At 44.3% G+C, this 144,179-nt stretch overlaps 1 protein-coding gene across 1 annotated transcript; it reads right to left on the bottom strand.

Moving 5' to 3' along the window:
- Window positions 1-9,088: 9,088 nt before the first annotated feature.
- On the bottom strand, window positions 9,089-84,390 carry LOC141106400 (membrane-spanning 4-domains subfamily A member 4A-like). Its single transcript, XM_073597162.1, has 7 exons — window positions 84,229-84,390; window positions 49,671-49,951; window positions 47,603-47,713; window positions 38,508-38,564; window positions 21,599-21,775; window positions 17,700-17,819; window positions 9,089-9,690 (listed from the first exon to the last, which is right to left on the bottom strand). Exons 2-7 carry the CDS (start codon window positions 49,944-49,946, stop codon window positions 9,556-9,558), a joined length of 876 nt encoding a protein of 291 aa, XP_073453263.1. The 5' UTR covers window positions 49,947-49,951; window positions 84,229-84,390; the 3' UTR covers window positions 9,089-9,555.
- Between the last annotated feature and the right edge of the window lie 59,789 nt (window positions 84,391-144,179).

The following is a 144,179-nucleotide window of genomic DNA, read 5'->3' on the forward strand; positions in this document are numbered from 1 at the left end:
TCAATTGGAGGCTGTACTGAGATTATACATTCATTTTCTAAGATTATTTGCTTTACATCTTTGGTGAAAATGTTGGAATTTATATGAGCATATATTACCAGGGTAATTTACACTTTTATTGTATGTATTTATCTGTGAGTCTTAAAGAGGAACTGCAGTCTGCTCACATAATTTGTATTAAAAACATATTTGCCATTCTGAAGCTTCCCTCCAACCAATTTGCATATTATTTTATATATACTGTGATTATGTACTTGCCAAATATGCTGCAGAAATATGCTGCAGAAATCTCCCCCCACTAAGTCTGGCTGCAGCCATTTTAACTGTGGGCAGCTAAAGCTGCTGCCTGTTCACTTCCTGGATTTACACAGACACACAGAGGCACACCTCCAGCTTTGCAGCCCTGCAGCTCTCATTGGTCCTCTAATGACTCATCCCCCCTCCCTTCCTGGCAAACTCTCACAAGAATGAGAGAGAGCTTTACATGATGTCATAATCCTAGGCTAATGACCATGCAAGAAACAGGAAGTGGGCTGTATAAGGTATTTACTGGCAGCAGTCATGTACCAGTACACTAGACTTGCTTGGCTTATAGGATTGGGGACTGCTAGACGTGTTGCTACACTAAGCTTTATTCCCTGACCACTCATACAGAGGCGATCATTACATGACTATAGTATTAAATATGTCTTGTCACTGCTATACCAAGAAACCCCACCTTTTTCCCTTAGTGACCACGCCACACAAAATTGGAGTTAAATTGGCCATAGCAGCCTTTTTATTAAACAAATATAAATAACCAATAATTAAAATTAATAAACAGTCTGGTCTGTTTTTATGTTATTAAAGAGAAAGGGCTACAAGGTCCTAATAGGCATAAAACCCAGAACAGTACCTGCTTGTCACTTCACAGGCCTCCAGCTGCAAAAAAACACCAACTCGGAGACAACTAGCAGGTACACATCCACCACCTGGGAGCCGTACCTCAGACGGGTCCCTACACCATACTTTTGGTGCCCATATGAACCTAAAAAAGGACCTTGCACCCCATCCTCACCACATCTGGCTTAGAACGACCCCCTTAATCACCAAACCGGTCCTACACCACCATATTCAGGGCGGGAGGGTGGGAAGTTGTTCCACTCTCTTCTCTGACTGAAGCCCTCCCCTTCCTGTCCACTGCTTAATTCCCCTTTTTCTCCACCCAGCTCAAACCCTGCCCCCTGCAGCCTGCTGACCTATTCTGTAGCCCTAAACTCAGTACCTTAAACAAGCCCCTTTAACCCCTGTCATGCCGGCCCTGCGTCTATTGCTTTCTTCCTTTTACTCCGGGCCTCTCTATACACTGTTTTTGATACAATGTTGGTTGATTTTTAGGGATTGGTATTGCTGGTGGGAATCTCAGGATACTCTTTAACACTACACAGTTCGCAAATGTGTATGTTCCCGCATGTATCCCTGCACTTTTGTACCCCTCTGCTTTTTCCTCGGTTTACAGGCTGGCGTGTTTTTATCTATACGTGGTTGATATGTATTTAACTCTCCTTGGCTATAGATGAATGTCCATATGCCCCTGAGGGCTTTGCTTCTCGATCCTCTAAGGACATCATTATATTACTATATGTTGTCTACAACTTTGGATATTCTAATGAGAGGAGTGAGATTCTGTATTAGATCAACGAGGAAGCTTTCTTCTACCCATGGTTTTATGACTGTAACAATAATTTTGGAATATTCCTATGTACACCTTTTCTGGTTTCTGTGCGCTTAAAGTCCCAGAAGCCCACCTTGACCATGTGTCCTTTACATTCTTAGAATACTCATGCTGTGTGGTAGAAATATCTTATTAATTTTCCACTTTGTTTAAAAAAAAAAATTATTTTACTTCCCCATTTTCCAAAAGTTTATGGCAGAAAAACAAATCCTCAAAAGATTCACCATGCCTCTTAAAAAAGACCATGGGGTGTTTACGTTCCAAAATGTCATCATTTGTGTGAGTTTCTACTGTCCTTGCAGTTCAGGGCCTTCAAATATAATATATACATGATAGGTAGTCCGGAAATTAGATGTGTAATTTATGCCCCTCGAAAGCTTGAAGGTGCTCCTCTCCATTATGTGGCTAAGCTGCAAAAAAGGCTCACATACAGTGGAGACGGAAAGTATTCAGACCTCACTCTTTGTTATATTGCAGCCATTTGCTAAAATCATTTTAAGCTCATTTTTTTTCCTCTTTAATGTACACACAGCACCCCATATTGACAGAAAAATACAGAACTGTTGACATTTTGTGCAGATTTATTAAAAAAGAAAAACTGAAATATCATATGGTCCTAAGTATTCAGACCCTTTGCTCAGTATTTAGTAGAAGCACCCTTTTGATCTAATACAGCCATGAGTCTTTTTGGGAAAGATGCAACAAGCTTTTCACACCTGGATTTGGGGATCCTCTGCCATTCCTCCTTGCAGATCCTCTCCAGTTCTGTCAGGTTGCATGGTAAACGTTGGTGGACAGCCAATTTTAGGTCTCTCCAGAGATGCTCAATTGGGTTTAAGTCAGGGCTCTGGCTGGGCCATTCAAGAACAGTCACGGAGTCACTCCTTCATTATTTTAGCTGTGTGCTTAGGGTCATTGTCTTGTTGGAAGGTAAACCTTCGGTCCAGTCTGAGGTCCTGAGCACTCTGGAGAAGGTTTTCGTCCAGGATATCCCTATACTTGGCCGCATTCATCTTTCCCTCGATTGCAACCAGTCGTCCTGTCCCTGCAGCTGAAAAACACCCCCACAGCATGATGCTGCCACCACCATGCTTCACTGTTGGGACTGTATTGGACAGGTGATGAGCAGTGCCTGGTTTTCTCCACACATACCGCTTAGAAGTAAGGCCAAAAAGTTTTATCTTGGTCTCATCAGACCAGAGAATCTTATTTCTCACCATCTTGGAGTCCTTCAGGTGTTTTTTTAGCAAACTCCATGCGGGCTTTCATGTGTCTTGCACTGAGGAGAGGCTTCCGTTGGGCCACTCTCTCATAAAGCCTAGACTGGTGGAGGGCTGAAGTGATGGTTGACTTTCTACAACTTTCTCCCATCTCCCAACTGCATCTCTGGAGCTCAGCCAAGGTGATCTTTGGGTTCTTCTTTACCTCTCTCACCAAGGCTCTTCTCCCCCGATAGCTCAGTTTGGCCGGACGGCCAGCTCTAGGAAGGGTTCTGGTCGTCCCAAACGGCTTCCATTTAAGGATTATGGAGGCCACTATGCTCTTAGGAACCTTAAGTGCAGCAGAAATTCTGTCTCTGATCTCTTCAGGCAGTTCCTTTGACCTCATGATTCTCATTTGCTCTGACATGCACCGTGAACTGTAAGGTCTTATATAGACAGGTGTGTGGCTTTCCTAATCAAGTCCAATCAGTATAATCAAACACAGCTGGGCTCAAATGAAGGTGTAGAACCATCTCAAGGATGATCAGAAGAAATAGACAGCACCTGAGTTAAAGATCACATGGTCCTAAGTATTCAGACCATTTGCTGTGACACTCATATATTTCAGTTTTTCTTTTTTAATAAATCTGCAAAAATGTGAACAATTCTGTGTTTTTCTGTCAATATGGGGTGCTGTGTGTACATTAATGAGGAAAAAAATGAACTTAAATGATTTTAGCAAATGGCTGCAATATAACAAAGAGTGAAAAATTTAAGGGGGTCTGAATACTTTCCGTCCCCACTGTATGTGTTTTTGCCCACCCAGCATCACATATATCGGATCCACCATTCTGTGAATTCAGCAGAAGTTTATTATATTCACTATTATTTTTAGAGGACTATTTGGTCTCAATATACATTTTTGTGATTTTTCTTTTTATTTCACGGGATTGAGGAATATTTTGGACACTTATTGCACTTTATAACATTTGATTCCACGTGGAGATATACATTTTTTTCAGATATTTTTTATATATATTATTATTTTTTCAGATATTTTTTACATATGTTTGGTAAATTAACCATAGTGTTTTTATAGTGATATTTATTTTTGCGCAAGATCACTTTATATAGATTTTACATGTTTTTGTGTTTTGTGATACACGTTTGGGTTTTGCTGCATAATTATACATTTATCACTGGATTTCTGTCACTAGCCACATTCACTAGTTACTCTTAGTAGCACGAAGGACACTTTGACTCAGAGGTGTAACTAGAACCTTAGAATAAAAGTACCACAAAAAAAAGGCCTGGACAGGAAAGGGGTTTAACATGGCAGTCATCAATTGGTTAATGATAAAGCAAGGGCAATGCGATATTAAACATGTACAGTAAGTAAGTCAAGTGATCTGTCCAGAAGGAAGGGGTCTAGAGGCCTGAGTTGGACAGAGATGTGACTTGAATTCAGGATAAAGTTGCAGGACACAGGTTAGCCGTTATTACATAGTAATGTAGAACCCTCTACCTAAAGGTAAGTGCTAGAGTAGTATTTCTTTAGCTCAGGACCCAAGTGCAGGTAAATTTAGCCAGGCCTGTGCTTTAAGCTGGGCCTGGTTGTTGTGATTTGGAGACTGGGAGTGTTCAGTGCAGTGGTGGGTGTGGCCACCTGTGCTCTGACTCAGTTGTACCTCCCCTGCTTTCAGAAGGATTGTTCTGGGAGAGAGGTTGGAGCTGATGCTTGAGTGGCAGGCAGCTTATGTGAGGAGCCCTGGCCAATTATCTCTGGGTATTGGCAGGGGGCAGGCCTCCCATATAAGCTGGGGTCACATGCTGCCAGGGAGGAGTTCTGGAAAGTAGGAACAGATAATGGAGTACTGAGTTTCTGTTCCGGGCATCCCCACGTGGGGATGCACCGAGCATGGAGGAGGAATGGAGGAACCGCTAGGAGGGAGTCCTAGATAAGATCTTTATCCTTAAAGAAGTATCAAGCTGCTGTGACCGGGGAACACAGGACTTGCATGCTGGAGGCGATCTGGAAGGAAGCAGTAGCAGTCAAGCGGAGGAGAGTAGAGCAGCGTTCTGTGACCGGGGACACAGAACTATTATTCTTCTAGAGAAAGGTCAGTGCAGAATGCTGTGGCCGGGGAACGCAGCGTTGATAGTCCTGGATTGGCTGAAAGCAGTGGTGTGCCCATTGCCATGTGTCAGGCCGTCGTGTGGAGATACCAAGTCATCTCTGGCCTGGTTAGCACAATGGTAGTACCTTCCAAAGACTGTGTGGCTGTCTGATTCTCTGGGCCATCGGGGAGAAGCAGTGTGCGCTTCTGGCTCTTTGATCTGCATGGAGAATTCCATCATGGACTACGAGGAGGAATTATTCAGAGTGATTCTTCTTTGTTTAAATAGAAGTGAAGAAGTAGAATATCAGTATGTTTTGTAGTAAGAATTTGTACAAGGAAAGTTGTCAGGTCCCTCACTTACCAGACAGGTGAGTCCGCTTGGGCAGAGGGTAGGCTCACTTACGTATCCGATTCGGGGCCCCTGATAGAGCAGACAGGAAGCCCGCGAATACAGAGTGGTATGAGGGCCTGGTGTTTGGATCCTGGAGAAAGGTGGTCTTTCAAGCAGCAGGTAGAACTCAGGAGTACTGGAACTGATGCTGAGCAGGAGCTTATCAGGCTGGTCACACACAGGCAGAGGTCGGCAACGGGCTGGCAGCAACGGTACAAAGGGAGCAGGCAGAAACAAGGTCAAACAAGCCGGGGTCGGGTTCTGGCAGCAGTCAAGGAAGTCCAAAAGGCAAGCCGGGTCACAACGGGTCAAACTTCAGAGATACGGAACACAGAGAGGATCACGGAACTAGACACAGAGCTGTTGATCAGGCAGCACCGAACAGGGATAGAGGCAGACTTAAATAGGCCGATTGGCGCCAAAAAGCCGCGCTCGTGCACACGCCGATTCGCCAAGGCGCCCCCGCACGCGCCCGAGCGCGCCCCCGACACCGGCGTGCACGACATCTCTACCGGGCACGCCCGTGGTAACGCCCATAGGCGAACTCACGCTAGCGCGAACGCACGCACGCCCGGACGCCACCCTGCACGCCACGGCTGGCCAGACCAGACACGCCAGTGCCCCCAGGAACACGCGCCCCAGCACGCACAGGAACACGAGCACCAACGCGCCCCGGCGCGCACCGGCGCCCAACCAGGTAACCTCTCTGACAAAAGTAGAAGTAATAGTCTGCAGAAGAGTTATTCAAATGAAAGAGACTGGGGTGCAAGGAGTGTATCCGGTTTTTGCAAGGCCACGGCCACTGAATAACTACATACAATCTGCAATGTGTTAAATGCTATGGGCAATCTCATATCATCCTTTTCCCAGTTCAAGTTGTATCCCACAATAAATATGACAAAACCGTGAAACTGACTGTTCATTTTCTTAATTGATCGTGAGGAGGATGGCAACAGGCGATTGGCGGATTGTTAAGTAACCATATCAGTAGCCCTTATGGGGGTACCGCTACAGTAACATAGTTAGTAGTGTTGAATAAAGACAACAGTGCATCCAGTTCCAGTTATTGTCTTAGTTATCTCCTTCTTTCACATTCTATATCTTTTCTTACTTTTCCTGAATCATTTCTTTCCCTCTCCCCTCTCACTCTTTTCTGCTTTTTCTTAAAACCCAGGTCATTGGTCGGAGATTACACAGCACCAATAATACTAATACAGAGAACACATGAAATTGAGTTTAGTGCTATTCTCTCTCAATCCTGAAATGGAGAAAAATACCAAACATAGCAATTAGTACATTTAACCTGTTCTGTTGTGCCTTGAATAATTTTGAAGAATGTGATCCTGTGTAGTCAGGTGTAGGGAAACAAGTGAATAGGGGGTTAGGGTTACAGGGAAGGTTCATGTTAATGTAGCTAGGAGCTGGCTAATATTACCTGCATTTTCAGGAAACACTCGTAGAATTGCTATGGTGAGGCTGTTCCCTCCTAGTGCTCAGCTCAGACTCTACCTTCAGGATGTGATGACGCAGAGTGACTGAGATCCAGGAGAGGAGCGAAGCATCTTGAGACATGTAGTCTATGGAGCCAAGTTGTACATTCAGTCAAACTGCTATGGAATACAAATTCCACCCGGCTGGAGAGTAGAATGAGATGCTGGGAAAGGTGATATAAAGCCTGTGTGGGGGAGGGATTACTCTCTTGGGACCACTGCCTGGATTTGCAAAGAGTAACTCTGCGTTAGATTGTGCTGTGGCCGAATTGCGGCCTCTGCAACCAGGAGAAAGAGAGTCATCATGAGAGGGTGCTGGAGCATCCACTTCCAGCCTCTTTTGGTCATTTAGCGGCAGCCTGGAGGCTGCTCTCATCACATCCATGCCAGATCCAGCTGGGCTGCAACATGGTGCAACACGAGGCCAAGTGCCATCCCTTGAGCCAGACCCTGCAGGAGATTGCTGCGGAGCCTTCTTGCCACTCTTCAATACCAAAGGTCCCTGGGATTGGTGAGCGGGCACTTGCCCATCTTCCTAAAACAAAGGACACTGCATGCAGACACCATAGTCTTGTTTCACTGACCTAACTTGTAGGAGAACTTGTGCTATACCTACTCTTTACTGAGCAGCAACAGTGTTCATCCTGCTTGCCAGGACACCACAAGTATACTTTATATCACCCTGCTTGTCAGGACACTTCAAGCACTTCGCTAAAGAGCTTGATGAAGATGCAAGACCTTCTTTTCTTCTAAAAGACTACAACATACCCCCCCCCCAAATGCCATTGGTGCTATAAGGGCCCATACTTCCACACAGAACTTTATGCACTAAAGGAGCAGGTCAAATGATTTAAGGGTCATATTATTTGAATTGAACTAAATACAGGGTTTATAAAGTTCTCTGGGACTGTAGTGTCTGGGAGCAGAAGGGAATGGTCTGACATGAATCTGGTCATTCCTCTGCTTTTCTTCTGCTTGTATCCATAGAGCTCAATCTAGGCAGTTTGTTGATTCTGTGTAAGTGTTCATGTTCCACTATAACCAGTTATCGCAGTTTGACAAATAACCCTGAAAGCAGAAACAGTCAAAGTAAATTCCCTGCAGGTAACGAGTTTATATTATTGAATGTCATTGCCATTAATCTTTTAGCCAATCCAAGCAGTTGAATCCTATTTACTATGTGTGTTCCTAAGCACTTTTTGTTACCACAAGAATGTCAGAACCCAGAGTGCCAGAGGTGTTGGAGGATTTGCAATGTCAGGGCAACCAGTGGGGTACAGATTCTTTGAGCGGCCCTCACAGCTTCACTTTAAAATATGACTTCAAGTGGTTGTAAAGCCTCAAGGTTTTTCACCTTAATGCATACCATGCATTAAGGTGAAAAACCTTTGGTGCTGCAGCTGCACCCCAGACCCTCCTTTTTTTTTTTTTTTTTTTTTTTTTTTTTTACCTGAGCCTGATCTGATCCAGTGATGTGCATGAGCGCAGCGGCTCCAGCCGCTATCTCTCTCCTCATTGGACAGACTGATAGCAGCAGGAGCCATTGGCTCCTGCTGCTGTCAATCAAATCTAGAGACATAGGAGCAGGGTTGTGGGGCTGAGTCCTGCTGTCTGTGTCAATGGATGCAGCAGCGGGACTCAGGAGTGAGCCTGCACGGGTTCCCACAGGGAAAGCGGCTTTCCGTGGGGGCACCCGATGAAGAGGAGGGGCCTGGAGTGCCAGCGGGGCACCCCAGAAGAAGAGGATCAGGGCTGATCTGTGCAAAACGATTGCACAGAGCAGGTAAGTATAGGCATGTTTGTTATTAAAAAAAAAATTAAGTAGAATTTTAAAAACCGCTTTTGTAAAAAAAAAAAAAAAATGTTCTTGTTTCTTCCATGGGACAAGGTATGTAAACCAGGCCTAAGAGTATTTTGCTGGTAGGGTTTTGGACACTTAACAAGTTTAGGCCTGGCAAAACCAACCTAAAACCCACTAATTAGTTTGATTGTCATTTTTTAGAAAAGCAACATTTTACTTTTTATTATACTTTGTTCAAAATGCACTAAAGAAATTTCAAAAAAGGTTTACTGGTCTGCCCAAAGTATAAGTCAAATAAGGTCTATGCTAAAAGGTGACATAGAACTATAAATAAAACGATAGCACCGGTAAATAGGTCATCACACTAAAATTCTAAGTTAGATGAATATATTATAGTATACAGATAGCAACAATGTAGTACATACAAATACATACAGCATATGTATATTTTTGGATGTGCCCCCAAATTAGCCTAGCCATGCTTTACAAAAAGTGCAGCCTATAGCTATGAGCAAACAATAGTCATATATAAGAAAGGGGGGAAAGATTCAATACAAAAAAGATAATATAATGAAATGAAGGACTAACCATAGAGAGCAGACAAATGGTACTAGTAGAGGTGAAACAGACAATCCCCTTTCTCAAGTCAAGTCCCACCTCCTGGTCAGTCCAACACATTAAGGAACCTTTTTTGGCACAAGTAATCACTTTTAGAAAAACAAGAATTTAGTAATATTGCTAAATTACTGATTTGCAATAATTAGGAAACAATCCATTAGAAAGCTGATCATAGCCATAAAATATGTATATGACAGTTGCTCTTTATTAATGGTCTGGTCAAGCTTTAACTACATTGACTGTATATGGCGGTGGCTGCGGTGGTGGTTGAGCATATGTGGTGGTTACAGGATAGGGAACGGGAACTGCACCAGGATTCATGGCAAGGACGACATCATTCTTTAACACGAACACCTTCAAAAGATAAAAGTACAATAAGATAAAGGATAATATTTTTGAGGAGAAAGACAAAATATTATGACCAAGGTTTAAGGATAGAGGGTACGAGGACAAATTTCTGAGAAATGCAAATCATAGAAGGAAAGCTCTTAGAAGCTTCATCGTGTTTGTAAATCTTTATTGTGGATTATGTTCATGTCTGTTTGTTATATTACTAGGTTTTTAGAACAATCCTCTAGGTAAAAAGAGATCTCTGGCATTGGTTCCAGGAAGATCTGCAGCGGCGTAACTAGAACCTTCAGGGCTCCGGTGCAAAAAAACATGAAGGGCCCCCCTAAACCCACTAGTCCTGAGACACTTCCCTCAGAGCCCGGACCCCTTTACTCCCATCGTCGGGCCCTTTATCATGACCCCACAGTCTTACCCTTTCACATTTTCTTCAGCCGCCCCCTTACTGCCACCTTGGAGCCCCCCACGGTGGCGAAGCGCCAGGGCCCAGTCGACCTTTGAGACCCTGGTAGTTCTGCCATGGGGTGAAATACTCTGCAGTGTCATGGAATGGGTGCAATGCTCTGCAGTATATTATGTGATAGTTGTAATGCTGTGCGGTGTATCATGGGATGGGTGGCATGCACTGCAGTGTCAGGGGAGGGGTGAAATGCTCTGCAGTGTATCATGGGATAGTTGTAATGCTCTGCAGTGTATTATGGGATGGGTGGAATGCTCTGCAGTATATCAGGATATGGGTGGAATGCTCTGCAGTGTCAAGGGTTGGGTGGAATGCTCTGCAGTGTGCAATGTGATTGGTAGAATGCTTTGCAGTGTGTCATGGGATAGGTGAAATGCTCTGCAGTGTGTTATGTGATAGGTGGAATGCTCTGTACACATATACACACACATACAAACAGATATAAAAACACACACTCACACAATCACACAATAGTTACATAGTAGGCGAGGTTGAAAAAAGACACGTTCATCAAGTCCAACCTATGTGTGTGATTATATGTCAGTATTACATTGTATATCCCTGCATGTTATGGTCGTTCAGGTGCTTATCTAATAGTTTTTTTAAATTATCGATGCTCCCCGCTGAAACCACTGCCTGTGGAAGGGAATTCCACATCCTTACCACTCTAATAGGGCGTACACACGGTCAGACTTTGTTCGGACATTCCGACAACAAAATCCTAGGATTTTTTCCGACGGATGTTGGCTCAAACTTGTTTTGTCTACACACGGTCGCACAAAGTTGTCGGAAAATCCGATCGTTCTAAACGCGGTGACGTAAAACACGTACGTCGGGACTATAAACGGGGCAGTGGCCAATAGCTTTCATCTCTTTATTTATTCTGTGCATGCGTGGCACTTTGTCCGTCGGATTTGTGTACACACGATCGGAATTTCCGACAACGGATTTTGTTGTCCGAAAATTTTATCTCCTGCTCTCCAACTTTGTGTGTCAGAAAATCCGATGGAAAATGTCCGATGGAGCCCACACACGGTCGGAATTTCCGACAACACGCTCCGATCGGACATTTTCCATCGGAAAATCCGACCGTGTGTACGGGGCATTACAGTAAAGAACCCTCTACGTAGTTTAAGGTTAAACTGCTTTTCTTCTAATTTTAGTGAATGGCCACGTGTCCTATTAAATTCCCTTTCGTAGAAAAGTTTTATCCCTATTGTGGGGTCCCCAGTACGGTATTTGTACATTGAAATCATATCCCCTCTCAAGCGTCTCTTCTCCAGAGAGAACAAGTTCAGTGCTCGTAACCTTTCCTCATAACTGAGGTCCTCCAGTCCCTTTATTAGCTTTGTTGCCCTTCTCTGGACTCTCTCCAGTTCCAGCACATCCTTCCTGAGGACTGGTGCCCAGAACTGGGCGGCATACTCCAGGTGGGGCCGGACCAGAGTCTTGTAGAGTGGGAGAATTATCATTTTATCTCTGGAGTTAATCCCCTTTTTAATGCATGCCAATATTCTGTTTGCTTTTCTTGCAGCAGCTTGGCATTGCATGCCATTGCTGAGCCTGTCATCTACTAGGACCCCCAGGTCCTTTTCCATCCTAGATTCCCCCAGAGGTTCTCCCCCTAGTGAGTAGATTGCATTTATATTTTTGCCACCCAAATTCATTATTTTACATTTTTTTTTTACATTAAACCTCATTTGCCATGTAGTTGCCCACCCCATTAATTTGTTGAAATCTTCTTGCAAGGTTTCCACATCCTGTGGAGAAGTTATTGCCCTACTTAGCTTAGTATCATCCGCAAATATAGAGATTGAGTTGTTTATCCCTTCCGCCAGGTCGTTTATGAATAAATTAAATAGGATTGGTTCCAGGACAGAACCCTGGGGAACCCCACTACCCACCCCTCACCATTCTGAGTACTCTTTTATCACTACCCTCTGAACTCGCCCCTGTAACCACTTTTCAATCAATGTACTCACTCTATGGTCCATGCCATTGGACCTTTACTTTGTACAGTAAAGGTTTATGGGGAACTGTATCAAATGCTTTTGCAAAATCCTGATACACCACATCTACGGGCCTTCCTTTATCTAGATGGCATTGGCAACTCACCTCCTCATAGAAGGTTAATGGATTGGTTTGGCAAGAACGATTCTTCATGAATCCATGCTGATTACTGCTAATGATACCGTTGTCATTACTAAAATCTTGTATATAGTCCCTTATCATCCCCTCCAAGAGCTTGCATACAATTGATGTTAGACTAACTGGTCTGTAATTCCCACGGATGTATCTTGGTCCTTTTTTAAATATTGGCGCTACATTGGCTTTTCTCCAATCACCTGGTACCATTCCAGTCAGTAGACTGTCAGTAAAAATTAAGAACAATCGTCTGGCAATTACCTGACTGAGTTCCTTAAGGACCCTCGGGGGTGCAAGCCATCTGGTCCCGGTGACATATTAATGTTAAGTTTTTCAAATCTATTTCTAATTCTGTCCTCTGTTAGCCATGAGGGTGCTTCCTGTGATATGTCAGGAGGATAAACATTGCAGTTTTGGTTACTGAAGCCCCCGTTTCCCTCGTGAAGACTGAGGAGAAGAATAAATTCAATACCTTCGCCATCTCTCCATCCTTAGTAACCAGATTCCCTTCATTATTCTTTATGGGACCAATATGATCTGACCTCCCTTTTTTTACTATTTATGTACTTAAAGAATTTCTTGGGATTTTTTATACCCTCCTCCACTATGTGCCTTTCGTGTTCTATCTTAGCCGCCCTGAATGCACCCTTACATTTCTTGTTGCATTCTTTGAAATGCTGGAATGTTGATGATGATCTCTCAGTCTTGTATTTTTTTAAAGCCTTCTCCTTTGCTTTTTTTTACGTTGTAGTTAAGCCATCCAGGACTTTTATTAGCTCTTTTAAATTTATTTCCCATTGGGATGCACTGGCTAATGTCCTTTATTTAATATGCTCTTAAAGCATACCCATTTTTCCTCCGTGTTCTTTGTTCCTAAAAATCACAATCACAAAAAAAAAACAATCACTCACACACTTACACAATCACACTCAAACACAATCACACAAACACATGCCGATTCCTCTGCTCATCCAGCCAGCCACTGCTGCCACCGGTCACACAGGCAGCGGAACTGACACACACAGAACTACAGCAGCTGCCGGGGATTTCCCCCCTCCCTCTCTTCTCTGTGCTGCCATGCCGGTGTGGGTGGCGCAGCAAGGACAGCCGACTGTTCTGCTCCTTTCCCCTGTTTCCTCATTGGCAGGGAGAATGAACCATTTACAGAGGAGCTGGAGAGGATCACCATGGGATATGTAGTCGTAAAGAAGCACGGCCCTACAACACTGAATGGACAGTGGACTGCAGCCCCAAGCATGCAGGGGGGGGCTGGACCATGGGGTGACCAGAGGAGACCATAAGGCGGCCGATGAGAAGAAGCTGATGCCCTTGGTCAGTGACTTGGTGAGGAGATCTCAGAGCCTCTCTCTATGAGCCACACGGGCCTCCCAAAGCAAGGGCAGGGTCGCCATTGCAACCCCTGCAACCCCCCTAGCTACGCCACTGAAGATCCAGTTACTGTTTATCTAAACAATTTTTTGGTGCTGGAACCTTAGGTGGATGTTAGTTGCTACAAATGATTGATTTTTTCAAAATTATACTGTTACTGTCATAACGGGGCATCTAGGAGATATGTGGGCTGCTTTTGTACACTGAAGACCCTTCCACTTTGGGATGTAATGTAATAGTTGGATCATGAGCTGCAACATGTACCAGCTGCTGAAGAGGACTGAGTCTCTTTAATAAACAACATTTTTAGATTTTATCTGCAGTCATTCTTTTATGTCCTGATGAAGGGAGCACAACGAGGCCCCTAAAATGTGTTGGCTATTAAGTTTACTACATGCTTGGAATAAACCTCTTTTATGGATTTCAACATTTTGTGCCAATCTTCTGATCCATTTAGTACATATCTGACCTTGTGACACCTTTATCTTACCATCTATTACATATATATCCACACTTAATAGGGGATCAATTAGTCTAAAGTCACTTTTGTAGCAATCACCAATTATGCTGCCGAACTAAGGGCACCTATAAGAATGGGGCTTGTTCAACTTGCAAATAGGTATACTCTGACAAATGGATTGATGTATTTAATGGAAAAACTTTGACTGCTAGACATTTTGCTAATTGCAACACACAGGGAGTTATTTATCTCCTCCTTCATGGTTTGCGAAGGCCATTTTGGCAGAAAACAAAATGTCCATTTTAAGTGAGAATTTCAGACCATGTCCCAGACATATGTTAAGAAAATATCCAATCACCTTTAGCCCGCCATGCTTTATACAATCATAATGATAACATGGAATCCCCCTTTTCTGGGTTATGGATGGAACCATAGGAGCGAAAGGTGTGAATTTGTTAAATATCTTTTGAGATTGGAGAGCAGGTGGATCTATAAATTAAGGGCCCATAATTTTCTGGGCCCAAATAATTCAAATAATTTTGCCTGTATTTTGGATTCTTAGATTTGCCCCTGAAATTTTGGAATAAGGAGGGAGAGGGGTTATTTGTGGTTTTCCTTTTTGGTGGAAACATTGCCAACTTGTTTTAGTCATTTCTATATTGTTTTTTGTCTATTAGTACAATTCCAATAACTGTACCATGACAACTTAGTTGGCTTTCGTTTGGCCTTCTATTTGTTTTTCTTCCTTTTGTCTTGTATATATTATGGGGCCACATGTAGTGCATATGTCTTGACGTCAATGTGCGTTGCAGTGTTATGTGTATTGTGCCTTCACATGTGGCGCAACGCTATGTTCATGACAACACCCCTTGTATGGCTCCATTTTAATCCACATGTACACATGCTTTCGAATCCATTTGAGAAATTCGCCATACAAGTGTTGAAGCCATACCAGCCATGCCAGCAACTAGCAGTATTGTTCTCCGCCACATCTACTTGCATATGCAAGGCTTATATTTCACCATTGTCCTCTATGGGACAAGAAATATGGAAGACCTTTTTTTGCAGAGAGTGGATAAACTCAAAGGAGACTTTTTGTTGGGGTGAAATATGAATGTCATCATGGCATACATTTTCTGAATGTTTTTGATCTTTCACATATTTGTAGTGGATTACTTGGTGACGTTTATACACAAGATTAATGCACATAAACAAGTTTATTCACATAATCCATGTTGTATGGGCTATGGAAGGATTGTATTAATGAGATTTTTGGTTGAATTGATGAATTCACAATATACACAGTCCACAGCGGCTTCCTCAGTTCCTCAACCTCTTCATCATTATGCGGTGTAGCAAAGCCTGGACATTGGTGCACATACAACAGCTGGGGCTGTATTTGCCCATTACAGCTTTTGGAGCTCAACTTTGACTGGTTTTCAGCATGCGTTCCAAACACTAACGGAAGGCTATAGTCGCCAACAGTAATTGCATGTAGATGTAGCGTTACCCCCTTAGGAGCCACTACGTATTGGGTCCCCCTATAGCCCACACAGCCAGGCAACATGCATTTTCTTACTTTCTGGTAGAGACCAGAAACAGTCCATGGACTTGGTTTTTAGTATTCATTAGGGATAGTAAACTTGGATAGGGATAAGGGATTATGGGATGCCCGACTTGACTCGAAGAACAAGAAAATGAGCAGGGTATTGCTGTTCCCTCTGTCCTTCTCAGCTCCCAGCCTGAAGGCAGAACCCCTCCACCCCGGGGTCTCCTCCCAGGCTAAACGGCACAGCTTCCTCACTCCATCTTCCACCTGACTTCCCTTACTGGGCAGGCTCCTCAATATTTATGGCAAACAAGATCAAAAGAATTCCCAGCTCAACTTACCAACCAGCCTGAAAACAACCAAATTATCCTGTCTAACGGTTTGCATTTAAAACAGGGATTTAGTTTGCACACATTTGCCACTTCATGGCACCTCAGTATTATCTGCAGTCCCAATTTGTGAGAGCCTACATAGTAGAAGCACATGTATAAAAATTGATAGATAAAGGGCAGGTAAGCCTGGAGGGAGCCCACCCCTACTTGAAGGCACAGGGGCACATTGGACAGTCCGCATATAGCACAGGCTGGTTGTACTGTTAAAATACAGGTGAGGTGATGCACTGGACACCATTGCTGCCGTTGTGCTATATGCTGGGTGTCCAGTTCGCTCCTGTGCCTTTAACACCTTCCCATCTGGCCTATAGCAGATTGATGGCTTAATGGGCCTTTCGTCCTTCTGAGTGGACATCATATGATGTCCTCTCAGAAGGCGCTGGTAACAGTATGTAAAAAAAAAATTTGCCATGCCTCTTACTAAAGACCTTGGACTGTCTATTTTCCAAAAAAGAGGGCATTTGAGGGGACAATTGTACTTTTCTGGCATTTTCAGGCCTCAAGGAATGAGATAGGCCATCAATACATCAGGTTTGAATGATTTTCACCTATATACCATAGTTTCTGGACTTTCCTACAGAATAAATATTAAACACTGATTTGGGTTATTTTCACCAAGGAAATGTAGTAGAATACATTTTGACGTACATTTATGAAGAAAGGTTATTTATTTGCAAAATGTTATAACTGAAAAAAATGTGTTTTTCTTTGTTTCTAAGTTTCTGGTCTTTTTTGTTTATTTAGCAAAAAAATAAAAACCCAGTGATGATTAAATATCACCAAAAGAAAGCTCTGTGTGATAAAAATGATAACAATTCCTTATGGGTACAGTGTTGCATGACCGCGCAATTGTCATTCAAAGTGTAGCAGCACTGAAAGCTGAAAATTGGCCTGGACAGGAGGGGAGTAAAAGTGCTCGGGATTGAAATTGTTAAGGAGGGCCGGGCCCCTCCAGGCTTACCTGCCCTGGTAAACTGCGCAGTTCTCTGTGCCCCGAGCCCACTCTTTTTTGAAGCCTATTAGAGCCTCTGGCTCTAATCACGAGCTTAAAAAAAAACCCCATTGGAATACATGCATTCGGCGCCCCGCATGTAGATTAGGGGGCCGGACGCATGGATGGGGGGAGGGCGGTGCCCCTGCATTATGGGCCGCCGCTGATAGGAAGTAGGAGGAAATCTTTCCAAAATGAGAAGAAATCCATTCTTAGGGCTCGTTTACACCTGTGTCAGTCTTTAAAGAGAGATCAGTGGTGGGTCCCTTTCAGAGCGATGCAGGTGCAACTGACAGGCATTCAGTAGGGAACACTGTAACCTCCTGAATTCCATTTTCTTTTCCTGACACCTGAATGCCTAGTGTTTGGCTTGTGGTTATGGTATGGCCCCAGTCAGGTAAATATGTCATTTTTGTTTGCATTGTGGCAAAAAGGATCCCCCATCACAGTACTGCTAACAGACCTCTGCCTCAAGTAGGGTGATGCCTAAACACAATCCTAGTTAAGGCCACAGGGGAGAGCTGGGACAATGATCTCAAAGCAAAGGGTTTCCCAAAGCTGGTGGGTGATAGACTTTGCTGGTCCCTTGACTTGACGTTCTTTTTACAGTAATCCCATACGTCTCTTACCTGGGTGACACTTTGTACTTTTGAGAGAGACCGGCATTCAAAAACAGAGGTGGAAACGGTGACACAGAAGAGCAGCAAATTTATCACAAGTAGTAGAGAAATAGCAGCATAAGCACCATTCTGTAAAAAAAAATTAAAAATAGTAAGTCAGCGAATGATTCTTATAGGGAATCTTTTAGTTTAATATATGCAGTATATGTCTATTATACAGGATGCCGGGATGTGTCCTGGATGTTAGGTTCACTTTCCCTGTTATTTAGGTTTTGGTCCCTTTAGCCCTTTTACAGCCACAGCTGTTTTTATGTTTTTTTGTTTACATGTATAAAAAATGTTAGGCCTGAAGATTAGGTTTGTTCTCTTTAATGAGAAATCAGGAGTCTAGAAGACCCCTCATATCTCACCTGTCCTCAAACAGACTATATAGTCTGTTTCTGTAACATGTAGGCACCGTCAAGGATCAGGAAGATCTGCAGAGTGAAGGAATGAAGAGAGAGTGGTAGTCCCTTTTCTGCAAATGTGGTATTAATAACTTAATTGTAATGCCTGTATAAGATTAGGCATTCTCTGGGGTAAGGTTGAAGTTTATCCATAAGGAACTTATGCAATCTTTTATGGTGTGTTTTGGGTGTATAGACATTGAATATGACTACAGTTTTCTTTCCCCAACAAAGCCATGTAGGCTAGTGGCGTAACGCGTAGGGTGAGGCAAAGAGATGTCCGGACCCTGATGCCGGAATTCTTCAGCTAAAAATGCTGGAAATGAGTCTGTGACTCAGATAATACAAGTGAGTGTGTTTCCTTTTGTGGTTGACATGTTTAATATTGGAGGCTTCCTTTCTTTCCTTTAAATTCTGTATGGAGATGATGCCTAACATTTAATCCCTTACCATCTGGCCTACTGTAATGCCCTGTACACACGGTCGGATTTTCCGACGGAAAAAGTGCGATCGGATTGTGTTGTCGGAAGTTCCGATCGTGTGTGGGCTCCATCGGACTTTTTCTGTCGGAATTTCCGACACACAAAGTTTGAGAGCAGGCTATAAAATTTTCCGACAACAAAATCCGATCGGTTAAATTCCGATCGTGTGTACACAAATCCGATGCACAAAGTTCCACACATGACGAAAGCTATTGGCTACTGTCCCGTTTATAGTCCCGACGTACGTGTTTTACATCACCGCATTCAGAACGATCGGATTTTCCGACAACTTTGTGCGACCGCGTGTATGCAAGACAAGTTTGAGCCAAAATCCGTTGGAAAAAATCCATGGATGGATCCGTGTTTACAGGGCATTATATGATGGCCAGGCCGGATCCCTATTGTGGGGGGGGGGGGGGTATAAAAATAAGGGGGCGCTAATAGTTTCTGAGTGTGACAGTAAAATACCAGTGATCAATATTTCATGGTCATTCTAAACAATACTGTACAAAATAAATCATATTAAATAGCTACATATAGTGAATATAATAAACTGTTCATCAGTTAACAGCCAGTATTGTGCTCATAGCAGATATATTAAACACCTTCCTGTAAATAAGTCAAACCACACGTTAGATAATAGTGTGAGTGTAGCAGATCAGATAGTCTCACACTATTATCTAACGTGTGGTTTGACTTATTTGCAGACAGATGTTTAATATATCTGCTATGAGCACAATACTGGCTGTTTATGATGCACAGTTTATTATATTCACTATATGTAGCTATTTAATATGATTTATTTTGTACAGTATTGTTTATAATGACCATGAAATATTGATCACAGGTATTTTACTGTCACGCTCAACTATTAGCGCCCCCTTATTTTTATACACCCCCACAAGCTCAAAGTCTGCTCACCAAGCACTTTGAGGGGAGCAGTTTTTTGTTATATTTTTTAAGTTTCACTCATAACGCAGAGTTCTTTCTTTTTACTTTTTTATATTTTTTAGGGATCCCTATTATCCTGGGAGGACATCATATGATGTCTTCCCATGATCGCACCTCGTGTGTGCCCCACAGGCCACGCTCTGGCACGATCTGTCACCCGCTGTGTCCACCGGACACAGCGGATGACAGATCAGTTTATCGGCCTGCTGCCAGTACCATGGGATCGCTGTGGCCAATCACAGCAGATCACATTGTACACAATGAAAGGCTTTGATTCATGTATACTATTGTGATGAGCTCCGTGATTGGTCACAGTGATCAACTGGACAAGCAGGGCTAGTCACAGCCCATCTGTACCATGGGATTAGCTGTGGCCAATCACGGCTAATCACAATAGTAAACACTGAATGAATAGTTTTAATTCAGAAAAAATGCTTGATTTATAACTGTAAAATTCACAGTTATAAGCAATCATAGTTGTAAAAAAATCCTAATCACCTCCCCAGAGTAGTACAGTGTTACTATGGTAACACTAAATTGCTCTGGTCACTGTATTTATAAAAAGAAAAGAAAAGGAATGTAATAAAAAAAGAAGAAAATATTTTAAAAAATTAAAAAAAAAATAATATTTTTTTTTTTTTTACTTATACTGTCCCCAGTCAGTGTCCCTGATCACGGCCACACCAGTTTTATGATGATGCTGTACTGCACTGCTGACAGAAATAATAATGTAAAAAATTAATAAATTTCTTCATTATCCAAAAAATTGTGACAAAAAAAATACAACTTCAAAAAAACTCCCCATGCATCTTATTAAATACCTTGGGTTGTCTACATTCCAAAAAGGGGTCGTTTGGGGGATATTTGTACTTTCCTGGCATTTTCGGGCCTCAAGAAATGAGTCGGTACATCAGGATTGATCGATTTTCAGATATAGAGTCTATATGCTATTGTATATACTGGATAACTTTCCTACAGGCTAAATAATATACACTGATTTGGGTTATTTTCACCAAAGATATGTAGCAGAATACAGCTTGGAAAAATGTCATAACAGAAACGAAGAAAAACTGCATTAAGATTTTATATTATTCGTATGATATCCAACCTTGCCCTTTTTTATAGTACCATATATACTCGAGTATAAGTCGTTCCGAGTATAAGTCGTTCCGAGTATAAGTCGAGGCCCTAATTTACCACAAAAAAATGGGAAAAACTTATTGACCCGAGTATAAGACGAGGGTAAGAAATGCACAGCTACTGTAAGTGGAAAAGAGGGTCAACAATGCCCATTTGCATGCCTCACTGTGCCCATTTGCAGCCATAGGTCCCCTGAACTTCAAACTCGGTAGTTAAGGGTTCCTAGATGCCCCCTAGCTGCAGCCAAAATTTGGGGTCTCTGAACCCAAAGGGTCCTGAAATGACATTGCTGCAGATAGACACAGTTGACCAAATTTGGGGCCCCGTATCTCTGGGCCACTTAGTGCTAAGAATCCCAAATTTGGTGTGCAAACCCAGTGAAACTAGCACCATAATATTTCCAAAGCTGGCATTTCTAGCATAAAGTAGCCCCGAGATACAGGGCCCCAAAAATCAGTTCAGAAAATGTCAAGCACTTTTCTGCAGCAGAGAATGACATTTTCCGAACCAGTTTTGGGGCCCCGTATCTCAGTGCCACTTGGTGCTAGGAACCCCAGCTTTGGATATGCTATGGTACCAGTTCCACTGGGTTTGCACACCAAATCTGAGGTTCCTAGCACTAAGTGTCCCTGAGATATGGGGCCCCAAAGTCGGTTCGGAAAATGACATTTTTTGCTGCAGAAAAGTGCTTGACTCCAGTATAAGTTGAGGGGGGCACTTTCAGCACAAAAAAATGTGCTGAAAAATTCGACTTATACTCGAGTATATACGGTATATATGATATTATTTGAATCAGTATACATATGTTTAGTGATTTATATATGTTTAATTTCTTTAATACATTAATCACTTGATATTCTAGTTATATAATGAACAGAATAAGACTTACATATTGCTGTTGGCATTGCCTCTGAGCTTCATAGGGATTATAATTGTACCTACTATTGCCATAGAAACCGTAACCGAAACTGTAGCACAGCACTGTTGCCAAATCGGCAATATTTAAGATCACAGCTACCATGCTGAAAATGGAGCTAATGATGTTCAGAGACAGAGAGCCTTTGATCTGTAAAGTGAAATCGGGAAGAATAAATCAATGATACAACAATACCATAAACAGTCTTATTTATAACATTTGCTAAGTGTTAAAGCGGTATTAAACCCGAAACCAAACATGTAATATATCGCAGTTTACCAATCATTAGATGTGGTGGCTGCATTTGTTTTCTTTTTTTTTTGTCATTTTCCCCCCTGTGTTTTCACCTGTAGATCTAGCCAGGAACACACTTTTTATTTTAGAGTGCCTACATTCTGGATGAAGGAACAGAGACACCTTTTGGACACTAGCATTGTCAGTGTGGGAGGTCCCTGAGGATGAGCAGGTGCGGGAAAGGCATTGGGCGGAGCATAGAGCGTGACATCGAGCCGCCACGCTGGCCGGGTCAGTGGCAGCGTTTGATGGGTCTTGTGAGTGCTTAGTGCATATACTGCCCTCAGTGACAGAAGAGGATTTAAAAGTTGCCAGACCCACTGAGTGGATTGATCCGGGGATCTCAGATAGAGCTCGTATTGCTGCTTCATTCTTTGGCAGTACGTTCATGTGATGAGTGCCTAGTCTCACTTTTGGTGGAAGAAAGTGCTCGAATTGTTGGTGTAAATCTTTGGATGTTTGGTGAAGAAAGTTCACATACTAATGGATGGAACAATTGTTTATTTCCATCACTATTCATAATAGTGGACTTATTTATTATACTTATTTATAAATTAGGGCTGGTAAAATTAAAGATGAATTCCTCGATTAATCATTAATTTTTTTGAGCGATCAAAATTCTTTTGATAGGTACTCACCTCTCCGCCGGCTTCCGGGTCTTCAGGAAATTCCGTCGGAGATCCGGTGACGTCACCGGACTCCTCCCCCTTCCCCAAGTGCCTCCGTCTGCTAACGAAGGGAAGGGGGAGGAGTCCTGTGACGTCGATGTCTGTGAAATCATAAATTGAGGAAGACAGATCCTAACGATTTGATTGATCTCACTGGTCAAAGTATTCAGATAAACATCTATGTAAATCCTGGTCTTGGCTATGAAAATCAACATATCTGAGGGCTTTCCTGGCTGTAAGTCAGTTTGACGATGAACTGACATTGATTGGTTATCCAGCAATCAAGAAACATTTATGATGAGGGCACTTTTTTTCCAAAGAGCTGACACTTTGCTGTCTCAGCAGGTGATGGATGTCTCTGGCTCTCCACTGATGCACAACGGTGCTATTTAAATAGACTATAGGGTGACACCGTAGCCCTGCCTCGCCTCGCCTCGCTGAGGAAGTTCTGATTGAACGTAACGCGTACGGGGGAGGAGCTACGCATGACGTCAGCTAAAAGTAATTGGATCTGTATGTGCGTTATAATTAATCAAAATTAGTCGATTAATCGATTAAAAAAAATCAATTAATCGAACACGAAAATTTTAATCAGTAACAGCCCTATTATAAATGATATTTGGTTATATTTACATATACACTCCCGGACCACTTTATTATGTACACCTGTTCAATTGCTTGGTAACACAAATTGCTGATCAGCCAATCACATTGAAGCAACTCAATGCATTTTGGCATCTAGACATGGTGAAGTTCAAACTGAGGATCAGAATGGGGAATAAAAGGGATTTAAGTACTGTAACTTTGAAGGTGGTATGGTTGTTGGTGCCAGACGGGCTGGTCTTAGTATTTCAAAAACTGCTGATCTACTGGGATTTTCACACACATCCATCTCTGGGGTTTACAGAGAATGGTCCGAAAAAGAGAAAATGTCCAGTGAGCGGCAGTTGTGTGGACGAGAATGCCTTTTTGATGTCAGAGCTCAGAGGAGAATGGGCAGACTGGTCCTAGATGATAGAAAGGCAACAGAAACTTAAATAACCACTTGTTACAACCAAGGTATGCAGAATACCATCTCTGAATGCGCAACACATCGAACCTTGAAGCAGATGGGCTACAGCAGCAGAAGACCACACCGGGTGCCACGCCTATCGGCTAATAACAGGAAACTGAGGCTACAATTCGCACAGGCTCAAATTCAGCTGCGACATTCAAATGGTAGGGTCAGAATTTGGCATAAACAACATAAAAGCATGGATCCATGCTGCCTTGCTCAATTGGTACTAAGGGGCCCAAAGTGTGCCAGGAAAATATCCCCCACACCATTACACCGGCAGCCTGAACCATTTGTACATCATTTAACCACTTACGGACCGCCGCACGCCGATATACGTTCTAACTTTGAAGTGGAATATCATTGTTATGGCAGCAGCTAGCTGCCATAACCCCAGTATCCTCTTCTTCGTCCGGCGATCCACTTTCCGATAAGAGTGGTCTCTGCAGCGGATTCACCGCAAGATCACTTTTATCGGTGGTGGGAGAGGGCCCCCCTCCTGCCGTGATCCAGTGCCCTCCTTTTGACCCCAGATCTCATATTTAAGAGGTCCTGTCATGCTTTTTTTCTATTACAAGGGATGTTTACATCCCTTGTAATAGTAATAAAAATGACACATTTTTTAAAAAAAACAGTGTAAAAAAATAAAATAAAAGTAAAAATTTTTTTTTTCTTATTATTTTTTTTACAACGCGCCCCATCCTGCCGAGCTTAAATGCAAAAGTGATCGCATACGTGAGTAGCGCCCGCATATGAAAACGGTGTTCAAACCACACATGTGAGGTATCACCGTGATCGGAAGAGTGAGAGCAATAATTCTAGACCTCCTCTGTAACTTAAAAAATACAACCTGTAGAATTTTTTAAACGTCATCTATGGAGATTTTCAAGGGTAAAAGTTTGTCGCCATTCCACGAGCGGGCGCAATTTTGAAGCGTGACATGTTGGGTATCAATTTAACATTATCTTTCACAATATAAAAACAATTGGGCTAACTTTACTGTTGTCTTATATTTTAATTCAAAAAAAGTGTATTTTTTCCAAAAATACGGTGTGACAGAAAGTATTGCAACGACTGCCATTTTCTAGCAAAAAAAAAAAATCTTTTTAACTTGTTAATAACAAATCTCAAAAAGAGGCTTGGTCCTTACACCTCAACTAGGGATGAGCTTCGTGTTCGAGTCGAACCCATGTTCGACTCGAACATCGGCTGTTCGCCCGTTCGCCGAATTGCGAACGATATGGGCCGTTCGCGCCAAATTCGCGTGGCGCGTCACGGCCCATAATTCACTGCGGCATCGCAGTGCATTGCTTGCTGATGATTGGCCAAGCATGCACTATGACCCGCATGCTTGGCCAATCACAGCGCCGCCTGAACAGAGAGCCATAATTGGCCAAAGCCAAGGAGGCTTTGGCCAATTATGGCTCAGGGGATTTAGTACACGCCCCACACTATATAAGGCCGCCTGCACGGCGGCCCTGTGTAGTGTGTGTTCCGGCGTTCATTGAGAGAGAGAGAGAGAGACAGACAGTGTCATTTGATTTGAGTTAGATAGATTAGGCAGAACAGTCAGTCAGTTAGCTGCACTTACAGTGTATTGTGTATATATATGCATCCCAGGTGTTGCATATATATATATATACACTGTATTCAGTTTAGCTAGATCCGTTCCTGTTATCTTTTAGACTATTTACATTTAGTGCAGTGCCTCCTGCTCACAGTGTTCAGCTAGATCCGTTCCTGTTATCTTCCTACTGACAGGCAGGCTTGTCTGGTTACAGTATATAAAGCTACATGAAGAAAATTACTGGTGTTCTATTTGATCCTATTAGTACCACGGTCAGGCAGCTAGACTATTTACATTTAGTACAGTGCGTCCTGCTCACAGTGTTCAGCTAGATCCGTTCCTGTTATCTTCCTACTGACAGGCAGGCTTGTCTGGTTACAGTATATAAAGCTACCTGAAGAAAATTACTGGTGTTCTATCCCAGCTTAGTGCAGCTACAGGCCATTAGTATGTCTGGAAGGCCAAGAAGGAGAGGCAGACAGTCACAAGCCAATAAGAGAGGGCAAGCAGGCTCTGTGTCTAGTGCTGGTCGTGGAGACGGTGCATCCTCATCAGCACGTGGCCATGGGACACGCTTGGCCTTTTTTTCGGCAGCTGGCCGTGTTGAGCCGCAACATGCGGAAGACTTGGTCGAGTGGATGACCAAGCCGTCCTCATCCTCCTCATCCTCTCTCACCCATGCCCAGGGTGCTTTGTCTGGCAAAGCAGCGGCCTCTTCCCTCAGCTCAATGTCATCAGTGACTCGTTCCCTAGCTCCACCATGTCCTCATGAGGATTCCCTCGAACTGTTTGACCACAGTGTTGGGTACATGCTCCAGGAGGATGCCCAGCGTTTGGAAGGCTCTGATGATGATACTGAGCTCGATGAAGGCAGTAACATGAGCATGGACAGAGGGGGTGCCCAAGAAGGACAGCAATCTGGCAGTCATGCTCCCCCTGCTGCAGCATACTGCCAGGTTTGCTCCAGTGATGAGGAGGGAGGGGATGATGAGGTCACTGACTCAACGTGGGTGCCTGATAGGAGAGAGGAGGAGGAGGAGGAGGCGGCACATCACCAACTAGGCAGGATGCCCTCCAGGGGCCAGCCTAAGGGCAGCACATTGACTGCATCACACCCCAAAGCTCCACATGTACAGGGCGCTGCAGTCTCTGCGCGTTATTCAAAAAGTTCTTTGGTGTGGGCCTTTTTTGAGACGAGTGCATCAGATCGCACCGCTGCTATTTGCAACATATGTCTCAAGCGTATCTCACGTTTCTGGACAACGTGTTGCTGAGGCTTCGGTCAGTCAAAGAAGGAGCGGTGGAGAAGGTGGCCGTCTGACCGATGCGTTCAGACAATTTTTTGGTCCGCAGCCCCAAGGTATGATCGGTTCCAGCAACCATCGCCAGCGTCTGTTTTACATGGTGCAGGAATACCTAGGGGCAAGATCAGACTTGGACACCTTTCCCACCGAAAATCCTCTGGGTTACTGGGTCTTGAGGATGGATCACTGGCCAGAGCTTGCACAGTATGCAATTGAGCTACTGGCCTGTCCTGCATCCAGCGTTCTTTCGGAACGCACATTCAGTGCTGCTGGAGGCGTGGTAACCGATCACAGGGTGCGTCTGTCCACCGACTCGGTCGATCGGCTGACCTTCATAAAAATGAATCAGTCTTGGATCACCACCAGCTACCAAGCACCTGATGCTGATGTAACCGAATAATTTTTTTTGAAATCTCAGATCCCTTCAAAGACTGCCTATGCTGATGCTGAGTGACTATCCCTGAGTAATTATCCTCTTCCTCCTCAATCATCACGCTGATAGCTTGTAAGAACATTTTTGGTTCTGGGCGCCACCACCAGTGCCTAAGGCACAATTTTTCAGCCCCTGTTTAACAGGGGCGTGTAATTACAATTTTTGATGTAATACTTTGCAGCAGGGCTCGTTCCTGCATTCCAACTAGAGTGTCTGTGAGGGGTTGCAGTGTTGTGGCACCAGCACCAGTGCCTAAGGCCCAATTTTTCTGCCCCTGTCTAACAGGGGCGTGTAATTACAATTTTTGATGCAATACTTTGCAGCAGGGCTCATTCCTGCGTTCCAACTAGAGTGTCTGTAAGGGGTTGCAGTGTTGTGGCACCAGCACCAGTGCCTAAGGCCTAATTTTTCAGCTCCTGTTCAACAGGGGCATGGAATTACAATTCTTGATCTAATATTTCACAGCAGGGCCCTGTGAGGGCTTACAGTGTTGTGGCCACAGCAACACCTAAGGCCCAAATTTCTGCTGAGTATATAGGGCAGGACCCTACTTTCAAACATCTAACTTACAAACGACTCCTACTTGCAAACGGAAGGAGACAACAGGAAGTGAGATGAAATCTACCCCTAGGAAGGGAAATTCTCTCCTGTAAGAGTTAATATGGGAAAACAATTTCTCCTTTCCACTGATGCTTTCCAATCCTTGTTCCACAAAAAACCCAAATTTTCAAAAAACATTTTTCATTGGGACAAAAAGTGAGGTGAAATCTTCTGAAGAGGAGGAAAGACAGCAAAACAAATGTCACAGGGGTGATAACCCTTCCCTATGTTTTCCAAAAAGCTTAAAAAAGATTTTTTGGCTGGAGCTAAACGCTTTAAAAATGTACCCGTTCAAAATTACAAAGAGATTCTACTTAACAACAAACCTACAGTCCCTGTCTTGTTTGCACCGCCTGTATACTGCTGTTCAGAGTATATAGGGCCTTTCCTTATTTTAATTTGGGTGCGGGGTTCCCCTTAATATCCATACAAGACCCAAAGGGCCTGGTAATGGACTGGGGGGTACCCATGCCGTTTTGATTTCGAACGTTCGAGTCCCATAGACGTCAATGGGGTTCTAACGTTCGTGCGAACTTTCGGTCCGTTCGCAGGTTCTGGTGCGAACCGAACCGGGGGTGTTCGGCTCATCCCTAACCTCAACCTACCTGAGTATTGTTGCTGACCATGTCCATCCCTTTATGACTACAGTGTACCCATCTTCTGATAGCTTCCAGCAGGATAATGCTGGTTTCTTGAACATGACAATGAGGTCACTGTACTCCTATGGTCTCCAAAAATGTCAAATATGCGCTGGCCCAGGCTTACGTCAAAATGGCACCGGCTCAATGCCCAACCCGGAATGCCCAAGGTGGATAGTTGAATGGGGGCTTGTAACTGCATCCCAAACAATGTCCGACGCGTTTCGTGTGTATCACACTCATCAGGGGCAGGTGCTAATAGTATATAGGGACTCACTATAATGAGGTATAATAAGTATGGAGCTGGGGCCAACCAATCTTTGCCAGGAGCTGAGGTGATGGAACAGCGTGCTGGCAGGGCATACATCCAAAACTTCCCCAAAACACAGAACACAAGTTGGGGGTATCTGTAGTAAGACTGGATATTGCAACAATGGTGGCTGCCAGAGGGAGTTAGTGTCTCTGCGCTGGAAAGGAATAGTAAGGTGGACTGCAGCATCAAACGTTAAATGACAACAACAGGGATCTGCGCCTGGGGAAGCCAGATATAGCAGCCCTGCACACGTGCATGCTGACTCCCACCAGCGTCACGCAAGCATTTATTACAATGTTTTCTCACCTATGTGGTTTCTGTCATTGACATGTTTTATGATTTTTATGACAATAAATGTGTACTTTTTTTCAATCTATCGCCACCATGTCTATGACCTCATTTAAAGTCCCAAACTTCCCGTTTCCATCAAATTAGGGATGGAGGCACATTCTATATGTGCCTCATATAAAGTCCCACCACTTTCCCCATTGTTTCCTCGTATTAGGGATGGAGGCTTATAGACTGGATTGACAGCTCCTCTTTTTCCCTGTCACCCAGGTGTGAGATAATCAAACCCTTGACATTTATCTACTATGTCCGGGTTTGTGTTCTAGAGAAATAGATGTTCTTTCTATGTCTGTGAGATGATTCAGCACAGACATTTTAGTTTAGAGTCTCCATATTGAGGTTTGTATGACCTGGGCTTTTTCTGTCTATTGCCGGGAGCTGCGATGCACTCTGCCTGCCGCCGTCCCCTCACCCTCCTTCCCGCCCCCTTCAGGTGGCAGGGGATGGGTGTGTGTGGGGGGGAGGGCTGTTTCACAGCGCATCGGCGCCACGCAACCTGTTTCTCGTGTGCCATCATCACTTGGCGCCATCACGTCGAGCATGCGACTTTGCCATCCGGGCCAGCACAGCTGGGGAAACGAGCGTCTGTCGTGGGTGGTGTTCACCGCCGGCATCGGAGCCCCCCCGTTCTTGCCGTGCTTGCGTGACGCTGGTGGGAGTCAGCTTGCACGTGTGCAGGGCTGCTATATCTGGCTTCCCCAGGCGCAGCTCCCTGTTGTCATTCAACGTTTGATGCTGCAGTCCACCTTACTATTCCTTTCCAGCGCAGAGACACTAACTCCCTCTGGCAGCCACCATTGGTGCAATATCCAGTCTTACTACAGATACCCCCAACTTGTGTTCTGTGTTTTGGGGAAGTTTCGGATGTACGCTGCTCCATCACCTCAGCTCCCAGCAAAGATTGGTTGGCCCCGGCTCCATACTTATTATACCTCATTATAGTGAGTCCCTATATACTATTAGCACCTGCCCCTGATGAGTGTCATACACATGAAACGCGTCGGGCATTGTTTGGGATGCAGATACAAGCCCCCATTCAATCATCCACCTTGGGCATTCCGGGTTGTTTCCCCACACCCCGATTACTCTACTTCTTATCTTCAAATCTGATTTTGCAATTTACTATGGTCTGTCTCATTTGCAAGTGCTGTTTACATGTTACATGATGTATTTACTGATCAATCCAGACCACTGCGGGGCACGTAGCTACCATACCTGGATGTACCCTAGTTGCCTGTATTGCACGCACACTTTCAATAGTGTGTGTGAACAAACATGAAATTACATTTATTACAATGTTTTCTCACCTATGTGGTTTCTGTCATTGACATGTTTTATGATTTTTATGACAATAAATGTGTACTTTTTTTCAATCTATCTCCACCATGTCTATGACCTCATTTAAAGTCCTAAACTTTTCGTTTCCTGATGGACCGCCGCGCGATATAAATCGCCAAATTTAACTATTTTCGCACCAAAGAACCACTCCTGGCTGCAGCTAGAGTGAACGATACGCTGACCTTCCAGGTACATACTTATCAGCTATTTGCTGACCTCTCCCTGCTCACTATTTCTAAAAGACAGGCTTTAAAGCCTCTTCCCCAAATTCTACAGAGACATCAAATCGCATATCAATGGGGTTTCCTGTTTTCAATTTGTTTCACGCACCAAGGGTCTAAATATGTCTGCCGTTCTGCTGAAGAATTCTAGTCTTTCTTACAAGACATGCAGCTTTTAGAACGCCCTCTCAACCAAAATGGCACGCAAAGTCGATTAGCCCCCCACTCTCTGCAAACACCAGCAGCTAATGGAAGTGATAGAAGTCGCCAGGGGCAATCAAAGCATGGTCGTTTTGGGCTCTAGATGGCCTTGTCCCGGCACAGCAACCAGCTTTACTTTATTACGTAGCCTTGTGCTATTTTTTTTATTGTTATATTTGATGCTTTGTTACGTGGTTGCTCCTTACACTTATATTTATGCTACCCCTCTTGGGCTTTTATAGCACATTTTTAGGGACGTAGTTATCAACTTTCTATATGTATTATATTTTTATTGTTGGCAGTGCTCCCTTTAGAGGAGTCTTTGCGCCCCCAGTTAGCTACCCTCAGATCACCATTAATATTATGTGGATATTGGACGGTAGCACTTTGGCCTCTGGTGTACGCCCTTGTGTTTTTTCCTTTGCTCTCTATACCATATTGCAAATTTTAAATACATTTGCTCTACGAGAGATAGTCCTCCTTCCTTCTTTCCTACTTCTTTTCCTGCGGTAGTCGCAGTCCCATTATATATTGTTAAATCATCTGTAATTCAGTTCATAACATCATTATTATGGCCCCCCTAAATGTTTTGACCTTTAAATGTCCAAGGTCCTAATATACCACATAAACGTACCAAGGCATTTCGCTGTTTTGCTGCATCCAAAAGCCATATTGTTTGTCTACAAGAGACTCATTTTACTGCTCGAGCCACCCCCCTTTTTTTTAGTACCTTTTATCCACAAGTATTTACAGCCTCAGCAGCTATTAAACAACGAGGGGTTCTTATAGCTTCCCACCGTACAACCCCATTTGTACCCACGTCTGAAATTAAAGACCCAGAGGATCGTTACATCAGAAATGTGTCCAGTAAGTATGAGATAACGGTAACCATAGTATCATATTATGCTCCTAATAAACAACCAAACTTTTTTTTCTTTCCCATCTTTTCCATGTAGTTGATACCCATAAATTAGGTATTGTGATAATATGTGGAGATTCAAACCAAGTCCTCTCCCTTTTTAGATAAATCCCCACCCTGTCCCTCTTCCAGTCCTTCTAAACTTTCATTTCAACAACTTCTTTCTAAATATAACTTGTTTGACTAATGGCGTGAGCTTAACTCAGCTCGCAGACGCTTTACCTACTACTCTCATCCACATAAATCATTCTCTAGGATTGATCATATTTTCCTAAATATAGATGTGGCACCAGAAGTCCTTTCCTCGATCATTATACCCTTTACCTGGTCTGATCATAGTGCAGTTTGTACTACCATCTCCTCCCCTGTCTCAAAAGCATGAGATACATCCTGGTGTATAAACAATTCGATTTTAACTCACCCATCCCACTCTTTAGATATCAAGCTCGCTCTCACTGACTATCTCACTAATAACTCTTCTCCAGATATTTCTCTACTCACTCTTTGGGAAGCCCATAAACCTGTAATCCGGGGTGCCCTTATCTGACAGGCATCATTTCTCAAACGTGAGCACAAACTCTTACAATAAAAATTTGAAACTTATTTTAATTCTTGTCATAACGCATTTTAAAACTCTCCCTCCCCCTCCGCTAAAGCTAAACTTGATAGGGCCCATTTAGAGTTTGACTTGTTTCCTACCGACTCTGCAGATAATCTTTTACGCAAATCACAACACCTCTATTATCTCAAGACAAACAAACCTGATACCCTTTTAGCTCGAACCTTGCGTTCACTGTATAAACCCACAACATCTGTGCGACTTAAGCTAAATCAAGATAATTATACAAGTAGTCCTGTCAAAATTTTACACACCTTTCGCTCAAATCTTGCTAAATTATACTCTTCAAACTATATATTTGATCACACAGTTGCTGGTGCCCTTTTTCCCCTATCACACTTCCAACACTTTCCCAAAATCATCGTGAAAGACTTGAGTGCCCAATTTCTGTAGCGGAAGTTAGTATGGCTATCAAAGCTTTAAAACCTAAAAAGTGTTCTGGCCCAGATGGGTTTTCAGCTTCTTATTACAAGAAGTTTTCTGATATTTTAACTCATATTCTGATTGAAGCCTTTATTTAGCTGCTGAATGGACACTCTTTTCATTCAGAATTTTTAATGGCTATAATCTCTATGTTATCTAAACCTAAATCTAGTACAACCTCCTGGACAAATTATCATCCTATTTTGCTCCTTAATCTTGACATAAAACATTTAGCCAAAATACTAGCAACTCATTTAAATCAGGTGATAGATGAACTTATTCACAGTGGTCAAGTTGGATTTATCCGCCTATGCCAAGCAGGTGACAATGTTCGCAGAGCTTCGCTACTTGCTCATGCAACAAAATCTAGATGTTTATCAGAATGTTTTCTTACCCTCAATATTAGAAAAGCTTTTGACACAGTTTCATGGTCCTATCTTCAGTACACGCTTCAAAAATGGGGATTTGGACCACATTTCTTAAAGTGGATTTCTTCCCTATATGATAAACTGAAAGCATATATAAAATATGCCGGTTTTAAATCTGACCTATTCCCTATTGGAAGTGGACCCTGTCAAGGATGCCCTTTCCACACTTTTTTTTTGCTCTCATCATCGAGCCTCTTGCCCAATTGATTAGATCAGACCAAAACATTAAAAGGTATTGAATTAGGCGGATATCATCATAAAGTCTGCCTTTTTGCTGATGATATCTTACTCTTTATGACTTCTCCCTATATCACAGCACCTAATCTCCTGTTTTCCTTAGACTGTTTTTCACACATTTCAGGTCTGACAGTTAATTACCAAAAATCCACTGCGCTCAACATCTCCCTATCTCTTGCTGAACTTCAACTTGCTAAAAACTCGCTCCCCTTTGCATGGACACCACATCGACTCCCATACCTAGGAATCCAACTTACTGCTAAAATAACCAATTTATATTCAGCTAACTTCCCTCCGTTACTGAAATAGGTTACCGAATTGTTAACACAATGGTCCTCTATCTTCTTATCCTTAATAGGAAAAATTAATGTAATCAAGAAGGCTATTTTACCCAAATTCTTAAACCTTTTTAGAGTCCTGCCCATTTCAGTGCCATCCCATTTCTTATGACTTATTCAGCATAGAATTATGTAATTTATCTGGGGCACAGCTAAACCCTGTACCTCTAAATCCACTTTTTGTCTTCCACAACAACGTGAAGGCTTAGGTCTCCCTGATATTTCTGCCTATTATCATGCAGTTCATCTTGCACATTTACCTATATACTATGCAGTAAATGAAGTTCTAGTATGGGTAGCAATTGAGTCTGTTGACTGTGACCCTTTCTCAGTAGCTAATATGTTATGGTTACGTCCAGTTGATCGAACCTCTATCTACAATCCTATCATGAAACACTCTTTATCCATCTGGGATAGATTCAAAACCACTCTTGGCCTTCAATCACCCCATATACCACTTTTTATTAAAAACCCAGCCCTTTACCCTTCCTTGATTTCCCCTTATTCCTTTAATGCATGGAGTGCAGCTAATCTATTTAGATTAAAGAAGATGCGGATACAAATCTATATACACTCCTTTCCTACTCTATGTGAAACTTATGGACTTCCCCAATCAGAATTATTCCGTTATTTACAGATTAAAAATTGTTTCCAACCATACCTACAATCAGGTGTCACATTTTGAGCATATACAGTATCTCACTAAAGTGAGTACACCCCTCACATTTTTGTAAATATTTTATTATATCTTTTCATGTGACAACACTGAAGAAATGACACTTTGCTACAATGTAAAGTAGTAAGTGTACAGCTTGTATAACAATGTGAATTTGCTGTCCCCTCAAAATAAATCAACACACAGCCATTAATGTCTAAACTACTGGCAACAAAAGTGAGTACAGCCCTAAGTGAAAATGTCCAAATTGGGTCCAAAGTGTCAATATTTTGTGTGGCCACCATTATTTTCCAGCACTGCCTTAACCTTCTTGACCCTCTTGACATGGAGTTCACAGGTTGCCACTGGAGTCCTCTTCCACTCCTCCACAATGACATCACAGAGCTGGTGAATGTTAGAGACCTTGCGCTCCTCCACCTTTGGGTTAATGGTGCCCCACAGATGCTCAATAGGGTTTAGGTCTGGAGACATGCTTGGCCAGTTCATCACCTTTACCCTTAGCTTCTTTAGCAAGGCAGTGGCCGTCTTGGAGGTGTGTTTGGGGTCGTTATCATGTTGGAATACTGCTCTGCGGCCCAGTCAACAAAGGGAGGGGATCATGCTCTGCTTCAGTATGTCACATTACATGTTGGCATTCATGGTTCCCTCAATGAACTGTAGCTCCCCAGTGCCGGCAGCACTCATGCAGCCCCAGACCATGACACTCCCACCATTATGCTTGACTGTAGGTAAGACACATTTGTCTTTGTACTCCTCACCTGGTTGCAGCCACACACGCTTGACACCATCTGAACCAAATAAATTTATCTTGGTCTCATCAGACCACAGGACATGGTTCCAGTAATCCATGTCCTTAGTCTGCTTGTCTTTAGCAAACTGTTTGCGGGCTTTCTTGTGCAGCATCTTTAGAAGAGGCTTCCTTCTGGGACGACAGCCATGCAGACCAATTTGATGCAGCATGTGACGTATGGTCTGAGCACTGACAGGCTGACCCACCCCACCCCTTCAACCTCTGCAGCAATGCTGGCAGCACTCATACATCTATATCCCAAAGACAACCTCTGGATATGACGCTGAGTATGTGCACTCAACTTCTTTGGTCGACCATGGCGAGACCTGTTCTGAGATGAACCTGTCCTGTTAAACCGCTGTACGGTCTTGGCCACCGTGCTGCAACTCAGTTTCAGGGTCTTGGCAATCTTCTTATAGCCTAGGCCATCTTCATGTAAAGCAACAATTCTTTTTTCAGATCCTCAGAGAGTTCTTTGCCATGAGGTGCCATGTTGAACTTCCAGTGACCAGTATGAGAGAGTGAGAGCGATAACACCAAATTTAACACACCTACTCCCCATTCACACCTGAAACCTTGTAACACTAACAAGTCACATGACACTAGGGAAGGAAAATAGCTAATTGGGCCCAATTTGGAAATTTTCACTTAGGGGTGTACTCACTTTTGTTGCCAGCAGTTTAGACATTAATGGCTGTGTGTTGAGTTATTTTGAGGGGACAGCAAATTTACACTGTTATACAAGCTGTACACTCACTACTTTAGATTGTAGCAAAGTGTCATTTATTCAGTGTTGTCACATGAAAAGGTATAATAAAATATTTACAAAAATATGAGGGGTGTACTCACTTTTGTGAGATACTGTATGTAATTATGTTCTACATATCAGAGGGCTCTGTTTCAATTCTTTATAAACAAATTCTAGCTAGTTTTGATACTAGTCCCCTCCCTATGTTTCTAAATGGGAACAAGATCTAAACCACTCATTCGATGATATTGAATTGTCCAGTATATGGTTAGCCACTAATTGTTTCCTCTAATGTTGTTGCTGTGGAAACAAATGATAAGGTGCTTTCTCAGGGGTATTTAGTTCCTGCTAGGATAGCAAAATATGTTCCTGATTACCCTGTGGCTTGTTTTGTTCAGATCCTGGCACCCAACTCTATATATGGTGGGATTGTCCAATAGCCCAAAAATTTTGGAAGGCAGTTTTTGATTTAGCTTCTAAAGTGTTCGAAACTTCCATACAACCTAATCCTGCTTTAGCTCTTTTGAATCTAAAACCAGACAGAATTACACGGAATCAATTTTGCCTTTTTTTACAGCTCTTAACAGCCGCAAAACAAACCATAGCTAAGGCATGGAAAACTCAAAATCTGATTGTAGCCAACACCATTCATAGAACCAATAATCGGATCTGCAAATTTGAAAAACTTTGCTTACCTTGGGTTAAACATTGTTTACCTCCAAACTTTGATGACACTTTACTATTGCCATGGTAATAATACTTCATTTACCCTTTCATCACCCTTCATTCTGTTGAATCTGCACTACCTCTATCAAATTTACAACTTACTACCGCTGTATTTCTTCCCTTTTCTTTACTTCTTCTATTCTCTTACTTCTTTTTCATGACCCTTTCCCTTTTATCAGTTCGTATGTGGTACTCACAGTGTTGTTACCCAGACCCATTGAAATGTACTTTTTCTTTACTGATTTGTTAATTACCTTGTTTTTAGTCAGACAGGCAGTCAACAATCTACCTTCCTTTTTCTTTTCAATTATATGACATTTTTGACATTTGACCTTGATGGTCTATTTGATGCTTATCCATTTCATGCCTAAGTCTATTTCTGACATTTGTTGCTTAAAAGTTAAAATCCATATTTTTTGCTAGAAAATTACTTAGAACCTCCAAACATTATATATATATTTTTTTAGCAGAGACCCTAGAGAATAAAATGCCTATTATTGCAATATTTTATGTAATTTCAAATGCAATTTTGGGGAAAAAAGACACTTTCATGTATTAAAAAAAAATGAAAACAGTAAAGTTAGCCCAATTTTTTGGTATAATGTGAAAGATGATGTTACAGCGAGTAAAAAAATACCTAACACGTCATGCTTTGACATTGAGCACACTTGAGGAATGAAGACAAACTACAGTACCTAAATATCTCCATATGCGACATTTTAAAACATTTTTATGGTTACCAGGTTAGAGTTACAGAGAAGATCTAGTGCTAGCATTATTGCTCTCACTCTGACGATCGCAGCAATACCTCACATGTGTGATTTGAACACTGTTTACATATGTGGGCATTACTTACGTGTGCTTTTTCTTTGCTGCACGAACTCAAAAAATGTTGATCACTTTTATTGCTGTCACAAGGAATGTAAACATCCCTTGTGATAGTAATAGGTGGTGGCAGGTACTCTTTAAAGTGCTAAGGAGGGATCGGGGTCTAAAAGACCCCCGATCCCTTCATAAAGTATTTAGATCGCCAAAAACGGCGATTCTGAATACTGTCATTTTTTATTTTTTAATTGCCGCCATTGGCAGCCAACTAAACCGGAAGTGACATCCTGACGCTGCTTCTGTGTTTACACAAAGGAGACTTGATCGAACAGGGCACCCACCACAAAGCAACCCCTTCTATATTGAGCACACGTGGCCTGCTATGGTTCAGGAGGGTGGGGGGGTGCTGCATGCTCAGATAAGGGTCTGGTATGGATTATAGGGGGGGCCAACGTCATTTAAAAAAAAATGGTGTGGGGGTTCAAATCAATCTCCATACAAGACCTAAGCATCTGGTATAAATTTTGGGGGGGCGCCCACGCCATTTTTTTTTTTTGGTGTAGGATTTGCCTTAAAACCATATCAGAACCAGAGGGCCGTTTTTTTCACTTTGTGTATTATCTGCAATGTTTTTTTTTTTCAAGAAAGCTTGCAGCCGGGAAAATCTATTTAAACATAATTTTTTCCTTTATATATGTCAGTTTTGCTACAGTAGGTTCTATACATATGTGTCACTTTACCAGCATACTAAGGGGATCCCCCCAGCACTATATTTAAAGGAATTTTTCATTTTTATTGTTTCACTTTAAGCATCAATAAAATTACTGCTCATTTAAAAATTATATTTTTTAAAAAACATTTTTGCATTAATCCGCAGGGCAGTACCCCAGCTCTCACACTCTTTTTATGGGTATCAATAACTTGCATATAAGCCTTCAAAATGGAAACTTTAGATTTTTCAAGTTCGGGTCCCATAGACTTTAATATGGTTTGCTGTTCGGGTCCGAACTTTTTCCATTTTTGGGAGTTCTGGTGCGAACTGAACCAGGGGGTATTCGGCCCAACACTATCAGCTATAAATAGATTTTTTTCAACCTTTGGAGAAAGTTTATACTCACCTTATAGCAATGTTACTTTCCGACTGCTTAGAAAATGAAAAGAAAAAAAAACTCACCAAGCAGACATTGGGTTTTTTCTGAGCGGCAAGTGTCAGAGATGCGGCAATGATGTACTGTAAAATAAAAAAAATTATTAAAAAAAAAACACATCTGCACATTCTAAAACATTCTACACACAAATGTCAGAAGCATTTGTGCAAACTGAACAAAATTTAATTGTACTGTATTTAAATAGAGAAATTTCTGTACTGTCAGCTCCATCTAGTGGCCAAAATGCAGTATAGTTTTCTGAAATACCTCAAACAGTAAACGATGCTGCATTTGGCCACTAGATGGAGCTGATGATACAGGAATTTATCTCTTAGAAAAAATACGGTGACATTTTGTTCAGCTTGCACAAATGCTTCTGACATTAATGCACCTAACGGAAGATAGAACACCAGTAAATTTAAATGTAGATATCAAAACTGATATTACTTGGCACTTACACATAACAGGGGGTCCCAGAATGAAGGCTACAAGATCCGTGCACAGGGCATCCGTTTGCCACGGCCTGCAGCAGAGCCAGATAAGCCAGGGGGGGAGCTGTCAAAAAGCTGGTTGATGAAAGTGAGAGTGCTGGAAGGGGTATTACTGAAGCTGCTGGTTCTCAGTGTACATGCTGTGCTGGAGTCAAGAGAGAGGTCCTCCCAGGTTGCAGAGTGGTGTGGGAGGTTGCTAGGCATTTTAAAGTACAGCTCCTTTGTCAAGACAGATGTTCTGTACATAAATTTTGTAGACCACATTCTGGGACCCCCTGATAAATGTAAGTGCCAAGTACCCAGGAAGGTGCAGTGAGTTGTCTCCAGATATGTATAACTAGTACTGGCATGCATAATAAGATATACATCACCCCTAGGTATATGCATACATTCTGTGATTCACAGAATAATACTGGGTGCCAAAAAATAAGCTTTATACCATTGTGTTGGCGATCAGCAAATCTTCCAAAAATTACAGATTGTAACTCTGCACACTCAGAGCCAGAGTTGGAGTAACTTATCCATGAAGCCCGAGAGACACCTTCGAAATATATGACCACGTAGGCCTGCTGGAACCATTTGATGGAGTCTATGGAATACAAATTTCTGATGACGCACCCACCATGATCACGCAGTAAGAAGGTGGTGGAGGAATAGTTTCCTCCCTTTACCCCCTCCCACCTCCCCTTCTTACCTTGACCTCCCCTCCTCTTCTTCTTGTTTGCCCCCCTTCCCCTTACTCCTTGTATTCTACCCTCCCTACTATTCTACTTCCCTGACCCTATATTCCCCTAACTGGAACGCCTAGGACCTATTAGTGAATAGGCATAAGCCAACCTGTTTGGATTACTATTTCAACAATTTTTGCTAGTACCTATGGTTTTACATGTACTGTCCTATGTATATAAGTTTCTATAACATATGTTTTTTTCTTCATCTCTGGCCATGTTTAAATGGTTATAGAAATGTCAGTTGCACCCACTTATTAGGTAATGTCTCTTTTTTTTTTTTAACTGGTTATTGACTTTGTTTTTTTGTTTACAAACAATTTTTTTTTAGTGCAAAAAAGAATAGTACAAAAAGTGGTGGCATATGAGAAGAAAAATGCATTACACATGGTTTACAGGTAAGGAAAATGTTGTTAGTCTATACAATATGTGATAGATGTACATTGCTATGGTTAACTAATATGCTAACAGTAGTATCCTTGAATTCAATAAACAACTTAAGTTTTTCATTGATCTGTGATAAAAAGTATTATTATTCTGGGTTTAAGAAGTGTTTAGAGTGAGTGAACCAAGGATCTCATTTCTTATCATATAAGTGATTTGTGTAGGGTGTGAAATATTTTTTCCATGAGGTTAATATTGTTTATTCGTACTTTCAATTGGGCTAGAGGTACTGATGGGGATTTCCAATGGTATGCGATCAGCCAGTGTATTGACGCACATATTGTATGGATCAGTCTCATGTGATGAATGGATAGTCCCGTGATTGGGGAGAATAAAAGATTATTGACTTAGTAGCCTAATTCTTATCTTTAGTTTTTACCATTCTAAGATGATTGGTGATTATTCATTAGGAGAAAAATGTGTGAGCTTGGACTTTTTAGGCACGATGACAGGTATTATTCAGTTAAAAACTAAAATCTATTGAACATAGATAACATATATTTAAAAGTGAAAATAGATCCAAAAATCTGTACAACATCAGTCCATGAGAATGGTTACATCATTACAGACCATACACAGCTCAATGAAATATCATAAACATTTCAAGGATAGGATAACCATCATTCCATCATAGAAGTATTGAATTCAGAGGAAAGCTATGTCGTTGGTAGATGTTAAGAATTACAGCTCAACATGTTGCGCGCCTAGCGCTTCTTCAGGAGCATGGAACTGAAATATAGGACATTGAATAAATATAACAGATAATACGTCAATGTAAAACATAAAACATAAACCAAAGATAATAGTGACAAAAATTAATAAATAAACACTGCAAATTGGATAGGCTAAGATGGAAACCTATACAGGCCAGTCCTAGTCAGGAAAGACCCAGGAAGTATTCGTAAACTATGGGAACGTATGCAACATAATAACAAAGGTATATTAATATATATGCTAGTAGTTAGCAAAATCAGTATGTAAAGATAACCAAAAAACAGATAAATCCGGAAATAGCAATATGGCAGCTGGCAACAAGGGAAGGGAAGGGGGGGGGGGAGAAGAAAGGGTGGGGGAGGGAGGGAGGGACTGCTGTGTTTTACACACATTTAAGTAACCCTATATAGTTACCTATACAACTGCTCTGCGGCTACTATATGTTGCTGGATGCTTCTAGCACTATTTATCACAGTGATAGTTTCTAGGTCATTTTCCTGGCGTGGCACTCCGCCGCCCTCCCCCTCTTTTTCTCCCCCCTCCCCCCTTCAAATCTAAGTACCACATTACTACTATTTGGTAAATACCTTAATTTTTGATATTGTTAAAATTATTATAATTATGAGGTTCCCGTAACTAGAGGTTATTCCTATCTACGAGTTTTCAGGTCCACTATTTAATACCTATTTTTTCTATCAAAATCAATCGCTGTACACCTTTTTATTACAACACAATTCAATTATTATTCTGGGTAGCCCTTCCCCTCTTTCCCCTTCCCCCCTTCCTTTCTCCCCTCCCCTCCCTCCCCCCCCCCTTTTTTTTTCCCCCTCCCCTTACTTTTTCCTCCCTTTTCCTTCCTCCCCCTACCTTCCCTCCCCTTCCCTCCTTTCTTATCTTCTCCCTTCCCCTCCCTCTCCCTCCTCCCCCCCTTTCCTCCCTCCCCCCCTTTTTCCTCTTCCCTCTTCCCCCTCCCCTTTCCCTCCTGCCCCTCCCTTCTTTCTTCCCTCCCTCCCCCACCCTTTCTTCTCCCCCCCCCTTCCCTTCCCTTCCCTTGTTGCCAGCTGCCATATATCTATTTCCGGATTTATCCGTTTTTTGGTTATCTTTACATACTGATTTTGCTAACCATGCTACTAGCATATATAAATATACCTTTGTTATTATGTTGCATACGTTCCCATAGTGTATGAATACTTCCTGGGTCTTTCCTGACTAGGACTGGCCTGTATAGGTTTCCATCTTAGCCTATCCAATTTGCAGTGTTTATTATTTTTTGTCACTAATATATTTGGTTTATGTTTTATGTTTTACATTGACGTATTATCTGTTATATTTATTCAATGTCCTATATTTCAGTTCCATGCTCCTGAAGAAGCGCTAGGCGCGCAACATGTTGAGCTGTAAATCTTAAGATTTACAGCTCCGTTGGTAGATGTTAACATCTACCAACGACATAGCTCTCCTCTGAATTCAATACTTCTATGATGGAATGATGGTTATCCTATCCTTGAAATGTGTATGGTCTGTTTTGATGTAACCATTCTCATGGACTGATGTTGTACAGATTTTTGGATCTGTTTTCCTCTTTTAAATATATGTTATCTATGTTCAATAGATTTTAGTTTTTAACTGAATAATACCTGTCATCGTGCCTAAAAAGTCCAAGCCCACACATTTTTCTCCTAATCTACTTAATCATAGGACGTGGCACAGATTACTTTATACGTATCAGCAGCCCCACTCTGCGTTGATACTAACAGATTCTGCATGGTGATTATTTATGTTTACTACCTAAAGGCTCTTTCACATGGGCCGGATCCATGATGATCCGCCCCGTGAACATCCGCTTGCTCAGCGGGGATCGCTCCGCCGATCCCCGCTGAGCAGGAAGATGACAGGTCCGTCGCTGCACACTGTGACGACGGACTCCGTAGAGTCCGTCGTCACCCGAACGGATCCGAAAACGGATGGAAAAGTAGGTTTTTCCTCCGTTACACTTTTTCGGATTGGAGCGGGTCGGATGTCAGCGGACATGTCACCGCTGACATCCGACGCTCCATAGACCTCCATGGAGTGTCTGTTCAGGTCTGCCTAAAAAACTGACAGGTGGACCAGAAGGGATCGGCCGTATGAAAGAGGCCTTAGATAAAGTGCTTTTATGTTTATATACAATGTATGTTTTCCTCATCTTCCTTTACCTAGGGACTTGTCTCCCCAGAAAATTCTATTATATCTTTGTCATGGTGATTTCTTTGCTGTTACTTTATTATTAATTTCCAATAAAGTTCTTGAAAAAAAAAAAAAAAAAAAAACCTCACAGTCCACAGTCCATCATGGTACACAGCCGTCATGTCTAGTGCCTAATTTTAGTCACCATCTCCTGCTTACCAGCCTAATATCTAAGTCAGATGTGCACATTTGCAATATCGTGGACTATGGAGGTCATTTGTATACTATTTAGCATTATCCCACTGTGATATAGTTCCTGGCACCTCACCTGCCAAATGCCAGTCTCCTTTGTTACATGGTAATGGGAGAATGTCCTGATGCCAACTCCAACACAGGCTGACAATGAGCTTACATAGTACTACCTACAGTTGTGCTCAAAAGTTTGCATACCCTGGCAGAAATCATGACATTTTGGCTTTGATATCGACATGACTGATCATGCCAAAAAATTATTTTATTTAAGGATGGTGATCATATGAAGCCATTAATCACATAGTTTTTTTAAATCATAATGATAACAAAAATCCCCTAAATGGCCCTGATCAAATTGTTTCCATACCCTGGAATGTTCGGCCTTGGTACAGACACACAAGGTGACACACACAGGTTAAAATGGCAATTAAAGGTGAACTTCTCACATCTTGTGGCTTTTTAAATTGCAAATAGTGTATAAATAGTCATTCAGTTTGTTAGCACTCACATTGATGCACAGAGCCATGGGGAGCAGAAAAGAACTGTGAAAAGATCTGCCTAACAAGGTAATATAACTTTATAAAGATGGAAAAATATATAAAAAGATATCCAAAGCTTTGAATATACCAGTCAGTACTGTTCAATCACTTATTAAGTGGAAATCTTGGGGATCTCTTGATACTAAGCCAAGATCAGGCAGACCAAGAAAGATTGCAGCCACAATTACCAGAAAAATTGTTCGGGATACAAAGAAAATCCGACAGATAACCTCAGGAGAAATACAGGCTGCTCTGGAAAACGATAGTGTGGTTGTTTCAAGGTGCACAATATGACATTACTTGAACAAAAATGAGCTGCATGGTCGAGTTGACAGGAAAAAGCCTTTACTGTACCAATGCCCCAAAAAAGCCTGGGTACAATATGCCCAACAACACCTTGACATGCCTCACAGCTTCTGGCACATTGTAATCTGGAGTGCCGAGACCAAAATAGAGCTTTATTGTCTAAACCATAAGCACTATGTGTGGAAAGGGGTCAACAAGGCCTATAGCGACAAGAATACAATCCGAACTGTGAAGCATGGTGGTGGCTCACTGATGTTTTGGGGGTGTGTGAGCTCTAAAGGCATGGGGATTGTTGTGAAAATTGATGGCAAGATGAATGCAGCATGTTATCAGAAATTACTGGCAGACAATTCTCCTGCATGAAAGCTGAGCATGGGACACTTGGAATATCTAACACGACAATGACCCTAAGCGCAAGACCAAGTTGACCCTCCAGAGTTTACAGCAGAAAAAGGTGAAGGTTCTGGAGTGGCCATCACAGTCTCATAACCCTAATGTCACCGAGATCTGTGGAGATCTCAAACGTGCAGCCTGACCTGGAGGTATTTTGCCAAGATGAATGGGAACTGCCTTCAAGAATTTGGGGCCTCATAGATGCACACTTTAAAAAAGGGGTAATTTAATTTGTTTACTTGTTGCCATAATTTGTTTTTGTCATTGTACCGTTCTGTTATAGCCTACAACTGAATATGAATCCCATGGCTTTTGGCCCTACTTTGGCTTCCTTACAAGCTTCGCCCCCTCCTCCCCTCGCTCAGCCCGCTTATGGGTTATAGCCTTAAACTCTGGGACTCTGTTCGCTACTCGGGTAACCTCATGTTCCCCTTTCTACCACTCCTCCCTCTCTTTAGTAACCCCCTGTTCCTGCTGGGCCTTGATCAACTAAGATTTTTCTCTTGGGGGTCCTTCCATGACTTCACGGAGGTCCGACATTTTATCTCAACGCATTTCCTTCCCTCCTGGTCTTGCTTCCAGGACACCCATGAGGCACCCTCTTTGCAATTCTATCACCATACTAAACCAAGCCACTGGGTCTCTTCGTTGAGACGCAATTCTGTTTATCCTTTCCAAAAAATGTTTTTTTAAACTCCTTTGCTTTCATTTCCATGGGGCCCCAGGAGCTATCGCCAAAATCTACTCTTCTTTAAACGCTATGGACTTGCCTGGGGCCGTGTCTTATAAGTTGCGTTGGGAACAGGGCTTGGAGACCTCTATCGAACCGGATGACTGGAACAAGGCTTGGTTCTCTGTGGCCAAATGCTCCTTCAACATGGCTACTTTAGAAGCTGCATACAAAGTCCTCTTACGGTGGTACTAGGTCCCAGCCAAGATAGTGAGCGCGAACCCATCCTATAAAGACTGGTGCTTTAGAGGATGTGGTCAGCAGGGTGATGCAATACACACTTGGTGGTCCTGTTCTCGCCTCATAGGGTTTTGGCCCAGGGTGTTTGGCCACCTGCATTCCTTATTTCATATACCCATTCACAGAGATGCTAAATTTTCTTTGTTGCACTGCCCGATCCAGGGATTGTATTCTTACCAACAGAAACTGGCAACGTATTTGTTTATTGCGGCCAAACGGGTTATAGCCAGAGCTCGGAAGAGGCCCTCTGTTCCATTTGCTATGGTGAAGAGCACACTAACTGATCTCATGATCAATGAGAAAATGTTGAGTATTTTAAATGACTTTCACTATAAATTTCTTAAAGTATGGTCTCCTTGGTGGACCTATGCTCGTCCCACTTTACACCTGAGCAGTCTGGGCCTCTCCTGAGAATGGTCTTGTCACTCTCACCTCCTGCAGGACTCCCCCCTCCTCTCCTTATCCCCTTCTTTTCTCTATATTCTGGTCTGCCTTTCCTGGTTTTTGCACTCCTCTCCCTCCTTTTTCTTTTTGAAATCAAGACTATTCCTAGGGCCGCTCTTGGTCTTTTGTGCTCTTGGATGACCCTGGATCCTCGAAGCTGGGGCCCACCTCATGATGGTTAGTGGCCACCATCACTATATTTTCAATCTTTTTTAGTTTTGTATCTTTCTGCCAAATGTTCATCCCGGTCTGTGACAGGGATTTTCATTGGACTAATATACGCATGTCCCTCCGCTGTGATCTAGTGCACTTGGACCCTAATTGGTTGGCCCTTATGCCCTGGTGATGTATAGGAACCTATGGGGTGCCCCATATGTCCCCCAGTTGATAGTTAGTAAATTCCTATTCATGTTATAATAGTTATTTCCTATTCATGTTATAAGATCGTTCTGTTCATTGAACTATGCCCCTGCGTGGGTGAACGTTTGTCAAGATGTTATATTTTTTCAATAAAAATGACTGTACCAGAATAATAATCCCATGGGAAATAAAAGAAATGTGTTTGCCTGCTCCCTCGTGTTTACTTTAAAAATGTTACATTGTGTATATTATCAATTCTCCAAGGGTATGCAAACTTTTGAGCACAACTGTACCTAGGGATTTAGCAGGAAAGGTAAGTATTGGTAGTAGAAGAGATGGTTATTTAAAAGGATTTATCACTTTTCCCTCAATTAGTGAAATTGTAGACTTACTGTAACCCTGTAACTGAATTTAAACCCTTTTAAATGGAAACTAACCTAAACTAACCCTTGACATAAACTCACTAGACCAGCCATTCTCAATCAGAGTTCCTTGGAACCCTAGGGTTCCTCCAGAGATTGCTTGAGGTCCCTTAAGCTGATTGACCTCCCATCCGATGATGTGTGCTTAGTTCCGAGCAGAATCAGTGGTATGAAACAATATTTTTTTTTAGCTATCTGTATCTGTAAGGGAGGCATTCTTCTCATTGGCCACCAATGTAAGGGGTATTTGCATTGAGCCCCAATGGTTTTAGCAAGGGCTCCACAAGACCTGAAAATTATTTAAAGGATACCTCGGGGGTTAAAATGTTGAGAAATGCTGCACTATACCCTCCTCTATACTGCAGTAATTGTGTACCAACAGATGATTCACCAACTGCTCAACATTTTGTCAACAGCTCTGTCCTGAAACACACTGATATCCAGCTGTAAGTGACAAAAAGCTACCAATCCATGTTAGATGGCTTAGCCTCTCTATCGGCCTTAATCACACAACAGGGGCTTAATCTGTTGAAACACTTGTGCATATTTAAATGGCAATTTTTCACTTATGCTATCCAAAGAGAAATATGATTGGATGGTCATAAGAAAGAGAACTTTTTCCGGTTACTCTTTTTGTCTTTGTTCTTATTGGGGAAGATTAAACCCCATTTCCTGTCCCAGTGATCAAATGAGAGTGGTCACCAGGACAGGAAGTGTGGGGAAACTCTCCAATGCTGACACAGGCAATAACATCTCACATTGATTCAAACCCTCCCCTTTTACATTGGTGAACTTTAATCTATGATTAGCCTATAGGTGGTACTGCAGGCCGATGCTTTTCTGCACCCAGTTATTACAATCACAAACAGCAAATTGTAAAGGTACTTACGAACACTGGGCCCCAAAAAGGAATGCCACTTATAGACGTGAAAGTAAACCTGGTGAAGACCAATGCAATGCCGAGGCCAATCTCCAATATGGCTGCCACAATGACCAGAATCTGAACAGAGAAAGAACAAGGTTTAATTAGTTTGATGCAGCTTTGAACAATACTCTGCTAAGTAAAATTGATACCCAAGTGCAATTGATACCTAATGGTCCGCTGGAGATAAATTAATATATTTGCCCAACTAATGATTGAACCCAGATGGGGATTCTTTCAAGGCAAATTCAAGTTCCCCAAAGAACATTTTCTCATTCTTTTGCAGCACAGAATTCTAATTGCAATACAGAAGATAGAAGAACATAGAAGAAGTGGGGAGGCTCTAGGTAGAACTAAACCAACCAGTACTTAACAGAAGGGGAGGACAGAGGAAGATACCAAAATCCACCCCAATCTCAACAGAACTCTGTGTCCAATCAGACACAAGGTCCCCCAGGAATGCACCCCCCAATCCACTGGTGCCAGGCCTGACTTTCCCTTTTAGAAGACAGAACAAAAGGGAAGTACTTGAATGCATGAAGGTAAAAAAGCCTTATGCCATTAAGTTGGCTCTAGTGATGATGAGGATAGAGGGAATGATGATGATGAGGTCAATGACACGACTTGAGTGCCAGATAGAGCAAAGGAGTAAAGTGAGGGGGAGAAACAACACCCAATGAAGCAGGATGTCCTCCAGAGTCAGCCATCATGGAAGAGTAAACAGCAGCCACCCCATTCTATCAGATTGTGGAACTGTTATCTCCCGGCCCACTTCCCGCAGCTCAGCTGTGTGGGCTTTTTTTAACACATGTGCAGCCGATCGCACTGTTGCAATTTGCAATCTCTGCTGCAAGCAGATCAAGCTCAGCAAAAACACCAGCCATTTGGGTACCACATGCTTCAAAAGCTAATTAACCCCACCACTCAACACCTTGGCAAGAGCACCCGAAAGCCGCACAAAAGGGACACAATTCTTCTCCTCACCTTTCATGCCTACCCCCGCTACATTACACTCGCTATATCTCATGACTTCTCAGCAGCCTCCACTGACAGGGATGATGGTGTAGCAAAGGGTGTCACAGGTCCTTGCAACATGTCTGCCAGCAGCATACCGCCATCTGTAGAGTATAGCAGGCAAATTTCTCTGCCCCAGCTGCTGCATCGAAAGAAAAAAAAATACACTCTCTGACACCCACATGCCCAGCATCTAAATTCCAGCTTGTCCAAATTGCTGGCTTTACAACTCCTGCCTTTCTATCTGGTGGATTCTGCCCCCTTCTGTGAATTAGCTACTGGGAACCTGCCATTGTGGTACAGCACTTTCTGCAATTTATTTGCACGTAAGTACGTTCTATCTCTGTACCATCACGTAGAAGGCAATGTTTTGGCATTGTTGGGCAAGACAGTCAGCCACGTTGGCCACATTACTGCTGACATATGGTCCAGCAAGTATGGTCAGGGACAATATATTTGGTTCACAGCACACTGGGTAACTCTGCTTGCAAATAGAAAAGGATGCAGAAAAGGGCTCAGTGCTGGAGCTTGTTTTTCCACCACATCTCCATACAGCTGGTGGTGATGATGTGAGATCTGTCAGCACCACCTTCTCCTCCTCCTCTATGCCCTCCTCTGCTGGATTGTTGTATGAACCACCAGTACCCCCTACGCACTCAAGGGGCCATTCAACGAGTCAGGCTAAAAGATGCCATGTAGTGCTTTAGCCGGTCTGTCTGGTTGAACCAAGTTCAACCAGCTTAAAAACCTAAAAAGATACACACTGCCTGGTCATTGCATTGTGAGACTGTGGGAGCTGCTGTGTGCCTGGCTGCGTAGCACCTGATTGAGCATGGATCCTGAGAAAAATCTGCGGGACCTATTAGGGGTCTACGCTACATACCTGTATCTCCATCTCTACTCCCCCTCATGCATCATATTGTCTATTGCAAAAAGACAGGTACACTTTTAGATGTGGTTCCCATAATTTCCTTGGCTCCCTGTATAAACTGTGTGCTGTATGGTAACCTTTAATACTTACTCCCAAAACCTTTGGTTTACCCTTAAGAAATGTTTGGAAAAATGGTAAAGATGGGTCCATATTTTGGGGTATGATGGCGGACAGCTGCCATTGTGGTGCCACAGTGGGGACACTCAAGGCCTGGGTTGAAGGAGGGCTGTAGAATGTGGGGGGCGGAGGACTGATGTTCTGAAAGAAAGATGCCACAGGCACATTTGACGCTGGGACTGCAGATGGGACTGCAGATGGAGTGCTGTTCAATAGAGTCTCACATTCACTCGCAAGATCTGACATCATGAAATCTAAAATAGAAAGAAAGAAAAATGTTTAAAAAGTTAAAACCAGGATTTTGTGTGCTTTTCCAAAAAAAAAACAAACAAAAAAAAAAACAGTGAGACAATATTTTACTTAACCACTGTATTAGGAGAGGAATCCTAAAATAAAGATACATGTTTAAGAATGTTTAGAACCTCTGTAACTTAAATCTCAAACAGTGTTATCAGATTTCCAAGCTATGGGATCACCAGCTAAACAAAAAGTTAAAAAAGCCTTTAAAAAGGGAACCTAATGCACCACGACATCTAAGGATTTAAAAATAAAAAATGATATGTTGCAGTTTACGAGTTTAGATATGTTTTAAAGTTGAACTCCAAGCTGATATTAAATACACAATTAATGCAGTTCTGTAAAAAATTTTCCAGGGATGTGCTGCCCTGTACTGTCTGTAAGTGGCTCTGCTGCCTAATATTCACAGAGATTATTCACGTACAGTTCCTGTCTCTGGGGGCTGACTTTAGAAACCCCATATGGAGGAAGTGGAGAGAGAAACAGCGAGAATTGAGTCACAATGGGCTGCTACTGCTGCTGTATTTTTACCCAGACCAGAAGTAGTGACTATTAGGCAAGTATTGCTATGTTCTAATAGTTTAACCAAAGCTGCCCATAGCTTTTTGGGTGCCTAATCTTTGTCTTATTGTTATTATCCCACATGCACAGTGCCAGATAGTTAGGTCTGTGCTACTGTATGTGTGTAGCGGTCACCTTCCAATGTATTAGAAGTTGAACCTGTTTATTATAGAGTTAGAGTTTATAAACAGCTCATGTTAGTCTAATTAACCCTGTCCCCTTTGTCCTTGGATTTTATAGCTATTTTTTTTCAGAGCTCAATAACCAGTATAGGCTAGAGCCAGGTTGGGCATCTGAAGGCCACTTCTGGTTGTTAAACGTTGGGTTGCATTACAGATTTGAAACTACTAGGGACAAAAGTATAGAGTTGATAGGCTGATTCTGATTCCCAGTGCCACGCCACAATTTCTGCATGTGAGAAGCTATGTTCCAGGCTGGTTGGACAAAGGCTGTCTTCAGGTCTCCAATAACAAGTGTGAATGAGGACCTAATTGATGGAGAATGTGATGTGACTGAAGCATTATGGGTGGAACTGCATATAGATGTGCGTAGTTCAAAGTTAATCATTGGAGATTGTTATAGACCACCCAATGTTAATGAGGAGATGGAGACTCCTTGCACAGATGGAAAGGGCTGCAAAGGCTGGGACAGTGATAATAATTGGGGGATTTTAACTACCTGGAAATTGACTGGAGTAATGGCACTGCTGGAACAGTTAAAGGGTAAACATTTAAACCTAGTACAGGACAACTCTATGGTCCAGTTTATTGAGGCCCCAACTAGAAATGATGCTCTGTTGGACCTGGTAATCTCAAACCATGCAGAGCTTATTACTAATGTTCATATAAAGGAACATCTGGGTAGCAGTAACCATAACATGATTTCATTTGATGTTACCTGTAAGCAAAAAACACATACGGGAAAGAAAAAAACACTAAACGTTAAGAGAGCAAAAGATTGCAAAAGATAGTAGGACAAACCCCCAACAATTCTTCAAATATATTAATAGTAAAAAGGTCAAGTCTGAGCATGTAGGCCCTTTACAAAATATTCTGGAGTGGGTGACTGGGGACAAAGAGAAGGCTAATTTATTAAATACTTTCTTCAGCTCTGTGTATACAAAGGAGCATGGGGGAGCTCATGTTCATAATGGGGGTGGTAGTGACACAGCCCCAAATGATTCACAATGGCTCAAAAGTGATATGGTCCAGAAATATTTAGACAGAATAAAGGTTGATAAACCACCTGGAACAGATGGCATCCACCCACGGATCCTAAAAGAATTGAGCTCTGTCATTTCAAAGCCTTGTATCTAATTTTTAGGGACTCATTAATGACAGGAATAGTACCACTGGATTGGCATAGGGCCAATGTGGTGCCTATATTTAAAAAGGGAACAAAGTCTTTACCAAGTAACTATAGACCTGTTAGTTTAACTTCTATAGTCTGGAAGTTACTGGAGAGTTTAATAAAAGACCACATAGAAGAGTTCTTGCTGGAAATTAATATTTTAAGCAACAGACAATATAGATTCATGAAAGACAGAAGTTGTCAAATAAATCTGATTTCTTTTTATGAGGAGGTAAGTAAAACCTTGGACAGAGGGGTGGCTGTGGACGTGGTATACTTGGATTTTGCAAAAGCGTTTGATACAGTTCCCCACACACGGCTAAAGTGTAAGGTAAAGTCTATAGGCTTGGAAATATCAGTTTGTAAATGGATAGAAAACTGGCTAAAAGACCGAATTCAGAGAGTAGTGGTTAATGATTCTTACTCTGAATGGTCTAAGGTTATCAGTGGTGTACCCCAAGGTTCAGTGCTGGGGACCCTTACTTTTTAATATCTTTATAAATGATATAGGGTCTGGGATTAAAAGTATAATTTCAGTCTTTGTCGATGACACTAAGCTATGCAGTGGAATAGCGTCCTTACAGGATGTCTCCAATTTACAAGCTGACCTCAATGCACTGTCTAATTGGGCAACTATGTGGCAGATGAGGTTTAATGTTGATAAATGTAAAGTTATGCACTTGGGGGGTAAGAATATGCATGCATCATACATTCTAGGGGGAATACAACTGGGGGAATCCATAGTGGAGAAGGATCTGGGGGTTTTGGTAGATCATAAGCTCAATAATAACATGCAATGCCAAGCTTCGGTTTCCAAAGCAAGCAAAGTCCTTTCTTGTATTAAGAGAGATATGGACTCCAGAGATAAAGATATTATTTTTCCCCTGTACAAATCATTAGTAAGACCTCTTCTGGAATATGCAGTTCAGTTTTGGGCACCAGTTCTCAAAAAAGATATAAGGGAACTGGAGAAAGTGCAGAGAAAGGCAACCAAACTGATAAGAGGCATGGAGTAGCTCAGCTATGAGGAAAGATTAGAGGAACTAAATTTATTCTCTCTTGAGAAGAGGAGATTAAGGGATTAAGGGGGGATATGATCAACATGTACAAATATGTGAACTTGGTGTTAAGTTATTCACTTTACGGTCAACACAGAGGAGAAGGGGGCATTCTGTACATCTAGAGGAAAAGAGATTTCACCTCCAAATACGGAAAGGTTTCTTCACAGTAAGTGCTGTGAAAATGAGGAATAGGCTCCCTCCAGAGGTGGTTCTGGCCAGCTCAGTAGAATGCTTTAAGAAAGGCCTGGATTCTTTCCTAAATGTACATAATATAACTGGATACTAACATTTATAGGTAAAGTTGATCCAGGGAAAATCCGATTGCCTCTCTGGGATCAGGAAGGAATTTCTACCCCTGCTATAGCAAATTGGATCATGCTTTCCTGGGGTTTTTCGCCTTCCTCTGGATCAACTGTGGGTATAGGATTGTGTATAGGGATGAGCCGAACACCCCCCGGTTCGGTTCGTGGCAGAACATGTGAATGGACCGAAAGTTGGCGCGAACAATCGGACACCCCTAAAGTCTATGGGACCCAAACGTGAAAAATCAAAAGTGGGAATTTTAAAGGCTAGTATGCAAGTTAATAACCTAAAAAGTGTTTGGGGACCCGGGTCCAGCCCCAGGGGGCATGTATCAATGCAAAAAAAAGTTTTAGCAGTGATTTTAATAATGCTTAAAGTGAAAAAATAAAAGTGAAATATTCCTTCAAATATCGTACCTGTGTCTATAGTATGCCTGTAAAGTGGCGCATGTTTCCCACGCTTAGAACAGTCCCTGCGCAAAATGACATTTCTAAAGTAATAAAAGTCATTTAAAACTGCTTGCGGCCTGTAATGTAATGTCGGGTCCCAGTAATATGGATGAAAATTATTGAGAAAAATAGTATGGGTACCCCCCCAGCCCATTACCAGGCCCTGTGCCCCCTTGTATAGATATTAAGGGGAACCCCGCACTCAAATTAAAAAAAGAAAAGGCGTGGGGCCCCCAGGCCCTATATACTCTGAACAGCAGTATACAGGTGGTCCAAACAAGACAGGGATTGTAGGTTCATTCCTAAGTTGAATCTGTTTGTAATTTGGAACAGGTACATTTTGTAAGTGTAGCTCCAGCCAAAAATCAATTTTTCAGCTTTTTGGATAACATAGGGAAGGGTTATCACCCCTGTAACATTTGTTTTGCTGTCTGTGCCCCTGTTCGGAAGATTTCACCTCACTTTCTGTCCCAATGACAATTGGATTTTGAAAATTTGGGGTTATTAGGGAAACAAGGACTGGTGATAAAGCATCAGTGGAGACACCTTTTTCCCATATTAACTCTTACAGGAGAGAATTTCCCTTCCTAGGGGTAAATTTCCTCTCACTTCCTGTTGTCTCCCTCCGTTTGTAAGTAGGAGTCGTTTGTAAGTTGGATGTTTGAAAGTAGGGGATATATACTATACGGCCTGCCCTATATACTCAGAAATTTGGGCCTTAGGTGTTTGTGAGGGCTTACTGTGTTGTGGCACCACTGTTACTCTTGGTGGGTGCAGGAATGGGTCCTGCTGTGGAATATTAGATCAAAACTTGGTAATTACACGCCCCTGTTAAACAGGGGCAGAAAAATTGGGTCTTAGGCAGTGGTGGTGCCACAACACTGTAACCCCTCACAGATTCTGATGTTGAGCGCAGGAACAGGCCCTGCTGTGAAATATTAGAGCAAATATTGTAATTACATGCCCCTGTTAAACAGGGGCAGAAAAGTTGGGCCTTAGGCACTGGTGGTGGTTGCACAACACTGCAACCCCTCACTGATACTCTAGTTGAGCTCAGGAACGAGCCCAGCTGCAAAATATTACAGCAAAAATTGTAATTACACTCCCCTGTTAAACAGGGGCAGAAAAATTGGGCCTTAGGCACTGGTGGTGGTGCCCTGAAACAAAAATGTTCTTAGAAGCTATCAACATGAACATTGAGGAGGAATAGGATAGTCACTCAGCATAACAGGATAGTCACTCAGCATAGGCAGTCTTCAAGGGCTCTCCCATTCATAGAAAAACTATTCGGTTTCATCAGCATCAGGTGCTTGGTAGCTGGTGATCCAAGACTGATTCATTTTTATGAAGGTGAGCCGATCAACTGAGTCTGTGGATAGGCGCACTCTGTGATCGGTTACAAAGCCTCCAGCACTGAATGTGCGTTCAGAAAGAACGCTGGATGCAGGACAGGCCAGTAGCTCAATTGCATATTGTGCAAGCTCTGGCCAGTGATCCATCCTCAAGACCTAGTAACCCAGTGGATTTTCGGTGGGAAAGGTCTCCAAGTCTGATCTTGCCCCTAGGTATTCCTGCACCATGTAAATCAGACACTGACAATGGTTGCTGGAGCCAATCAGACCTTGGGGCTGCGGACTAAAGAATTGTCTGAACGCATCGGTCAGACGGCCACCTTCTCCACCGCTCCTTCTGTGACTGACCGAAGCCTCAGCAAAACGTTGTCCGGGAGGGCCAGGAAATTGTAACCTCCCAGGCTCTGGAAACGCATTGCACAAACCTTTCTGCAAGGCCTCCTGAAGATGTTTCATCCTCTGCACCCTCTGCGAAGGCTGGATAAATTCCGCAACCTTACCCTTGTAACGTGGATCAAGAAGGGTTGCCAGCCAGTAATAATCCCTCTCCTTGATACCACGAATCCGAGGGTCCTTTCGCAGGCTTTGCAGGATCAGGGAGGCCATGTGGCAAAGGTTTGCTGAGGCATTCGATCTGGAGTCCTCTGGGTCACTAAGGATGACATGATCCACAGCCAACTCCTCCCAGTCACGTATAAGTCCATGGGTTTCTGGAGACTGAAAACGATCCCTTGAAGACTGCTGCTGATGCTGAGTGCCAGGCTCCACCTCCATGCTGACACAATACTCATCCTCCTCCTCCTCCTCCTCTTACTGTGTGATCGGTGGGCCCACAGGAATACTGTCTGAATAAAGGGGGCCTTGACAGGTAAGGATGTCCTCCTCTTTCTCCCTCTGTTCTGCCTCAAGTGCCCTGTCCATTATTCAATGAAGCATGTGCTCCAACAGGAAGACAAGCGGGACAGTATCACTGATGCATGCACTGTCACTGCTCACCATCCTCATGGCCTCAAATGGTGACAGGACAGTGCATGCATCCTTGATCAGTAAGTGTATAAAAGTGTAGCGCTGTGGTGCCAAATTAAATAACCATAAGTAATAGTGAAGTGTACATATAGCACATATGGTGAAAAAATTATAGGACAAAGTAATATAAAATAAAGTCTCTAGTAATCTCCAAGTGTCAATCATGTGCGGTGATTAATCGTAGTCCATATTGGAATGGGACGGTCCTGATCCCTGTGTAGATAGCCAATAAGGTAGATGAAAGGTGAAAATACCAATGTGATAGTACCACCACCAGAATGAATGCAGGCTTACCAGAAAGTTTGAACTCAAAAGAACATACGTTCTATGAGTCAAACGAGCTTGTATTGCCAACCGGCAATGGAGGAGGAACATTAGAAATCAATGGTGATTGGAATCTGGAGTCCCCAAAGCCTTCATGGAAGGGTCTACACTGACACATAGGTTATCACATGGATCCCACCTCAAAATCCTTGAATCATAACCTTTAGAGATGTTTCTGAAACTGTTTTTTATATACATTAGTGGGATTATTAGGGAGTTCCCTGTATGTGTCAGGTTCGCTCAAAATACGATACATCTCCTCTTCGTATTGACTCTTATCTAGAACCACAATACCACCCCCCTTATCCGCTGGACGGACAACCAAGTTTTTCCGTGCACACAAAGATTGCAGTCCATCTTTTGACAGCGGTGGGTGGTGAATATGTTTCTCTGGTAATTTTGCAAGATCCTCAAGGACAAGATTTTTACCGCAGGGGCTACAGGGACGGGGGGAGAGAAGAGAGAAGGGTTAAGCGGGATCCATGTAATAACCTATGTGTCAGTGTAGACCCTTCCATGAAGGCTTTGGGGACTCCAGATTCCAATCACCGTTGATTTCTAAGGTTCCTCCTCCATTGCCAGTTGGCAATACAAGCTCGTTTGACTCATAGAACGTATGTTCTTTTGAGTTCAAACTTTCTGGTAAGCCTGCATTCATTCTGGTGGTGGTACTATCACATTGGTATTTTCACCTTTCATCTACCTTATTGGCTATCTACACAGGGATCAGGACCGTCCCATTCCAATATGGACTGCGATTAATCACCGCACATGATTGACACTTGGAGATTTCTAGAGACTTTATTTTATATTACTTTGTCATATTATTGAGCAAGCGCAGAGTAATATTTTTTGATCATTGATCAGTAGCCACTGGCGTGGCGAAAAAAAAGCCAAGCTCCCCTGACCCTATCCTGGTGCCATACTCACACAGGTATTTATTGATGGCCCTCTGCTGCGTGTGCAGCCGCTGCAGCATTGCCAACATTGAGTTACACCTTGTGGGCATGTCACAAATAAAGCAGTTCTTGGGCAGGTTGCATTCCTTTTGAAGGTCAGTCAGCCGAGCACTGGCATTATATGACCGGCGGAAATGCCTACAGACTTTCCTGGCCTGCCTCAGGAGATCCTGTAAGCCCGGGTACCTGCACAAGAACTGCTGCACCACCAAATTAAGGACATGAGCCAAACAGGGAACATGGGTCAAGTGTCCCTGTCAGAGGGCGGAGAGGAGGTTGGTGCCATTTTCACAAACCATCATTCTTGGCTGATGCTGGCGTGGCGTCAACCACCTCTGAGTCTGCCCCTGTAGAGCTGACAGAATCTCTGCCCCAATGTGGCTTCTGTCCCCTAAGCAGACCAACTCAAGCACCGCATGGCATCTATCCATGCCTGATGGACCATGAGTCAGCGGTAATATTCACCTTACCGGTGACCGCCTTGTCCAACGAGACCAAGACATTGCCTTCCACATGCCGGTAGAGAGCCGGAATGGCCTTCCGTGAAAAGAAATGGTGTTTGGGAACCTGCCACTGAGGTACCGCACATTTCACGAAAGGGGGCAGAGTCTACCAGCTGAAAAGGCAGCAGTTGGAGTGCTAGCAATTTAGCCAAGCTAGCATTCAGCCGCTGAACATGTGGATGGCTGGGCCCAAATTTCTTTCTACGGTTTAGCAACTGGGGTAGGGAAATTTTCCTGCTACAATCGGATGTTGGTGTAGCGATAGCAGATTGCCCACAAGTACTTGGCACACTTAATTCTACACCTTCATTCATCTCTGTGCAGGTTTCTGAGAGGACTGAAGTTATAGTGGGGTTGGAGATACCAGCAGATGAGGAGCAAGGAGAGGTCCGCCTTGTTCTTTGGTGTGGGTCTTTTAAGTACTGTTGCCAACGAACTGCATGGGAGGTCGACATATGTCTGGTCAAGCATGTGGTGCCCAAGCGGCTGTTCTTTTGGCCACGCTTGATACGCTTCAGACATATGTTGCAAACAGCAACGGTGCGATCTGCTGCACACATATCAAAAAAGGCCCACACCAAAGAACTTTTCAAAGTACGCGGGGAGTCAACCTTGCCCTGCACATGCGGAGCTTTGCGGTGTGATGCAGTCGGGTGGCTGCCCTTAAGCTGGCCCCTGGAGGGCATCCTGCCTCATTGGAGATGTGCCTCCTTCTCCTTTTCCTCTCTTCTATCAGGCACCCACTGAGGAGTCAGTGACCTCATCATCCCCTCCCTGCTCGTCACTGGAGCAAGGGAGGGGATGATGAGGTCACATGAGGGAACATGACTGCCAGTTTCTTGTCCTTCTTGGGCATCCCCTCTCTCTGGGCTCACGTTACTGCCTTCCTCAACCTGGGTACCATCATCTGAGCCTTCAAAATGCTGTGCATCCTCCTGCAGCATGTACCCAATACTGTGGTTGAACAGTTCGGGGGACTCCTCCATGCATGATGGTGGGGCTAGGGAAGGAGTGACTGATGACATTGAGCCGATATAATAGGCCGCTTTGGTAGCTGCATTGGCAGGCAAACTACTCTGAGCCTGGGTGACAGAGGATGAGGAGGATGAGGACAGCTTAGTTATCCACTCTACCAACTCTTCTGCATGTTGTGGATCAACACGGCCAGCTGCCGAAAAAAGGACAAGCGTGCCCCACGGCCACGTGCTGAGGATGCACGGTGTCCAAGACCAGCACTGTTGGCTGTAGACACAGAGCCTGCTTGCCCTCTTTTAGTGTCCTGTGAGCATCTGCCTCTCCTTGGTGGCCTTCCAGACATGCTGTAAAATGTTATTAGCAAAACACCGCCTGAAGTTTACTAGAAAAAGTACACCAGGAATGACCTGCAGTCAGATATAGGCTTGGCTAGACTAGAATGCAGTGGTATATATATATATATATATATATATATATATATATATATATATATATATATATATATATATATATATATATGTAGGAAGCTGTATATATATTTAATGCACTGCAGAATACTGAATCACCTGCATGTCTGCCTGAAAGTGTATTTGAATACTTACACCAGGAATTGCCTGCAGTCAGATATAGACTTGGCTAGACTGGAATGCAGTGGATATATATGTAGGAGAATGTATATATATTTTTTGCACTGCAGATCACTGAATCGCCTGCCTGAAACTGTATTTGAAAACATACACCAAGAATGGCCTGGTGTACGTTTGTACACCAAAGTGCAGCCATTTCTTCTACCTTTTAAATGCAAAGAAATGTATTGTCTCTCGAACAGAAATGCGGGAGAGAGGGTTAGTGCCAGGACACCCTTAGGAACATGCAACGGTAATTGGCAGACTCCGAGACTTCTATAGGCAGACAGCTATACAGATGAAGGCCTCCAGCCAGACATCTTGTAGCAGTTACTAACCGTAGTTATACTCAACTATTGGCAACACAAACAGTTCTAACTCGACAGTCACTCACTATGGATCTTTACTCAATGAACTCCCAGTCTTTCACTAGACCTTGGACCCAATAGCCACTGAATCCCTTGAGCTCTTCCACTTTTAATATTCAGTATTACGGATGAGCCGAACATCCCTCGGTTCAGTTTGCACTAGAACATGCCGAACAGGCAAAAAATTCGGCAGAACACACGCACACCGTTAAAGTCTATGGGACACGAACATGAATAATCAAAGTGCTCATTTTAAAGGATTATATGCAAGTTATTGTCATAAAACGTGTTTGGGGACCCGGGTCCTGCCCCAGGGGATAGTATCAATGCAAACACTTTTTTTAAAAACGGACATTTTTGGGAGCAGTGATTTTTTTAATGCTTAAAGTGAAACAATAAAAATGAAATATTCCTTTAAATATCATGCCTGGGGGTGTCTATAGCAGTATTTCTCAACTCCAGTCCTCAAGGCACCCCAACAGGTCATGTTTTCAGGTTTTCCATTATTTTGCACAGGTGATTTGATCAGTTTCACTGCCTTAGTAATTACCACAGCTGTCTCATCTGAGGGAAATCCTGAAAACATGACCTGTTGGGGCGCCTTGAGGACTGGAGTTGAGAAACACTGGTCTATAGTATACCTGTAAAGTGGTTGCATTTTTCCCATGTTTAGAACAGTACCACAGAAAAATGAGATTTCTAAAGGAAAAATTGCCATTTAAAACTGATTGCGGCTGTAATGAATTGTGAGGTCTCGACAATATAGATAAAACTCATTGAAAAAAAGAGCATGGGGTCCCCCCCAGTCTATTACCAGGCCCTTTGGGTCTGGTATGAATATTAAGAGGAACCCCAAACCAAAATTTAAAAAAAAATTGTGTGGGGTCCCTCTAAAATCCCTACCAGGCCCTTCAGGTCTGATATGAAAATTAGGGGGAACCCTGAGCCAAATTTAAAAAAAAATGGTGTAGGGGTCCCCCCCAAAAATCCATACCAGACCCCCAGATCCTGGCCTCCCCCCTGTGTGAAATGGTAATGGGTACAAGTACCCCACGGGGAAGCCATAGGGAAGTCCCAGTGGTGTCAGAGGAGGCGGGGCCATTTGGTGACGTAAATGGGTAACCCTGCCCCCTCTGACGCCACGGGGAAGCCATAGGGAAACCCCAGTGGTGTAAGAGGGGGTGGGGTCAGCCAGGTACGTCACTGGGTGGCCCCGTCCTCAGTTATATAAGAACTGTCATAAGTGAAGAAGCATCACATGGCGGGAGCCTCCCATAGAGGTAGATCGGTTGCGGATTTCTTTTTCTTTTTCGGTCCATCGCGGGGTACAGAAGAAGATGACTGGACATCGTGGGACATTTTTTTTTTTTTTTAATAATGGAATTGTCCCCAAGCTGTGTCTTGTCGTTTTTAACATTTTGACACTTTTTCTGTGAAATGGTAGGCCTTTACTATTTCACACAGGCGGGAGGCCGGGATCTGGGGGTCCCCTTGTTAAAGGGGGCTTCCAGATTCTAATAAGCCCCCGCCGGCAGACCCCCACAACCACTGGGCAAGGGTTGTGGGGATGAGGCCCTTGTCCCCATCAACATGGGGACAAGGTGCTTTGGGGGGCTACCCTAAAGCACCCTCCACATGTTGAGGGAATGTGGCCTGGTATGGTTCCTATGACCTGCCAGGTTGCGTGCTCGGATAAGGGTCTGGTATGGATTTTGAGGGGACCCCCATACTATTTTTTTTAAATTTTGGCGCAGGGTTCCCCTTAAAATACATACCAGACCTAAAGGGTCAGGTATGGATTTTGGAGGGGGCGCCTACGTCATTTTTTTTAAATTTGGCGCAGGGTTCCCCTTAATTTCCATATCACACCGAAGGGCCTGGTATGGATTTTAGGGGGACCCCTAACGCATTTTTTTTTTAAATTTTGGTTCGGGGTTCCCCTTAATATTCATACCAGACCCAAAGGGCCTGGTAATGGACTGGGGGGATCCCATGCTCTTTTTTTTCAATGAGTTTTATCTATATTGCCGAGACCCGACAATTCCTTACAGCCGAGATCAGTTTTAAATGCCAATTTTTCCTTTAGAAATGTATTTTTTCTGTGGTACTGTTCTAAACACGGGAAAAATGCGCCACTTTACAGACTTACTATAGACACCCCCCAGGCACAATATTTACAGGAATATTTCATTTTTATGGTTTCACTTTAAGCATTAAAAAAAATCACTGCTCCCGAAAAAACGGCCTTGTTTTTAACTGGTTCAATACTGGGCATTTTCACCCCCTTCCTTCCCAGACCAATTTTTAGTTTTCAGCGCTGTCGCACTTTAAACGACAATTGCGCGGTTGTGCGACGTTGTACCCAAACAAAATTGACGTCCTTTTTTTCCCACAAATAGAGCTTTCTTTGGGTTGTATTTGATCACCTCTGCGGTTTTTATTTTTTGCGCTATAAACAAAAGAAGAGCAACAATTTTGAAAAAAACATAATATTATTTACTTTTTGCTATAATAAATATCCCAATTTAAAAAAAAAAAAAAACACATTTTTTCCTCAGTTTCGGCCGATGCGTATTCTTCTACATATTTTTGGTAAAAAAAATCGCTATAAGCGTATATTGATTGGTTTGCGCAAAAGTTATAGCGTTTACAAAATACGGGATAGATTTATGGCATTTTAAAAAAAAAAATATTTATTTATTTTTTTACTAGTAATAGCGGCAAACGCAATTTTTTTTCGTGACTGCGACATTATGGCGGACACATCGGACACTTTTGACACATTTTTGGGGCCATTCACATTTATACAGCGATCAATGCTATAGGATTGCATTGATTACTGTATAAATGTGACAGGCAGGGAAGGGGTTAACCACTAGGGGGAGACGAGGGGTTAAATGTTTCCTAGGGGAGTGATTATAACTGTAGGGGGAGGAGACCAATCTGTGTTCCTCTGTACTGGGAACACAGATCGGTCTCCTCTCAACTGACATGACGTGGATCTGTGTGTTTACCGGGCAATCGCGGGTGCCCGGCGGACATCGCGGCCGCCGGGCACACGCACCGGGTCCCGAGCTAGACGGCCGGGAAGCCCAGGCCGTCATATGACGTCCACCCAGGATGGGAGATCCCATCTGTGGAGGTCATTTTACTATGGCCAGTTAGTGAAGTGGTTAAAAAAAATTTCATTGATACATGTCCCCCGGGGCAGGACCCAGGTCCCCAAACACGTTTTATGACAATAACTTGCATATAAGCCTTTAAAATGAACACTTGATTTTTCATGTTAGCGTCCCATAGACTTTAACGGTGTTTCGGTGGCTTTCAAATTTGCCCCGAACAACGCATATTGTTCGGTGTTCGCAGAACAACCAAAGTTCGTCCCGAACTTATGCTCGCCCATTTCTTTTCAGTATATTCCTCAAGCGTCACCCCTGCTTCCCTGCTGGGTCCCTGGCTTGGCACTCACAGATACTCGTCAAGCGTCATCCCCGCTGACATGCTAGGTCCCTGGGTTGGCACTCACTGATGCTCCACAACCGTCACCTCTGCTGTCCCGCTGGGTCCCTGACTTGGCACTTGCTGAAGTTTTCCCACTAGTTCACCGTCCCCGGCTGGTGAGAAGTCTGCTCTGGTACTGTCCTTAGCTTACTCACAGTGGAAGTGATGGTCCCTTAGTGGCGACAGCTTCCCCTCTACCTCCAACCACAGCAAGTTCCCCCGGCCAGCGGAACTGCTACTTCTGGTTGGACTACAAGCCCGCAGTCTCAACCTTGCTCTGCTTCTTCTGCTTATGGATAGGCCCTCAGATAGCCTAGCAGCCACTAGTGCCTGGGATAGGCCTCAGGCTTCCAACCTAGCAGCCTGGGGCAACATAACACACGTCCACCCAGACAGCCGTCCAGGTGGCACAGAACCCCGAACATCTGGCTCCACCACAAATAAATAGGCGCTCCCAGCAGGCCAAGGGACCAAAGAAAATCCCTGCCCATTGGCTGAGACACCCCATTCATTCATAATCTGTCCTTGCTATGCCCTTCTCTTATCCAATGTCACCGGATATAATGCCACCTAGTGACAGAAGAGAGAAGTGCAGCAATTACAGAACTCAAATCAATTGATCTCCTAACAATTGGCCAAGGCAACTATCGCCTGGCAACTACATTTGATAGCAGCCCTGCCTAAACATCAGAGTGCTACATATATGTGAAATATAAATCCCCCATATACATGTAACAATATTCAAATGATTTCCATGCTTTTTTGGGAAACTTAAGACCAAAGTGTAAGTGAAGCCACTGAACACCAAACCAAAAGTAGCTTGAATATTAAAAAATCTTCTTGCATTTCCAACTGTGCAAAGAAAAGTGTACTCCACCCAGTGACAAACCAAATCTGCCCACCTCAAAGTTGTGATTTCAGTAATATAGGGAGGCCAAACAGTGCTAAGCCCCAACTGGGCTGATAATAATGGTAGAAGCTGGTCTCTCTTACTCCACCTCCATATTCTAAGATAGATAAATCAATATCGCTTATCATAAAGCATGCTTGCCTATTGACAAACTGCTCTCATAGAAGGTAGTAGTTTCTACTGAGGAAGTTCTGATTGGCTGGACTTAACACACAAGGGGGTGGAGTCATATGCTGATGACTGAATCACGTTTGCCGTGCCAAAGCTGAGAGCAGTGAGCAGGCGAGAATGAGATGAGCTCATCACTGTGCTCCTTCTCTTTTCATTTTCCAATTATAGGCTGGGGCAAGTCCAGGAGGACCTGAGAAGGATCCATGAAATACCCTTTAGATTTTAAGAAATTAGGGAGTAAAGTCCCATGTGGGCTAAAGAAGAGGACATTATATTTGTTTTTGACTTGAGAGAATGGCATCAACTTCCTTTGTAAAGCAAGTTCTGACTGGCTGGGAAAACTCCTGAGTGGCATATGAGGAGTAGGGATGAGCTTCGTGTTCGAGTCGAACCCATGTTCGACTCGAACATCTTCTGTTCGATAATTGGGTGGCTTTGGCCAATTATGGCTCAGGGGGTTTAAAACACGCCCCACACTATATAAGGCCGCCTGCACAGTGGCCCTGTGTACTGTGTTCCGGTTTGCTGAGAGATAGAGAGAGAGAGAGAGACAGTGTCATTTCATTTGAGTTAGATAGATTAGGCAGGGCAGTCAGTCAGTTAGCTGCACTTACAGTGTATTGTGTACATATATGCATCCCAGGTGTTGTGTGTATGTGTGTATATATATATATATATATATATATATATACACACACATACATATATATATATATATATATATATATATATATATATATATATATATATATATATATATATACACATACATATATATATATATATATATATATATATATATATATATATATACACTGATCCGTTCCTGTTATCTTCCTACTGACAGGCAGGCTTGTCTTGTTACAGTATTTGCAACTACCTGAAGAAAATTGTGGTACTAATATGATCAAAAGAACACCAGCAGACAGGCAGCTAGACTATTTACAGTTAGTGCAGTGCATCCTGCTTACAGTGTTCAGCTAAAGCTACAAGTTAGTTTATTGTGACCTCTGCACAGTGTTCAGCTAAAACTACAAGTTAGTGTAGTGCGACCTCTGCACAGTGTTCAGCTAAAGCTACAAGTTAGTGTAGTGCATGCTCTGAACAGTGTTCAGCTAAAGCTACAAGTTAATGTAGTGCTTCCTCCTCACAGTGTTCAGCTAAAGCTACAAGTTAGTGTAGTGCGTCCTCCTCACAGTGTTCAGCTAAAACTACAAGTTAGTGTAGTGCAACCTCTGCACAGTGTTCAGCTAAAGCTAGAAGTTGGTGTAGTGCGTCCTCTGAAGAGTGATCATCTAAAGCTACAAGTTAGTGTAGTGCGCCCTCCTCACAGTGTTCAGCTAAAGCTACAGGTTAGTTTAGTGTGACCTCTGCACAGTGTTCAGCTAAAGCTACAAGTTAGTGTAGTGCGTCCTCCTCACAGTGTTCAGCTAAAACTACAAGTTAGTGTAGTGCGACCTCTGCAGTGTTCAGCTAAAGCTACAAGTTAGTGTAGTGCGTCCTCTGAAGAGTGTTCATCTAAAGCTACAAGTTAGTGTAGTGCGCCCTCCTCACAGTGTTCAGCTAAAGCTACAGGTTAGTTTAGTGTGACCTCTACACAGTGTCCAGCTAAAGCTACAAGTTAGTGTAGTACATCTTCCTCACAGTGTTCAGCTAAAACTACAAATGAGTGTAGTGCGACAACTGCACAGTGTTCAGCTAAAGCTACAAGTTAGTGTAGTGCGTCCTCCTTACAGTGTTAACCTAAAGCTACAAGTTAGTGTAGTGCGTTCTCCTCAGTGTTCAGCTAAAGCTACAAGTTAGTGTAGTGCGACCTCTGCACAGTGTTCAGCTAAAGCTACAAGTTAGTGTAGTGCGTCCTCCGAAAAGTGTTCAGCTAAAGCTACAAGTTAGTGTAGTGCGACCTCTGCACAGTGTTCAGCTAAAGCTACCTGTAGAAGATTGGTGGTGTTTTCCTGATCCTATCACTACCGCAGGCAGCTAAATTATTTACACGTTAGTGTAATGCGACCTCTGCACTGTTCAGCTAAAGCTACCTGTAGAAGGTTGGTGGTGTTCTCATACTGTAGGCAGGCAGTTGATTTTGATAATTAATGTGTGTGAATGCGCTACTCCTATATCTACACCACTCACAGTATTACATTCCCTTCCTATTGCTGTGTCAAAAAAACGTATTTTATATCCTAAAACAATATCCCATAAATTATGTCATTTGCATGTGTACAAATCACCAAAGTGAACCAAAAACATAAATAAAAAACATAAATCAACTGACATGTGCAATGTATATCACAAAGTCCCAAAAAAATGCTTCAAAATCTTCTATCAATTGCTGTGATTAACGTGCTCCTGTGTTTCTTTTATTTTCAAATGTGACTTAATGACACACCACCACCTTTTAGATTGGCCACTCACCAGATCCTTCTTAAATGATGCGCCTTTGGTTCATTCATGGGATAACCACTCCACCTTAGTAACACTCCTCACCGGCTATGCTTAAACTTTAGTGTTCCTCATATGAAAGTATATGGACAAACGATCATTGCGCAATGCGTTTAAAACTTTTTATTATATAAAATCCAAAGAAAAGTGTACACTCACATTTAACAGTGCCCTCGAGCCGGCACTAAGCTATTCCAGCAGTTAAGGATGGGTGTTGAACTATTGCATGGTCCGCCTGTGTGTAATGTGTGACCTCCGCGTTCCGCTTGCGCTCCACCCCTCGCCAGCCACGGACGTTTCCGATCACCTGATGCAAAAAATCTCCCAGCAGCCTCTACGTGTTTCGCATCACAGTATGCGTCATCAGGTAGCTGCCGTATGATTGGTGCGTGTTCTATTTATACTGCGTATGGCCAGAAGTAAGTTTACCGCCATCTTAACTAAGGGTTTTTTTCCCTTTTGTTTCTTTTGTAACTTCCTTTATTATGTCGCCATTTTGACTGAGGGCCTTTGCCCACTTTGCTTTTCCTAGATATGCATACCCCGTTCCCCTTACTGCAACTACTTTTCCTTACTATGTTCTTCTTAAATTATATATTTGGATGTGTTTATATTCCGGGATCCATCTATATCTGCTGGAGAGGCTTTTACAATTTGCTAAACATATCTAACATCTTTCCTGTTCCGCAGCCTGTACTGACTTGCAGGCAATATGGAACAGCAAAACCAAAACTTTGTTTGTTTGCTATATCCATTTACCTAAATACATCTTTTTACTTTTCCCAAAAAAAGTTTATTGACCCCTATCTGTCCTTATACCATCCAAAGATCAATGTTTATGTGCAAAAAAATTTTTCATGAAGTTAATTACATAAAAATAGAATAAAGTTAAAAATAAAAATAAAAAATAATAATAAAAATATGATAAAAATAGACAAACTTTAGAAAAAAATACTAAAAATAAAATGAAATAAATAATAAAAAAATATATAATAAAAAATGAGCGAATGAAAAAATGAAAAAATAAATAAAATGAAAAAAATGAAAAATGAAAAAAATGAAAAATGAAAAAAATGAAAAAAATTTAAATGAATGAAAAAATGAAAAAAATTTGAAAAAAAATGATGAAAAAATATAATCAACAAATATAAAAATACAATCATGTAAAATAAAATAAAATAAAATAAAAATTATTATGAAAAGTTAGTATTAATAATCTTCCAGATAGCAGTTGATGTCGAGTTCCACATTCAACCCCACTGGCCTCATCGTGTCCATTTTAAATATCCAATGGGTTTCATTCCTTGACACCTCTCTTTTCATATTGGTGTTTCTCCAGTTTTTCTCTATTCTGTCTATTCCATAGAACTTTAAATGTTGGGGGTTTCTTCTTCTTCTTCTACGTACTGTAGTCCACAGCTGCACTCCAGTACGTAGGTGACATGTGTACTACAGCATGTTATCATTTTCTCGATGTTGTATGTTTGTTCATTGGCGTTCGACATAAAGTTCGTTATCTTTCTATCTTTTTTGTTGGTAGATCTACAAGCCTTACATTTCCCACTTCTGAAGAAACCCTTCTGACTGAAAAAAGTTGACATAGTTTTAGGGGGGTCTGGCACATTTTTTACTATCTTATCACGGATCCTTCTTGCTCTTCTGTACACAAATGTTGGTTTTTGTGGTGATACTTTGCTTAGTTGTGGATCATTGCTGATTATAGGCCAATGTTTTCTTATAATGTTCTCTAATGCTTTATATTGTTTATTGAATCCTGTTATAAATGGTATTTTGTTACTCTGGTTATGGTTTTTTGTTTTGTTTATTAGAGTTGATTCCCTATCCATATTGGCTACTTTCAGGCGTGCTTCCTCCAGTACATTTCTTTTATAGCCCTTGTCTATAAATCTCTCTATCAGGATATCAGTCTGCTGGAAATAGTCCTCTATTAAGTCACAGTTTCGTCTTATCCTGATAAACTGGCTCTTCGGAATGGCTTTTTTCCCCTGAGGATGGTGACAACTCCCCATTGGTATGTACCCATTCCAGTCCGTTTCTTTAAAATGTGTTCTAGTCCCAAGTTTATTCTTATTTTTATAAATTTGCAAATCCAAAAAATTAATTCTTTGTTGATGTATTGTCGCTGTAAATTTGATATCATACTGGTTGCAGCTAATATGTTAGGAACAGTTAGAACAGTTTATCCAACTTCCCTTCCACACTATCAAAATATCATCGATGTAGCGTTTGTATAACTGCAAGTGTGGCCAGCATCTCCCGAACATTTCTTCATCTTCCCATTTACTCAGGAAGATGTAGGCCACACTCGGTGCATACTTGTTGCCCATTCCCACCCCTTTAATTTGCCTGTAATAGTTATGATCGTGCCAGAAAAAATTGTTCCCCATAGCCATCCTTAGTCCCTCCAGGATAAACCTTCTTTGTTTTAATTCTAGGTCTGATAGGTTCTTCATTCCCCATGCTGCAGCTGCCAAGGAATCTGTTTGTTTTATATTAGTATACAACGACTCCACATCCAGTGTTACCAGTAGTGTGGAGTCATCCACCTGTATATCTTTTAAATTGTTGATTACATCTTTACTGTCCTTGAGGAATGCCTTGCCCTCTCCTGCTATTGGCTGGAGGAATATGTCCAAGTATTCCCCCAGTCTAGAGTATACTGATTCAATGCCACTGATTATGGGCCTCCCTGGTGGTTTTTGTTTTTATGAATTTTTGGGACCTGGTATATTACTGGTATTCTTGGTGCCTCTGTCAACAAGTATCTACCTTCTTTTTTATTAATGATTTTATCTGCTATGCCCTTATTTAGATAATCTTATAATTTCTTTTTAAGTTCTCCATTAGGATTCTTTTTTAGGGGTTGGTATGTGCTAATGTCTTTTACCAATCTTTCCAACTCTGTGTAGTAGTCCTGTTTGGTTAGGACCACTACCCCTCCCCCCTTGTCTGCTGGTCGGATTACTATGTTTTTCCTTTTTTCCAGTTTTTTCAGACCTTGCCATATTCTATCTTTATTGCACTTTTCCGGTTTGATATTTCTCATTTCCTTCTCCACTATCCTTTTGAACACTTCTATGTGTTGATTGGTGTTAGACCTGGGGTTGAATGTGGACCTGTTCCTCAACTGACTATGTTTGTATCCTGTTTCATTTGGTTGGTGTTGGGGTTCTCCATTTTCTAAAAAATGTTTCTTTAGATTTAATTTTCTAATAAACTTATGCAAGTCAAAAAATGCTTCAAACTGGTTAAAAGTTGCACTAGGTGCATATTTAATTCCGCTATCTAGTACCAATAGTTCTTCCTGAGTGAATGTTATGTCCATTAAATTAAAAATTCCCTCCCCTAATTTTCTCTTTTCCTTTTTGCCTCCCCCTCTGCAGCCTCTTTTTCTCTTTGGCTTGTATTTCCTCCAGCATCCTGGGGGCTCCTGCTCCAGCCCCCTCTGCTGGTTTGGAATACTGGCATGGGTGGTTTGTAGGGTTCCCTCCAATCCCGCCATTCCCCCTGCCACATGGGTGGGCCATAGTTTTGGTTGTAGTTGTAATAACCTCTACCCCTGCCTCTGTAACCCCCTCTCCAGGGTCTGGGGTACTGTCCCATCGGGGGTTGATAAGGGGGTGCATTTGTGATGTTATTCCCTTGCTTGGGTTTCTGAATATTCACTTTTTTCTGATTGTTACTTGGGGTATGTGTTTACGTCCTAGTGTCTCTTCTTATTAGATTGGCGATTGGGGTGCCTGGTGTTCCACTATTTCTTGTGTCTGCAACCACATCCCTAATGTCCATCTCTTCATCCAGGGATGTGTTTGCAGAATTGGTGATTGTTTCCTCTTCCTGCCACCTGTACACTTTCCCCTCCAAATAATCTTTTTTATCCCTTTGATATTTTTTAACCTTTTTATTCTCTAGTCGCTCTAGTTTTATACTCATTCGTTTCTACATGTGGTAGGATGTTATCTTTGATGTTACTAATGGTGGATTCTATCTTTTTTAGTTTGATTCTCCTCCTTTCAATTATGGTATCTAGTAATTTATTTTCACAGCTGTTGAAGAAATCAAACCTCCTTCAAAGTCCTTGATAGATTTTCGTCTAACCCATCATTGGGACCTAGGTCCCATCTGAGCCTTCTTGGGGTGATTTTGGCTTCTCTGTACTGGTCTAGTGTGTTGATGTCCCATACTGCCAGGTTTGCTCCAGTGATGAGGAGGGAGGGGATGATGAAGTCACTGACTCAACGTGGGTGCCTGATAGGAGAGAGGAGAGAGGAGAAGGAGGCACATCACCAACGAGGCAGGATGCCCTCCAGGGGCCAGCCTAAGGGCAGCACACTGACTGCATAACACCGCAAAGCTCCGCATGTGCAGGGTACTGCTGTCTCTGCGTGTTATTCCAAAAGTTCTTTGGTGTGGGCCTTTTTTGAGATGAGTGCATCAGATTGCACTGCTGCTATTTGCAACATATGTCTCAAGCGTATCTCGCATGGCCAAAACATCTCCCGCTTGGGCACCACATGCTTGACCAGACATATGTTGACCTGCCATGCAGTTCGTTGGCAAGCGTATCTAAAATACCCACACCAAAGAACAAAGAGGACCTCTCCTTGCTCCTCATCAGCTGAGATCTCTAACCCCACTATACCTTCAGTCCTCTCTGAGACCTGCACTGAGAGGAATGAAGGTGTAGAATTAGGTGTGTCACAGCCAAGTACTTGTGGGCAATCTGCTTTCGGTACACCGACGTCAGATTGTACCAGGCAAATTTCCCTGCCCTAGCTGCTGCACCGCCGAAAGAAGTTCGCTCCCAGCCATCCACATGCCCAGCGGTTGAATGCTAGCTTGGCAAAATTGCTAGCACTTCAACTGCTACCTTTTCAGTTGGTAGACTCTGCCCCCTTCCGTGAGTTTGTGGAATGTGTGGTTCCTCAGTGGCAGGTACCCAAACACCACTTTTTCTCACAGAAGGCGATTCCGGCTCTCTACCGGCATGTGGAAGGCAATGTCTTGGCCTCGCTGGACAGGTGGTAAGGTGCATATTACCGCTGACTCATGGTCCAGCAGGCATTGATAGGGACAATACCTAAGTTTCACGGCGCATTGGGTCACTCTGCTGGCAGCTGGGAAGGATGCAGGATAAGGTGCAGTAGTGTTGGAGGTTGTTCTGCCACCATGCCTCCAAAATGCCACTACTAAATGATTGTGACACACCTCTCTCCTCCACCCCCTCCTCTTCTTCTTCCCTCATGGCCTCTTCCTGTGCTTTGTCCTCGGAACCAGCGGTGCTCTGTAGGCGTTCAAGGGGCTATGCAAGTACGCAGGCCAAAAGATGCCATGCAGTGCTTGAGCTGGTGTGCTTGGGGGACAGGAGCCACACTGGGGCAGAGGTTCTGTCAGCTCTGCAGGGGCAGGTTCAGAGGTGGTTGACACCATGCCAACTTAAGGCAGGAATGGTGGTTTGCGACAATGGCACCAACCTCCTCTCCGCCCTCTGACAGGGACAACTGACCCATGTGCCCTGTTTGGCTCACGTCCTTAACTTGGTGGTGCAGCGGTTCTTGGGCAGGTACCCGGGCTTACAGGATGTCCTGAGGCAGGCCAGGAAAGTCTGTGTGCATCTCCGCTGGTCATATAATGCCAGTGCTTATCTGGCAGACCTCCAAAAGTAATTTAACCTGCCCAAGAACCGCCTAATCTGTGACATGCCTACTAGGTGGAACTCAATGTTGGCCATGCTGCAGCGGCTGCACACGCAGCAGAGGGCCAATGAGTACCTGTGTGACTATGGCACCAGGACAGGGTCAGGGGAGCTTGTTTTTTTTTTTCCCCACGCCAGTGGGCCATGATCAGGGGTGCATGCACTGTCCTGTCACCATTTGAGGAGGCCACGAGGATGTGAGCAGTGACAGTGCATGCATCAGTGACACTGTCCCCCTTGTCCACCTGTTGGAGCACACGCTGCGTGGAATAATGGACAGGGCACTTGAGGCAGAACAGAGGCAGGAAGAGGAGGACTTCCTTAGCTCTCAAGGCCCCCTTTATCCAGACAGTGTTCCTGCCTGCCCGCCCATCACACAAGAAGAGGACGAGGAGGAGGGGGAGGAGGAGGAGGATTGTGTCAGTATGGAGGTGGAGCCTGGCACTCAGCATCAGCAGCAGTCTTTAAGGGATCATTGAGTCCCAAGAAACACATGGACTTGTACGTGACTGGGAGGAGGTGGCTGCGGATCATGTCGTCCTTAGTGACCCAGAGGACTCCGGACCGAATGCCTCAGCATACGCTGCATGGCCTCCCTGATCCTGCAAAGCCTGCAGAAGGATCCTCGTATTCGTGGTATCAAGGAGAAGGATCAATACTGGCTGGCAACCCTCCTTGATCCACGTTACAAGGGTAAGGTTGCAGAGAGAGCAGAGGATGAAACATCTTCGGGAGGCCTTGCAGAAAGGTCTGTGCAACGCGTTCCCAGAGACTGGGAGGTTACAAACTCCTGTTTCTGGACAACGTGTTGCTGAGGCTTCGGTCAGTCAAAGAAGGAGCGGCAGAGAAGGTGGCCGTCTGACCGATGCGTCAGACAATTTTTTAGTCCGCAGCCCCAAGATATGATCAGTTCCAGCAACCATCGCCAGCGTCTGTTTTACATGGTGCAGGAATACCTAGGGGCAAGATCTGACTTGGACACCTTTCCCACCGAAAATCCTCTGGGTTACTGGGTCGTGAGGATGGATCACTGGCCAGAGCTTGCACAGTATGCAATTGAGCTACTGGCCTGTCCTGCATCCAGCGTTCTTTCGGAACGCACATTCAGTGCTGCTGGAGGCTTTGTAACCGATCACAGGGTGCGTCTGTCCACCGACTCGGTCGATCAACTGACCTTCATAAAAATGAATCAGTCTTGGATCACCACCAGATACCAAGCACCTGATGCTGATGTAATTGAATAATTTTTTTTGGAAATGTCAGATCCCTTCAAGACTGCTTATGCTGATGCTGAGTGACTATCCTGTTATGCTGAGTGACTATCCTCTTCCTCCTCAATGATCAAGCTGAAAGCTTGTTTTCCATTGAGAAGTCGGGGAAGAACATCAGGGTAGTATTTTGGTATTTCAGCTCACCCGCTCTGCGAGCTGTGCGGAGTATCTCGTCCCGATCCTGAAAATTGAGCAGCCGAAAGATTAGAGTGTGAGGATTAGAACCTGGTGGCCCCGGGACTGGAGGGATCCTGTGGGCACGTTCCACCGTAAAGTATGGCAAGAACTGCGCAGCCTCTCTTAGTACCTCTTCCATAAAGACCTGGGGTTTTTCCCCTCCGCTCCCTCCGGCATACCTACGAGGCGGAGGTTATTCCTTCTGTTCCTATTTTCTGCATCATCGACCTTGTATTCCAGCGCTCTGACCTTCGTTTGTAGGGTGCGGATCGACGCTGTGTGCTCCGTGACCGTGTCTTCCGTTAGCCCCACACGTTGCTCCGCTTCCGACACCCGTGCACGGAGTTTGTCAAAGTCCTGCCAAATGAGGCTAACATCAAGTTGTACAGCCTCAATTTTGTTAGTCAGGGCAGTTTGGCATGAAGCTATCGCGGCCATTACCTCCTGGAAGCCAAGTCGCTGCACGTCCGACTTCTCCTCCATGTCCGTCTGGGACGCCATGTTTCTTGCACTGCCAGGGGAGGTTTGCACGTGGGGAGTCACTTGTGTAGTTGTTTCCTCCTCACCTGGTGGAAATCGAAGCTTCTTCCCCCTGTGCCTAGTTTTGTATGGCATCCGGAACAGTTCTGGCTAGTTTATAGTGAGAAAAGGGGCCAGGAGAACGGATATAAAGACGGATCTCCAGCAGAGCTCTAAAACCTGCTTCCTCTCAGATCGCCATCTTGGCCATGCCAAGCTGAAAGCTTGTAAGAATATTTTGTTTCTGGACACAGCCACCAGTGGCTAAGGCCCAATTTTTCAGCCCCTGTTTAACAGGGGCGTGTAATTACAATTTTTGATGCAATTCTTTGCAGCAGGGCTCGTTCCTGCGCTCCAACTAGAGTATCTGTGAGGGGTTGCAGTGTTGTGGCACCAACACCAGTGCCTAAGGCCCAATTTTTCTGTCCCTGTTCAACAGGGACATGTAATTACAATTCTTGATCTAATATTTTACAGCAGGGCCTGTTCCAGCACCCACCAAGAGTAACTGTGAGGGTTTACAGTGTTGTGGCACCAGCAAAACCACCACCACCAAAGGCCCAATTTTTCTGCCCCTGTTCAACAGGTGCATGTAATTACAATTCTTGATCTAATATTTCAAAGCAGGACCCGTTCCAGCGCCCACCAAGAGTAACTGTGAGGACTTACAGTGTTGTGGCACCAGCACCACCACCATCACCAAAGGCCCAATTTTTCTGTCCCTGTTCAATGGGGGCATGTAATTACAATTCTTGATCTAATATTTCACAGCAGGGCCCTGTGAGGGCTTGCAGTGTTGTGGCAAAACCAACACCTAAGGCCACAATTTCTGAAGAGTATATAGGGCAAGCCCCTACTTTCAAACATCCAACTTACAAATGACTCCTACTTGCAAACGGATGGAGACAACAGGAAGTGCGATGAAATCTACCCCTAGGAAGGGAAATTCTCTCCTGTAAGAGTTAAAATGGGAAAAACATTTCTCCTTTCCACTGATGCTTTATCACTAATCCTTGTTTCACTAAAACCCCCAAATTTTCAAAAAACATTTGTCATTGTGACAGAAAGTGAGGTGAAATCTTCTGAAGAGGAGCACAGACAGCAGAACAAATGTCACAGGGGTGATAACCCTTCCCTATGTTTTCCAAAAAGCTTAAAAATAGATTTTTTGGCTGGAGCTACACTTTGTAATTTTGAACTGGTACATTTTTAAACAGATTCTACTTAACAACAAACCTACAGTCCCTGTCTTGTTTGCACCGCCTGTATACTGCTGTTCAGAGTATATAGGGCTTGGGGGCCCCATGCCTTTCCTTTTTTTAATTTGGGTGCAGGGTTACCCTTAATATCCATACAAGACCCCAAGGGCCTGGTAGTGGACTGGGGGGGGTACCCATGCCGTTTGTTTCACTGATTTTCATCCATATTGCCAGGACCCGACATTACATTAAAGCCGCAAGCAGTTTTAAATGACTTTTATTCCTTTAAAAATGTAATTTTGTGCAGGGACTGTTCTAAGCACGGGAAACATGCGCCACTTTACAGGCATACTATAGACACCCCCCAGGTACGATATTTAAAGGAATATTTCACTTTTTTTTCACTTTAAGCATCATTAAAATCACTGCTCCCGAAAAAACGGCCGTTTTTAAAACTTTTTTTGCATTGATACATGTCCCCTGGGGCAGGACCCAGGTCCCCAAACCCTTTTTATGATAAGACCATGCAAATTAGCCTTTAAAATTAGCACTTTTGATTTCGAACGTTCAAGTCCCATAGACTTCAATGGGGTTCTAACGTTCATGGGAAGTTTCGGTCCGTTCGCAGGTTCTGGTGCGAACCGAACCAGGGGGCGTTCGGCTCATCCCTAGTCCTGTTTAGTATCAGGTTGGGTTCACACTATTGTGAATTGGATGCAGGTTTCCCCACATCCAATTCAAACGTCAGGAGCAGCTTTGGTGCGAATGGCTCAGGAGTTCTGTGTATTTTTTGGTCCGTTTCAGGTCTGAATTCAGCCAAAAATATGGGCTGAAATCGGACTTGAAACTGTGAACGGGGACGCACCGGACTCCTGCTGTGAGCCGCTCCATGCTGCAGTGTGAACCCAGCCTCCCAGTAATCTCAGTGACACAGCTTATTAAAGGGTAATGCCGCGTACACACGGTCAGACTTTCCGGCATACTTGGTCCGGCGGACCAGAGTCCGCCGCACAATCCGACCGTGTGTAGGCTCTGGCTGACTTTTTTTTCCCAAAAGTCCGCCGTACCTAGATTTAAAGCATGCTTTAAATCTTAGTGCACCGGACTCAGTTCCTGACGGAAAGCCCGTTCGTCTGCATGCGTCTGTATGCTGGTCCGACGGACCATTACGACGCAAGGGCAGAGTACTGCATCTTGCGCTCGCTGCAATAGGAAAAACAAATTTTCCTATTGCGGCAAGTGCGGGGCATCCCAGGCCTGGTATGGATCTTAAGGGGAACCCCCTATGCTGAAAAATCGGGTGGGCCCCCCCCCAAAATCCATACCAGACCCCGATCCGAGCACGTAGCCCGGCCGGTCAGGAATGGGAGTGGGGACGAGCGAGCGCCCCCCCTCCTGAACTGTACCAGGCCGCATGCCCTCAACATGGGGGTGGGTGCTTTGGGGGAGGGGGGTGCCCTGCGGGGCCCCCCCACCCCAAAGCACCTTGTCCCCATGTTGATGAGGACAAGGGCTTCTTCCCGACAACCCTGGCCGTTGGTTGTCGGGGTCTGCGGGCAGGGGGCCTTTCGGAATCCGGGAGCCCCCTATAATAAGAGGGCCCCCAGCTCCCAGCCCCCCATCCTATTTGAATGAGTATGGGGTACATGGTACCCCTACCCATTTACCTAGGGAAAAAGTGTCAATAATAAAACACACTACACAGGTTTTTAAAGTAAATTATTAGACAGCTCCGGGGGGGTCTTCTTCCGGCTTCGGGGGTCCCTCCGGTTCCTCTTCTCCAGTGTTCCAGTTCTTCAGCCGGCTCCTCCGCTATCTTCATGCCGCTCTCTTGCCAGCGGAGGTCCGGACTTCTGGCCTCTTGTCTTCTACCCTCTTCTCTTCTCCAGATGTTGACACGACGGTCTCTCCGGCTGGACTGGTCTCTGAGCGCTCCGATGTGACTTATATAGCCGGAGACCCTGCCCCCTTAATGCCGTCACAGTCCCTGGGCATGCTGGGACTGTGACGTTTTAGGGGGCGTGGTCAACATCACCCGGTGCCGAGGAACTGGAACACAGGGAGAAGAGGAACCGGAGGGACCCCCGAAGCCGGAAGAAGACCCCCCCGGAGCTGTCTAATAAATTACTTCAAAAACCTGTGTAGTGTGTTTTATTGACACTTTTTCCCTAGGTGGATGGGTAGGGGTACCATGTACCCCATACTCATTCACATAGGGTGGGGGGCTGGGATCTGGGGGCCCTCTTAGTATAGGGGGCTCCCAGATTCCGATAAGCCCCCCGCCCGCAGACCCCGACAACCAACGGCCAGGGTTGTCGGGAAGAGGCCCTTGTCCTCATCAACATGGGGACAAGGTGCTTTGGGGTGGGGGGGCCTCGCAGGGTGCCCCCCTTCCCCCAAATCACCCACCCCCCCATGTTGAGGGCATGCGGCCTGGTGCAGTTCAGGAGGGGGGGCGCTCGCTCGTCCTCATCCCCTTTTCCGACCGTCCGGTTGCGTGCTCAGATCGGGGTCTGGTATGGATTTTGGGGAGCCCACGCCGATTTTTCGGCGTAGGGGGTTCCCCTTAAAATCCATGCCAGACCTAAGGGCCTGGTATGTCCCACGACGGGGCTTGCAAGGTGTCAATCTCGTCAATAAAAGCGGCGAGATTGACTTCCTTTTCTAGTCCTGTCGTACCTGAGTCACGTTCAAAATGAACGGACTTGTCCCTGTGTGGGCAAGTCCGTTAATTCTGAAAGTCTGTTGCAACTCCGGCGAAAGTCCGTCGGAAAGACGGGCGGACCTAGCCTGCCGGAAAGTCTGGTCGTGTGTAGACAAGTCCGTCCTTTCAGAAAGTCCGGCGGTAGTCCGCCGGACAGTCCGGCTGGAAGAACGTCGGACCAAGTATGCCAGAAAGTCCGCTCGTGTGTACACGGCATAACTGCACTTTTGTGAGGAAGAAACTAGCAAAATAAAAAAAAAATAATATAGTGTATACAATTACTATACAAATCATATTGTAATTGAATGTTAACAAAAATGACCCTTTTTTCAAACTGCAGTTCTGTAATTTTCTGAAAATGCAATACATAATGGCTACCTGGAGGTGTTCTCTACACAGAATGTGTACAGAACGCCCCGCTGGAAACATCATTTACTGCTTGTGTGATTGGCTCACTGATTTTCCCAGAAGTCCGCACTAAGATACAAGTTTGATTTCAGGCATCCCCTGCAACAAAAATATAATTTTTTGTACAATGCTCCCAAAGAAAAATCACATCTAAAGGGATGCAGGCCTAGCAGCTTTCCTCATTAGTGCCTTACAGCTGCTGCAGCTGATTAATGAGAGTGGTTTCATAATTATCAGACTCAGTGAGCACAGGGGCACAGAGGAACAGACAGTGATTTCTTCAGAATAACAAAAGATAGGAATCTGCAACAAAGTTTGTTAAAATGCCTGCAATGTACATAGACCAGCCAGACAACTCAGTCATGTGAGTTGTCTAACCAGGTTTCGGATATGCCCATGATGTCAGAATCCTTCTCAAATAGCAGTTGTTCTAGCTTTTCCATATTGTTAGCCAAACTAGCATTTGTGTATATACGTTTTACTTTTTCACTTATGTTTAGTAATTTATTGCTGCTTACTCTTGGATTACAGTTAGCATCAGGCAAACCTCCTGCATTGGGCATGGTAGATTCCTTTCTGACTCTTCCCCCCGAGGGCCTAGTTTAAAAAACCCCTCCAAACTTTTAACTATTTATTCTCCCAACAGAGCTGCACCCTTCTCATTTATGTGCCATTTATCCCTACTGTAGAGCCAGTAACTGACTGAAAAGTGAGCCCAGCTCTCAATGAACTCCAAACTTTCCTTCTTACACCAGTTTCTCAGCCATATTTTCAATTCTCTTAGCTCCAGCAGACCTCTCTGGTGTAGGTGTCATGGTTATGCAATAGAGTTTGTCTGTCAGCTTACCTGTCACCATATGTTCATCTCTAGATACCAGCTGACTCTCACCTGACTGCTTTTGTAATCTCTCCTCTAGCATGGCTCCACCCCAGCTCCTATCAGTGAACTCTATATTAACCTGTGCACTGCAGGCCAGCCCTGCTGATCAACCTTTGTGTGTTTGGCTTCCTGTTTCCCTTGTGCTCTACGTTGGTTTCTGTTACCGACCTTGGCGTGTTCTCAACTATTCCTGTCTGCTCGTGACCCTGACCTTTTGGTGTGTCCCCGACTATCCCTGTTTGCCTGTGACCCTGAACCTTTGGCGTGAACTCTGTTGTCCTTGTCTGCTTGTGGCCCTGACCTTGGCCTATTATCTTACTATCCCTATTCTCCTGTTGCCTACTGTGGGCGTGAGCTGGGAGACCCTGGGGGTCGCGACTTGGAGCCAGTTGCAGCACAGTCCATCCTCACCGCTAGAGGCTCTGGTGAACACTTGCTGGCTCTTAGACTCCGCACCCTAGGGAATCTTACGCTCTAACCCCGGTGGGATCCGTGTTGGTGTTCCAGCGGCCCTGCCTTCTTTAACACCCTGACTCCCATCCGCAGCAGTCAGCGGTAGGGTCCACTACCTTGCGGTGCACTCCTGATCCCAACGGTGTGCATCTGTCACCTAGCCCCAAGGTTACCTGACAGTAGGTCATGGCACAGGGAGTATTTCTAAAAACACTACCCTGAAGTCATTTTAGCTTAGTACCTAAGTCCCTTTATTTGTTTTCATCTTCAGACTTTGTCATTAGTACCACACTGTGCTTAATAGCTCGGTCCTCTCAGCCCCACCCAACAAACTGTTCTTTCGACTTGCGATGTGTTGAACTCAATTGCTTGGTAAACAACATACTGTTTGGCAATCACAGTCTTTTTGACAGATTACTCTGGAATCCCCTACAAGCAGTATTTCTTTATCTTTGTCTATCAACTCCTGTCCATAGAAAAGAAACTCCCCTGCCAGCTAGTGGACTTATTCTGCTCCAGTAATGGTACCCCTGAGCTGATATCCCCAACATCATACAACCAGGCATATTTATCGTTGGTATACTTACCAAATCAGGACTAGCCTCCCTAACTCTTTATCCTCCACCCTGATCTACCCTGTCTTCTGACCATAGCCCAGCTATTTACCCTGGACTCCTGTACCTTCATATACAGTGGGGACGGAAAGTATTCAGACCCCATTAAATTGTTCACTCTTTGTTATATTGCAGCCATTTGCTAAAATCATTTAAGTTCATTTTTTTTCCTCATTAATGTACACACAGCACCCCATATTGACAGAAAAACACAGAATTGTTGACATTTTGCAGATTTATTAAAAAAGAAAAACTGAAATATCACATGGTCCTAAGTATTCAGACCCTTTGCTGTGACACTCATATATTTAACTCAGGTGCAGTCCATTTCTTCTGATCATCCTAGAGATGGTTCTACACCTTCATTTGAGTCCAGCTGTGTTTGATTATACTGATTGGACTTGATTAGGAAAGCCACACACACTTGGCACACCTGTCTATATAAGACCTTTCAGCTCACAGTGCATGTCAGAACAAATGAAAATCATGAGGTCAAAGGAACTGCCTGAAGAGCTCAGAGGCAGAATTGTGGCAAGGCACAGATCTGGCCAAGGTTACAAAAAAATTCTGCTGCACTTAAGGTTCCCAAGAGCACAGTGGCCTCCATAATCCTCAAATGGAAGACGTTTGGGACGACCAGAACCCTTCCTAGAGCTGAGGTATCGGGGGAGAAGAGCCTTGGTGAGAGAGGTAAAGAAGAACCCAAAGATCACTGTGGCTGAGCTCCAGAGATGCAGTCGGGAGATGGGAGAAAGTTGTAGACAGTCAACCATCACTGCAGCCCTCCACCAGTCAGGGCTTTATGGCAGAGTGGCCCAACGGAAGCCTCTCCTCAGTGCAAGACACATGAAAGCCCGTATGGAGTTTGCTAAAAAACACCTAAAGGACTCCAAGATGGTGAGAAATAAGCTTCTCTGGTCTGATGAGACCAAGATAGAACTTTTTGGCCTTCATTCTAAGTGGTATGTGTGGAGAAAACCAGGCACTGCTCATCACCTGTCCAATACAGTCCCAACAGTGAAGCATGGTGGTGGCAGCATCATGCTGTGAGGGTGTTTTTCAGCTGCAGGGACAGGACGACTGGTTGCAATTGAGGGAAAGATGAATGCGGCCAAGTACAGGGATATCCTGGACAAAAACCTTCTCCAGAGTGCTCAGGACCTCAGACTGGGCCAACAAGACAATGACCCTAAGCACACAGCTAAAATAACGAAGGAGTGGCTTCACAACTCCGTGACTGTTCTTGAATGGCCCAGCCAGAGTCCTGACTTAAACCCAATTGAGCATCTCTGGAGAGACCTAAAAATGGCTGTCCACCAATGTTTACCATCCAACCTGACAGAACTGGAGAGGATCTGCAAGGAGGAATGGCAGAGGATCCCCAAATCCAGGTGTGAAAAACTTGTTGCATCTTTCCCAAAAAGACTCATGGCTGTATTAGATCAAAAGGGTGCTTCTACTAAATACTGAGCAAAGGGTCTGAATACTTAGGGCCATGTGATATTTCAGTTTTTCTTTTTTAATAAATCTGCAAAAATGTCAACAAGTCTGTGTTTTTCTGTCAATATGGGGTGCTGTGTGTACATTAATGAGGAAAAAAAATGAACTTAAATGATTTTAGCAAATGGCTGCAATATAACAAAGCGTGAAAAATTTAAGGGGGTCTGGATACTTTTCGTCCCCACTGTATATACCCTCCTCTATACTGTCCTCAAACTGCAGCTGATGGGTAAGGCCCAGACTCCTCTCCAAGTTGTTAATGCTCCACAATGTTGCAAGTTGGTTATTTAGATCTAGAATGTGGGCTTCTAAATGAACAACTTGCTCATCCTAGAATAGCTGCTCGAGGAACATATACATGGAGCGGGATGTTCAATGTGTCGCATGTCCTCATGGAGGGCATGTTTACCACCAACCTAATGAGGATACTCAAAATGTTGGTATACTGTCATATTGCAAACCTTTTTATTTTTGCTGATCTATACATGAGACCATAGACCATCCTTTTTACAGAGCCTATCGGTTCTGGCCACGCCCTGCTATTCTCACAGTACACAGTGCTTCTCTCAGTGCCCAGCAGCTACAACAGTACTCAGCAGTTACAAGATGAACCAAGCCGTTTTCGCAGTGCCCAGTAGATTATCACAGTGTCCAGCAGTGTTATTGCAGTGCCCACAAGTGTTCTCACAGTGCCCAGCACTTGATATTACAATGCCCAGTATTGTTATCACAGTGCCCAGTAGCTCTGTACCCAGTAGTCGTTATTCCTGTGCCAGCAATGTTATTATAGTGCCTAACGGGGTTTTCACAGAGCCCAGATGTTGTTAATGACATTGTCCAGTAGAAAGATTGCAGCTCCCTGTAGTTGCTTTTACATAGCCCAGTAGATTATTACCCAGTAGTTGTTAATGTGCATTAAATCCAAAAAACAAAAATGTATTATATTGCTTTTACATATTCCTAGATGTGATGGCTGCATTTGTTTTCTTTTAAACATTTTTCCTTTATTTTCTATGGTAGTTAGTGGGTTGAGACAAACCATTTTACATTGACAATGGTCACCGACTCCCTTACACCGCACACAATGCAACTATGAACACTGACCAAGAATGCTACAATGTACAATTTTTCCCTCACCAACACCGACACACACTGTTTTTTTATTCCTGTACTAGTCCAGTATTATAGAGAGTTCTCAGTAAAATTCCTTCTACAATAAGTTATTTTGAGTTACAAGTTCTTGTCTGTCTTTATTACTATTAAATGTGTAGTGATATGTGTTATGAAGAAACAAATTATTCATTAATTTGGGTATAGTACACCCCATGTTCTCTTCATCTAAGAAAAAAACAACACAGTGCTTGAATCCAACATCTCCAATCTACAGGTTCACACATACAATGTGCAAGTATGACAGCCAGAGAACTAGCATTTTCAGAAGGAATGATCAGCAATAATAGCCTTCCTGATTCTCTTATGATTTCCTTTAGGGTCAGGAGCGATAGTCATATAGTGCCCGCCTTTAAGGTCAGGAGCGATAGTCATATAGTGCCCGCCTTTAAGGTCAGGAGCGATAGTCATATAGTGCCCGCCTTTAAGATCAGGAGCGATAGTCATATAGTGCCCGCCTTTAAGATCAGGAGCGATAGTCATATAGTGCCCGCCTTTAAGGTCAGGAGCTATAGTCATATAGTGCCCACCTTTAAGGTCAGGAGCGATGGTCATATAGTGCCCACCTTTAAGGTCAGGAGCGATGGTCATATAGTGCCCGCCTTTGAATCAAGCATATAACTAGAGTGGGTCAGTAGTATTCATCAATTCTAAGTGTCCATGTGCATTGGAGGAAGTATAAAAACGTTGCCAATTGCTGTCCATAGACAACAGTGTCATATAAATAAACATTTATACTCACGCCTTTGTTGCTTGGTGTGTTCTAAGTCTAGATCCAAATGTAAGTATCAGGAAGTGTTTTTTCTTCAGAGTCCTGAGCATGCAGCTATACCAGCTTCTCATATTACCTTTAGGTCTCCAATATTAGTGACAATGGTTTCCGGAAGAATTCATACAGTATCTTTGTGTAGAGTTTGTAAAGTATGCAATGCAGCTAATGTACATGTCAAAACATGCCATTTGAAATCTTATGTCGTTTTAACATTAATACAAATCTTACCTGTGTTGGCAGGCTGCCTTTTGCTCTTTGCTTAAAACAACTGTGTCTTAAAAAAGTATTCATACCCCTTAAAATTTTCCACGCTTTTTCATGTTAAAACCAAAGTATTTAAAGGTTTGCCACAAGGTTAGGAAAGTGGGGTATTTAAATCATTTACCGATACCATCATCCTTTAAATGAATACGGCAATGTTGGGTTGAAAGAGCGAGCAGCAAGGACCTCTCCAATTGGATCCTATCTCTTTAAAAAATAATAGGACTATTGCGATACCAAAGGGATATAGACAAAGGTATTAAAAATTATTTCATTTATTCAAAAATAGGATATTAAAAAGTCCCACAAGGGACACAGTGTGAACCATAACATACTAACACAATCATAAATTCATTTTTACAGCAATGTTGACAATCAGGTTATATAGAAAATGCCCACACATACACATAAAGGCAGGTTATGTGGTACTTGCAGACGTGACCTCTACAGTTTCGCGGTCAAAAGCCGCTTCTTCAGGAAGCATCTTTTAGTACATATTCTACAAAATAACAAGAATAAAATATCAACATTGCAATACATGGAAGGAGAAAAACACATTTACATGAGAAATACAAGATTAATATTGGAGAAGGTAATCTTTATTAAATGTTGCACTCACCAACCTACACCCACAAGGGGTTTAGAGCGACACTGTGAGACGCCCACAATGGGCGTTCCCCCGGGGGCGGGCCAGGGGGGCACTTTCTGGGTGTGGATAGCCACCAAGTTCGATATAGGTTTTAACTTTACAGCAACGGTGGGTATATCCTTTTGGAAAAAACCCCCGCTCTCTCAAGCATTTCTACTTATACTATTTTGGTCAGGTGACGGGTCCTTTTCCTCCCTTTGGCCCCTCCCCCAGAACTACTCCTCCTTTCCTCTTCCTCTCCCCCTGGTCCCCCCCCCCTCCCCCTCTACTTCTCTTTCCCCTCCTTTCCTCTTTTTCCCCCCTTTCCCCCCTCCCCCCTCCTGCCCCCCCCCCACTTTTTTCCTTTCCCTTTTCTCTCCCTTCTTCCTTCCCTTCGTCCACCACTTTCCACCGTGATCTGACGCACTCTGGTGGCTCTCTTATCCAATAGAACCCCAGTTTATTATTATTTATACTTCATTTTCTATTTTTTTCACAATAGTACCTTCTTAAGTGCCCCCCTGGCCCGCCCCCAGGGAAACACCCCTTGTGGGCGTCTCACAGTGTCGCTCTAAACCCCTTGTGGGTGTAGGTTGGTGAGTGCAACATTTAATAAAGATTACCTTCTCCAATATAAATCTTGTATTTCTCATGTAAATGTGTTTTCTCCTTCCATGTATTGCAATGTTGATATTTTATTCTTGTTATTTTGTAGAATATGTACTAAAAGACGCCTCCTGAAGAAGCGGCTTTTGACCGCGAAACTGTAGAGGTCACTTCTGCAAGTACCACATAACCTGCCTTTATGTGTCTGCGTGGGCATTATCTATATAACCTGATTGTCAACATTGCTGTAACAATTAATTTATGATTGTGTTAGTAGGTTATGGTTCACACTGTGTCCCTTGTGGGACTTTTTAATATCCTATTTTTGAATAAACGAAATAATTTTTAATACCTTTGTCTATATCCCTTTGGTACCGCAATAGTCCTATTATTTTTGAAAGAGATAGGATCCAATTGGAGAGGTCCTTGCTGCTTGCTCTTTCAACCCAACATTGCCATGTTACAACCAAAAACGTAAATGTATTTTATTGGGATTTTATGTGATAGTGCAGTGTATTGCTGTCTCCCAGGGGCACGCTGGATTATTTGTATCCTGAATATGCAGCGATGGGATTCTATTGAGCCTTCAGCATTGCTGATACTAAATCCAGGATCTAAGTGGTGCATCCGGTGTTGGCACTCCTCTCTCTAATGGCTGCTCCCATAATTAGGAATATTGTTTACATGCCCCTGCTGAGATATTTAGCTATATCTAATATAATTTCTTACTGCTGACTGAACTTTCTTATTCTATCGTGACTTGCATGATTTTGCATTCCAATTTAAGATAGAGAGACATATTCCCTTCTCTGTCTTATCTGTGAACCTTGGCCGTGTCCTGAGGAAGCCTAACAGCGAAATGCGTAGACATACAAGGGCTCACTGCACAATAATCATAGATGCTATATGTTATAATTGTCATTGTTTTTTAGATATTTGTATTTTTCAATAAATTTATATTTTTTTATACTGCTATATCTTCTCCACTGTTTCTTAGCCTAAAAAGTCCGCCTCCCTGGTAATACTCAGTACTACCTTATTTTGTATCCTGAATGATTTATGGACGTGGCTCATTTTTGGTGCACTTTCCTCTCTTTTTTTGTGTCTTTATGTGATAGACCAACACAAAGTGGCACATAATTGTGAAGTAAATAAATGGTTTTTCAAAGTTTTTACAAATAAATATCTGAAAAGTGTGGCGTGCATTTGTATTCAGCCCCACCGAGCCAATACTTTGTAGAACCACCTTTAAAACCACGTTTGACTGCAATTACAGCTGCAAGTCTTTTTACATACACTATATTACCAAATGTATTGAGACACCTACCTTTACACGCACATAAACTTTAATGGCATCCCAGTCTTAGTCCGTAGGGTTCAATATTGAGTTGACCCACCCTTTTGCAGCTATAACAGCTTCAACAAAGGTTTAGCAGTGTGTCTATTTGAATGTTTGACCATTCTTCCAGAAGAGCATTTGTGGGGTTAGGCACTGATGTAGAAGAGAAGGCCTGGCCCGTAGTCTGTGCTCTAATTCATCCCAAAGATGTTCTGTCCGGTTGAGGTCAGGACTCTGTGCAGGCTAGTCAAGTTCCTCCACCCCAAAACTCACTCATCCATGACTTTACGGACCTTCTGTCTACAGGACAACTAATAGTTGTCCTGTAGACAGATTCTCCCATCTGAGCTGTGGATCTCTGCAGCTCCTCCAGAGTTACCAAGGGCCTGTTGGCTGCTTGTATGATTAATGCTCTCCTGTCAGTTTAGGTGTCACTTTGCATTTTCGGATTATGGATTGAACAGTGCTCCGTGAGATGTTCGAAGCTTGGGATATTTTCCCTCTTTCGTCTTTCAGGACAGCACACTTGAGAGACCTCGGCTCCTCCCCCCTAAGGAAACACCGCCTCCACCAGACTTTTAAGTCGCTCCTTCCCTTCAGCCCGTCAGTTTTGGTGTTTCCTCCAGCAAGGAGACATCGCTAGGAACATCTGCTATTTCAGCTGGGGAGGCTGAGGCCAGTATGATCCTGGAAGGGTGAGACAGAGGTCTCTCATACACAGCAGCACGAATGGGGAGTCTGGTTACCTGCTGTGGCATTGCGCTCCCTGTCCTCCCTTGGGGAATCCGCTGCCTGGGGAGGGCGATGCGGAAGTGTTCAGATCCCCCTTACTCTAGGAGTCAGCATGGAGCTCAGCACTGAGTCGGATGACGGGCGACGTCATTTCCAGCGGGGAGGGCACTTCCGTTTGACCCGAGGCTTCCGGTTCCGGCCTGCGGGGCGTAAAACAAACGGCGCGACGGCTGGTGCGGGCTCCATTAAGGCTGTAGTGTCAGCCAGAGGAGCATCCTGAGGCGGACCACTCCCCTGGCCAGAGGGATGTCAGAGACTGGTTCCCGTTCTGTGCCGGGTGATGCCAGCACCAGCCACACTAAGGTAAGTGGAACCCTGGGGTGGTGTTCCCTTACCATGTTCCCACTTAGGTCCACGGGTGAACCCCCCTCTTAGTGGTCAGAGGGGAGGAGAGGCATGTTTGGGACCTTGGTGGTGGTTGGTCCTGTGGGGTGCACTCCTGGTGTTGGTCACATGTTTTTATTTTTTGAAAGACTGTTGCTGATGCTGGCGGGGCTTGTTTTGTCGTTTCAGGACAAATCTGCGGAAAAAACCAAGCCCTTACATGTGTCCAAAAGAAAGTGCCCATCATGTAGGAGTACTTTAGGGGAGTCCTGGGGGGAGGTTTTGTGCAGTAAATGCATTGAAGGCTTAGTTAAGGAACACTCTATGGAACAGAGCTCTGAGCTGGCAGCTTCTGTTAAGGAGCTTTCCAGCACTTTTCAATCTTTCAAAGCATTGTTTGAAAATTTTCAGCTTATACAGCCCCCAGCCAGTCCTCTTCCAGCATAGCAAGATGTCGCACCTGGTCCTTCAGGTCCCTCAGTCAGTGAGGAGTTACCGGGGGGCTTCAGAGAGGTTTTGGAGGATGAACCAGATAGTGCATCCTCACATTCCTCAGGGAAATCAGACGGAGAGAAGGTAGACGGCGAGTCCTCCAGAACCTCCCGATATAAACTCTCCTTGGAGGAAGTGGAAGAGCTCTTGGGAGCAATCCACACCACCCTAGGTATCCAAGAGGAGAAGAAATCTCTGTCTCTACATGACCGAATGTACGTGGGTCTTGGAGAGCAGAAGAAAAAGGTCTTTCCGGTACATGAGGTCCTAGTAGACACCATTAAAAAGGAATGGCGGGACCCAGAAAGGAAATCTTTCTTTTCTAGAGCATCAAAGCGCAGATTCCCTTTTTCAGAGGATGAAGCAGCTGTATGGAACAAGTCACCTAGACTGGATGCAGCCTTCTCTCAGGTATCCAGAAAAACAGACTTGGCGTTTGTCAGTGGGGTCTGCTAGCACCCCCATATCTTCAAACGGATGGATTCTCTACTTAGAAAATCCATGCCCGTCACAGTGGTGGCACGTAACATGGAGCACTGGCTAACACATATAAAAGCTCATATTGAAGCTGGGACCGCTAAGGAGAAGATTCTCTCCTCCTTCCCAATGCTCTTGAAGGGGATCGCATACATTGCTGACGCCTCAGCGGAGTCGGTCCGCATGTCTGCTAGATCTTCTGCCTTGGCCAACTCAGCCAGGAGAGCTCTTTGGTAAAGACCTGGCAGGGGGACAATGCTTCAAAAATCAAGCTTTGCGGAGTCCCTTTCACGGGGGACTTGCTGTTCGGTCCGGATCTGGAGGCGGTTCTTGATCGAACAGCCGATAAAAAGAAGGCCTTCCCCTTGTAGAAAAAGTTGGGGGAACAGCCTAAAAAGAAGACTCGCTCACAAAGGAAGTTTAATTTTCCAAGAGCAGAGTCTCAGAAAAAAGTCTGGACCAACAAGGGCAGAGAGCACGGGGGAGCGATTTTTTGCCCTCCTGAACAGCCCCGAAAGCCCCATTGACAGGTTAGCCCCAGTGGGAGGAAGACTGGAGGTAACTGACTCCCACTGTGGGAGGAAGGCCCCCAATCAGTTTATTTTAGGGATCGTAAGGAGGGGGTACAGATTAGAATTCTCAAGTCCCCCCCCACACAGGCTGCTGGTTACGGACTTGCCAAAGTATGCGGAGAAGGTGGTGGCATTACTAGCCTCACTGGAGGATCTAGAACAGCAGGATGTAATATCACGTGTCCCATTCGGAGAAATAGGCAGGGGTTGCTATTCCCACATCTTTGTGGTTCGGAAGCCTTCAGGGAAATTCAGGCTCATACTGAACTTGAAACCCCTGAACCTATCAATCTCCTATAAGAAGTTTCGGATGGATTGCATTTGTTCCGTAAAAACATTACTTCCTCCTAATAGATCTATGGACGCCATGTAGCAAAGGGACGCCTATCTGCACATTCCGATCGCAGAGGACAATCAGAAATTTCTCAGGCTGTCAGTAAGGTCCGGGGAGGAAATAGTGCATCTTCAGTTCCAAGCCCTCCCCTTTGGGCTCTCCTCTTCGCTCAGGATATTCACCAAAGTTATGGTGGAGGTTCTGGCTTTTATGCACCTTCGGGGAATTTCGGTAATCGCATACCTGGACAACCTGCTCCTTTTTGTTCCCTCCCCAGAGCAGCTGGTCCAGGATTTGCAGGTAGCAAGGGGTATACTGGAACATCTGGGATGGTACCTAAATTTGGAGAAATCCAGCCTGGTTCCATCCCAGAGGATTACATTCCTAGGTTACATCCTGGACTCAACCCAACGGAGAGTTTTCCTTCCCGAAGAGAAAATTGGCAAAATAGACAGAGCCTTGGCAGTTCTGCAGGGCAATCACCAAATCACCATAAGAAGGGCCATGTCAGCCTTGGGATTGCTGACAGCTGCCCTCCCAGCAGTAAGGTGGACAGGATTGCACTTCCGCCCTTTACAGTGGTTCATTCTGAAAGTTTGGGACCGCACTCAGAAGTCCTTGGACTCGGGGGTCTTCATTCCTGTATGGGTGAAGAGATCCCTGTGGTGGTGGAGAAAGGCAGCAAACCTATCGCAGGGTCTGGAGTGGGTTCTGCCTGTGTCCAAAATTGTGACAACAGACGCAAGTGGCACAGGTTGGGGTGCACACCTGGGGGCGAGTCTGGCGCAAGGTTCCTGGGGAGTCGAGGACGCAGTACAGTCCTCGAACTGGAGAGAACTGAGAGCCATTTTTCTGGCTCTCAGAGCTTTCCAACAGGAACTCCGGGGACATCATGTACAGATTCGCTCAGACAATTCCTCAGCAGTCGCTTATGTAAACCGACAGGGGGGCACCAGAAGTGGTTCCCTTTGGGGTCTGACAGAAACAATTTTCAGTTGGGCCGAGGGCACGGTACTCTCACCATCAGCTGTTCACCTAAAGGGGGAATTAAACCAGAGAGCAGACTTCCTCAGCCGAAGGAAGTTGAGGGAAAGCGATTGGGTCCTTAGTCAAGTCATCTACAAGATAATTATCGAGAAATGGGGATCCATGTGTGGACCTTTTCGCTTCAGGAGAGAACACGAAGGCCCCCCTCTTTTTCTCCCTGAACCGCTGGGACGGGGCGATAGGGGTGGACGCTCTGTCTCAGAGCTGGCATTTTTCCAAGTGCTATGCTTTCCCCCCTCCGGTTCTGTTGCCTGCGGTCTTGAGAAAATTCCAGTTAGAGGAGACGACCCTGATCTTGATAGTGCCACACTGGCCCAGGAGGCCATGGTTCTCGGTCCTAAAGAAGCTGGCGGTAGAGCCACCCTGGATATTGCCGGTCAGAGAAGATCTACTCTATCAAGGCCCAATCTGCTGCCCTCAGGTGGAGAGGTGGAATCTGGCTGCCTGGCTACTGAAGAGGACATGCTGAGAAGTAAGGGGTTTTCCGAAGGATTGGTAACAACTCTTCTAAATTCTAGGAAAGAAGAAACGCGCAAGATCTATTTGAAGGTCTGGAAGAAATTCAATTCTTGGTGCGCTGAGAGCTCCTTTAATGTTCGCAGTCCAGTAGCAGTGCTAGAGTTCCCACAGAGTGGGGCAGATAAGGGGTTGGCACTTAGCACCCTTAAAAGTCAGGTGTCGGCTTTAAGTGTATTCCTTGAACAACAGCTAGCAGTAAAACCCTGGATATCCAGGTTTTTTAGAGCTTTAAGAAGGCAGAGACCAGTCAGCTCTCGCCCCTTTCCGGTATGGGATCTATCCTTAGTATTGCAGGCCCTTACAGAGGGTCCTTTCGAACCTATTGAGACTTGTTCGGTGAAGTTTTTAACCCTCAAGACGGTTTTCTTAGTAGCCATCACTACTGCAAGGAGGGCACCTTTCTTTTAAGTTTTTCCGGATAGGATTATTTTTAAAACCGATCCGGCCTTTTTTCCAAAGGTGGTTTCGGAATTTCATAGAAGCCAGGAAATTTGTTTACCCACTTTTTGCTCAAAAACTGTGAAGGAACAGGAGCAGGTCTTCCACAAGTTAGATGTCAGAAGATGTGCATTAAAGTACCTGGAGGTTATGGAGCAGTTTAAGAAATCCGACTCCTTTTTTGTTTCTTTTTCAGGGGCAAGGATGGGTTCCAAAGCCTCTAGACACACTATAGCCAGATGGCTAAGATTGGCTATCAGTCAGGCCTATATAGCAAAAGGGGTTGAAGTTCCGGAAGGTATTAGGGCTCATTCCACTAGGGCTATGGCAATGTCACAAGCAGAGTCGGCTGGTGCTACACCCGATCAGATCTGCAGAGCAGCAACGTGGTCAAGTTTTTTAAGACTTTCGTTAAGCACTACAGACTGGACTTATTGTCTGCCCAGGACCAGGCTTTTGGGCGTAAAGTTCTGCAGGCAGTAGTCCCACCCTAGGGTAAGTGCTCGCTTATCCTCTCAAGTGTGCTGTCCTGAAAGAGGAAATAGGGAAAATTGAAGTTACTTACCAAAAAAGAGTCTTTCAGGACAGCACCGATACCCACCCAAAAATGTTGTCTTGCCACTAGGATGTGAGAACATCAGGAATATGAAGGTTGTTATGATGTGTTCTTATGTCTCCCTAGACTGGCCGGAGGTTCTCGTGCAAAAACTGACGTGCTGAAGGGAAGGGGCGACTTAAAAGTCTGGTGGAGGCTGTGTTTCTTAAGAGGGGAGGAGCCAAGGTCTCTCAAGTGTGCTGTCCTGAAAGACTCTTGGAAAAAACGTTACTGGTAAGTAACTTTGATTTTTTTTTTTTATAACCTAACCCTGCTTTAAACTTCTCAAAGTACTTTATCCCAGACCTGTCTGGTGTGTTCCTTGGCCATTCATTATGCTGTTTGTTTACTAAGGTTCTCTAACAAACCTGAGGGCGTCACAGAACAGCTGTATTTATACTGAGATTAAATTACACACAGGTGGACTATATTTGCTAATTAGGTGACTTCTGAAGGCAATTAGTTCCACTAGATTTTAGTTAGGGGTATCAGAGTAAAGGGGGCTGAATACAAATGCAAGCCAAACTTTTCACATGTTTATTTGTAAAAAATTGTGAAAACCATTTATCATCTTCCTTTCTCTTCACAATTATGTGCCACTTTGTGTTGGACTATCACATAAAATCCCAATAAAATACATTTACATTTTTGATTGCAACATGAAAAAATTTGAAAAATGTCAAGGGGTATAAATACTTTTTCAAAGCACTGTAATGTCTTGTTACTGTCTTTTGGATAAACATTTGAAAGTGACGAGCCTAGCACAAATAATCTTACTAACCTAATGTGTGAAAAATGTATGGGAAAACCTTGATAGTTCTACCCCCAAAGGAGATGCTGGATTATTGGGTTCCCTATTTCATAAGCCTTCAGACATATATATATATATATATTTATATTACACACTCCGTGGGGCTAAACTTCACAGTTCCTTCTTATCCTGTCAGTGGCCAGGGTTGGGGCCCAAAACTGTGTTGGAGTGCTCTCTAACAGTTTCTCACCACTCAGACGTTTACCATGGAGTCTCCTCCCTCTTGTTGTCATCTTGAACACTGGATGCATGATCAGGCTGCCTCCCTATGGTCTCTGAGAGTTATACTGTCGAAACTATCCCAAACAAAGCTATCGGCATTTCAGGTGCAAATGTTCTCTCCCACAGCTTGCTGGGTTTCCCGTCTCTAGAACACGATCCTCTGGTCACTTCGGCATGGTGGTCTCTGGCAGGTATAACAGTTCAGTTACAGGCAGCACTGACATGCCAACAGTTTTACCCTGTCTCTCCAAGTAAAAAGACTGACTTGGTAGCAAAGGTTTCTAGTCTTTTTTCCTCTATCCTGGTACATTTTTCCTTTGGGACTTGTAATCTCACACAGTTCTCAGTGCTTAGCCTTTAGGTGGAGACTACATTCCTCATAAATCTCATTGGGTTAATTGGCCGGTTTTCCCAGTTTTCCTGCAGCCAATCCCTGTATTCTGAATAAGGAAAGAGATGGTTGGCACTCAAATGAATACTATTTTGGATGTCATCCTATTAAATACATGCACAGAGCTGTAAAACAGCCTATGCGTTTTGGACGTTAGTCCTTAGTCATGACTGTCCTGGGCAGTGGCTGAGGCTCTCCTCCAGACATGGCTAAAGTCACGTAACCCCAGGGTCCTTCTTGCTGTCTTCCTTTTTTCTGCATGGCCTCTCTGCACATTCATGGCAGGGAAGAGGAGGGAGATGACTGTTGCAGCAAGGATAGCAGTGTGACACCTACATTCTGTATGTAATGATTGTAATTGTATAGGTAAATGGAAGGAAGTTATATTTTTTCATTAAATTACATTGCAGGCAGGGCCAGCACTACTGCTAGACAAACTAGGCAGCTGCCTAGGCAGGGCCGATCCTAGGGTCACCGACACCTAGGTGCAGAAATATTTCTGGCGCCCTCACATGGGCGTGGTCATCTTACTAACCCCTCCCTGTTACAAATGTTTCTATGTCAACAACTCAAACAGAGATGCTCCCCTAAGGAGTCTTCGTTACCCTGGGATCCTCCCATGATCTCTTAACAATAAACAAATTACAGGAAGAGGGTACACTAACAAAACCTGGAGGGGGTCTCCCTCAAGGACACAGAGAGGGCTTCTGTTAGAAAGTCTGGTAGAAAGAGCCCCCAGACATACCACAGACATAGTACAGGAGACGGTCAGAGACCGCAGACATGATACAAGAGATGGTCAAAGACTGCAGACATGATACAAGAGATGATCAGAGACTGCAGACCTAGTACAGAAGATGGTCAGAGACTGCAGACACAATACAAGAGATGGCCAGAGACTGCAGACACTTTTTTTCTTAGAGAATAGGCGCAGGTACTCACCCCCCATATTGCACGGAGTACAGGGTTCAGGAGTGTGCAACACACAGGGCTTAGGAGTATGCATTGCACAGGCTGCAGGGCACAGGAGTGTGTATCGCACAGAAGTGTGTGTTACACAGAGCATAGGGATAAAGGAGCGCATACTGCACAGAGCACAAAGCACAGAAGTGCGTTTAGTACAGAAAGCACAGAAGTGTGATACGCACAGACGGCACAGGCGTGCGATACGCACAGACGGCACAGGAGTGCGATATGCACAGATGGCACAGGCGTGCAATACGCACAGATGGCACAGGAGTGCGATACGCACAGACGGCACAGGCGTGTGATACTCACAGATGGCACAGGGTTCAGGAATGCATATTGTAAGGGTTTTGGGCTGAGGTTTGATTGTTTTGCTGGGCTGAGGAGTGCATGGAGTAGAGGGTTCAAGTGTGTTTCAGACAGTGCTCAGGAGTGTGCCATGCACATAGCACAGAGGTAACACTCTGGCCAGTGTACAACAAATATTGCCCCCTCCCTATTCCCAGTACAGGATATACCGCTTAAATTACCCCAATAGAGACTTTTCTCTACTCCTGGCTCTCCTTCGAGTCTGCAGAGATGGTATAACATGCTGTGCGTGACTTTTTACACCCCACTGTCTGTAAGGGGGGAGTGTCAGGTGGACAAGCTGAGTGACTTTCTTATGTGTCAGCCTACTGCTCACCCCTTACAGCCTTCTACATTAATGGTAAGGGTGGCCAAGTCAGGGGGAAGTCAGTGAGGAGCTCAGATACGTTCACTCTCCCCCTCCCCCCTTCATTCCTGGGCTGTTCTTCTGAGCAGCCTGCAGTGTACACAGACATTCTGTCCTGCTGCTGCTAACTGATAAAGTAACAGGCTTACTCCCTCCCCCTGCACATACCTGCAATCACTGAGCACATCACAGAGGAAGCCTGTCAGGGTGATAACCGTAGGACGGGTAATTCTGCCAGTATTCCTCATGGTGGCGCCCTTCTGCCTATTTAAGCCTGCTGCTGGTTCATGCTGGTTGCTGGATTATCATCAGCTTCCTGTTTTCCTTGTTCCTGGTTCCTGTTGTGATATCTGCTTCCTGTTACTACTCGGCTTGCCTGACTGCTCCAGTATTCCGCCTGCATTGACCCCGGCTTGTATCTGACTATTCTTCGGCTCCGCATTTGTACCTTGATCGTCCTCCTGTGTTTGACCCCCGGCTCGGCTACCTTCTCTGTTCCTGATTATCCTGCTGTACCTCACCTTGGACTGATTCCTGTGCTGAATGGCCATTGGCCTGGCTCTGACTCCGCTCCTGGTTGCTCCATGGCTCCATACCTGGAATCCCTCCTTGCACGGTTGCCCTTCAACCTTACCAGCGCACCCTAGCAGCTCCCTGCTATCTGCTACTCAGCAACAGCGATCTGGCAACCCGTGCACCTTTGGGCACCGTACTCCCTGCCTCACTCCCAGGGTTACGCTGCACTTAGCCGCAAGGGGCGCCCCCTCTGCAATTCGGCCTCACATCCAGGACTCAGACAGTATAATCCAGCCATGACTGAGGCCGGCAGAGGTGCGTCCCCAACAGAGACTTTATGCCAACAGGCCGCTACCCTTACACGAGTGGTCCAAGTTCTTCAGGAAAGATACCTTCAATTAGAAGGAAAACTCCAACATTTTATGCTACCATCTGCCTTTTTGGATCCTGGTTCCTCCTCCACCAATCTCCCTGCTACGGCCTCTTCGGTACTGACTTTGCCCCCAGAACCGCGGGTACCTACCCCTGAACGTTTCTCTGGAGACCGGCAGAAATTCAGATCCTTCAAGAATGCCTGCCTGTTATATCTGGCTCTGCAACCCCGTACCTTTTCCACTGAGACTGTCAAAGTTGGCTTTCTTATCTCCCTGCTGACCAATGAACCCCAGGCATGGGCCCACAGGTTATGGGAACAGAAGGACCCAGCTACTAGTTCAGTGGAAACGTTCTTTATGGCCCTGTCGCAATTGTATGATGACCCCCAGCGTACAGCCACCGCTGAGGCCGCTCTGCATTCTCTTCAACAGAAACGGCGCCCGGTGGAAGACTATGCTGTGGACTTCCGCCGGTGGTCTGCCGATACAGACTGGAATGAGGCTGCGTTGAAATACCAGTTTCGCCTGGGGCTTTCTGAATCCCTTAAGGACGAGTTGGCCAGGGTCGGCATCCCTGCTACCCTCGAGGGGCTCATTCAACTATCCATCCAGTTGGATAGACGCCTTCGGGAGCGCCAGGCTGAACGTTCTCAGACTCCCAAGGTGCAGGTACCAGAGATCGGCGCTATGCCTGTTGGTTTGGTGCGATCCGCACTGACTCCTGAGGAAAAGCAGCGTCGGCGTCAAGCCAATCTCTGTCTCTATTGTGGCTGAAACGGACATTTCCTGAGCAACTGCCCCATAAGGCCCAGCAAGGTACCCAAGAACTCTCCAGTGTACTTCCAGATGTCCGGAACTTCCACTTCTCACCTTATCCTTTCCATCACGCTACAGTTGGCCGACAAGGGGGTTCAGCTTCAGGCCATAGTCGACTCCGGGGCATGCAGTTGTTTCTTGGACTTGGACTTAGCACTAAAGCTCGGTCTGGCCCTTCTTCCCAAGAACCGTAGATTGGAAGTTCTCCTGGCTGATGGCACCCTGCCTAGTTCCGGTCCTGTGACACAAGAGACCACTCCTCTTTTGGTTACTACTCCTGATGGTCATCAGGAATTCATACGTTTCGACATTCTAAGCTCACCTATGTTCCCCGTCATCTTGGGTACCCCATGGCTCCAAGCCCACAACCCCCAGATCAACTGGATCAGGAAAGAAATTTCATTCACTTCACCTTATTGCCTACAGCACTGTCTTGCCCCTGAAACCAGTAATGTAGCCAGTTGCCTGTCAGTCCAACCTGTACCTGTCAACAACCAGAGTATTCCACCGGCCTACCAGGAGTTTGCAGATGTCTTTGACAAGAAAAAGGCTGATGTCCTGCCACCACACCGGTCATACGATTGTCCAATTGAATTACTCCCAGGAGCCGAAATCCCATTCGGTCGCATATTCCCCCTCTCGGACTTGGAACTAGGAACATTGCGACAATACATTGATGAAAACCTGGAGAAAGGCTTCATCCGTTCCTCCTCTTCTCCTGCTGGAGCCGGAATCTTTTTTGTCGAAAAAAGGGACAAATCCCTAAGACCATGTGTGGATTACAGGGAGCTCAATAAAATCACTATAAAAAAACGTTACCCTCTTCCTCTAGTTCCGGAACTTTTCCAGAGACTCCGTACTGCCCGAATATTTACTAAGCTTGACCTTCGAGGAGCCTACAATCTCGTTCGCATCCGAGAGGTTGACGAATGGAAGACAGCATTTAGAACTCGCTTTGGACATTTCGAGTACTTAGTGATGCCATTTGGATTGTGCAACGCCCTGGCCACATTCCAACATTTTGTAAACGATATCTTTCGAGAATTTCTGGATTACTTCGTCATCATCTACCTGGATGATATCCTGATATTTTCAACCACCCTGGAGCTCCATCGTACACATGTAAGGACAGTTCTGCACACTCTACGTAAGGACAAACTCTATGTAAAAGCAGAGAAGTGTGATTTCGAAAAAGAGTCAATACAATTCCTGGGGCTAATTATCTCAACTGGTGGTGTTGCCATGGATCCGCAAAAGGTACAGGCAATCTTGGACTGGCCAACTCCATCGGATAAAAAGCGAGTACAAAGATTCGTGGGGTTTGCAAACTTTTATAGTAGGTTTATAAAGAACTTTTCCTCCATCATCTCACCAATCACCCAAGTTACCCGTTTACATACTCGGTTCCTGTGGTCTTCAGAAGCCCAATCAGCTTTTGATAAGCTCAAATCCCTCTTTACTTCCGCACCTATCCTGCAACATCCTGATCCGGCCCTCCCTTACATCTTAGAGGTTGACGCCTCTGAAGTTGCCACAGGAGCAGTCTTATCCCAACGTCAGGGTTCTAAGTCGTTACTCCATCCTGTGGCCTTCTCCTTGCGGAAGATGAGTCCGTCTGAAAGGAATTATGATGTGGGAGATCGAGAGCTCTTGGCTATTAAAACTGCCCTGGAGGAATGGCGGTACCTCCTTGAAGGTGCTCAGCATCCCATCATGATATTCACGGATCACAGAAACCTGGAGTATCTTCGCACGGCTAAACGATTGAGACCCCGACAAGCTCGATGGGCCTTGTTTTTTGCCAGATTCAATTTTCATATATCCTTCCGCCCGGGGTCTAAGAACGGGAAGGCCGATGCCTTGTCCCGGATGTTTCCTGACACTCCCGAAGAAATTACTCCTAGCACTATATTATCTCCACAGAATTTTCTCATGATTCAGACCGACCTGAGTTCCTCACTGAAACAAGCTTCCTCCCAATGCTCTGAACCAGAAGCACTGTCTTTAAGAAACCAGGAAGGTTTTCTTTGGTATCAGAACAAAATTTTTGTTCCGCAACAAGCCAGAGCCCAGGTCCTAAAGACTTTACATGACCACCAACTTGCTGGTCACTTCGGGGTACGAAAGACTTTGGAGCTTGTTCAACGATCTTTTTGGTGGCCCACTCTAAAGCCTGACTGCAGGGAATATGTCAGTTCCTGCACCATTTGTCAACGTAACAAGGGGTCTAACGTCAGATCTTGGGGTCTACTACGCCCATTGCCTGTGCCGGAGCAACCATGGAAAGAAATATCTATGGATTTCATAGTAGAGTTACCACCCTCGGAGAAATTTACAACCATCTTGGTAGTCGTTAACCGCCTGTCCAAGATGGCGCATTTCTTGCCCATGATGGGTACACCATCTGCTGCTGACACGGCGAAGATCTTCATAAAGGAGATAGTCAGACTTCACGGCCTACCGAGCAACATTGTGTCCGACAGAGGGGTGCAATTCACCTCTAAGTTCTGGAAGGAGCTCTGCAAAACGCTTTCCATTAGAGTGTGCCTATCTTCAGCTTACCATCCTCAGAGCAGCGGCCAAACCGAAAGAACTAATCAAACTTTAGAACAGTACTTACGTTGCTTCTGCTCCTTCTCCCAGGACGACTGGTCCTTGCTACTCCCGTGTGCGGAGTTTGCATACAACAACTCAATCCACGCTTCCACCAATCAGTCACCTTTCTGGGCCAACTACAGTTTCCATCCCTCATTCTTGCCTAATGTTATACCAGAGACCTCAGTCCCCGCAGTCCAGGACAGGATAAACGCCATTCAGGCTAATTTCCTAACTCTCCAGGCAACTATGCAGAAAGCCCAAGAGAATTATAAGAAACATTATGACAAGGGGAGGAGAGAACCCGTCTTTAAGGTTGGAGATAGAGTGTGGCTTTCCTCAACAAATCTTAAGCTGCCTTGCCCCTCCCGGAAGTTAGGACCAAGGTTTATCGGTCCATTCACAATTAAGAAGGAAATTAACCCAGTGGCATTTGAATTGTCTTTACCAAGTTCCTATAAAATCCACCCAGTATTCCATGTTTCTTTATTAAAATCTGTTGTCTCCAGTCCTTTTCCAGGGAGAGAAGAAGCTCCGCCCCCTCCAATCTTGGTGGACAATGAAACAGAATACGAAGTAGAAGCCATTCTGGACTGCCGTCGGAGAGGTAGGACTGTTCAATTTCTTGTTAAATGGAAAGGTTACTCTGTAGAAGATAATTCTTGGGAACCAGCAGATAACATTCATGCCCCTAGACTGTTGCAGAGGTTTCAAGCCCGATACCCTGAAAAATGGGCCAGACTGGGCATCCGGAGGCTGCCCCTAGGGGGGGGGCACTGTCAGGGTGATAACCGTAGGACGGGTAATTCTGCCAGTATTCCTCATGGTGGCACCCTTCTGCCTATTTAAGCCTGCTGCTGGTTCATGCTGGTTGCTGGATTATCATCAGCTTCCTGTTTTCCTTGTTCCTGTGTTCCTGGTTCCTGTTGTGATATCTGCTTCCTGTTACTACTCGGCTTGCCTGACTGCTCCAGTATTCCGCCTGCATTGACCCCGGCTTGTATTTGACTATTCTTCGGCTCCGCATTTGTACCTTGATCGTCCTCCTGTGTTTGACCCCCGGCTCGGCTACCTTCTCTGTTCCTGATTATCCTGCTGTACCTCACCTTGGACTGATTCCTGTGCTGAATGACCATTGGCCTGGCTCTGACTCCGCTCCTGGTTGTTCCACGGCTCCATACCTGGAATACCTCCTTGCACGGTTGCCCTTCAACCTTACCAGCGCACCCTAGCAGCTCCCTGCTATCTGCTACTCAGCAACAGCGATCTGGCAACCCGTGCACCTTTGGGCACCGTACTCCCTGTCTCACTCCCAGGGTTACGCTGCACTTAGCCGCAAGGGGCGCCCCCTCTGCAATTCGGCCTCACATCCAGGACTCTGACAAAGCCTTCCGTAGTTCCTTTACACTTTACAGACTTCTTTGCAGATCTTCCAGAACTTCATGTCCCATGATGCACTGCTAGCATCTTCTGATTGGCCCTCCACTGTGGCCAATGGGGACGGAAGAAATTCGGGCACCAAGCTGAGCAGATAAGCTGAGAGCTGCGCTCTGCTGACAGGAGAAGGGGGGGCGAGCGGGGGAGATACGCTGACATACCGCAGCTAGCCTCCCCCTTGTCATAGCATGGCCACTTGTGTTCACTGCACACGGCCGCTTTCCCCATAGTGACGCTACTTCACAGAACAAGGAGAGGAGGAGGGAGGGGAGCACTCTGACACTATAGCGCCCCCCCTTCTGCGGCGCCCGGGTGCAGAGCACCCTGCGCACCCGCCCAGGATCGGACCTGTGCCTAGGTGTAGCACCCTCTACCATAAGTAGGTGCTAGAGTGAGGATTTTGTAAGGGAAACTGTCAGTGCAGGTAAATTTGGGCAGGCCTATGCTTCCAGCTAGGCCTGCTTGTTTTGATCTGGGGGGCAGGGCGTGGTCAGTGCAGCAGTGGGTGTGACCACCTGTGCTTTAGTTCTGAGGTGCCTCCCCTTCTTCCAGGAAGAATGATCTGGAAGAGGGGCAGGGCCTAGGACTGGAGTGGCAGGCAGCTCATGTGAGGAGCTCCGGCCAATCCCCAACTGGAATTGGCAGAGGAGGAGAGGCTGTGGGGAGAGTGTCAAATCGCTGCGTTCTGAGGGCTCAGGATTTGCAGGCCAGACTAGCTGGGAGCAGTAGTCCACCAATCAGCACATGCTACTAAATCACTAGGCCGCCAGGGAGAGGTACTGCAGACCTCTGGCCTAGTAACAGTGCAACCAATTCTAGCCAGCAACTGAGACTGTTCAGAGTGGTTTCTTTTGTCAAAAGAGGATGATGTAACAGGAAGAGTAATGATCTACAGTGGAAGTTTGTGCAGGAGGGTGTAAGTCCTGGGAGCAACAGTCTGCTGGAGATACACAGAGGAGGAGAAATAGTCTGCATGGTGTTATGCAGGGGAAGCGCCTGTAGATATTATGTGTACATCAGTACTTCACGGCTCAACCTTTCAATCTAATTCTTAAATATGATGGCAAAGCAATTGTTCTATGGGCATCCAATATTCCCTTTTCCCCTACCAAGTTGTATCCCCCAATAAACAAAACAAAACAACGCAAATGACTGTTCACTGTCTCAGAAGTGATGGAGGTCTGGCAGCAGGGTGACATGGTGGATGTTAGTTATTAGTAGCAACCAAGCGCTATATTTGGAGGTCCCACGAGATCCGCCTTCACAGTTAACATGCTGGCCGTCGCCCCTAGCAACCGTTAAAAGCCAGGGGAGACTTTGCCTGTTTTGCCAAGTGTGGGGTATAACAAGGAAAGGACTGTGTGTTTGTCTTTAAAAAATGACTTTTGCCACATGCTGTTGCCCATAGCAACCAAATCCAAGCTTGTTACCAAGTGCCTTTGTCTATAGCAACCTTCCAGGATCAGCACTGCCATCACGCCCCTGCACCCAGTTGCCTCAATGGACACTCACATCAGTAATAAGCCATGAAACCAGTGACTAACCATGTGCTATCACCCATGGCAACCACAGCGAGCGATCACGCTCTGGATTACAAATATGTCCAGCGCTCTGCATGGCGCGGACATTACACACTGCATTGCAGGAATCTCAAGTGACTTTAATAATCCTGCTTAACATAGTAAAAGGAGTTTGTAAATGTGTGCTTTTGCCCCTAGTAACGGTATGCAACGAGGGGGTGTCTATGACGGGATGTTGCACGGTCAGTCCCATACAGTAGGATGTTACAGGAGAGATTTTACTGTGCCAATGATGATCGCTGTATAGTTTGCCTGCCTTTAGTTTCCAGCTTCTGTGACGCAGTTTCTAAAACTACATGCCTGGACAGTGCCTGCAATTCATCAGTGCCTGCCACCAGGTGTCACTACAGCGCACACTGCCTGAAGCCTGCTTACAGTTCCTCGCACGCTGGAGTGTGCGCGGAGTTACTCCCCAGCGGAGGACAGTGAAGGGGACCAGTGTACTGCATGCTGCACGAGGCTGCTGAAAATGGCGGAGGGTGGTTGGAGGATGCCCTCTATGCAGTGGTTGCTTGATATGTAGGATCGGGTGCTGGTCGATACCGGCATCCGGCTGGACCTCTCGGGAGGACTCGCCCTGTGGGTGATAGGAGGAGTGGAGCGGTTGTGCGTGCTGTGTCCCAGGTGCCGTATCCCAATGGCTGGAGTCAATGCCTGGGCCCAGTGCGGCCACTGTGGAGAGTCACTAACCTGCTTAGGGCCGGTGCAGCGGGAATCAAGGTATTACTCTGCCAACCTGCTCACAGGACTATGCATGCCACAGCCGCAGGTGGCTCGAGAGCCGGAGAGGGCCATGTATCACCCACCAGAGATGGAGGAGAGCTGCCATCAGGTGTGTCCACCCCAGAGGTCCTGGACATACAGGAAGAGTAGGTTGTTTGGAAGACCCAGTTCATCTCCCTGAAGAGCCGGCCTCAGATATGTCCCTTGCTGTGCTCATCCGGAATGAGCCCATGCTGCTGGAGGGGGGGATAACCATCAGGTGAGCTGGATGAGGTGGGCCAGGGCAGTTTCATTTACTGGGGTTCGCCCAGGGAACTGGACAGATTTGGATCTGTGGAGAAATTTATTCTCCTGGTCATCCACGGAAGAAGGCTCCAGTGGGGAGGAATGGGAGACAGGAGATTCCCCATCCACAGGGACCCCCGTCTGAGGTGATGGAGGAACCACAGTCGCCAGTATGGACCCCAGTGCAGACCAGCAGACTTTTCATTAGTTAGCCATCCACTACCCAGACCAGGGCACCCACATATAGACAGTGGGTCATCAAGGCCCAGGATGCCTGTGTCCTGCCTGGCAGGGGGAAACCCAAGGAACTGCCCAGGCTCTCCCGTCTACAGCGGGAGATACAACGGAGGGTTGCCTTGGAGTGGGGCTTAGACTACCTGTATGTCCCATCCCAAACCATGGACGTCATTTAGGACTCCCGGAGAGAGTGGGAGGATGACCTGGTTTGGGACTACTTGCACGTGCCCAAGCCGCTGCAGGTGCCAGAGAGTGAGGTCTGGGCCCGGTTTAAGGACATTCGGGAAGAGTGGAAGCTTTGCAGTGCAATTTACCGAGACAGGGTAATAGTTGTGAAGGCGGGTCAGCCTACTAGGAGCCACACAGTTTCTGTCAGAGGAGAGGGGGATAGCCGGAGGAGGTTGCCGAATTCACGCTTCTATTTGTGAGAGGGACTGCTGAGTTGTGTAGCCCACAAGTGGGAGCGGCCACGAGGACTGCAAGACCAGGGCAGGGCTTGGGTGGTTCTTGTCCACAAGACAAAGACAAAACTTATGCAGAGGACAGTGATTGCCTGCCACCCAGGGTGCCTGATGGAGAGTATCATGGGCACTAGGGTGTACTGTCCCACTTAAACCTTTTTTGCTACCTACCCTTCAGGAGGGGGCCCCTTCACCCAGAAGTGAAAGAATAGGTTTTCATTGCCATCGGCATGAATGTCTGGCTGTGCTCTCCAGGTGGTTCCCTTAGACCCCTCCTGGATGAATGACAGCAGACAGGAAAAAACATGCCACATTTTGTAAATTGGGAAGAAATATGTATTTTTTCTGTCACCCCAGAGAGGATTGTAACCCCCTCCCAGTGGTGAGGTGATATGTACAGTTATGCCGTGTATGATCGGACATTCTGACAACAAAACCGTGGATTTTTTTTCCGACGGATGTTGGCTCAAACTTGTCTTGCATACACATGGTCGCACAAATGTTGTCAGAAATTTCACCAAGAACAACACGTACGACCTAAGAAAAATGAAGTTCAATAGCCAGTGTGGCTCTTTTGCCTCATTCTGGGCATGCGTGGAATTTTGTGCGTCTAAATTGTGTACACACGCTCGGATTTTCCAACAACAAATTTTGTTGTCAGAAAATTTGAGAACCATCCTTCAAACATTTGTTGTCAGAAATTCTGACAGCAAATGTCCGATGGAGCATACACACGGTCGGAATTTCCAACAACAAGCTCACATCGAACATTTGTTGTCGGAAATTCTGATAGTGTGTTCGCAGCGTTAGTGTGTGTATAGTCTTCTTTTAGGAACACCAGGGATGTGACGGCTGTCCATCTCCACTGCAGTAACACATGAAGACCTGTGATAGGCAGAGTATTCTTCCTGAGGGAGCAATGCTCTGGCTTCTCTTGTATGTACCTAGCTGCAGGGACCTGTAGTTAGGATGTCTTTGCCAAAATTGTACATTGTAAATATATGAACAGATTGTGCATATTCTATTTTTGTACCTTATTTATTTGTGTATAGCCCCGTCCAAGTTTTCTCCCCTCCCCCCATCCAACCAATTAATATGGGACACCTTTACTCCTGACCCAGGAGGTAATTTTTGTAAATTTTATTTTTCCATAGCTGGGGACCAGCTTTGATTTGGTGGGGGGGTGAATGTAGCACCCTCTACCATAGGTAGGTGCTACAGTGAGGATTTTGTAAGGGAAACTGTCAGTGCAGGTAAATTTGGGCAGGCCTATGCTTCAGGCGAGGTCTGTTTGTTTTGATCTGGGGGGCAGGGAGTGGTTAGTGCAGCAGTGGGTGTGACCACCTGTGCTTTAGTTCTGAGGTGCCTCCCCGGCTTCTTGGAAGAATGATCTAGAAGAAGGGCATGGCCTAGGAGTGGAGTGGCAGGCAGCTCATGTGAGGAGCTCTGACCAATCCCCAACTGGAATTGGCAGGGGCAGGCCTCCCATATAAGCTGGGGTAACAGCCCACTGGGGGAGAGAGTTGTCTAGTTAGTTATTAGTAGCAACCAAGCGCTACATAGGGTACACTGCCGCCTAGGGCACAGCTACACCCACTGGTTTCCCTACTCTATAAATGTGAACTTGAATCTTAATGTCAAGTTCTAGGTGCGAGGCCGGATTGCTGAGAGGGCGCCCCTTGCGATTAAGTGCAGCGTAACCCTGGGAGTGAAACAGGGAGTAGGGTGCCCAAAGGTGCACGGGTTGCTGGATGTTGAGGGTTGGATAGCTAAAAGCCGCTTGGGTGCGTTGGACAACCGTGCATGGAAGTATTCCAGTGGAGAAACCAGGAACGGGGTCAAGGCAGGCCAGGGGTCAAGAACCATAGGAGCAGTGCAGAAGAGGCACAATAGGTTTAATCAGGAACAAGGTTAGTAGCCAGGCCAGGGGTCAATACCGATCAGACAAGCAAAGGTTCAGGGGTACAGACAGGAGCGTAGTCAAGTCCAAGTCAGAGGTCGATGCAGGCGGAGATCAGGGTGAGTCAGGCAAGCCGAGTAGTAAACAGGAACCAGGAAGTAGGTACTGGGAACACAGGAAGCTGATGATAATCCAGCAACTTGCATACAACTGCAGCAGGTTTAAATAGGCCAGAGGGCGCCAAACACTGTCACTGTGTGCGCATGCGCCTGGGGATGCCTGACAGTGCCCCCCCCAAGGGGTAGCCTCCGGATGCCCAATCGGGCCCATTTCTCAGGATGACGACCTTGGAACAACTGCAACAGTCTGGGAGCATGAATATTTCTTGCTGGTTCCCAAGAATTTTCTTCCATAGCATAACCTTTCCATTTAATAAGAAATTGAATTGTCCTACCTCTCCGTCGACAGTCCAGAATGGCTTCCACTTCATATTCAGTTTCATCTCCCACTGAGACTGCAGGAGGAGGAACCTCTTCTCTTCCTGGTAAGGTACTAGAGACAACAGTTTTAAGCAAAGACACATGAAATACTGGATGTATTTTATAGGACCCTGGTAATACTAGTTCAAATGCCACTGGGTTGATTTCTCGTTTAACTGTAAAAGGCCCGATAAACCTAGGACCCAACTTCCGGGAGGGACAAGGAAGTTTCAGATTTGCTGAAGAGAGCCATACGCTATCTCCCACCTTAAACACAGGATTCTTCCTCCTTTTGTCATACTGCTTCTTGTAGCTCTCCTGGGCCTTCTGCATGGTCATCTGGAGGGTCTGATAATTAGCCTGGATAGCGTTAATTCTGTCCTGAACTGCTGGAACTGAGGCCTCCGGAATGATATTGGGCAGAAATGAGGGATGGAACCCATAGTTGGCCCAGAAGGGAGATTGATTGGTTGTTGCATGAACTGAATTGTTATATGCGAACTCCGCACACGGGAGTAAAGTGATCCAATCGTCCTGGTAAAAAGAGCAGAAGCAGCGTAGATATTGTTCTAAGGTTTGGTTTGTTCTTTCGGTTTGACCATTGCTCTGAGGATGATAAGCAGAAGATAGATGTATTTTGAATGACAGCATTTTGGAGAGATCTTTCCAGAATCTGGAGGTAAATTGTACCCCTCTATCGGAAACAATACTGTTAGGTAAGCCGTGTAGTCTGACTATTTCCTTTATGAAAGTCCTTGCCGTATCTGTGGCAGATGGTGTACCCTGCATGGGCAGAAAGTGAGCCATTTTGGACAGACGATCCACGACTACCAGAATAGTCGTGAATTCTTCTGAGGGAGGTAACTCTACAATAAAGTCCATTGAAATTTCTTTCCATGGCTGTTCTGGCACAGGCAGTGGACGTAACAGACACTAAGATTTGACGTTGGACCCCTTATTCCGCTGGCAGATGGTACAGGAATCAACGTACCTTTTACAATCAGACTTTAGGGACGGCCACCAGAAAGATAGTAGGACCAGCTCCATCATTTTTCGCACCCTGAAATGGCCAGTGAGTTGATGGTCATGCAGAGTCCTTAGGACCTGGATTCTGGTTTGCTGTGGGACAAAGATTTTGTCCTGGTAACGAAGAAACCCATCCAAGTTTCTTAGGTAAGAGGCTTCTGGTTCTGAGCAATGGGTGGAAGCCTGTCTGAGTGAGGAGCTTAGGTCAGGTTGAATCATAAGAAAGTTCTGTGGTGACAGGATGGTGCTGGGAGCCACCTCCTCTGGAGTGTCAGAGAACATTCTGGACAGAGCATCCACTTTCCCATTCTTAGATCCAGGGCGGAAGGTTATGTCGAAGTTGAATCTGGCAAAGAACAGAGCCCACCGGGCCTGTCGAGGTCTTAACCGCTTAGCAGTGCGGAGGTACTCTAGGTTTTGGTGGTCCGTAAATATCATTATGGGATGAGAGGCACCTTCAAGGAGATATCTCCACTCCTCCAGAGCAGTCTTAATGGCCAAGAGTTCTCTATCACCCACATCATAGTTTCTCTCGGACTGGCTCTTCTTTCGTGAAGAGAAGTCCACAGGATACAGTAACGACTTGGGTCCCTGGCGTTGAGACAGAACTGCCCCCGTGGTTACTTCAGAGGCTTCAACCTCCAGGGTATACGGCAGAGCGGGGTCGGGGTGTTGTAAGATTGGAGCCGAGGTAAACAAAGACTTCCGCTTATCGAAGGCAGATTGCGCTTCTGGAGACCACAGGAACCGAGCATGCAGACGGGTTACTTGGGTTATAGGTGAGATAATGGAAGAAAAGTTCTTAATGAACCTTCTATAAAAATGTGTGAAGCCCACAAATCTTTGCACCCCCTTCTTGTCTGATGGAGTTGGCCAATCCAGGATTGCCTGTATTTTTTGTGGATCCATGGCTACACCACCTGTGGAGATGATCAACCCCAGAAATTGTATGGATGCTTTTTCGAAATCACACTTCTCCGCTTTCACGTAGAGTCTGTGTTTCCTCAGTGTGTTACATGCGTCCGGTGAAGCTCCAGAGTAGTTGAGAAGATGAGGATTTCATCAAGATAGATGATTACGAAGAGATCCAGGTATTCACGGAAGATATCATTTACAAAATGTTGAAATGTGGCCGGGGCGTTGCATAGCCCAAAGGGCATCACCAAGTATTCGAAATGTCCAAAGCGTGTTCTGAACGCTGTCTTCCATTCGTCACCCTCCCGGATGCGAACGAGATTGTAGGCCCCCCGTAGGTCAAGTTTAGTGAACACCCGAGCAGAACGGAATCTCTGGAAGAGTTCAGGAACAATGGGGAGAGGATAGCGGTTCTTTACGGTGTTCCCTGTAATCCACACAAGGTCTTAGGGTCTTGTCTTTTTTTTCAACGAAAAAGATTCCGGCGCCAGCAGGAGAGGAAGAAGACCGGATGAAGCCTTTTTCTAAGTTTTCATCAATATATTGACGCAGGGTTCCTAGTTCCATTTCGGAGAGTGGAAAAATACGTCCAAAAGGAATTTCGGCTCCAGGGAGTAATTCAATCGGACAGTCATATGGTCTATGTGGTGGTAGAATATCAGCTTTCTTCTTATCGAAGACATCCAAAAATTCATGATAGACTGATGGTACGTTGGGATAACTGACCGATACAGGCTGAACTGACAAACAACTGGTAGTGTCCATGTGGCTAGGGGCCAGGCAATGCTGCACACAGTAGGGAGAGGTGAACACAATTTCTCTCTTAGCCCTATTGATCTGAGGGTTGTGTGTTTGGAGCCAGGGAGTACCCAGGATGACTGGAAACATAGGTGAGCTCAGAACATCAAAACGTATGAACTCCTGATGGCCATCAGGAGTAGTGACAAACAGAGGAACAGTCTCTTGGGTAACAGGACCAGAACTAGGGAGCCAGGAGAACTTCCAGCCTATGTTTCTTGGGTAGCAAAGATAGGCCAAGTCTTTTGGCCAGATTCAGGTCCAGGAAGCAGCTGCATGCCTCGGAATCGACTATGGCTTGCAGCTGAATGCTTCCTTCCGCTAACTGCAACATAATAGAGAGGGCAAGGTGGGAAGTGGAAGTTCCGGAGACCTGGAAATATACTGGGGTGTACTTGAGTGGCTTGCAGGGCCTAATGGGACAGTGGCAGAGGAAGGGTCCATTCTCTCCACAATAAAGACATAAGTTGGCTTGTCGTCGAAGTTGTTTCTCCCCAGGGGTCAATGCAGCTCTCCTCCTACTAGCGGGCCTTGCCCCAGTCTCTGGAGTGGATATGCAGAGAGTTTGTGACCGTTCGGCCTGGCGCTCCCGTAGACGTCTGTCCAACTGGATGGCCCTTTGGATGAGATCCTCTTGATGAGCAGGAATACCACTTCTGGCCAATTCATCCTTGAGGGATTCAGAAAGTCCTAAATGGAATTGATATTTTAAGCCTGTATCTGCAGACCATCGACGGAAGTCTATGGTGTAGTCCTCTGCCGGCCGCTGTCCCTGCTGTAGGGAGTGCAGGGCGGCTTCAGCGGTGGCTGCGAGCTGAGAATCTTCGTAGAGCTGAGACACGGCTGCGAAGAAAGTGTCCATTGTGCGGATAGCTGGGTCCTTTTGTTCCCATAGACTGTGAGCCCATGCCTGGGGATCACCGGATAACAAAGAAATAAGGAACCCAAGCTTAGTAGTTTCAATAGAAAATGTCCGGGGCTGCAGGGCCAGATAAAGCAAACAGGCATTTTTAAAAGATCTAAACTTTAGTCGATCTCCAGTAAACCGCTCAGGCGTTGGAACTCGTGGCTCAGGAGGCGGGATCATCATCGTAGGGGTAGCTGGTTCCATTAGTAGTTTTAGCCTACCCTCCAGATGCAGGTATCCTTCCTGTAGCTTTTGGATTACTTGAGCAAGAGTAGAAGTCTGTTGGCACAAAGCCTCCACAGGGGACGCACCTTTGCCGGCCTCAGTCATGGCTGGATTATACTGTCAAGTTCTAGGTGCGAGGCCGGATTGGTGAGAGGGCGCCCCTTGCGACTAAGTGCAGCATAACCCTGGGAGTGAGACAGGGAGTACGGTGTCCAAAGGTGCACGGATCTCCGGATGTTGAGGGTTGGATAGCTAAGAGTCGCTTGGGTGCGTTGGACAACTGTGCGTGGAAGTATTCCAGTGGAGAAACCAGGAACGGGGTCAAGGCAGGCCAGGGGTCATGAACCATAGGAGCAGTCCGGAAGAGGCACAATAGGTTTAATCAGGAACAAGGTCAGTAGCCAGGCCAGGGGTCAAGACCGATCAGACAAGCAAAGGTGCAGGGGTACAGACAGGAGCGTAGTCAAGTCCAAGCCAGAGGTCGATGCAGGCGGAGATCAGGGTGAGTCAGGCAAGCCGAGTAGTAAAACAGGAACCAGGAAGTCAGATGCAGGAAGCAGGTACTGGGAACACAGGAAGCTGATGATAATCCAGCAACTTGCATACAACTGCAACACGTTTAAATAGGCCAGAGGGCGCCAAACACCATAACTGTGTGCGCATGCGCCCGGCGCGGTCATGACGGTTACTGGCAGGATCACCAGTCCTAATACTATTTCCCTGACACTTAATACCGATCTTCAGCTCAAAATCTCTAGCTTAGAGACTGAGATAATGGAGACCAAGAGATCCAAATATCTATGGGACTTAAAATAGTATGAGGATGGGACTTTTTACATACGTACAAAAAATAAAAGATTCCCTCACTCTATTCTTAAAAAGAGACTGAGATCAGGAGGCTACAGAAGGGTTAATTTCAGCTCACTGGAGGATACACAGTCAGAATTTTCTGACACAGCTGAACAGCAGTCTCCTGTCTCCTAAAGAGGTTCAGTAAGCTCAGTTTTTTTCAGAGAGGAGCCATTACAGCAACCTGCAACAAATCCTCAAACATCAACACAGCCACCAGATCAAAGAGGAAAAAGAGGACGAGGCGGGGGTCATCATACAAACAACACAGGCTACAGAAGATATCCAAGGAAAGCCAAGAAGACACAGAACTAGGTACAGACTTTTCTAACAATGTATTGAACCTGTCAGGCATTGAATTAACCAAGCATGAACTTTCTGTTTTGTCTAAAGGCATATCTTTTGTCCCTAGTACACATTTTTGTCTTTTTTCCACTATACTGGATATCAATCGTTTTGTAAGAAATCTGATGCTTAGGAAACATTTCAAGGATATACCTTCTGATAGCGAATCCACAGTGTGTCACAATGTTCAAAATGAGACCACCTCCTTCAGATTTGATTATTTAGTAGCAAGGTCTGCATTGGAGAGTCTGCAAGCAGAATCAGAGGGGGGATCTTTTGGTATAAAGGAATCAAACATTAACATGGGGGATAAATATTTTTACCCTGTTCAAAACAGGAATGACATTGTGGATTTGTTTCAGAATATTGTGGAATCAGAATTGGTTAAATTGCAGGAATTGTGTCAACAAGACAATAATAGAAATAAAATAAATGTGACCAAGCAAGAAACCACAGCCTTAAAAGCCTTGAAAATTAGATCTGACATAGTGATTCGCCAGGCAGATAAGGGGGGTACTGTAGTGATCCTAGATACTGCTAGTTACAAACAGGAAGCACTCAGGCAGCTGGAAGAAAACATCACATATCGCCCCCTCAGTTCTGATCCCACAGCAACTATACAACAAAAATTGTTACACTTATTGGATGAAGGCAAGGAAATGGGTGTTTTAGATCAAAAAACTGTAGATTATCTCATGGTCACACATCCCATTACTCCGGTTTTTCACCATCTCCCCAAAGTGCACAAACAAGACAATCCAGTGAAAGGTCGCCCCATAGTTGCCGGCATAGGATCACTATTGGAGAGATTAGGAGAATGGGTTGATCAATTTCTTCAACCGCTTGTTGTCCGTCTACCTGGTTTCATAAAGGACACTGGACATTTGTTAGCCCAAATGCAGGAAATGTTTTGGTCCACAGAATGCATTTGGATCACCATAGATGTTAGATCTCTGTATTCCTGTATTCCTCACTCTCTAGCACTGTTAGCCATCAAACATCATCTTTCATGCTACAGTGGTTACAGTCCTAATGTACGTGAGTTTATTTGTAGAGCAGTAGAGTTTCTCGTGACACACAGCAACATAGCAACACAGTGACTTCCAGAACTTTTAGAAAGCCCTGTGCAGGAAATTCCCTTTTATTGGCCAATAGCTGTCACCCCAGTCACACCATCAAGTCTTTGCCTACTGGTGAATTCATCAGGGCCAAGAGAAACTGCTCTACAGATAAGGATTTCTTGCAAGAATGCACAGCGATTCAAAAGCGACTCAAAGAAAGGGGCTATAGTACACGATCAATAGCTAGAAGTCAAAATATAGCATTTCATAGAGATCGGGTAGAGATGATTCAGAATAGTGACAGAAATAAACACAAACAGTGTAGGGATTACAATAGAAATAAAGTTAATTTTGTCACTACTTTCTCTTTAGAATACAACAAAATTGTTGCGATTTTTAAAGCGCATCTCCCCATTTTGCATGCTGACAAGGATCTGTACTCTGACAACCGCCCTGGATAACAATTTTCCAGTAGAAGGGCCCCCAGTCTGGGAAGTATGTTGTCACCCAGCTTGTTTTGCTCCCAGAAGTTAAACAAATCGCAGACCTGGCTTTCCACTGTAGGTTCCTACATGTGTGGCCACAACACCTGTAGGCAGTGTCATAGACATAAAAAAAGCACCTCAGTTTTTTTTCTTTTTCTACCAAGAAAACATATACCATCAAACAGTATATAAACTGCAACTGCAACTCTAAATCGGTGGTATATGTTATTCAATGTAGTGCCTGCAGTCTACAATACGTTGGGTGCACTATATGCCCATTGAGTTAGAATCTTGGAACATGTGAATGACACTACAAATACTAATGCTAAAAATATCTCAAATGTGTCAAAACATTTTTGGGAATTCCATCATGGTAATCTTGACACTTTTTCCTTTTTTGGTGCTGAACAGGTTAAAAAACCCCCCAAGAGGAGGTGACACTCATCATATTTTGCTCAAGCGTGAAGTATGGTGGATACCTATTTAACATAATTGCATTTTTCAACATAGTTGCATTGTTTGATACATTTATCGCACCATTTTGAATATGCTTTATTTGTTCATGGTATGTTTCTCATATGCCTGCTGTGCTTCTCTTTCTCTTCTCCATGTGTTAGCGTAGCCTGTACCCGTGTACCCATGTAACCCAATAAAGGACTTTTATTCAAGAGCATCCGAGTCGCCAGCCCTTTTCTGATTCAAGTACTGCATTTTGGGGCCTGAACGTCCTGGCTAGAGCACTGGATCACAGTTCATAGATCATCATATTGGCAGTGGAGCTGGGGTATCATTTTGCTTCTCTATAAATGTGAAGCTTGGGGACATCACTGGGAAGGAAATGTCACCCGCTTTCGAGCATGCGCAATGCCTGGAACATCATTCTCCTTACTCAATCTGGTGGGGAGAGGACTGTTGGAGCCTTATAAGTGGATTGTGGAGGCGGGCTCTGAATGTCATGGCACTACAGCACCCAGCATTCCCAGCTCAAACACAAATTTAAAATTCATATGTTTGTATATATTTATATATAAATAATCCTTTATAAACATAATTTAGCACCCTCTAGTGTAGAGTGTTAGAAGTATATGTAGCGCTGGTAGATTTTCAATCTACCACTTATAGGTAAATTTAGTGGGTTACCTGTTTCATACATAGTCAGATTTAGCCTCTGTTCCAGTTTGGCTGTGTTGTATGTAGTTTCACACTGTGCCTGTGGGTGTCATTGTCGTCATGGGTCGGTGTTGGAAAGGCAACACGTTGAAGCATATGAGTGCAATTCTGTCCCGGAGATAACTCGGTGTAGGTGGTCCTCCGAGTTGCATTCTGGGAGAGGATATTTATGGGACAGACGCCATGTTTTAGGGTTCTTTTTGTTCCACCTGCTGGCCCTCCTGGCTGACAGGTATGTGTTAGGAGTGCTACCGCGTGGTCCTCCGACCGGGAGGACCACGTTGCTGCAGCGTGTGGGTGGGTCCAGAAGCCTGTCTGGGGCCTACCACAGCGGTGAGGGAATGGTCCTGTGCTGTCTGTCCTACGGGAAGAAGCTGGACAACTGAGAAGATCCCAGGGGAGGACCCGTCATGGAAGGATCATGCAGAGTGCTGGCCTGGAGAGGAGCCTGGTGACTCAGTTGGAGGACGCATCCTAAAGTTAACCTACCACATAGTACTGCCGGGTCGGCCTAAAGGTTCTAGTGCTGTGTTTGCTATCCATCGTAAACCATTACATCCTGTGGCAGTGAATCGTACGGGTTTCTATTCCATTCAAGTCTGTGGCAGAGACTTTTGTTCGTGCTGCGTACTGGCTGCTAGGTTAGTGAGAGAAACCTATCCGGGCAGGCAAAGATTCAACTCTAAAAGGAAAGTACATTCAGCTACAAGATTCCGATTCCTAATACTACACTAAGAAAAGGTATTTGAACTTCCCTGCAACTCTTCTTCTACCTCTTTCCTGCTACTTCCTTCAGTTACTCTTTATTAAAGCATTGGAAAAGATACTCAAGTGTCTGGTGCCTACACTGTTTGGTATTAAGCTCAACGGAACCCTAGACCCGGTTCTGGTGAAATTCAGGTAACAGAGGTGATGGTAACAGCCCGCTTTAAACCAGCAGCTCCACCGTGAGTTATTGCTACATTTACATAGGTTTTTGTTAGTGTAGGTAAATTATTTGGCTTGGCTGGCAGCCAATTCTCGGTTTATTCAGGGTCAGGGTTTGAGTGACTCAGGGAGGTTGGAATGATTCATCAGGCAGCACCCCTGGTACCTCCCCCTACTTGCTGGAACTTTTGAGAAGTTTCCAGAAGAATGGGAGGAAGGGTAGGAGGAGATTCTTTTCAATTGTTAAGCAAAAAATAAAAAACTCAGTGGTGATTAAATACCACCAAAAGAAAGCTCTATTTGTGTGAAAAAAAATAACATAAATGTCATATGGGTACAGTGCTGCATGATCGTGAAATTGTAATTCAAAGTGCGCCAGCGCTGAAAGCGGAAAATTGGCCTCAGCAGGAAAGGGGTGAAACTGCCCAGTAGGCAAGTGGTTAATTGATTTTGTAAAAGTTATACAAACTATGGTATATACTGTATATTAGAGAGTCAATATATTAGACAGTCAATACATCAGGATTGATCAATTTTCAATCTCATTTCCTGAGGTTCTTAAAATGCCAGGAGAGTACAAATACCCCCAAAATTAGCCCTTTTTTTGGAAAGTAGACAGTCCAAGATATTTATTAAGAGGCATGGCACGTTTTTTTGAAGTTGTAATTTTTTTCTTACAATGTTTTAGAAAATTAAGAAATTAAATTGTTTTTTTTTCACATTAATAATAAACTATTTGAAAGAAAAAAAAAAATAACATTTTTTGACAGAGATTACAAAGGTTACAGAACATAAATCAAACAGGTATCTGGACAGCCATTACTAAACCCCTTAAACATTTAGGAAATCTGTATAACAATAAGGATTTATCAACACAAGAATTAACCTGGTCAACTTACTTTCGGTTCCTGTGTAGTAATGGCGTGGCCGCGCACCCCCGGCACCCATATTGGGAACTAACTGTGCCACAGGGTACTCGACACTGTCCCACTGCATCGCCGCAGCCGCGGCTACTAGACTAGTCAAGTTGACCTTGCACTTTTGGAATTTTGGATATGCCAAATGAAAAATTATAACAAGAATCAACAGAAAAATAAAAGCATAAAACATTTACCAGATATATGTTCAATCTTTCAGTATACCATTAGTCACTAGGATAGCACAGTGCCCATGTATCCCAGTAGTATGCGAATTTAGTTTTAATATTTTTCATATGTATACTGTAACTTAACTCTTTGAATGACTTCAAAGACATTTGGAGCCATATTGGATTTCCATTTGGAGGTGATGGTCAACTTTACCCATATTTTAATAGTAGCAATCAAGGGTCTAAATTGTGTGGGCACCGAGTGTATTCCTATACTAAGTATGGCCAGTTGTGGGGACAGTGAAATAATCAGACCCGTAACTCTGGCGATTAATGAAAACACTGTTTTCCAAAAACTCCTCACTCCCCTGCACTTCCAAAAGATAAGTAAAATGATGCCTCTTTCCCCACATCTCCTCAAGCAATTGGAAGACGAATCTGGATAGATCTGTGCTAGTCTAAGTGGAGTTAAATAAGTTTTGTACAGCAGTTTAAGCATCAACTCCCAATGGTTCACACAACGGGAGAATTGAAAATGTGATCGTATGGCCATTTGCCATTCTTTTAATGAGTAGGAGTTCTCCAGGTCTCTTTCCCAGTTATGCATATTTGAGGATTTATGAAAGGTCCCACAGAGCTGAAGTTGATTGTAAAACCACTACAGGCCTTTAGGACTGCCGTGGCTTGACACGTATGACCAGGATGCCTTATGCACGTTATATTTGAGTTTGTATTGTGGAGGTGGGTAATTTGAATATAGAAGAACGATGAGGGACTAGGTTGTTTAGATAGTTCTTTGTAGGTCAGAATGCCCACCTTCAACCAAGGTAGTGTAGATAGGTTCGGTATAATATATTCATAGACTTGCAGTGGGAAGTCTATGCATTTGTCCATAGTATCCTGAGGCATTGAAGCATGTAACCTTTTCCAGGCATATAGTGTAGCTTCTATGGAAGGGAGAGTGTTATAGCTCAATGACATGTTGGTTAAAAATGATAATAACATGGATCGCAAGTGACGGTTGCCAGCCACGTTCTTCTTCTCAATCTGGACCCACAATTTGTCTGTTAATGGATCAAACCAAGCCTTAGTTTTTAAGGTTCGGGAAGTTCGCTCCACCTCTAGTTTTATGTTTCAATAATATTGGAAAGGAGATCTTGGCCACTTGCTTCCCCCATATGAACTGTCTGAACAGATTGTCCACCTCTTTGAAAAAGAGGTCTGGTAAAATTATCGGTATAGATTTGAAATAGTAAATGATCTTAGGTAAAAGCATCATTTTCAAGGCTGCAACTCTCCCTATCCAAGACAGCTTATATCCGGAGATATATTGTAGATCTTGTTTAATTATTCCTATTAATTTGTGAAAGTCAGCTTGATATGTGCGATTGGACGGTGATGTTAACGTGACCCCTGAAAAATGCTAGGTTGTTAGGTACCCACTGAAAAGGGAAAGTTGTCTCTAAGTGGGTCTTCAGCTTCTTTGTCACTCCTATGGGAAAAATGGAGGATTTATTTGAGTTAAGTTTTTATAATAAGAGGCTAGTCCAAATTCATTTAGTAACATTTGTACCATTTCTAGCAAAGAAGCCGGATTGGTTAGTGTCAAAACAACATCATCTGCAAATAACCCAACTTTGTTGGAGTATCCTCCTATGTCAATACCTGAAATTGTGTCGCAGGACCTAATGGCCTTCGCCAAGGGCTCCATTATTAAAGAGAAGATCAGAGGGGAGAGAGGACATCCCTGGCGGGTTCCATTAGTTATGCTAAATGAATCTGATAGGACATTTGATGTAAACACTCTAGACGAAGGTTTCGTGTATAAGACTATGATAGCTGGGTATATCGGACCGTTAAGGCCAAATTTCCTTAAAGTTGCGCTCAGGAACCCCCAGTGCACCCTGTCAAACGCTTTTTCAGCGTCCAACGTCAGGAATACAGTGGGGGTCCTACATGCTTCTGTAATATGTACAAGGTTGTAGAGTCGGCATGTCACGAAAACCACCTGGTCAGCTCGGACCAGTAGCGGAGTAATAATGGCTAGGCAGTTCGCAATAATTTTAGCATAAATTTTTAAGTTGGTATTAAGTAACGAGCTTGGTCTGAAGTTTTGCGGGCAATCCGCCTTCTTCCCCGGTTTGGGCAATGCTACAATAGTGGCTTGCAACATCTCTTCGGGAAAAGAGGCAGTTGAGGCAGCGTGATTGAATAGTTTTTTAAGTATGGGACAAGAACCTTAGTAAAGGTCTGATAATATTCGGCGGAGAATCCGTCACTACCAGGAGATTTATGAGCGAGGAGCAATTTGATTGTGTCTGAAATCTCTTTTTCTAAAATTGGTGAATTGAGAGTGTCTAATGCTTCCTTGTCTAGTTTTGACAGGGTGACTGAGTTTAGGAAATTATTTATAGTGGCCTCAGTAGGTTGTGGGGTTGTAGGGTCCTGCGCTAGATTATATAAATCGCGATAGTATTTTTGAAATGTGTTATTAATTGGGTGATAAACCATCTGAGCTGTATGTCGGTCTGTGATAGAATTTAATTTAGAATGGTGTTGTCGTTTGCGTAAGTAGTTAGCTAATAGTTTGCCTGCTTTGTTTCCATGTGCATAATAAGTGGCCTTGAAGCGTTTTAAAGATGTTGTATGGTCTGTCAATAGAGCTAGGCGTAGCCTATGTCTACATTCTGATACTGCATTTTGGGTAGAAGGGGATGGATTTTGTTTATTTTGCCATGCTAAGGTATTTAAATTAGTTAAAATATCTGTAAGAGTTTTAGCCCTCTGCCTCTTTTCCCGTGCCGCAGCTTGGAGCAGCAAGCCCCTACTGTAAGCCTTGTGTGCGCACCATAATGATATTACATTAATGTCTTCAGTATCATTACACAAAAAAAATTCTTCAAGCAGCTTAGACAATTTCTTTTGATGTAGCGGGTTGGAAAGTATAGAGGTATTGTTCCTCCAAAGATAGGCCGGGTTATATGAGTGTTGCTCCCGAATTGTAATAGTTACTGGAGCGTGGTCTGACCAAGTTATTGCGTGTATTTTTACTTCTTGTACTCTTTGCAAAAGGGTGAAGTCAGACAGAATTAAGTCAATCCTCGAGTAAGAATTATGAGGGGCTGAGAAGGATGTGTAGTCTCTTTCCGAGGAGTTAACACATCTCCAAGTATCGTACAAATTAGATTCTGTTAGAAATGATTTTAGCTCGTATCTATGCACTCTTTGCAAGGAGGAACAGTCCAAAGCTCTATCTACTACACAGTGAAAATTGCTACATATAAGCAAAGATCCTTTCCTATATGTATCTATTTTTTGGTATAAGGCCTTTAGTCAACCTGTATGTGCCTAACTCAGGCCAGGCGCCCTTTTTAAAGTGTACATTATGTTATTCAATTCGCAGACTAGGATAATGTATCTTCCTTTGGGGTCAATAACAGATGTGTGAAGTTTAAATGCCACGGATTTGTTGATTGCGATCAACATTCCTCGCTTTTTAGTTGGGGCACATGCTTGAAAAATGTAAAGAAATTACTTGTCTGTGCACTTAGGCTGCTTGTCCTGGGAAAAGTGAGTTTCTTGAATACAAAGAATGTCTCCTTTAAGGTTTTTTGCCCCTTGCCACATGGACCTTCTTTTAAATGGACTGTTTAGTCCATGTGCATTAAGAGAAATTATTTTAATAGTCATGATGGATATGAGGAGTCATTGCTAAGTGGTGCCTAGAACATTGAAAAAGAAATTGCAGTACCTTTCACCTAAAGATGGCAGCAAAGGAATTAATTTCTGGAGATTCTTTACAGGTCTGACTGTCTTGAAGTCATAGGTGATTTCCACTGGTGAAGTTAGTTGCAGTTTGCTGGTACACATGAAACATAAAAAAGAAAGGGTAGAAAAACAGAACAACATATAAAAATGTAAACTTATCCCCATATGCGAAAACATTTGCTTCAGCACAATAAAGAGGACTGTGCTTCCTGAAGTCCAGGGAGGGAGAGAGGGAGGGAGAAGGGGGGTGTTTCATCCTCTGGGATCAGTTTCCATTGTTTTGCCAGCTTCAAACCAATTTCCAGGTTTGTAATAATATAGGTTTTCTTTTCCCTTGTAATGATGATTTTTGTTGGAAAACCCCAGATGTATGGTAATTTATGGTTTTGAAAGAGCTTCGTCAGCGTAGCCAGGTTTCTACGGGCCTGCATGGTGTGTTGCGAGATATCGGAATACACAGAAATATCTGCATAAGGGTCAGGTAGTGGCGAGTTCTTTCTAGTATGTCTCATTCACTTTTTTCATGTAAAGGAAGAACTGATATGTGACGTCTCGTGGCACTTTGTCTGGTAAATGCTTAGGCTTGGGTAGACGGTGTGCACGGTCTACAATGACCTCCCTCTCTGGGGTATCCATGGACAGCAGTGCTAAAATAAATTGCTGGACAAATTTGCGCAGATCTGCTGGAGCAATTGATTCCGCCACCCCTCTCTACTTCACATTGTTTCTCCGTGCGCGGTCTTCTAAATCGGCCATTTTGTTTTTTATCGCCTGTATTTCTTCCTCTGCACCATTATAAGCATCTACAAGTTCGTTATGGGCCGCAGCAAATTCTCCCATTTTATCTTCAGTGTGAGAGACTCTCTCCTATAGCAATAACCTCAGCCTTTAGCTTACTTGTGCATTCCATTAAATCTCTGTGCAATGAGCCCCTCAATGTCACCAGCATGTCTCTCATCATAGTGTCAGTCAAGGGTTGATCCAGGGTGGGGAAGTCATGCATCTGTTCTATAAATTCTCTAATGCTGTCTTGTGATATGTCACGTCCCCCCAGCTCATCTGGATACTTGTGCTCCTCCGACCGCTTTTGTGCTGTTTTCTGTGGGCTCTGTACAGGAGATGTTCCAGGGGAGGATCCGCTGCTATGCCTTGGGGATAAAGTCTGGTACTGATGACTGCTTCCGTAGGTCCCTCCACCGCCTCGGCCGTGCCGCTGCTCGTAGGCCTCAGCGCCATTTTGAGGCCTGTTCGCGTCCGCCATACCAAAGAAGTCTATTAGCTTTTTTGGGCCTCGATCGGCCTTTCTTTTGTTCATTCTCGGCAGCGGGCGGTAGTTGTGAAGTTGGGCAATCAGATTCCCCTCACTGGTCCCTCTGGCATCGCTCTGTGTCCCTGGATGGCACTGGATTAACCAGGAGCCTTCTCCTCATGCTGCCATCACATCGGCTGCCAGCCAGGCCCCCTCCCATGACACATTTTTTTTTTTTTTTACATACTGTCATTAGTGCAGTACAGCATCGTCATATGACTGGTGGGGCGGTGATCACGGATAATGACTGGTGACAGTATGTAAATAAAAATATATATTTTTTACTACAGTGCTGATTACTGTAATAAACACTCTGGTGATTTTTTTTTTACAGTCAAAGTAGTTCAGTGTCACTATGGTGACATTGTACTGCTGTAGTTAGTGATCAGAGACATTGGCTGGCTGCCCTGGCATACTGTGTTATCATCTGATCACTGAACACATCAATACAATATCACCATAATGACCCAGCACTGCTCTGATGATTGACAGCAGTACAATGTCACCACACCAGTACACAATGTCACCACTCCAGTATGTTACCAAAATAGCAGGACAGTCAGTTACAATGTCCCTGATAACCTCCACACCAGTCAGTGTCACCAGACCGGTGTAGCCAGTAATAGTGTTCCTGATCGTCGCCAGACCAATGCATCAAACAATAGTATTCCTGATTGCCAAAACCCAGTTCCAATGTCGCCATACTGGTGTAGCCATCAACAGCATTCCTGAATATTGCTACACCAGACCCAGTGTCATCAGACCAATGTAAGTCAGCAACAGTGTGTTTGATTACTATCCACACCAATACTACTGGCTATTAATCAAACACCAGTATCACCAGACCAGTGTAAGACATCAACAGTGTTCCTAATCACCACCACACCAGTGTCAGTGTTGCTAGACCAATGTAGCCATCAACAGTGTTCCTGATCCTCCCCACACCAGTCTCAGCATCACCAGACTAGTGTAAGCCATCAACAAATCTCCTGATCTCTAGCCACACAAATGACCCTGTCATCAGACCATTGCAGCCATCAACACTGTTCCTGATCACCGCCCCCCAATCCCATTCTCAACAGACCAGTGCAGCTTTCAACAGTGTTCTTGATCACCTCCACACAAGCCCAAGTTTCACCAGACCGGTGCAGTCATGAACAACATTCCCTACTGTAGCCACAACAATCTCAGTGTTGCCAGGCTAGTGTAAGTCAGAAACAATACTCTTGATACCCACACCAGTCCCTGTGTCACCGCAACACCAGTGCCAGTGTTGCCAGACCAGTGCCCAGTGCAGCCATCAACAGTGTTTAGGGTTGCCACCTGTCCAGGATTCACCCCGGACAGTTCGGGTTTGGAATCATGTGTCCGGTTTCAAACAGCATGAAACCCAGACACATTATTCAGACTGGACTATGGCTTTCCAGCAGGGTTGCTGGTTGCAGTTGTCTAAGCTGAGAGTGTCTGTAACACTCTCTTTCACACTGCCCAAAGCCAGCACTAACAATCCCCTCCACCCCCCTGCCACACACACACACACACACACACAGACAGGAAAGGAGAGAGGGCTCAATCTGCTCCTCTTCCTTCTGCCCCCACCCCTCTTTGTCAGCCCACCCACAGTCCAATCCCTGGCGCTGTGCCTCAGAAAAGGAAAGTGGGGGCCGGAAATTTGAAGTCCAGCAGCCTCAGATACATCTGGATGACAGGTGCCAAGGGGTGGGTGAGCTCACCATCCATCCCTGTCTGACTGAAGTCTCCCCCCTCCCTTGTTCTCTCTCCTGCCTCTAAGTGAGTACACTATAGGAAATCGGGTTGCTTAGAGCACCCCTTACATCAGAGCTCCCCTTTACACCAGAAGCCACAGTGTTCCCCCTTACATCAGAGTCGTCTCCGTACATCAGAGTTCCCAGTGTTCCCTGAGCATCCCTTATGTCAGAGTCCCCCAAGTTCTCCCTTACATTGGAGTCTACCGAGTCCCCCCTTACAGTGTAGGGAAACTCTGCGGGTTCAGACGTAAAAGGTGAACTCTGCCGGTTTAGACGTATAAGGACGTAAAAGGTCATATGATTAGAAATGTTATTATATTTATAAATATATGATATTTTGCAATTAAACAGTGTTCCTGATAACCACCAGACCAGTGTAAGCCATCAACAGTGTTCCTTAATGCTGCCACAACAATGACAATGTCACCAGACCAGTGCAGCCAGCAACAATGTTCCTGATCGGTAGCCACACCAGTGCCAATGTCACCAGAGCCAGTGCAAAAGTCAAGTGTCCCGCTTTATACCAAAAGGTTATGATGAAAATGCTTTAGGATTACAATGCTTTAGATCTTGAAATTAACAATGTGAGAGATCTGGATAAGGAAAATCTTCTATAAAACAGATGTAAAGATGAAAAAATTGCTAAAGTTTCTCTTTTTAAGTTATTCTTTCTTACCCTATTAAATCTTCTGCCCTTGTTGTTTAAACTTTGGATAGTAAAACATTTTTTTTCTGCCAGTAAATACCTTATATAGCCCACTTACTGTTTCTTGTATGGAAAAAATCCTAGGCTTATGACCTCATACACAACTCTCTCTCTCACTCTTGTGAGAGTTTGCCAGGAGGGAGGGGACAGACTGGGGCTGTTCTGTGTAAAACATAAGTTCAAGTGGTCCTTTTATTACCTCCTTCTCAGTGCAACACAGACAGGTTAAATATATTAACAGACACTGGGCAGTGTTAAAAAATGACATGTGGGCTGATTTACTAAATGCAATAAGACTGTGCACTTTACAAAGTGCAATTGCACTCTGCAAGTGCAATTGCTCCAAAGTTTAGTAAATTGGGTAAAGCTTCACTTTGCAAAAGGTACCCAATCACATGCAAGGAAGATAAAAAAAAAATTGCTTGCACATGATTGGATGATGGAAGTCAGCAGAGCGTTTGCTCATTTACTAAGCTCTGGAGCAACTGCTCTTGCAGAGTGCAACTGCACTTTACAAAGTGCACAGTGTATTTGCCTTTAGTAAATCAACCCCATGGTCTGCTGCTGCCAGACAAACCTGGGGTAGTCTTTAGGGGTGTGCCTTTCCTGCCAGCTAAGTTGGCCCCAAATACCTCTGATCCACTGATAGAGCCATCTTTTTATAACCTTACTGGATATTACCCGTGTAAGAAGTATTCAATTCGCCAAGTAAACATTTTTGGCTATAGAAAGGTCCTGTACATTTACATCTACCGCTACATGCAGATCCAGTACTATTAAACAATTTAACAATATTAAACAATTTATTACGTGTGCATCCTAAAATGTTGTTTACCTCATGCAATGTCCATGTGGTACACAATACGTGGGCAGGACTACTAGATCTTTTTCAGTACGTGTTAATGAACATATTAACAAAATCAAAAAGGGTATGAAAGGACATAGTGTCCCTAAACATTACACCGGCTGTCACAAAGGGACCCCAGTGGGACCCTTTTTATGGCCATCGACAAATATGTTGCATCTTGGAGAAGCGGATCTGTTAAAAATGGGGTTTCTCAAATTGAAGCCCTTTGGATCCATGAGCTCAGGATCTTTTTTTGCATGGCATGAATATGGAATAAGATGTCAATGTGTTCATTAGTAATGTATGACATCCCATTTCCATTATCTTTTTGTTACGTAGTTACATAGTTAGCCAGGTTGAAAAAAGACACAAGTCCATCTAGCTCAACCAATAAAAAAAAAAAAAAAAATATACAATCTCATATACACAATCCTATACCCACAGTTGATGCAGAGGAAGGTGAAAAAATCACCCAATTTGCTACAGCAGGGGAAAAAATTCCTTCCTGATCCCTGAGAGGAATTTGGATATTGACTGGATCAATTTTACTTTATAAATGTTAGTATCCAGTTATATGATGAACATTTAGAAAAGAACCCAGGCCCTTTTTAATGCAATCTATTGAGCTGGCCAGAACCATCTCTGGAGGGAGTCTATTCCACATTTTCACAGCTCTTACTGTAAAGAAACCTTTCCATATTTGGAGATGTAATCTCTTTTCCTCTAGATGTAAAGCGTGCCCCCTTGTCCTCTGTAATGGCCTTAAAGTGAATAACTCAACACAAAGTTCACTATATGGGCACCTTATGTATGTGTACATGTTGATCATATCCAAGCTAATCTCCTCTTCTCAAGAGAGAATAAATTCAGTTCCTTTAATCTTTCCTCATAGCTGAGCTCCTCCATGCCTCCTATCAGTTTGTTTGCCCTTCTCTGCACTTTCTCCAGTTCCCCGATATCCTTTTTGAGAACTGGTGCCCAAAACTGAACTGCATATTCCAGATGAGGTCTTACTAATGATTTGTACAGGGGGCAAAATGATATCTCTCTCTCTGGAGTCCATACCTCTCTTAATACAAGAAAGGACTTTGCTCACTTTGGAAAACGCAGCTTGGCATTGCATGCTATTATTAAGCTTATGATCTACCAAAACTCCCAGATCCTTCTCCACTATGGATTCCCCCCATTGTACTCCCCCTAGTATGTATGAAGTATGCATATTCTTACCCCCCAAGTGCATAACTTTACATTTATCAACATTAAACCTCATTTGTCGCCCAATTAAACATTGCATTGAAATCGGCTTGTAAATTGGAGATATCCTGTAAGGATGTTATTCTATTGCATAGTTTGGTGTCACCATTTCAGTCTTTGCAGATATTTTTAATCCCAGACCCTATATCATTTATAAAGATAATAAAAAGTAAGGGTCCCAGCACTGAACCTTGGAGTACACCACTGATAACCTTAGACCATTCAGAGTAAGAATCATCAACCACTACTCTCTGAATTCTGTCTTTTAGCCAGTTTTTGATCCATTTACAAACTGATCTTTCCAAGCCTGTAGACTTTACCTTACACATTAGTCATGTGTGGGGGAACTGTATCAAAAGGCTTTTTCAAAATCCAAGTATACTACTTCCACAGCCACCCCCCTGTGAATGGGCCATATGTATAACATGGGAAATTTGAATTTTTTGAGGCGATTGGTCCATAATTCATACATGATGGTATTATATTTTTCAATTGGAGGCTGTACTGAGATTATACATTCATTTTCTAAGTTTATTTGCTTTACATCTTTGGTGTAAATGTTGGGATTTATATGAGCATATATTACCAGGGTAATTTACATTTTTTTTGTATGTATTTATCTGTGAGTCTTAGAGTGGAACTGCAGTCTGCTCACATAATTTGTATTAAAAACATATTTGCCATTCTGAAGCTTCCCTCCAACCAATTTACATATTATTTTATATATACTGTGATTCTGCACTTGCCAAATATGCTGCAGAAATCTCCCCCCACTAAGTCTGGCTGCAGCCATTTTAACTGTGGGCAGCTAAAGTTGCTGCCTGTTCACTTCCTGGATTTACACAGACACACAGAGGCACACCTCCAGCTTTGCAGCCCTGCAGCTCTCATTGGTCCTCTAATGACTCATCCCCCCCTCCCTTCCTGGCAAACTCTCACAAAAGTGAGAGAGAGCTGTACATAATATCATAATCCTAGGCTAATGACCATATAAGAAACAAGAAGTGGGCTGTATAAGGTATTTACTGGCAGCAGTCATGTACCAGTACACTAGACTTGCTTGGCTTATAGGATTGGGGATTGCTAGACGTGATGCTACACTAAGCTTTATTCCCTGACCACTCATACAGAGGCGAGCATCACATGACTATGGTATTAAATATGTCTTGTCACTGCTATACCAAGAAACCCCACCTTTTTCCCTTAGTGACAACACCACACAAAATTGGAGTTAAATTGGCCATAGCAGCCTTTTTATTAAACAAATGTAGCGCTGGTAGATTTGCGATCTACCATATGTTAGGTAAATTTAGTAATTTGTTCGTTAGGGAGGTTAGGTTTGCCTCTGTTCCAGCTTGGCTGACATTGCGTGTTTCCATACTGACCGGTGGGTGTCACTGTTATCACTGGTTAGTGTTGGAAAGGCAACGCGTCGAAGCGTATGGATGATCTTCTGTCCCGGAGACAACTCGGTGGAGGTGGTCCTCCGAGTTGCATTCTGGGCGAGGATATATATGGGACAGACGCCATATTTTGGGGTTCGTTTTCAGCCACCTGCTGGCCCTCCTGGCCGACAGGTATGCGTTAGAGAGCTATCTCGTAGTCCTCCATTCTGGAGGCCCGCATCACTACGGCGCAGGGGTGGGCCCAGAAGCTAGTTGTCAGGTCACCAAGAGGCTGGGTGACAGATGCACACCATTGGGATCAGGAGTGCACCGCAAGGTAGAGGACCCTACGGCTGACTGCTGCGGATTGAACCCTGGGAGGTTCAGGAAGCAGGTCTACTGGATCACTGACACAGATCCCACTGGGAGCTAGAGCATAGATTCCCCAGGGCGCGGAGTCCAAGAGCCAGCAGGTGTTCACCAGAGCCTTTAATGGTAAGGATGGACTGAGCTGCAGTCTGGCTCCAGGTCACGGCCCCCAGGGTCTCACAGCTCACGCTCACGGTAGACTACAGGAGAAGAGGAAGGAGGCAGCAGGCTGGAACAACAAGGAAAGTAAGGGACAAGCCAAGGTCGGGGCCACAAGCAGACAAGTACAACAGAGTACACGCCAAGGTTCAGGGTCACAGGCAAACAGGGATGGTCGGGAACAAGCCAAAGGTCAGGGTCACGAGCAGACAGGAATAGTTAAGAACAGGCCAAAGTCGGTAACAGGAATCAGATGTAGGAAACACAGCAAGTACATCTCTAGAGACCTGTTAGCCTCTGTGTGAACACATGGAGACAGGTATGCTGATCGACAAACTCTATTGCATAACCATGACACTAGTCTGGGGCCTACCACAGCAGCCGAGGAATGGTCCTGAGCTGTCTATCCCGAGTGAAGAAGCTAGACAACCGAGGAGATCCCAGGGGAGGTCCCGTCATGGAAGGATCACGCAGCGTGCTGGTCTGGAGAGGGGCCTGGTGACTCGGTTGGAGGACGTATCCTAAAGTAACTATACAGCATAGTGTTGCTGGGTTGGCTTAAAGGTTCAGGCACTGTGACTGACGTTCATTGCAGAAAAAAAACAATACATCCTGTGGCAGAGGATCGTACGGGTTTATCCCAAACAAGTTTGTGGCAGAGACTTTTGTTCGTGCTACGTACTGGCTGCTAGGCAAGTGAGAGAGGCCTATCCAGGCGAGCAAGGAGTGTGTCCCATGAGGGGAGCGCATTCTATTATTATATCCAAATTCTACCAGGACATTTGTCAAGAATCCTACAAGAAGATATTTGAGTTTCTTCTGCAGTTTCCCTTCTGCCTCTTTCCTGCTACTTCCTTGTTGAATTGTTTAATAAAGCATTGAAAACGTACTCAAGTGTTGGTGCGTGTGTCATCCAGAGGTAAACTCAATGGAACCCTAGACCCGGTGTCGGTGAAACAGAGGGAAGGAGAGTGAAGGTAACAAGCCCGCTTAAACCAGCAGCTCCACGGAGAGTTATTGCCATACAAATATAAATAACCAATAATTAAAATTAATAACATAAAAACAGACTAGGCTGTTTATTAAAGAGAAAGGGCTACAAGGTCCTAATAGGCATAAAACCCAGGACAGTACCTGCTTGTCACTTCACAGGCCTCCATCCGCAAAAAAACACCAGCTCGGAGACAACTAGCAGGTACACATCCACAACCTGGGAGCCGTACCTCAGACGGGTCCCTACACCATACTTTTGGTGCCCATATGAACCTAAAAAAGGACCTTGCACCCCATCCCCACCACATCTGGCTTAGAACGACCCCCTTAATCCCCAAACCAGTCCCACACCACCATATTCAAGGCGGGAGGGTGGGAAGTTGTTCCACTCTCTTCTCTGACTGAAGCCCTCTCCTTCCTGTCCACTGCTTAATTCCACTTTTTCTCCACCTGCCCCCTGCAGCCTGCTGACCTATCCTGTAGCCCTAAAATCAGTACCTTTAAACAAGCCCCTTTAACCCCTGTCATGCTGGCCTTGCGTCTATTGCTTTCTTCCTTTTTACTTCGGGCCTCTCTATACACTGTTTTTGATACAATGTTGGTTGATCTTTAGGGATTGGTATTGCTGGTGGGAATCTCAGGATACTCTTTAACACTACACAGTTCGCAAATGTGTATGTTCCCGCATGTATCCCTGCACTTTTGTACCCCTCTGCTTTTTCCTCGGTTTTCAGGCTGGCGTGATTTTATCTATAAGTGGTTGATATGTATTTAACTCTATTTGGCTATAGATGAATGTCCATATGCCCCTGAGGGCTTTGCTTCTCGATCCTCTAAGGACATCATTATATTACTATATGTTGTCTACAACTTTGGATATTCTAATGAAAGGAGTGAGATTCTGTATTAGATTAATGAGGAACCTTTCTTCTACCCATGGTTTTATGACTTTAACAATAATTTTGGAATATTCCTATGTACACCTTTTCTGGTTTGTGTGCGCTTAAAGTCCCAGATGCCCACCTTGACCTTGTGTCCTTTACATTCTTAGAATACTCATGCTGTGTGGTAGAAATATCTTATTAATTTTCCACTTTGTTTAAAAAAAGAAAATTAATTTTACTTCCCCATTTTCCAAAAGTTTATAGGCAGAAAAACAAATAAATCCTCAAAAGATTCACCATGCCTCTTAAAAAAGACCATGGGGTGTTTACGGTAGTCCAGAAATTAGATGTGTAATTTATGCCCCTCGAAAGCTTGAAGGTGCTCCTCTCCATTATGTGGCTGTTGGATAGCGACATGGTCTAATATCTTACGTATGGTATTTCACTTCCTGTTTGACACAGCCAGGTAGGAATGAAACACATCAAAGCTTTGTGATCAGAAGAACAATGCCTTGGCTCAAGCCCACCTGCTGTGACATGTGTGATTACAAGTTTCAAAGAGACCACTGCTGCCAAGATGTCTATTGAGATTTGACACAGGGCTAATAGAGACGCTGGCCCTGGTGGACAATATAGCATGCTTCCTGGAGAATGGGCAGACATTTGAAGGGATACCTCTCGGCAATGTATATTGGATAAAAGGCAAATGGGGGTGGCCACGAGTGGGCGTGTATGTTTGAATGAAAGGGACACACAGGCTTTTGCTCTTTCTCTTTGTTGCTGAGAAGCCTGCCATAAGGTCGTCCCTCTGTCATCTTGGGACCTCGCTCTGACTGAGGGCTTGGGCCTAAATTCCATGTGGCCCAGACCCCTTTTATCATCCAGAACCAGCAGAGGAAACCATGTGTGATAAGTATCTTTGATATTTCATTGTTGTTATATGTTGTAGAGATATGCTGTTAGTATAGTGTGTTCTGATTGTAAGCTATGTAACATTGTAATACCCTTTTAGTACTTTTATGATAGTTTCCTAATTCCTTGGGAAATAAAATAAGATATTGTTTTACTAGCAGCACCGTGTGTTTGGTTTCATAGCTAACCTGGTATTATTGTGATATTAACAATAGCATGTGCTCAGCGTTTAATAGACCAACTAATTATAGGGACTAGACAAATTGAATGCCTGGATGGGCCGTACCAGTTTGGATTGTGAAAGGTGTTATGCTGTATGAACTCAAATACAGAAGTGCAAACTCGGTCTGTATATTTGGTGGCATTAATGAGCTTACTGACTGGGGATTCTATCTTGTTGCATTTGAGGCTAATTGCCCACATACGATCAAAGAAGCTGGAAGCTGGAGGCAGGTTGATACTTCCCTCGGTCAGAAGCATGACCATGATGTCCTTTGTATGCCAGGTCAATACATGGTGGTGAATGAAAAATGTTGGGAAGATATTTCATTCTGTATTCGGGATAGAGGGATCATTGCTGGGAAGGAGGCACCTGGGTATTATTTGGGACATAGACGAGTTTGTTTCTTTGTCCTAAAGAATACCAAATGTAAGGTTAGTCATGGAACTAGAGGGCTCCTTGAACCTAACCATAGGTAGAGGTGCATGGTATACCCTGGGCACGGTCTCTGAAATCCAGGCACAGGGATGGAATTGTGTGGGTTTTGTCATTGTTGCAGATTTATATGTGTTGTTAAACTTGATATTCATATATAGGGATGAGCCGAACACCCCCCTGTTCGGTTCGCACCAGAACAGGAAAAAAGTTCGTGCGAACACCGTTAAAGTCTATGGGACACGAACATGAATAATCAAAAGTGCTAATTTTAAAGGCTAATATGCAAGTTATTGTCAAAAAAAGTGTTTGGGGACCTGGGTCCTACCCCAGGGGACATGGATCAATGCAAAAAAAAGTTTTAAAAACGGCCTTTTTTCAGGAGCAGTGATTTTAATAATGCTTAAAGTCAAACAATAACGTGTAATATCCCTTTAAATCTCGTACCTGGGGGTGTCCATAGTATGCCTGTAAAGGGTCGCATGTTTCCTGTGTTTAGAACAGTCTGACAGCAAAATGACATTTTGAAGGAAAAAACCCATTTAAAACTACCCGCGGCTATTGCATTGCCGACAATACACATAGAAGTTCATTGATAAAAACGGCATGGGAATTCCCCAAAGGGGAACCCCGAACCAAAATGTAAAAAAAAATGACGTGGGAGTCCTACTAAATTCTATACCAGGCCCTTCAGGTCTGGTATGGATATTAAGGGGAACCCCGGCCAAAATTAAAAAAAAAAAAATGACGTGGGGTTCCCCCTAAATTCCATACCAGACCCTTCAGGTCTGGTATGGATTTTAAGGGGAACCCCGCGCCAAAAAAAAAAAAAACGGCGTGGGGTCCCCCAAAAATCCATACCAGACCCTTATCCGAGCACGCAACCTGGCAGGCCGCAGGAAAAGAGGGGGGGATGAGAGTGCGCCCCCCCTCCTGAACCGTACCAGGCCACATGCCCTCAACATTGGGAGGGTGCTTTGGGGTAGCCCCCCAAAACACGTTGTCCCCATGTTGATGAGGACAAGGGCCTCATCCCTACAACCCTGGCCGATGGTTGTGGGGGTCTGCGGGCGGGGGGCTTATCGGAATCTGGAAGCCCCCTTTAACAAGGGGACCCCCAGATCCCGCCCCCCCGTGTGAAATGGTAAGGGGGTACTTACCCCTACCATTTCACTAAAAAACTGTCAAAAATGTTAAAAATGACAAGAGACAGTTTTTGACAATTCCTTTATTTAAATGCTTCTTCTTTCTTTCATCTTCTGGTTCTTCTGGTTCTTCCTCCGGCATTCTCGTCCAGCATCTCCTCCGCGGCGTCTTCTATCTTCTTCTCCTCGGGCCGCTCCGCACCCATGGCATGGGGGGGAGGCTCCCGCTCTTCTCTTCTTCTTTTCTTCTTCTCTTCTTCTCTTCTTCATTTTCTTCTCTGGGCCGCTCCGCGCCCATGCTGGCATGGAGGGAGGCTCCCGCTGTGTGACGGCGCTCCTCGTCTGACAGTTCTTAAATAACGGGGGGCGGGGCCACCCGGTGACCCCACCCCCCTCTGACACACTGTGACTTGACGGGACTTCCTTGTGACGTCACGGGGAATGCCACAGGGAAGTCCCGTCATGTCCCGTGCGTCAGAGGGGGGCGGGGTCACCGGGTGGCCCCGTCCCCTGTTATTTAAGAACTGTCTGACGAGGAGCGCCGTCACACAGCGGGAGCCTCCCTCCATGCCAGCATGGGTGCGGAGCGGCCCGGAGAAGAAAATGAAGAAAAGAAGAAGAAAAGAAGAGAAGAGCGGGAGCCTCCCCCCCCATGCCATGGGTGCGGAGCGGCCCGAGGAGAAGAAGATAGAAGACGCCGTGGAGGAGATGCTGGACGAGAACGCCGTAGAAAGAGCCAGAAGAACCAGAAGATGAAGGAAGATAGAAGAAAGAAGAAGCATTTAAATAAAGGAATTGTCAAAAACTGTCTCTTGTCATTTTTAACATTTTTGACAGTTTTTTTAGTGAAATGGTAGGGGTAAGTACCCCCTTACCATTTCACACAGGGGGGGCCGGGATCTGGGGGTCCCCTTGTTAAAGGGGGCTTCCAGATTCCGATAAGCCCCCCGCCCGCAGACCCCCACAACCACCGGCCAGGGTTGTGGGGATGAGGCCCTTGTCCTCATCAACATGGGGACAAGGTGTTTTGGGGGGCTACCCCAAAGCACCCTCCCAATGTTGAGGGCATGTGGCCTGGTACGGTTCAGGAGGGGGGGCCGCACTCTCGTCCCCTCCTCTTTTCCTGAGGCCTGCCAGGTTGCGTGCTCGGATAAGGGTCTGGTATGGATTTTTGGGGGGACCCCACTCCGTTTTTTGGGGTTTTTTTGGCGCGGGGTTCCCCTTAGAACCCCACGTCATTTTTTTTTTTTTTTTAATTTTGGCCAGGGTTCCGCTTAATATCCATACCAGACCTGAAGGGCCTGGTATGGAATTTAGGGGGACTCCCACGTCTTTTTTTTTTTTTTTTTTTTATTTTGGTTCGGGGTTCCCCTTTGGGGAATTCCCATGCCATTTTTATCAATGAACTTCTATGTGTATTGTCGGCAATGCAATAGCCGCGGGTAGTTTTAAATGGGTTTTTCCTTCAAAATGTCATTTTGCTGTCAGACTGTTCTAAACACAGGAAACATGCGCCCCTTTACAGGCATACTATAGACACCCCCAGGTACGAAATTTAAAGGGATATTACACTTTTATTGTTTGACTTTAAGCATTATTAAAATCACTGCTGAAAAAACGGCCATTTTTAAAACTTTTTTTTGCATTGATCCATGTCCCCTGGGGCAGGACCCAGGTCCCCAAACACTTTTTATGACAATAACTTGCATATTAGCCTTTAAAATTAGCACTTTTGATATCTCCCATAGACTTTTAAAGGGTGTTCCGCGGCATTCGAATTTGCCGCGAACACCCCAAATTGTTCGCTGTTCGGCGAACTTGCGAACAGCCAATGTTTGAGTCGAACATGAGTTCGACTAGAACTCGAAGCTCATCCTTATTCATATAGAAGGGTCGCTTAGTTATCTATGCAAGTTGGGGAACGAAGTGACGGTAGGGTCTCTACGTACAAGTTAGAGACTTTGCTGCCAAGTCAGAGCCCTGCAATACCGCTGACATGCCCGAAATCTGATGGGTCATAGGTATATATGTATATATTATGGTAATGGGTTGATTTATGTCATGGTATAGTGTGATAAAGGTATATTTTAAGCTAGTAATATGGGCAAAAGGCCCTCCTCGAGACTCTATATCTGAAAGCTGGTTAGGATGCTGCTCTGGATGAGTGCTGGTGAATGGTGAGTGTATGGACACCCCTTGCCTGTTTTATACCACTTCATGAAGATGTTGGAAAGAAGAAGATACAGAATGGTGACATGGGAGCTGTCACGGAAGAATGATGTTGGTGTGTCACCCAGTAGCAAAGCGGCACGTGTTGAGAAACACAGCACGTTAGGACCGTTATGGACTGTTCCACAAGAGCTGGTTCTGAGGCCTATGTTGAGAGGCGCAACATGCATTAAGACATTTATGGACTGTTCCATAGGGGCTGTTTCTGCACATGTTGAAAAACACAACACGTTAAGACAGTTAAAGACTGTTCTATAGGTACTGGCTTGGAAACACATGTTGGGGAGAAAACAGTTATGGACTGTTCAATAGGAGCCGTGTCTGAAGAAGGGTGGTATGCGCTCTTTAGGCGCAAAGCGGCATATGTTGGATAGCGACATGGTCTAATATCTTACTTATGGTATTTCACTTCCTGTTTGACACAGCCAGGTAGGAATGAAACACATCAAAGCTTTGTGATCAGAAGAACAATGCCTTGGCTCAAGCCCACCTGCTGTGACATGTGTGATTACAAGTTTCAAAGAGACCACTGCTGCCAAGATGTCTATTGAGATTTGACACAGGGCTAATAGAGACGCTGGCCCTGGTGGACAATATAGCATGCTTCCTGGAGAATGGGCAGACATTTGAAGGGATACCTCTCGGCAATGTATATTGGATAAAAGGCAAATGGGGGTGGCTACGAGTGGGCGTGTATGTTTGAATGAAAGGGACACACAGGCTTTTGCTCTTTCTCTTTGTTGCTGAGAAGCCTGCCATAAGGTCGTCCCTCTGTTATCTTGGGAACTCGCTCTGACTGAGGGCTTGGGCCTAAATTCCATATGGCCCAGACCCCTCTTATTATCCAGAACCAGCAGAGGAAACCATGTGTGATAAGTATCTTTGATATTTCATTGTTGTTATATGTTGTAGAGATATGCTGTTAGTATAGTGTGTTCTGATTGTAAGCTATGTAACATTGTAATACCCTTTTAGTACTTTTATGATAGTTTCCTAATCCCTTGGGAAATAAAATAAGATATTGTTTTACTAGCAGCACTGTGTGTTTGGTTTCATAGCTAACCTGATATTAACAATAGCATGTCTGTAATTTCTAGGCTCTGAGAGGAAATCTCTCCATTTGGAGTCCTGATTGCCGGGATCGTCGAGGAGGAGGAGTATTACACATTTGAGAAGTATTATGAAAATCTGTATAGGTCGCAGGGGAACGTTGGGAAGGAGGACATGGAAAACTTTTTTAAGGATATTCGGGTTCCCATAGTTACTGAAGAAGATAGAGAGGGTATAGATGCGCCAATTACACTAGCTGAATTACAACAAGCTGTAAATGGAATGGCAAACCAAAAATCTCCAGGGCCGGATGGCCTGCCGGTGGAGACTTATAAGCAATACGGGAAGATCCTCCTGCCAGAGTTGCTGAAAACATTGAACTGGGCTCTACAGGGAGGGTGTTTGCCTGTTTCTATGACCGAAACAAATATTATCTTGCTTCATAAAGAAGGGGGTGACCCACTGAAACCGTCGGCATACAGGCCTATATCTCTGTTGTGTACGGACGCCAAGATCCTGGCAAGGGTGTTGGCTGCCAGGCTTAACAAAATTATGCATAAACTTATCCACATGGATCAAACGGGATTTATTTCCCATAGGACCACGAGCATGAACATCAGGAGGGTATATATGAATCTCCAGACCCCGACAGAGAATATGGGATCAAGAGTAGTGGTATCCCTGGATATAACTAAGGCCTTTGACAGCTTGGAGTGGCCCTATCTCTGGCGGGTCCTGGAGGAGTTTGGCTTGGGACCTACCTATAGAAAGTGGGTAAAAATAATGTATAGGGGCCCAAGTGCGAGGGTTAGAGTTAATAAAGAGTTCTCGGGGAAAATATGCTTAGAGAGGGGGACAAGACAGGGGTGCCCCCTGTCCCCCCTGCTTTTTGCCCTCGCCATGGAGCCACTAGCAATTCATATTAGGTCCAGCTCAAAGATTAAGGGGTTCGTAAGAAGAATAGGAGAGGAGAGGATTGCCCTGTATGCCGACGACGTCCTATTGTTTCTTGGAGATACGGGAGGCTCTCTTAGGCAGGTAATGGATATAATGGAGAGGTTTGGTAATGTGTCAGGACTGGTGGTGAACTGGAGGAAGTCTGCACTATTGCCATTAGATACCCTTAGTGGTCCGGTCTTGTCGGGAATTCCACACTTAAAAGTAGTTTCAATGATTCGTTATTTGGGCATAAATATGTCAAAAGATCCCAATCGGTATATTGTAGACAACCTAGATCCACTACTGGGTAAATTTAAGTGTAAAATAGATATCTGGAGCCGGCTGCCCCTGTCTGTAGCAGGAAGGGGCAACCTAATTAAGATGGTTTGGTTGCCTCAACTGCTGTATCTGTTACACAATTCACCGGTGTGGGTGAATAAAAAGTGGTTCAAAAAGATCGATTCACTTTTTAGGGAGTTGTTGTGGAGAAGGGGGAAGGCCAGGATCAGCCTTCAGAACCTACAGTTACCAGTTAAGGAAGGAGGAATAGCCCTCCCGCATCCGAGGTGCTATTTTCTGGCAGCACAGTTGCAGCATGTAGGGGGTGGAAGTGCTGACAGAGGTCTGTTAACTCTGGAGGCACCCCATAAAACTGTAGTGGAGGCATTGGAGGCAGACTCACTACTTGGTAGGGGTCCCACAACTAAGTTAATAACAAAAGTTTGGAAGGTAACAAAGACCTTAATGGGATACGTGGGGTTTACAGAATACGCTCCCCTCTGGCATAACAGGAACCTACAGGAGATAGTGGCTATGGGGGAATTTAAGGAATGGGCAAGGTGGGGTATAAACAGACTATCCCAGTTGTACAGAGGGAACGTATTGAAAACTTTTGAATATCTTCAAAAGGAATATAGCATTCCAAAACAAACATTCTTCAGGTATCTACAAATGAGAGCGGCATTGGAGGTACAATTTAGGGCAAGTCCCCCAGCTTGGACAGATGCTGCACTGCTTCAGAGAGTGATTAAACCTGGGAAGATGAAGGGCTTTATTTCCGGTGTATATGCGCAACTGTGCAAGGAAACTATTGTCAGATCAGAGCACCTTGGCTGCAGGGAGGGGTGGGAGAAGGATGTGGGAAAGTTAACAGATACACAATGGAGGGAAATATTGGAGGTAGGGCAGGAGGTTTCAGTTTCACCTGCACAGAGACTCTCTCACCTAATGTTGCTACATAGAGCATACTACACCCCAAAAAAATTATTCCGTTTTGGTGTAAGACCTGATGCCAAATGCCCTAGGTGTGGGGAGGAGGGTGACTTGATACATATGGTATGGAGGTGCCCCAAACTAGTGCGTTACTGGCTGGGGGTTGTGGGCTCTATCGGGGACAAGTGGGGGATTTCCCTGGAGACAGACGTCAGATTTTGTATTCTGGGATATAGGGCATGGAGCCTGGAGGAGGCAGCGGCTAAAATAGCAGTTTTGAGATGCCTCTACCAGGCTCGGAAGCTTATTATGCAGAGATGGCAAACAGCCCTTCCCCCTACAGTTGACGAGTGGGTTAAAACAATAAATGATGTAATATGGAAGGAGAGAGCCCTATACATTAGAAGAAGGAATCTTAAAAAATTTGAAAGGATGTGGAACCCGTGGTTAGTAAGCATAGGGTGTCAGGATTAAAAGGAAGGATTTGGTTCAAGGTGGGAGGAGAGTAAGGGCCTCTCCTACTGGTACATATAAGGAGAGAGTTTGGTACAAGGTTTACATAATGGTGCAATGGGGGGGGGGGGTGCGGAAAGGTACTTTTTACAGTATGGTCTTATACACTACAATGGGTATTAGGATGTTTTATTAGTGTTTGGAAACTTGTACTCTGAGTAATGTGATGTATTGTGTTCAATCTTGAATAAAGAAAAAAAAAAAAAAAAAAAAACAATAGCATGTGCTCAGAGTTTAATAGACCAACTAATTATAGGGACTAGACAAATTAATACACAGATATAATATTAATAATTATATCGTTTACTTCAGTGGCTAAGCTGCAAAAAAGTCTCACATACAGTGGAGACGGAAAGTATTCAGACCCCCTTAAATTTTTCACTCCTTGTTATATTGCAGCCATTTGCTAAAATCATTTAAGTTCATTTTTTTTTCCTCATTAATGTACACACAGCACCCCATATTGACAGAAAAACACAGAATTGTTGACAATTTTTGCAGATTTATTAAAAAAGAAAAACTGAAATATCACATGGTCCCAAGTATTCAGACCCTTTGCTCAGTATTTAGTAGAAGCACCCTTTTGATCTAATACAGCCACGAGTCTTTTTGGGAAAGATGCAACAAGTTTTTCACACCTGGATTTGGGGATCCTCTGCCATTCCTCCTTGCAGATCCTCTCCAGTTCTGTCAGGTTGGATGGTAAACTTTGGTGGACAGCCATTTTTAGGTCTCTCCAGAGATGCTCAATTGGGTTTAAGTCAGGGCTCTGGCTGGGCCATTCAAGAACAGTCACGGAGTTATTGTGAAGCCACTCCTTCATTATTTTAGCTGTGTGCTTAGGGTCATTGTCTTGTTGGAAGGTAAACCTTCAGCCCAGTCTGAGGTCCTGAGCGCTCTGGAGAAGGCTTTCGTCCAGGATATCCATGTACTTGGCCACATTCATCTTTCCCTTGATTGCAACCAGTCGTCCTGTCCCTGCAACTGAAAAACACCCCCACAGCATGATGCTGCCACCACCATGCTTCACTGTTGGGACTGTATTGGGCAGGTGATGAGCAGTGCCTGGTTTTCTCCACACATACCACTTAGAATTAAGGCCAAAAAGTTCTATCTTGGTCTCATCAGACCAGAGAATCTTATTTCTCACCATCTTGGAGTCCTTTAGGTGTTTTTTAGCAAACTCCATGCGGGCTTTCATGTGTCTTGCACTGAGGAGAGGCTTCCATTGGGCCACTTTGCCATAAAGCCCCGACTGGTGGAGGGCTGCAGTGATGGTTGACTTTCTACAACTTTCTCCCATCTTCCGACTGCATCTCCAGAGCTCAGCCAAGGTGATCTTTGGGCTCTTCTTTACCTCTCTCACCAAGGCTCTTCTCTGACGATAGCTCTAGGAAGGGTTCTGGTCGTCCCAAACGTCTTCCATTTAAGGATTATGGAGGCCACTGTGCTTTTAGGAACCTTAAGTGCAGCAGAATTTTTTTTGTAACCTTAGAGACAGAATTGTGGCAAGGCACAGATCTGGCCGAGCTCTTCAGGCAGTTCCTTTGACCTCATGATTCTCATTTGCTCTGACATGCACTGTGAACTGTAAGGTCTTATATAGACAGGTGTGTGGCTTTCCTAATCAAGTCCAATCAGTATAATCAAACACAGCTGGACTCAAATGAAGGTGTAGAACCATCTAGAGGGATGATCAGAAGAAATGGACAGCACCTGCGTTAAATATATGAGTGTCACAGCAAAGGGTCTGAATACTTAGGACCATGTGATATTTCAGTTTTTCTTTTTTAATAAATCTGCAAAAATGTCAACAATTCTGTGTTTTTCTGTCAATATGGGGTGCTGTGTGTACATTAATGAGGAAAAAAAATGAACTTAAATGATTTTAGCAAATGGCTGCAATATAACAAAGAGTGAAAAATTTAAGGGGGTCTGAATACTTTCCATCCCCACTGTATGTGTTTTTGCCCACCCAGCATTACATATATCGGATCCACCATTCTGTGAATTCAGCAGAAGTTTATTATATTCACTATTATTTTTAGAGGACTATTTGATCTCAATATACATTTTTGTGATTTTTATTTTTATTTCACGGGATTGAGGAATATTTTGGACACTTATTGCACTTTATAACATTTGATTCCACGTGGAGATATACATTTTTTTTCAGATATTTTTTATATATATTATTTTTTCAGATATTTTTTACATATGTTTGGTGATTTAACCATAGTGTTTTTATAGTGATATTTGTTTTTGGCAAGATCACTTTATATAGATTTTACATGTTTTTGTGTTTTGTGATACACGTTTAGGTTTTGCTGCATAATTATACATTTATCACTGGATTTCTGTCACTAGCCACATTCACTAGTTACTCTTAGTAGCACGAGGGACACTTTTATTCTAAGGTTCTAGTTACGCCTCTGAGTCAAAGTACCACAAAAAAAGGCCTGGACAGGAAAGGGGTTTAACATGGCAGTCATCAATTGGTTAATGATAAAGCAAGAGCAATGCAATATTAAACATGTACAGTATCTAAGTCAAGTGATCTGTCCAGAAGGAAGGGGTCTAGAGGCCTGAGTTGGACAGAGATGTGACTTGAATTCAGGATAAAGTTGCAGGACACAGGTTAGCCGTTATTACATAGTAATGTAGCACCCTCTACCTAAAGGTAGGTGCTAGAGTGGTATTTCTTTAGCTCAGGACCCAAGTGCAGGTAAATTTAGCCAGGTCTGTGCTTTAAGCTGGGCCTGGTGGTTGTGATTTGGAGACTGGGAGTGTTCAGTGCAGTGGTGGGTGTGGCCACCTGTGCTCTGACTCAGTGGTACCTCCCCCGCTTTCAGAAGGATTGTTCTGGAAGAGGGGTTGGAACTGATGTTTGAGTGGCAGGCAGCTTATGTGAGGAGCCCTGACCAATTATCTCTGGGTATTGGCAGGGGGCAAGTCTCCCATATAAGCTGGGGTCACATGCTGCCAGGGAGGAGTGGGGATGCACCGAGCACGGAGGAGGGATGGAGGAACCGCTAGGAGGGAGTCCTAGATAAGATCTTCATCCTTAAAGAAGTATCAAGCTGCTGTGACTGGGGAACACAGGACTAGCATGCTGGAGGCGATCTGGAAGGAAGAAGTAGCAGTCAAGCGGAGGAGAGTAGAGCAGCGTTCTGTGACCGGGACACAGAACTATTATTCTCCTAGAGAAAGGTCAGTGCAGAATGCTGTGGCCGGGGAACGCAGCATTGATAGTCCTGGATTGGCTGAAAGCAGTGGTCTGCCCATTGCCATGTGTCAGGCTGTCGTGTGGAGATACCAAGTCATCTCCGGCCTGGTTAGCACAATGGTAGTACCTTCCAAAGACTGTGTGGCTGTCTGATATTCTGGGCCATCGGGGAGAAACAGTGTGCGCTTCTGGCTCTTTGATTTGCATGGAGATTCCCATCATGGTATACGAGGAGGAATTATTCAGAGTGATTCTTCTTTGTTTTAATAGAAGTGAAAAAATAGAATATACAACATGTGGATGTGAGCACTGAGTTCAACACAATTAGAAACAGTTGTAACCCCCCAAAAAACTTATTGCTCTTGATTGAGAGAAGATAAAGTGGTTAGGAAGGTTAATACACCGCTACAAATAATGAATAACAAAATGGAACTATAATGATATAATGGGTAATCAAAACAAACAGACTCTGAGCTGCTAAAGTCCAAAAGGAACTGAATTATAGTCCATTGAAAGCAACTATAGAAGGCTGCCCTGTAGATTAGGAAGAAGCAATCCTCTGGGTACTGAATAAAAAGAACAACAACTGCACTCTAAGTGCAGTATTTTAAAACGAATTTAATACATCTTTAAAATCGGGTACTCACAAGGGTACATGTAAACAGGCATGTGGAAAATAGATAGGTGGTGCCAGGTGTCCCAGGAGTAGTGTCCAGTCACATCGTGTAGTGGCGTTCTGCTTCATACGACAGGCTGCGCTGCTGGATGCTCGGTGTATCCTGCCGCTGGAACGCACTGTTTGTGATCAGGGGAACGAGGTCACTTCCGGATCCTTGCAGGGATAGGCAGATAGGCGACGCGTTTGCGGAGCTACGCTCCTTCCTCAGGCCTAACAAGACCTGTGATTGGTCAAAACTTATGTAGTCTATGAGGGACATTGATTGGAGGAAAAAAAACATCTGTCAGACTCGGGCACAAAGCTATGTACTGCGGTTACGTGCTGACGTGTCTGATAAGGAAGCAGATGGAGTAGTGTTTGTGTCTCTGCTGTGACAGATCTTAATAAAACAGCGCTATATGTATATATGAGAAGAAAGGTTTATATATATATATATATATATATATATATATATATATATATATATATATATATATATATATATATATTGTTTTCTGTTAATGTGGTCTGTAAGAAAAAATAAGAATGTGAATGAGATGTGCAACTGAGAATACTAGTATAGATAGAAAAGCTATAAAAGCGACATGATGTAGAATAGGGAGTGTGAATACCTGGTAAAATTTGAATAGGAAGAATGAGGAAATAGGAAAACCAAAAAGGGGAAAAAAGAAACTAAAAATAACAATGTATGATGTGGATATTATATTATTATTAAAAAATAATAATAATGATGATGAAAAAAGTAATGAATGATTGGAAAAATGAAGATAACTATATTGGAATAGATAGAAAAAATAAGTAGTAAAAAATTATATAAACAATATATATAAAAAAATATATATGAATGAAAAAATTATTATTATATAAAAATAAAATATATAAAATAAAAGTACAAATAAGATTAAATAATAAAAAAATTATATAAATGATGTATAAAAAAATTGGATATGGAAATAAAAATAGAAATAGAAATATGCAAAAAATGGGTAATAGAATAACATTAAATACGCATAATCATAAACATGTAAATGAAAATTGAAGTAGCTATAAAAATCGAAAATCAAAACTGAAAATGGGTATGTAAAAATAATACGTGACTGATACATAATTTCCAGATCATAATTATAAAATGTGGATTGCAATGGGAAATATATAAGCGTAATATATATGCGCTTTGATGTATAGACACAC

This window comes from Aquarana catesbeiana, linkage group LG08 (genome assembly GCF_042186555.1).
Source record: "Aquarana catesbeiana isolate 2022-GZ linkage group LG08, ASM4218655v1, whole genome shotgun sequence".
NCBI lineage: Eukaryota > Metazoa > Chordata > Amphibia > Anura > Ranidae > Aquarana > Aquarana catesbeiana.

Excerpts from the sequence above, each read along its gene's own strand:
- LOC141106400 (XM_073597162.1), bottom strand. The coding sequence starts at position 49,946 with ATGATGTCAGATCTTGCGAGTGAATGTGAGACTCTATTGAACAGCACT. Across the intron at positions 21,776-38,507 it reads AAAAACCCAATGTCTGCTTG|ATCAAAGGCTCTCTGTCTCT; the intron begins GTGAGTTTTTTT and ends TTCACTTTACAG. Across the intron at positions 17,820-21,598 it reads GGCAATGCCAACAGCAATAT|AATGGTGCTTATGCTGCTAT; the intron begins GTAAGTCTTATT and ends TTTTTTTTACAG.